Source organism: Anolis sagrei, chromosome 1 (assembly GCF_037176765.1).
Source record: "Anolis sagrei isolate rAnoSag1 chromosome 1, rAnoSag1.mat, whole genome shotgun sequence".
Classification (NCBI taxonomy): Eukaryota; Metazoa; Chordata; class Lepidosauria; order Squamata; family Dactyloidae; genus Anolis; species Anolis sagrei.
Window position 1 is genome coordinate 288,892,971 of NC_090021.1, and position 144,179 is coordinate 289,037,149.

Genomic DNA, 144,179 nt, shown 5'->3' on the forward strand with positions numbered 1-144,179 from the left:
CCTGTTTAAAAAGTTTGAGGACCCCTGCCTTAGGTTGAAGTCCAAAACTCGTCCATGCCTGATGTAGTGTGGACCCAAGTGCCCAAGAGGGTCATGGCATCAAGAGGCGTCTTCAACCCAGGAGAGCGGCCTGAGGCCTAGCTGAGCCTTCACAGCCCTCGCCTAACTAGAGCAGCAGGGTGATGGAAAGACGACGTCACTTCCAGAGAGCTCCCGTTGGAGCCTCCCTCTCGCGAGAGCCGGCGAGCGCTTCACGCGAGAACTGCTAACTCACGCCAGCCTCTTCGGCCGAAAGCGCTCGGCAATTTCCGTCAGCGCCAGACGCGACCAGTCGAGCGACAACCGATCGATGCTAGAGGGGCGCCCTCGGCTCCCTGCGCGGGGGGGCTGGCCCGAGAAGGGGGCGCGGGTGCCGGGCGGGGAAGGGCGCGGGTGCGAGCGGGGAGCCCCGGCGCCTCCATGCGGGGAGCGGCGAGCCGCGGTGCCGCGCTCGATTGTTCTGGCCTGGCCATGGCGCCTCTCCTCCCCCCCGCCATGGCTCCCCGCGTCCCTTCTCCTCTCCTCTCAGTGAGCGAAAGTGGCCGCCGCCGCCGCCGTCCCAGCGCCGGCCGCCGCCGCCTCCTCCTCCTCCGCAGCAGCAGGCGCCACAGCAGCGAGAGAGAGCGCGGCCGCCATCTTGGCCAGGCAGCAGCCCAGAGGCTCCGAGGCAGGAGGAGGAGGAGGAGGCAAGCAGCGCCCGGGGACCGAGGCCCGGAGGCCGGAGCAAGGCGGGCGGGCGGGCGACGCGGAGGCGGCCCGGGCCCAGGTGAGTCGCCGGGCGGGGCGGGATCCGGGCAAGGCCGAGCCCCCGCGGGCCCTGCGACGCGTTCCCTCCGCGGGGGCCCCAGGCGCCGGGCCTGCTCTTAAAGGGACAGGGCCGCTCTTCTGCGCCGTCGGGAGCAAAGGGAGGGGGTTGGGGTGGCAGCACGCAGCGGCGCCCAGGGACGGAGGGAGGGAAGGAGGGGAAACATCCCAGGACCCGAACGGCGGCGTCGGCGGCGGGCGAGGGCGTGTCGGCCCCACCCAGCCCACGGACACACACGTGCGCGCCCCGCGTGGAGGCGGAGGGACGGAGCGAGGGAGGGAGGGAAGGACGCTCCGCCAGTCTGTCAGTGGGGCGGACACAGGCCCGAGAAGCGCCACGCCACTGCCTCTGAAGCCACCTTCCACCCAACTAGAAGAGAGACCCCCCAGGGCCATCCAACCCCAGGGGAGTCATTTAGGGGGAATGCATTGATCTCACTATTAATGATGTTAGGCTAAAGCCAGCACAACTCAGAGTGCTGACTATCCTATAAAGCCCTAAAACACTGGAATGTGTCCAGAGGAGGGCGACTAAAATGATCAAGGGTCTGGAGAACAAGCCCTATGAGGAGCGGCTTAAAGAACCGGACATGTTTAGCCTGAAGAAGAGAAGGCTGAGAGGAGACATAATGGCCATGTATAAATATGTGAGGGGAAGTCACAGGGAGGGGAGAGTAGGCTTGTTTTCTGCTGCCCTGGAGACAAGGATGCGGAACAGTGGCATCAAACTACAGGAATGGAGATTCCACCTGAACATTAGGAAGAACTTCCTAACTGTGAGAGCTGATGTATTGTGAACTCTCTGCCCTGGAGTGTGGTGATGGCTTCTTCTTTGGAGGCTTGTAAGCAGAGGCTGGGTGGCCATCTGTTGCTTTGAATGCGATTTTCCTGCTTCTTGGCAGGGGTTTGTACTGGATGGCCCGCGAGGTCTCTTCCAACTCAATAATTATATGATTCTATGGGGAGTCTAAACTTTCAATTCCTGATAAATTACTCTTTCTACCATCTCTCATTGGATGGTCACTGGAGTCTAACATCACAATTGAAGGGAGATGTTGACAAGCTGGAATGTGTCCAGAGGAGGGTGTCTAAAATGAATAAAGAGCTGGGCATTTTTAGCCTGAAGAAGAGAAGGCTGAGAGGAGACATGATAGCCATGTATAAATACGTGAGAGGAAGTCATAGGGAGGAGGGAGCAGGCATGTTTTCTGCTGCCTTGGAGACTAGGACATGGAACAATGACTTCAACCTACAGGAAAGGAAATTCCATCTGAACATTAGGAAGAACTTCCTGACTGTGAGAGCTGTTCAGCAGTGAAACTCTCTGCCTTGGAGTGTGGTAGAGGCTCCTTCTTTTGAAGCTTTTAAGCAGAGGATTCAGGTTGTCAACTGTAGTATACCCTTCAACATTTCCGCGTAGGAAAGTAGAAACATGGAGTCTTTTAAGTAGAGGCTGGATGGCCATCTGTCGGGGGTGCTTTGAATGCAATTTTCCTGCTTCTTGGCAGGACGTTGGACTGGGTGGCCCATGAGGTCTCTTCCAACTCTTTGATTTTATGATTCTATGAAAACTGGTTCTCAATCTGGGGTCCTCAGATGTTTTTGGCCTGCAACTCCCAGAAATCCCAGCCAATTTACCAGCTGTTAGGATTTCTGGGAGTTGAAGGCCAAAAACATCTGGGGACCCCAGGTTGAGAACCTCTGCCCTAAAAGGTTCCAGCTCAGTTTACCTGTCCGAACCTATCTCCTTCTACGAACCACCAAGAACAATCATCCGGGGAGGCCCTGCTCTCGGTCCTACTTCCTCTGCAGCCGCAACTGGTGGAGATGAGAGACAGGGCCTTTTCAGTGGTGGCCCCTCGGCTATGGAACTCTCTCCCCAATTATATTAGATCCGCCTCCTCCCTCCTGACCTTTCAGAAAAAAAAAACTCCTGGCATTGAGATCAAGCATTTGTGCAATAAATGGATCAACTGGGAAAATAATGTTTTAGTGGACCCCAAGGGACTGATTTGGATTATATTTTGAACCGGCAAACTGTTTTTAGTTGAATGCTTATAATTGTTTTAATTGTGTTAATTGTAACTGTGTGTTTTAATGTATTGTTTCTTGGCATCTAATGACTGCCTGCTGTAAGCCATCCTGAGTCCCTCTTCAGTGGTGAGAAGGACGGGATAGAAATGCACAGAATAAATAGATAAATAAATAATGTTTGCTGTACCCCGTTTTTTCTCTCCACATGTAGACTCTGGGCCCTTCCACCTAGCCCTATATATACCAGAATATCAAGGCAGAAAATCCCACCATATCTGCTTTGAACTGGGTTATCTTGAGTCCACACTGCTGTATATTCCAGTTCAAAGCAGATAATATGGGATTTTTCTGCCTTGATATTCTGGGCTATATAGGGCTGTGTGGAAGGGCCTTCAAAGCGGCCTACATTAAAAGCATGCCTACGCAATTTAAAATCAGCAAATGTACAAACATTAAAAACAGAATTCAGTATAAATGAATATATAATATAAATTCAGTTTTTAAAAGTTCACTGTTAACATCCATAAAAACAGACCTGGGCAAACCTGGGCCCTTCAGTTGTTTTGGACTTAAGAGGCTGAGGGGGGAAAGGAAAGGGCTTGAAGCCATTAGGAATGGTGGAAGTTGAAGTCTAAAACACCTGGAGGGCCCGAGTTTGCCCATGCCTGCATAAAAACATATTCAAAGTTAAAAACTCACACCACCCCTGACTTCATCGTACAAACCTTCTTCTTTAAAAGTCTGACTGAATAAAAAGAACAGTAGAGAGGGGGCCATCATGGCTTTCCTGGGAAGAAGGGAGTGCCAGAGTCGAGGGACAGCTACCGAGAAGGCCCCCTCTCTCATTATCACCAGTTGAGCTTGAGATGGAGGTCGGACTGAGAGAAGGGCCTGTCCTGAAGATCTCATAGTCCGGGCAGGTTCGTACAAAGGGATGCGGTCAGCCAAATAGCCTGAACCTGAACCATCTAGTAGGGCTTTAAAGGTCATAACCAAGATGTTGAATTGTGCCTGAAAACAGACTGGCAGCCAGTGGAGCTGCTTCAACAGGCGGGTTGTATACTTGTAGCCAGCTCCAGTGAGCAACCTGTCTGCAGCTCTTTGGACCAGCTGAAGATTCCAATCACTCTTCAGAGGCAGCCCACAGAGTGTGTTACAGTAATCCAGACAGGATGTAACTAAAGCATGTACCACCGTGGCCAGATCCTGCATCTCAAGGAACAGGCACAGTTGGCACACAGGTTTTAATTGTGCATAGGTCCTCCTGGCCACCTCCGACATCTCACAACAGGGCCTCTAGGTTCAATGCCAAGTCCAGGAAAAACTCCAAACTCTGAACTTGTGTCTTCAGGGGAAGTGTAACTCCATCCAGCGCAGGCTGGATCCCTGAATACCGTTACCTAATATCTCTCAATGCCAAGGAGCTTGGGATTTAAATTTTGGTGGTTTCCAGCAGTCATTCCTTGCCACAGAACACTAAAGAACATAGAATTACAGAGTTGGAACAGACCTCAAAGGCCACTCAGTCCAACTTCTCTATTTTTAATCTAATGCACACAGTACTGTTTAATTGGGTTTGTTTTAAAGACTTATATTTGCTTTTCTTTAAATTGATGAAAGTGCATGACCGTTAGCAGCCTTGGGTTCTCTTAGGGAGGAAGGCGGGGTATAAATAAAGATAATAATAATAATAAATGAACACAATAAACATTGACAAAATCACAAAGTGTCAACTGCAAAAGCTACCTTACTTGGATCTGTGCGCATCGTTCAAAAATACATCACAAAGTCCTAAATGCTTGGGAAGTATTCGACTTGTGATTCTGTGATACGAAATCCATCATATAGATCTCGTCTCCTGTGTCATACTGTGTTTTGTGTCAGTATAATAACAACAACCCCATTCTGCCGGTAGGAAACACACTGGGTTCATCTGCACACTGGAATTAAGGCACTTTGACACCACTTGAACCACCATAGCTAAATGCTGTGGAATCATGGGAGTTCTTTCTGCAAAAGAATATTTATTTATTTCCCTTTTTCTCTCTCCAAAAGGGGACTAAAACACTAAAAAAATCATAACACGGGGGAAATTAAAACCAGAAGCAATATAAACATTAAAATAGAAGTCAATATAGGAGGGCTAATTCTAGAGATGCACCTACAGTCAAAGTACAAGTGAGCCTGCAGTGTCATCTAGGCTCCATATACGCTGTAGAATAAATGCAGTTTGGCAGCAGATTAATTCCATCTGAACATTAGGAAGAACTTCCTGACTGTGAGAGCCGTTCAGCAGTGGAACGCTCTGCCCCGGTGTGTGGTGGAGGCTCCTTCTTTGGAAGCTTTTAAGCAGAGGCTGGATGGCCATTTGTCAGGGGTGATTTGAATGCAATATTCCTGCTTCTTGGCAGGGGGTTGGACTGGATGGCCCATGAGGTCTCTTCCAACTCTTTGATTCTATGATTCTATGAATTGCTAGAGCTCATAGAATCACAGAGTTGGAAGAAACCAGATGGGCTATTTAGTGCAACCCCATTTGCCATCCAGGAATATACAAAATGCTCCCAACAGATGTCCATCCAGACTTTGTTTAAAAACTTCCAAAGAAAGAGATTGTACCACACACTGAGGCTGCAGCGTATTCCATTGCCAAACACCTCAAACCATCAGTAAATTTTTCCTAATGTTTAAATGGAATCTCTTTTGCTGAAATGCTGTGGAATCCTGAGATTTGTAATTTAGGTAGAAAAGGCTATAGAATTTGCAAAACGTTGGCTCCCATGATTCCATAGCATAGAGCTATGGCAGTTTTAACTAGTGTCAAACTGCATCACTTTTAAAATGTAGGTGCACCCTTAGTGTACAAGAAGCCCCTGCTTGTCTAAAAGGTTGGGGACCAGAGCATTGCCAGAAAGTGGTTGAAAAGTAAAAGTCAGGTTGTTTTAGCAACTGGAAAAAAGTTGCTGTATGCCACTTTTGAAAGGATTATAAAGCTAATAAAATATTTTGTATGCACAAAGTGAATCAAGAAGGAGCCCAGTTTTTCATAGGTAAACCTTGGGACAAGGTATGTAGAAGCAAGCTCATGTAGGCATGCACAATTGATGAAAGAGCAGCTCTACCCTCAATTGACAAGCATTCGAAAGTAAGGGTTCAAAAAGTGGGAGAAGCCTGTATCGTTTTTGTCACTGTAACCTGAAAAGCTTATTAATTCATATACTTCAAGCTGTTAATGATTTTTCATCCCACCACAAGTGTGCGCAATTTGGCCTACACTGGCATACCTGGTTGCTGTGCCAAATTTTTAGACTCCTTGTTATTTGCGGTGATCTGTTTTCAAGTCATTTCTGAATTACGACAACCCTATGTCTAATGTATCACTTGGCAACATTTGTTCAGAAGGAGTTGACTTTACCTTTTTCTGAGACTGAGACAGTATGATTGTCCAAGGTCATCTAGTGGGTTTCCATGGCTTAGGGCAGGGGTCTTCAAACCTTTTAAACAGAGGGCCAGGTAACAGTCCCTCAAACTGTTGGAGGGCCAGATTATAATTTGAAAAAAAAAATGAATGAATTCCTATGCACTCTGCACATATCTTATTTGTAGTGCAAAAAAACACATAAAACAATGCAATAATTAAAATGAAGAACAATTTAACAAATATAAACTTATTAGTATTTCGATGGGAAGTGTGGGCCTGTTTTAGGCTGTTGTTGTGTGCTTTCAAGTCGTTTCAGACTTAGGTTGACCATGAGTGAGGACCGGGTAAATGACCGTGGAGGACCGTATCCAGCCCCTGGACCATAGTTTGAGGACCCCTGGCTTAGGGGATTCAAACCCTGGTCTCCAGAGTCATGGAACATTTTCCCACCAGTGTTATAGAATGGAGGCTATTGCCTGCCAATTGTCCAAGTCCAGACTGCTCTAAAAAAACATAGTGGTATTATTTTGAAGTTGTGTACGAGCAGTCCCCAAGTTACAAACATCCGACTTACAAATGACTCACAGTTAAGAATGGGGGTGAGTCAACAGGATGTGAGTGAAATCTGCCCCTCGGAATGGAAATTCACCCCTGAAAGAATTATCATGGAAAAAAGGTGTCTCCATTTAAGCTTTCTTCTGAACAGGGGCACAAACTGCAGAACAAATACACAGGTGTGTTAACCCTTCCCTATACTATCCAAAGTTTATTTATACACATACACTCATACTATGTGTGTGTGTGTGTGGCTGGAGTTACATTTTAAAAATTTACCTGTTCCAACTTCCATACAATTTCAGCTTAAGAATAAACCTACAGAAGTTACCTTGTTCATAACTTGGGGACTGCCTGTAGTGTCATGTTTAAATATTTAGATTTGGGATTACAATGATAGTATTCTCATGACCAAACATGTTTACAGAACAGAAATTTCAAGCTTTTAAAGAAGTGTGACTTTATAATGTAGAGTCTTACAGCATGAAAGCTGATGTTCTCTTGCATAATTTTGTCTATTTACTTTTACCTGGTTTTGTAACTTGATAGATTCTTTTCTTGAATATTTCCGGATTAGAACAATGTAGGGTTAAACTCTTAATTGCCAAAGCCAAGCAGTCAATGGAAACATTACTGCAATAAAACCCAAAATATATGTGAGACCATGTTGGGCAAAATGTCATATGTCCTCTCTAGGCATTTTCTAGGTCCTCCAACATGATTCTGATATTCTTGGGTCAGAAGTCCTTCAATAAGGTTTGCTATTATCCATTGTTTCATGTATTCACACGTACCCTGGGAACATATCCCCTGCAGATATGGATATTGTGCTGTACTTTGAAAAAACCAATAGAGTGAGAATTGTTGCAGACAATCAAAGATTGAAGTTACACATTATTATTACTACTACTAATCATTTACAGTTGTGTCCAGTATTACTCTACTTCAAGTAAGTGCTTATCCAGTTTTACTTGGAAGTCCCACTTCATTGAACCTGTAGAACTGAAATATTGAAGTCCAGTTCTATTTCAATAAACATTATTTTGAAAGGAAGTTAAATAGGTCTCATTGTGAATTGAAAAGGTTGTCCTTGAACTTTGATCTCCTTCGTTTAATACCAAGTCTCTTTGCTATTATTTGCCTTCAAGTGGTGTCTGACTTACAGTGACTCTGTCTTCAGATTATCTTGGCAAGAATTATTCAGAAGAGGCTTGGCATTCCCTTTCTTTACATCTGAAAGGATGTGACTTGCCCAAGGTCACCTAGTGAGTTTCAAGTGCTGAACAAGAGGGAGCCAAATTTGGTCTCCCAGAGTCATAGTCTAACAGTCTGACCACCATGCCACGCTGGCTTTTATTAATATTATTATATTTATTTATACCCTGCTTTATCTCCCGCAGGAGACTCAAAGTGGCTTAACATAAAACTATCAGCATACAATTAAAAATATACAAATATGCAAACATTAAAACAGGATTAAATATAAACAGTATTTTTAAAATTCCCAGTTAAAAACCATTAAAACAGGCTAAAAGGTTTTTAAAAACCACAGCAGCCCCTGAACTGATCTTAAAAACCTTCTTTAAAAGCCTGTCTGAATAAAAAAGTTTCAGTTTGGCACTGCAAGGACAGCAGGAAGGGGACCAGGCTGAAACCTTTTTATTTACTTAGCCTCTGTTTAGTAAGCATGTATACCTAATTTTTACAGCATTGCTAAGAAAAATAAGTTTTGATAAGGAAAAGAGAACATATTGGGATATGCAGAAATGGAAGCTACAGAAAGCTCGCAGAGAATACATTCTGAGCACCCAGTAGGTCAAGAAGGTGGCAGTTCACACCCTGCCCCGGAAAATGTTGAACTGACTGCCAGAGGCACGTGACTTTTCCCTGACTACACAATCATCTCAGAAAGAGGAAGGAGGTTACTAGAACCCAGGCTTCCTAGTTCTTAGAGGAGTTCCCTTATGAAACATTGATTGGGGGAAGGGTTGTCTGACATGGCCTTTATAATCTCCTCACATCTAGATGCATCAACCAGGACTCAGGAAGAGTTGTTGGGAGCTAAAGTCTAACAACATCTGGAGAGCCATATACTCCTCAGCCCTGCTGTAGACCAATCCATTCAACATATCTAACGGGCAAATTTGTCTGGGGGTTTTGTCCATTCTGCTAGTTCACAGTACCAATTTTCCTCTGGCAAACAGTAAAACAGCTGCTTCATTTATCTTCAAGCTTGTATTATTACTTAGTTCTTGACATATAGGAGTCATACTATGATAAAAAGGAGAGGGACATTTGGAATCACTAGTATTTGCTACTGGTCATGCTATACAATTTGTTCATAGTGAAGAATGTCAATTTGTTTGTACCTGATGGAAAGCCAAAAAGAATGTAGAATAGTAATAATAGTTGTCAGTGTTGAAGTGATAATATTTTTGTTTAAGTGCTCATTAGAGGTAGATGAACAAGCAGTTGAAAGAGGCAGTCACCACCTATGTAAGAGATGAAGCACGTGGGGCTATATGAGACCCACCTCCCTCTGATCATTTCAGTGTGGCCCCAGACATATACAACCCCAGTTTTCACAGTGTTCCTCCCATGGTCATGATAATTTTCTTTTATTTCTCTCTCTTGTCATTTCTGCTACTCCATTTTTAATTTTCCACCCCTGTTTCTGCTTTTTGCTGAGTTTTTGTGGCTGCAGAAATTGCAACTGCCACTGTTATGGCATTCTTTTGAGAGAAACATTAATATTAACCTCAGAGGACTTTGTGCTGTTCCTATGTGAAGGGCGTTTTGACAACTGCCCTGAGAATGTAGACACCCAGGCAGGCCTTGTGAGAGCCTGTCTCATTCCTGTGGTATTAGTGCTGCTGAAGAGCACAGCATTTAAAAATAAGTTGGACACAGTAGCTAGTGGGCATCTTGTCATCTGAGGAGGTAGTAAAGGTTGAGGCAAGTTATGGAAAAAACCACATGGACAATGTAAAAATTAAGAGGAAATTAAACACGTTTTATTTGGCCATTTCCTTTTCAAAGGAAAGCTTGCTTTCTGTTTAGTTAGTATTGATCTGAGCTGCTTCAAGAAATTCCTATTCAGTGCCGGATTGGTGGTGGTGTGGAAGAAAATATGAATGCATGCATGTGCATATGTGCAAGTCGCCTGTCAACTTATGGCAACTCCATGAATTTCATAGTGTTTCCTTAGGCAAGGAGTACTCAGAGACAGTTGTACCAGTTCCTTCCTCTGAAACCACCTGGGTCATCTCCTCTTCTAGTACTAACCAGGTCTGATCCTGCTTAGCTTCCAAGATCAGATGGGATCTGATGCCTTATATAATTTTGCACTTTCTGGCACACCAATGAAGGCCATACATCTGGCTGTGTGGCTCTGTCTTGTTTGGTATTAATGGTATTTCAAGTTTGATTTTTATAATGCTTTGAATAAATAATTTATAATATACCGTAGTTTGAAATTGCAGTGCCCAAGTAGGGTGTTTTAGCTGTATTGTTTGAATTGCGTGATCCTTGCCTAGGGTTTATGTCCCAGTGCTCCTGGACTGTTATTGTCTGTAGCCTTGCAATACACCACAGAATCCATTGTCTACAGCCAAGCCCTACGATACAAATGTAACTGCTCAGATTAGTTGGACAGATGGTGAAACCAAACAAGGGGTTTATCATGCTTAGAATGTTGTTCATACGTACATGGGACATCACTATCTCTACTGGTAGGCAAAACAACACATTTCATGTCTCAATTTATAGAACCACATTTCTCGAAGTCAATTTTAATCTTGCCATGATTTTTAAAACCTGGTATTTGTTTTCTCTAGCTTTGACATATCCTTTTGTGGCATTTCCAAAATGTTGTGATGGAGATACATGTGAGTGCCTCTCTCCTTTGCAAGCCTCGCCACTAAATGGTTCACCATTACTATTATCCAATTGACCATGACAGCTTGGATACTCTTACAGTAATCAACTGCTCCAAGTGAACAATAAATATGATCCAAATTCCAGTGTATTAATTTACAAAGAAATAAATTTATCTCCAGCTCAGTTCACTATGTGTCCTAGCAGATAATGCTAACAGTTTTCAGTGTTTTCAGAGTGGGATGGGAAAGGATAAAGTGGGCTATGAAATGGTGATGTGCCATCATAGCACCATGGAAATGTATCATGTATTCTCACTCTGTGGGTGTTTTTCTCTTTTGCCAGACTTTTCTCACCATTACAACTTCTGTAATCAGTATGATTCAGGTTCCAATCTTTTACTATGTGGGTAGGACAGTGTAAGGGAATGGCATCACCACCATGGCAGCCTATGTGTTATATTTGAAATACTGCCATATTATCAATGCTGAAAGAAGGAGCAAAATCACGGAGGATGTTCATTATTTCTTATATAGTCAGTGATGTTTACTTCTTGCTGCTGCTTCAAAATACAAATTTGCAAAGAAGAAGAGAAAATAAGATCTTTTGTTGAGCCAGAATCTTGCCAGTTGAACCAGTGGTGGTGGGAAATGTTAGGGTGACTAGTTTGTCCTGCCAGTGTAAGGACATTGAAATGCAGTTATTGAAAAAAAAAAACACAGAAAGGATTTGAAGTTGTTACCAGTAATATTACAAGGCTTTCATGGCCAGAATTACTGGAGTGTTGTGTGGTTTCCGAGCTGTATGGCCATGCTCTAGTAGCTAGAATATGGTCATACAGCCTGGAAACCACACAACATTCCAAAAAAGTATTGACTTGTTTTCCCTCAAAAACTTAAAACTTGGGAATTTACATCAAACATTTCTCAAATTACAGTGTCTACCAAACAAAGAGACAAGAGATAAAAACCACCAATTGACAGTCAGTAAATGCCAAGGAATAATTTATTATAGGTCCAGCCCTAGTGGGCTATAATTCCTTGCTGAAGACATTCAGATATATCATCACTGAGTTACTGTCCATGGTGAGGCAGGTTCTGTGTCTCATAGACTTTGATTGCTGTGTTTTCTTAAGGATACTATTCCTCAACTCAATAAGCCACACCACAATGATACAAACACAGGGAGCTGATGTTTTTAGAAACCCAGGTATAACCTTATCTCCATATTTTCTCTTGGAACACAATTGGAGAATAACACACATCAGATACTAATGTACAGGTCTGTCTTCCGATGTAATATATGTTGTTGGGTCAGTTAAGTGTGTGATAGATTGGATGGACATACATTTTCTAGAATAAGATTACTTTACTTACTTACTTAGGCGATCCCTCATTGTCCGAGTAAGAGTTTCCCCCAAGGTTGGTGTACTGGCGGTCAAGGTTGGCTTGATGCGCCTTTCTCTTGGCACATTACTCTCTTTCGCCCTCCATTTGTACCTCTTCAAATTCTATAGCACTGCTGGTCACAGCTGACCTCCTGCTGGAGTGCTCAAGGGCCAGGGCTTCCTAGTTCTCGGTGTCTATGCCAGAGTTTTTATGGATGGCTTTGAGCCCATCTTTAAATCTCTTTTCCTGTCTTCCAACATTCTGTTTCCTGTTCGGAGTAGAGCAACTGCTTTGGGAGACGGTGGTTGAGCATTTGGACAACGTGGCCAGTCCAGCAGAGTTGATGGTGGAGGACCATCGCTTCAATGCTGGTGGTCTTTGCTTCTTCCAGCACGCTGACATTTGTCCGCCTGTCTTCCCAAGATATTTGCAGGATTTTTTGGAGGTTGCGCTGTTGGAATCGTTCCAGGAGTTGCATGTGATGTCTGTAGACAGTCCACGTTTTGCAGGCATATAACAGGGTTGGGAGGACAATAGCTTTATAAACAAGCACCTTGGTATCCCTACGGATGTCCCAGTCCTCAAAGACTGGCAGTGTTCAAACACCAGTGAGAGATTACCAACTTCCAGTGACAGTCTGTAAGGTAAACTGTTGTGTTAGAATACATTATGATGGGATAGGCAAAGTTTAGCCATACAATTGTTGTTAAACTGCAGCCACTATCAGCTTTAGTCAACATAGCCAATTGTGAGGTAATCTGGGAGTTACACTCCAAGAACACCTGGAAGCCTGTAATTTGAGAATTCCTTTATATTAGGAAGTTCCAATCAGTTGCAAGATGTTCGAATCAAGATAACATATTATCAACACAGTGTGTGATTTAATTTCCACACCCAGTGCTATGAGGTCCTAAAGTATTAGCAGGAATGTTCTGAATGACCCATTCTGCAACAATTTATTACTTTCCCTGTGAGCTCAGTGTAGACAAACCCATCTCAACCAAAGGTATTATATGTTTACCTGAAAAATATTAGCACTACATGCGGTTCATGAAAGAGACTGTAATCTGTGACCTTTGTTAGTCTTCGAGGTAGTAGGCATTTTCTTAGATGTAGTAAGAATCTTAACCTCTTTCTTGACTGTGGAGGTCCATTTGGTTAGGAAGGGCTGGACTCTGTTTAGTTCAGTAACACTTGAAAACATCACATTGCCTCTTTTTGTATTGCACTTGCCTTGCTTTTATTAGCAGCAGAACATTATATTATCATCAAGAGCAAGGCTAAATTGTAAATGAGCTCTTAAATTAAAGTTCCACTTCTCTTCAGACCTTTTTTGTACTCCTATGCCTCTGTGTGTGTATCTTTGAATTGTGCAGTTTCAAGGGGACTCAGTATCAATGTTACTTGGGGCTCTGTGAAGCATACTGAGGGGCTCAGTGCTTTCCTCCTCTCCCTCCAAGCTTTCCAAACCCCTCTTTCCTGCTCCTCTGCCTCCCTCGCCTTCTCCCCTTCCTTGTCACCAAAAGCCTTTTCCTTTGCTTTCCTCACCGCTGAGATCCCTTTTTTGCCTTCCTTGCATCCAAAACGCTTATTTTCCTCCCACCGCTCAGGGAGTGCTTTGTGTTTTTCCTACATGGCAGAAGGGGGGGTTGGACTGTATGGCCCCTGGGGTCTTCCACTGAAATACTATTATGTTAGTTAAATTATTTCTTTATTTTAAATATTGTATTGTTCATTCCGTCCTTTTTTGAAATATAAATGAGATATGTGCAGTGTGCATAGGAATATATTCATAGTTTTTAAATTAGTTCACACAAACACACACTATCCATCTGCCACTGACTTGACCTGGCTGTCAAATTTTAAAACACAATGCATCAAAAAGTTTGTCCATGCCTGATATATATACAATATATAGAATACAATATATAATATAATGTAAAAACATTTATTGGGACTCCACAAGAAACTTTTGCTTCAAAAAGGGCCCTGCATTTAAAAAAAGTTTGAGAACCTCTGTTCTAGACAGTTGAAGTCTTTGGCCTTTATCTGCTTTCTTGCTCCAGGGCATGAAAGCCTGGTGTGAGGGAGTTCTTCAGTTTCATACTGAGTTTCTAGCTGATGCTAACACTCAGCATGGAGAATGTTGGAGTCTACCTCAAAGGCTTCTTGCAGTGTAGTGAAAACATTTGTATGCTCTGTCCCTGCAAGTATGTCTCAACTTGATGAGAACCTGAAGAGAAGGGAATGTACATGTTAGTTCTGCCATCATCTAGGGATTCAAGTATCACTTTCTGGAAATAGAAGGTTGCCTCATAGGCCCAGTAATCTTCAGTTATTTAGGAATATATATTTTAATTGACTTAATCAAAGTGTCATATTAGTTCACAATCAAGAGTGAAGTGAGATCTGAATCTCCTTTCATCTTAAGCACAAAGATTCTCGTTTGATTATGTTTGCTTTTATTGCTTGGGAGATAGCAATAATCCCTTGGTGAATACCGTATATTGAAGAAAAAATAATCTTAAATTTGATGTATACATACATACATACATACATACATACATATATATATATGAAGCGTTCTATGCTGTGTTGTTTCATGAATCTGCTATATCTAGTGTTGGTAGAATGCTAATTCTGAGCCATGGTCATAATTTCACAGAGAGATTGTAAGATTTGTACTGTGCTATCTGTAGAACAATAAATGTAGTAAAATAATGAGAATTAGGAAATATAATAACTTGTATGCTATACCATCCACATGTTATGTTGGTTTACCCCATGGCATTAATTCTATTTGTGGCCTCCATGGTGCCTTATTTGCCATTGATTTGTTTGAGGTGCTTTGCCGTGTTCTAAAATGCACATTAATTTCATGCAATGCAATAGCTAGATCCTCACAGGAATCAATATTATGCCTGCAATATGTCTAACTCTCATGTGGCTACACATTTCAAGGGAAGATCAATATTGCAGAAACATCTTCACATTTTCAGGCGGAGATCTTCTTCTTTGCTCTTTAGCAGGAGCTTGGATGGAATATATTTGTCCTGTCTAAAGTTTACCAAATTGCATAGAAGATTGGACATGATATGTGAAACCATTTGACCACTTCGGTCAAACAATGTTATAATTATTAGCTCTTGCGTGAATACAAGTGTATGAGGCCTGTGCAATCAATGAAAAAAAGTTTCAATACTCATTACTAAATTGGGGGGGGGGGGGCGGAATGTTTCGTAACTATAATGATATAATGATTTTTTTGTTGCTTTTTCATTAAGTAATTGCTCAAGGGGGAGCTTCTGGGACTCCTTTCTCTCTCATTTTTAGAGCTATCGGGAGGGATGAAACTTGCTACAATGGTAGAACACATTTACCACTATTACCCCCTCCAGGTCAGCAGCGCTTGGGTTTTGCCTCTCCAAGTTGGAGAAGTTGCTTTTAAAATACAAGTTCTGCATTGTCTCCAGGTCAGCAGCGCCAGAGGATTAAAAAGGCCCTGCCCTAAACTACATTTCCCAGAATTCTGTTTGCTTCAGAATACTGGAGCTGCCCGCATTAAAGCCTCAATGCATGTGTGGTCTCTGCCTGTCTCTCTCTGGGCTGACCATGTGCTGGAGGGGCTTCTTTCTTGCCCGGCCATCCAGTCAGGCATCATTCCCTCCCTCTCGCTGCCCATTTTGGGGAAAAAGTGGGGTGTCTCCCTGGACTCCTGGCCCCACCATCCTTTGGGGGAACCAAACCCAGCCCTTTTGGGGAGAAGAGGCACAACAGAGACCTGGAGCCATTTACAACACTTACATAACTCATCCAAAAGTCATAGGTCAGTGTTTTGAATCTTAAGTTTTTTGTGTGGCCACCCCTTATGTATTGCTTCGCATGTACGAATCTTATGAAATAGAAATGACAAACAAGTTACAAACAGAGTTTTGCACAGCCCTAAAGTTTACACAAATGTGGAAAAATCATTTCAGAAGCATATATGGTACGTTATTCTTATGCTTGTTGAAACAGTATAAGGCAAAAGCTGAGCAATCTTATCTTTAAAGCATATGCATTCAGAGAAAGGCCTGTTGGTTGTTTAAAATTTATTTCATGACCTTATTTGTTTTGAGAGCTTTAGACTGCAAATAAGATGGACCTGAAAAAAATTCAAATTGCTGAGACTCTAGGACAGGGGTGTCAACCTTATTTCCTCTGAGGGCCACATCAGCTTCATAGTTACCTTCAAAGGGCTGTTTGTTTTTTTGGTAAAACTGTATAAATGTAACTGTTGCCTAGCATTGAAAGCCTCTCAAGTTACATAAAATGCCATGGTGGACTGGATTTGGCCTACGGGCCTTGTATTTGACACATGTGCTCTGCGATAATAGTTTTAAGATATTGCAGCTCATATTTTTGTACCTAGATACACAACTGACACCAGGTACCACACACAAAGATGAGTTGTAGATCAACACACCCTGATTACGTGCATTCTCTACAATAAGTTCCTCATGTACCAGCTCTTTTATGTCAAGCTGCTTTGATTCCCCTTTGTGGAGATAAATAATAATAATAATAATAATAATAATAATAATAGTCAAACTATTCTGGGACTTCTGGATTCAGACAGACAGAGTTTTGGAGCATAATACTCCTGACCTCACAATCGTGTTAAAAAACAAAGTATGGATCGTCGAAGGCTTTAATGGCCAGAATCACTGGGTTGTTGTAGGTTTTTTCAGGCTATATGGCCATGTTCTAGAGGCATTCTCTCCTGATGTTTCGCCTGCATCTATGGCAATCCTCAGAGGTAGTGAGGTGAAACATAACAAGATGCTTCCACAGCAGACAAGATCACTCTGCTGGCTGTTGTATTTGATCTCATGCCGGACACTACTCAAGTGTCTAGGACTGTGTGATGTATCGGCAATTAATGCATGCAGATCCCAGTAAGGTGGCCTGCAGCTGGCAGATGGCCAATATGGATCGTCAATGTTGCAATCCCAGGCGACAGCAGGATTGAAGAGACACAAATGGAAAAGCTGACACGATACGAGGATTTAAAGATCGAACTGCAAAGACCCTGGCACAAGCAAGTCAAGGTGGTCCCAGTGGTGATTGGCACACTGGTTGCAGTACCTAAAGACTTTGGCCTGCACTTAAACTCAATCGGCGCTGAGAAAATTATCATTTGCCAGCTGCAGAAGGCCACTTTACTGGGATCTGCACGCATTAATCACCAATACATCACACAGTCCTAAACACTTGGGAGGTGTCAGACATGTGATCAAATACAACAGCCAGCAAAGTAATCTTGTCTGCTGTGGACACATCTAGTTATGTTTCAAATAATAATGAGTAATCATGTTGTGTATCAAATTATGATGATGATGATGACGTACATTGCCTTTCTTCCTTTCATCAGTATAAATAATGGAAGCCGTTTTCAAATACTGGCTTTAGAGCCATATTAAGAATGAACTTTGAGGAAAGTTAGGGTAAATTCACAGAAGGAGAATATGGGGGGAGATTGAGTGCACAGTTCTGGAATGACCTATCTAATGATATCCTGCCTAAGCCTACCTCATGTGAGGTATGATCCAACTGTTTCCCCTCCCAAAAACCACAGTTGGAGTGTTGTTGTTCATTCGTTCAGTCGCTTCCGACTCTTCATGACCTCATGAACCAGCCCACGCCAGAGCTCCCTGTCGGCTGTCACCACCCCCAGCTCCTTCAGAGTCAAGCCAGTCACTTCAAGGATGCCATCCATCCATCTTACCCTTGGTCGGTCCCTCATCCTTTGTCCTTCCATTTTTCCCAGCATAATTGTCTTCTGATTCAATACAGGCAGTCCTCAAGTTACAAACATGTTTTCTCCATGATAACACTTTCAAGAGAGAATTGCCCTTCTGGGGGGAGATTGCTCACGTCCTGTTGTTTCATCCCCATTCTTAACTATGAGTTATTTGTAAATCAGGGACTGTCTATACTTTAAAATGAATGCAATGATTGAATTCTTTTCTTTTCTTTTTTGAAACAGCTGTGCATTAGGAGGCGTCTTTGCATGAGGAGAGGTTTGTTCTATGGCCTCAGAGCTGGGCTCAGGAGAGGATGGCAACTGCACAGAGCTGGCAACGCCCCTCTATCTGCGATATCTGGAGAAAGCTCTTCGACTGGATAATTTTTTACGACAGACTTCTGCCATCTTCAACAGAAACGTATCCAGGTATCAATGCCTTTCTTTATTTTGACTTCAGAATCCTTTTTTTGTTGCTTTCGTATTAGCTGTGTGAGATGCCCCCCCAAAAAAACCTGATTTAGATTTAGATGATATGTCATAAAAGAAGTAAAGTTCCTGGAACATGTTTTTCCTTCTCAACCTTTAGTTTGTAGCTCAGCCATCTTGTGAAAACATATTTCTAAGGACTTAGAGACCTATTTTGGTCTGTCCTGACACGTACAACAAAGGAGCAAACTCTTTACTTATTTTCATAGAATTGTAAAGTTGGAAGAGACCTAGTGTGCCATTCAGTCCAATTCCCTGCCAAGAAGCAGGAAAATCACATTTAAAGCATCCCTGACAGATGGCCATCCAGCCTCTGCTTAAAAGCCTCCAAAGAAGGAGCCTCCACCACATTCCGGGGCAGAGAGTTCCACTGCTGAACAGCTCTCACAGTCAGGAAGCTCTTCCTGATGTTCCGATGGAATCCCCTTTCTTGTAGTTTGAAACCACTGATCCGCATCCTCGTCTCCAGGGCAGCAGAAAACAAGCTTGCGCCCTCCTCCCTATGACTTCCCCTCACATATTTGTACATGGACATCATGTCTCCTCTCAGCTTTCTGCATTCTAAACATGCCCAGCTCTTTAAGTTGCTCCTCACAGGGCTTGTTCTCCATACCCTTGATCATTTTAGTCGCCCTCCTCTGGACACATTCCAGCTTTCAAAATCCTTTGGACAACAAGGTTTTTGAATGATACATAAGCCAAGGCCTAATCCAATGGTACATTGACACTGATTTTCCTTTTCTTGTCTTCCTTGCAATCCTTGGAACTATTTGAAATCTAACTCTGGAAGGTTTCCTCCATTTAAAGAAACCTTTAGGGTGCATGGGGAATCTTCGGTTGGAAGTGGAGAATGCTCTTTCCCGATGCTGCTGTTCCATTAGTTGAAGTTTAATATGGGATACTGCCCTGATTTTTGCCACTTTTATGTTTAATAACATTAAAAACATAATACACTTGTCTTGTCACATCATCTGTTCCCAGATGTATACCCTTCCAACCCTCCCATTATTTATATAGCATTATAAAAACACAACACTGTCAATTCTATTACTCCTACATTATTCTAATGTTATCCTGTACATAAAATTATTGTTATGTGTTTATTAATTGCTCAGCCGCAATCTTCTTCAGGCATTGGTTTAAAATTGCTATTTATTTTACACATCAATTAGCAAAAAGAGAATTCAAAAAAGATCTATTTGATAGAACCAGGAAACTAGATCTTTTTTGAATTCTCTTTTTGCTAATCTTAATGTATAGGTTAACTTTTCTAATAGAGCTATCACTCATATCCTATTTAATCAATTTTTTTATTGTAAAATTCTCTTAACTTTTTCCAGATTTTCACTATTTCAGGTCTCCTGGCTTATAACAGGAACAGGATAACATTTTTATTTACCCAGGTGCTTATTCTCACCGTTGAAAACAAAAATCATTAATTGAGCTCCCCTTAAATGTATTGTTTTTTCCCACTATTTGGATTATCCACGATAGAACTTCATCCCAGAATCTCTGTACTTTAGGATTTTGAAAAATTTGGCTTGTTATGGAAACAAGGATTGGTGATAAAGCTTCAGTTGAGACACCTTTTCCCTATGATAACTCTTACTGGAGTGAATTTCCCTTCCTAGGGGTAAATTTCTCTCACTTCTTGTTGTCTCACCACTGTTCTTAACTATGAGTTGTTTGTAACTCGGATGTTCGTAACCCGGGGACTGCCTGTATACATTGATACGTTGGGTTGGTTTTTCGACCAAAACCTCTAAACTTAAACATCAATATATAGGGTAATAATATGTAGTAAGCTTTAAGGTGCTAAAAGTATATTGTTTTTGATGCAACATATTATCCAGCACAATCCCTAGAAATTAAACCATCAGAGTCTATTATATATTTATTGAATTATACATTTGAAAATCAAATATATTTAATTATAGAGGTGGCACTCCTGAGAGTGCCTGGCTGTTGGTTTCTATTTTTTCCTCTTCTGCTGCTGCAATTATATATTTTTAACTATATCGTAGTGATGAAAGTGAAGATGGATTGGATGACAATCCTCTGCTTCCTCAGCCTGGGGGTTCCTTGATGCAAGTTAAAGAAGAGCCTTCAAGCTCCCTGCTTGGGGAAAGTTCTGGAGCAGGAGGAAGTTCTGGAATATTAAACACACATTCTCTAAATGGAGTATTACAGTCTGGTAAGTGTGTTTCAGAGTGAGTGTTAGTTTGCATTTGATGATAGTAAAGTAATCCAGCCTTGCATATAAATGTGTATTTGAACTATCAAACGGTTTCTATTTTGGGTTTTTTAAATTTTAATTTATTTATATGCTACTTTTCTCTCAGAATGCTAATCAAGGTAGCTTCCCAAAACATTTACCATACAATTTATAACCGATTAAAATGGTTTCATAATATATTTTAAAATCAATTAATGACATATAAGAGTTTAGAAGATAAATAAAATAAAACATGCCTAATAAAAAACCCACCTCCTTAAACATTAAAAGATGTTACGAAAAAATGTTTTTGCTTTATTAATAGTATGCTAGATATACAGTTCGGACTCTGTACATGCAGGGACTTGTGAGGTGGTAGTTTTTTTGTTATCAATGGATAGATTTTCTGTATGGAGATCTGTAACTTTCTCTGTCTAAAATATCTGTAAACTAAATTGTGTGCATAATTTAAGTATTTTCTTTCTGTTTGTTCTTTAAACAGAGCCAAAAACAGAAAAGGGGAGTCTTTATAATTTTTCCAAGTTGAAGAAAAGCAGAAAATGGCTAAAAGTAAGGTTTATTATCCAGATACGTTCTTTGTTGTGGTTCTGTTGCATTATTTCAGTTGTGTTTATAGAAATATGGATGCATTTTGAAAACACTGAAGATTCTAGCAAAACACCTCTGAGAATATTTTGCAGCCTCATCACTTTGTAGAATGATGGAGAGCTCACCAATCTTGTCATAGGCTTTAATTATTTCATCAATACTAACCATGTGCCCATGTCACATAAAATCTGGAATGGGGACTGTATTTCTTAGCTATGAAGAGCAACTGACATAAAGTAAAACTCAAATCAGGGCCCAAAGCTAATGGTGGGTTTAGAGTCACCTTTTTCCGTCTGGTTCTTATCTCAGAGATACCACAGATATACAGATATTTTAACTGATCCTTCGTAGGCTTTGACCTATAAGCAAATTCTCTCATCAAAACTTCCCAACCAATGTTTCTTATTTCAACTCTTATGTTAACATCTCAGCATCATAACTTACAGTGTCCCTTTCTGTAATTGATTTATTTATTGTATTTATATACCGCTTTTCTCACCCCTGGGGGAAGTCAAAGCAGTTTCCAACATAAGTATGGCAAAATTCAATGCCTGACATATATGTGAAAAGCCGAAACAAAAACAAAAAAATCAAACGATAACATATAACTATACATTAAAACCATTAAACCATGAAACATAAGGCAGCATTTAGACACTGAGACAAAGAATTAAAACATATTAGTATAAACATTAAAATCACATAATTCAGAATCATTGTCCAAAGCCATTCCAATATTCCCCACATAGAGAGTGTTGCAGTAGTCTATTCGGGATGTAACAAGAGTGTGGACCATTGTTGCCAATTCTTGTTTCCCAATGTACAAGCGCAACTGACACACAAGTTTTAATTGCACAAAACTCCCCTGACCATCATTAAGATCTGGGATTCCAGGCTCAGCGATGAGTTCAGGAGAACTCCCAAGCTGTGAACCTGTGTAATCCTGTCCAACACAGGCTGTAACCCTATTCCCTGTTTGGCCTTACGACCGACCAGGAGTACCTCTGTCTTGTCTGGATTCAATTTCAATTTGTTTGCCTCATCCAGACCGTCACAGCTGCTGAACACCGGTACAGGTTTCCACTTGAGATAAAAAAAAATACATTCCCTTCCTCACATATTCACATGGTGTTGTAACATGAGTTCATGGAACAACTCCTAGGAAGATGAAAACAACATTTTCAAAAAGTAAAAACTTAAAACACTGCTCACTTTTAGAGCTAGTCGGATGAATGGGTTCTTTAACCCTGGGGTTCTCCATTCCAGAATTATGATTTAACATGCCCTTCACACAACTTCTGCTTTGAAAAAAAATAAAAGGATTCGAGAAGTTTTATTTTTTGCTTTTCTTTATATGTAATTTGATGTTATATATATATTACTCTTAAGGGTGCATCTCTACTATAGAATTAATTTAGTTTGGCACCACTTTAACTGCTAGGGCTTAATGTTATGGAATCCTGGGCATTGTAATTTTACAAAGCCTTTAGCCTTCTTGCCAAAGAGTTCTGGTGTCTCGCCAAACTACAACTCCCATTATTCTGTTAGAACTGAGCCATGGCAGTTAAAGTCAATTCTACAGCATGGATGCATCCTAAATCATGGTTTAGTGCACCATTTGATCATACTACTTTCATGTGATTGTGTATTGAAAAGATGTGACATTATTCATGTGTTGAGCTACTCTAAAATATGGCTGGAGAACCAGTGGTCCTCCAGATGAACTGTAGTTTCTAATAATAAATGGTGAAAAAATATGGGAGTTGCAGTCATCAATATCTAGGGAACTACACGTTTACCATCCTTCCTCTACAATGATGAGAGGACTCTAAAGTGTCTCTGAATATGAGAAAAATCCTTGCATGGGAATTTCTAATCTTTGCAGACAAGGAGGGTGTATAGTCTTGATTTTTATTCTTGTGATTTAAAGTTAGGGTACTTTGTTTAGTTACAAGTGTAAGTGAATCAGTGAGAAGAAGTTCTGGGAAAACATTAAAGTAGTTTTGTGCAAGTAAATAGTGTTACTCCTTCCATCAACATTAGTTACATTAAGCCAGTAGGCACATCTGAGGATTTTTTAAAAATATAATAATTTGGTCCCTCTTACTAAAGTTCACTTGATTTTGGCAGAGCATTCTCTTGAGTGATGACTCCAGTGACAGCGAGTCAGCAACTGATGAGGATGTGGAAGACGGAGACGAGTTTACTCTTTCTAGGGAAGAACTTCACAATATGCTGCGATTGCACAAGTACAAGAAATTGCATCAAAGTAAATACAGCAAAGACAAAGAGGTAAACAAAATTAAAACCTAATGTGTCCATGGCAAACTATTCCGAAGGGGAGATTGACTTACTTCACTATTAATGTTTATATGATACAATCCATCTACATCAGTACAGAAAACATATTCTTTCCACACTGCTCTTCCTCTGTTTTAGAGCAAGGGCAATATCATTGTTCCAGATTCCATTGTTTGTATCTTTTGGCCACTTGGGTACACTTCAAGAACAATTATAATCAGCCAATTTCCATTTATTTTAATTGTTTTTATCATTTGATATGTTTTAATGTTGAATACCTTGGAGGTGTCTACGGACAACACTGGCTCTTCGGCTTAGAAATAGAGATGAGCACCACACCCCAGAGTCAGACATGACTGGACTTAATGTCAGGGGACTACCTTTACCTTTACCTTTTAATGTTGAATATGTGTTTAGTATAACCTTTTTCTGTGTGATTATTTGTATTTTTCATTTTTATGTCAGTTTTTTTGTACAAGAAGTTCAAATGTTATTATTTTTATTATATTGCATTATTGTAATTGAGTTTTTTGTTTGTTTATTTGTTTGTTTTGCATTTCTCTGGGAATTGAATGTTTGCCGTTGGGGAGAGAGGGCAGTCTATAAATAAAGTTTTATTGTTATTATTATTATTATTATTATTATTATTATTATTATTATAAAAGGAGCAAGTATACTTCTTTCTTCTTTTCTTCAGTTGGTCTTCTGATTGTTGCTCCTGAAGCACAATAGAGATCAAGAAAGCACGGAACTGTGTTTTCTCATTTATTTTCATTATGTAATTGTACTTGTAATTTTGACATTCATCTTTTTACTAACAATTATTATTAACTGACCAACAAAATAGTTTTTTTATCTGTTCTTTTGTGTATTTAGTCTCATGCTCCTTTCCCAAAAGATCCCACTAAATAGCCGAGAGTGACTGGTTTCTTGGGGCAGAATGTAACCTATTGGGTTTAGTTGGGGAAATCTTATTTAAACCATAAAATATGTCTTAAATTTCCAGTGTTATAAAATATTTTTAATTTTCTGACCAGACCAGTTTCATCCTCACATTAAATCAGTTTTTGTTTTTTTTTTAGTTACAGCAGTACCAGTATTACAGTGCAGGGTTGCTTTCCACGTATGATCCGTACTATGAACAACAGCGGCATCTTGTAGGACCCAAGAAAAAGAAATTCAAAGAAGAAAAAAAATTAAAAAGTAAGTATTTTGATTTTCTCTCTCTCCCTCTCTTGAGATTTGTACTGTTGTGATTTTCTGCTTGCTTGTAATCTTTAGGAACAATGCAGCATTGAATAGTGATTTTACTTACTTGATTTGTTGAAAGAAAGTTGCACTGATATCTTACGCCAAAGAAAGGGTCTAATATAAGATTGTATAGACCTCAATTTTTAGAAATTTTCCTGTATGCCAGATCCAGAGGTGTCTTTCAAGAACTGAAGGCTTCTTCCATGAATGCAAGGGTTTTTCTTGAATTAGTTCTTCACATGAAATCCAGTGGCATGTTTTTGTTAGTACAGGATATTATGTGCTCCATTGTTAGTAAGATTATAATCTTTAGCACTTGATATGGTGGTAGTCAAATGATCCCATTGATCCCATTGGGGATAAGTAGCCTTGGCATACTTTCATTGACCCCGTGGATTGTCATTTACATGGAAAGATAATTTTGTGAATCTCCTGCAAGCCAGAAGAGGCAGACAAGGAGATACACTTATTTGTAATAAACAAATAAATGAATAACATGTTATTATTGAATAACTCTCTACTGTATGTTGATTTAACACAGCTTGACTGCATACTGGATTTTGAAAGAAAGGAAGTAAAGAGTATTTGCCCCTTTGTTGTACTTGTCAGGACAGACTAAAATAGGTCAGATCTGAAGACTTGCAAATTCAGTCGGTAGTGTTTTTATTAGGAAAATCAGACTGAGATTTGAGGGGGGTCTTCTGCCCCATAGTACCCCAAATGACTTAAGCGTTGTCAAGCAATTAAGTCAAGCATTCCTTTCTAGTTTTGCTGTAAGGATAAAAGTGGGACAGTCGTCAGCAGCTGTGCATTATGTTCTGAATTAGCATTCTGTTTGAGGAAAAATGATATCCAAATATTAACCATTGTATACATTGTGTTTCAGCGTTATAAAACATGGTAATTTTTTTATTGAAGTTCATTTGTAAGCACCTAGATTTCTGAACAATAAACATCTAGATTGGGTTTATTAACTTGATGATCTCCAGATGTTTTGAACTACAAATCCCATTTCCACTATTACCAACCATTTTGGTGGTAGCGTATGCGAATTATAGTTAACACTTCTGATGGACAGAAGATAGCCTACCCGTGGGCAATGTTATTGCATGGCACATGTCTTCAATCTTATGAAAAACATTTCTAAACAAGAGGTTACGGGGGGGGGGGGGCATGTAGTTGAGACACAAATATGACAATTACAATAACTTTATTGTTATATCCTGCCACCATCTCTCTGAAGGGACTTGAGCCAGCTTGCAGGCGGCACAAAGTGCCTTAAAAACATAAAAATTGAGCACAATATAAAATACAATAAAATAAAACACATACGCACATGGAAACATCAACTCAAACTCAGTTACTGCACATGGAACATTTTAAGATGGTACAGAAATGCCTCTCACGTGGAGTTTATGGATTCATTATTTTAAAACAAATCACGTCTTCTCTTGATGAGTTATAGGATGTTTTCCAAGAAGCTGGAATGAAAGGTTGCCAGAACCAACATTGCAATTGAGAAGTACATAATGTTTTTGTAATCTATGTACATATTATTTTCTGTGAAAGGAAAGCTGCCATTTATACTTAATCTTTTAATTTTTGTTTTTATTTATTAGACACTTTGTACTGTATTTTTTCATAGATCCTCATACAGTCTAGCTAATTATCTAGGTCTTGCTAAATCTGTGACATTGATCTATTATTAATACATAATTTTAGATCTTTCAGCTATATCCCTGTTCATTATAATCTTTTTATAATGTTTATCCTCATCTTACATGTTTGTGAACATAAACTCATTTGCAGAAGGAAAATAATAATAATAATAATAATAATAATAATAACTACTACTACTACTACTTTATTCTTATACTTCATCACCATCTCCTCGAAGGGACTTGAGGCAGCTTATGGGACAAAATGCCCACAAGACATAAAAGCAAAACAATCAATTAAAACAAAAACACAATTAAAATAAAACATAGCAAAACATAACAATGAGATAAAAACATAAGAATAAAAAACAGCAGCATCAAAAGCTCCATCAAACAATGCTCAACAAAAAAAAACCAGTAACGAGATGGGCATGATCAGGCTATTAAAAGAACTGGGCATGGGATAGTGCAAAACAGCGTACCATAGAGCTGAGGAATTGGATGAAGTGCAGAGAACAGAGTACTATCTGGTGAACTAGGGACTGGGCATTTATAAGTAGGGACTAGTCATTCTCAAATGCTTGTTGAAACGTGCAGGTTTTCAGATCCCAGCAAAAGAAAAGTGTTATACATGCCAGCAAGGTTATTTAGAAATGTCTTAACTAAAATATTCCTCTTGAAATGAAGATGACTCATCCTCAGTAATCAAGTCCTAAAGTGGTTTCTCTGAATATCTGTGGAGCAAGCAGCAAGGAAATATTTTACAGATTTATTACTTGATTTTATCATATTTTCTATATTATAAACTTTTTGATTCAAATAAATAGAAACCAGTATAAAAATATCTTAATAAGCATACTTGCTTTTGTATGGAACATATTTAAAGCTTGCAAATTAATGTGAACAGCCTCAAAGTGGTTAAGGAGGGAAACCAATTCTATGACCTACTGTTCCCATTGTAGCCAAATTGAAAAAAGTGAAAAAAAAGAAGAGACGGGATGAAGAAATATCCTCTGAGGAGTCTCCGCGACGCCATTATCATCAAACCAAAGTTTTTGCCAAGTTCTCTCATGATACACCACCTCCAGGGTCCAAGAAGAAGCATTTATCCATTGAACAATTGAATGCTCGCCGTCGGAAAGTATGGCTGACCATTGCTAAAAAGGAACTTCCAAAGGTGAGCTTTGTCAGAAGAAAAGCATCAGATTGGGAGGGTGGAAAAAGTTATTAACATGTAGTGCATTGCATACATAAGGGAACAGGGGCACCTAGTCTGTTATTGGCCATTATGACATTGTCAGATTTTATTTACACCTGACTTCTTTTTATTTTTAACAGCTATAAATATGCATGTTGGTGTGTGCATTTTATGTATCTCTTTTATGTCACAAAGATAACGTGTTTATATAGAAAAATGTTATAGCTGTATAAATACATGCATGCACATATATGCAAACAGAGGCTGCTGTAGTTTTATATGTTTTATGGATTTAATCTGAATTGTTTTTAATACTTATGATGTTTAATATTATTTTAATATTTGTATATTTTAAGTTGTATTGTAATGCTTTTAATGTTAGCTGCTTTAAGCCTCCTTATGGAGAGAAAAAGCAGGATATAAATAAACACAATAATAATAATAATGGATATACTATAATAAAATATTCATGCATGATCAGTGTTACCAGCTTTTATACCTGATAAATCAGTTACCTTAGATAAATCTTAAGTGAACACTTTGGATTATTAAATTTTTCACTCTAGAATGCTTGTTTAGCAACTTATTTTGTTCTAACTTGTTACTTAGATGTAAGTTAACATCTCATACATTTCTGTCGCAAGTTCAGGGCTGATCAGCACAGGTTGGCTTTCTTGGGGAAATTGCTGTTTTGCTCCATTCTATATGAAAACTAGTATGATTTTAAGGATTGTCAGCGCTGTACTCAAATACCATATTTACTCAAATCTAATGCTCAACTTTTTTGGCTAAATTACCTTCCAAAAATTAGGGTGCACATTAGATTTGTGTAATATGGTAATCTTAGTGCTAAGCCAATGCAAAAAATGGAAGCTATTTCTGGAGCACCTTGAGAGACGTCATCTTATTTGAGAGACATCATTTCTCATTTAATTGCCAATGCTGTGCAATACTAGGATTTGTAGTTTGGTGAGCCACCACAATTCTTTGGCACAGAAAGTTCAAGACCTTATAAAACTAGATGATTTCATATGATTGAGTCAGGGCAGTTATATTAGATTCATTCCACAACATGGATAAAGCCGAAGGTTTGGTGTTTTAACACTTTTGTTTTTAAAGAAGGAATTATAAGCAGCAGCCACTGTAATATGAATGTTTTTTGGCCAAATTATACGTTTTGCACATTTTTGCACATTACATTCTCCAGCAAACACTTTTTTTTATTTCAGGGTTTTGAAAATTGAGGTTTGCATTAGATTCAATGGCACATTAGACCCGAGTCAATAAGGATATTTATTTATTCAAAGCATGAGCACAATCATCAGTATGAACCTGCCTAATGCTGGGCAAATGTCCTCATTTGCTTACTTAGTAGGGACCTGGAAACTGACATAAAGCAAAGATAGAAAGGCAGGAAAGAGCGGAGTGTGTGTCCTCACTGAATGAAGTATGTCTAAAGTAGAAGTTGTCTTTAGTTTGTAATAACTTACCAGTTGATGTGGAGTAGAATTTTTTTTCACACAGTTTAAAGAAAAAAGTATAGGGCAATAATTAGACATTTTATCTTAGCAGTAAAAATAACTTGGAGAAGTTGTAAGCTCATATGGTGCATCTGTTCTGGTAAGCGTAATTGGCATTTTAGGTGACATTTGAATTATTCATGTTTTATTTAGTTGTAGCCTGAATGATTTGGAGCCCCCGGTGGTGCAGTGGGTTAAACCTCTGAACTTGCTGACCGAAAGGTTGGCAGTTTGAATCCAGGGAGTGGAGTGAGCTCCCGCTGTTAGACTCAGCTTCTGCCAACTTAGCAGTTTGAAAAAATGCAAATGTGAGTAGATCAATAGGCACCGCTTCTGCGGGAAAGTAATGGCACTCCAAGCAGGCATGCAGCCACATGACCTTGGAGGTGTCTACAGACAACGCTGGCTCTTCGGCTTAGAAATGGAGATGAGCACCACCCCCCAGAGTCGGCTACAACTAGCCTAATGTCAGCGGGAAACCTTTATCTTTACCATAGCGTGAATGGTGATTTGATTGCTTTTATAAGCACAATATTTAAAAAATTAAGGAGGAACATTTGAAATATTGTTATCAGTATAATCACTACTGCTATAGCAGTCCAGTTCTGCTATTGATACTTTTGTTCACATTATCATTATTGCTCAACAATATGACCAAATAAGTGTCTTCTTTCTTTCTAGGCATACAAACAAAAAGTTTCGGCCAGAAACCTGTTCTTAAGCAATAGCAGAAAGGTAAGATGAACTATGTATTCTGTTATATTTTGATAGGATGGTAACTTATCTGTTAAACAGTTCAGTCTGCGTTATTTACTAATTTATATTTTGTTCAAATAAATTACCATGTATATGACACGTGCAATATAATTATGTATGTGTCTACATGGTTATAAGTTCCTTGATTATTGTGGAATGCATTCTAAGTAAATGTATTTAAGAGTGCATTCTCACTCTAAAAATATGAAAAGCATTTTAGGACATAAAAACATTACAGAAGCAGGCTAACAACTTTACAAAGTTATATATTAGAGTCTTGGGAGGATAGAAAAGGGATTTCTTAGTGTTGAAATTATATCCATGTTACAAGCAGTACCCTCATTTGAGAGTAAGCCTTCTGTATAACTACAAAGCTCAGGGAACCCAAGTTAACCCAGAAAAGATCACCAGATAAGCATTTTGACAATGTGAAAACAAGCAGTTCTTTAGTTATCTTTTTTTTTTTCAAATGTGAAGAGCTGTAAAGGTCAAAATAGCACTTTGAATTAGGTCTCAGGAAAGACCAAAGAAAATAGCAGTTTATTTATTTATTTATTTATTATTTAAACTTATATGCCGCCACTCTCCTGGGGCTCGGAGCGGCTTACAAGAATGGCTAAAATCTAACAAAATTTAAAAGCAATTTAAAACAATTTAAAAACAGCAGTATCAAACATTAAAAGCCTGTCGAAACAGGTATGTCTTACATGCCCTGCGGAAAGCTGGTAAGTCCCGCAAGGCACGGACTTCAGGTGGCAGAGTATTCCAGAGTGATGGTGCCACTGCTGCGAAGGCTCTGCGTCTGGTTGCTGTTAGTCGCAAGGTCTTGACACTGGGGACTTCCAATAGATCTTGGTCCTCAGAACGGAGGGATCTCTGTAGTTGGTAGGGGTGAGGCGGTCCCTCAGATACATCGGCCCCAGACCATGCAAGGCCTTAAAGGTGAGTACCATCACTTTGAAAGTGATCCGGTGCTCAATTGGTAACCAATGCAGCTGTAGTAAGATTGGTGTTATGTGGTATCTCATCGGAATTCCCGCAAGAAGCCGAGCAGCTGCATTTTGTACCAACTTGAGCTTCCGGATCACCGACAGAGGAAGGCCAATGTAGAGGGCGTTACAGTAGTCCAGTCTTGAGATGACCGTGGCCTGGATCACCGTAGCTAGGTCGTCCCTGGACAGGTAGGGGGCCAGCCGTCTAGCCTGTCGCAGATGAAAAGAGGCAGTTCTGCTAACGGCGGAGACCTGGGCCTCCATTGTCAGCAAAGGGTCCCAAAGGACTCCCAGACTCTTTACCAATGGTGACGGGCATAGCGCCTCGCCATCCAGGGTAGGCAGCTGGATGTTCCCACTGCCCGGTCGACCCAGCCATAGGATCTCCGTCTTTGCTGGATTCACCCTCAATCTGCTGGCACGCAGCCATCCAGTAACGGCCTCGAGGCACTGATGGAAACAATCGGGTACAGAGTCCGGTCGGCCTTCCATCTTCAGCACCAGCTGAGTGTCATCGGCGTACTGATGACACTCAAGCCCAAAACCTTGAACCAGCTGAGCAAGTGGTCGCATATAGATGTTAAACAACAGAGGGGAGAGAATGGCCCCCTGAGGAACCCCACAAGATAGAGGGGACCTCTCAGAGACCAGGCCTCCCCTCTCCACTCGCTGTCCACGGTTGTGAAGAAAGGAGGACAGCCAGTTTAAACTGTCCCCCTGACTCCAGCAACAGCAAGGCGGTGGGTCAAGAGATTGTGGTCGACTGTGTCAAATGCTGCTGTGAGATCCAATAATACAAGCAGCGCTGACCCGCCCTGGTCCAGTTGGCATCGAAGGTGATCCGTGATGGAGACCAGCACAGTCTCTGTCCCGTGCCCCGCACGGAAGCCGGACTGGAAGGGATCTAGTCTGGCTGTGTCGTCTAGGAATTGCTGCAACTGCTCCGCTGCTGCCCTCTCAATCACCTTGCCCAGGAACGAGAGATTCGAAACTGGGTGGTAACTGGAGGGAACCGAACAATCTAAGTCTGGTTTCTTCAGCAGGGGAGAGACCACCGCCTCTTTTAAACCCTCTGGAAAAACTCCTTGCTCAAGGGAGCTGTTTATGATGAAACACTATATACATAATATGATTCTAAAACTCAGTACCAGTAAGCAGTCTTATGGCTGAGTTGCTGTGAGTTTTCCGGGCTGTATGACCATGTTCCAGAAGCATTGTCTCCTGATGTGGAAGAAAGGACTCTTGTCTGCTTGAGGCATAGAATCATAGAATCAAAGAGTTGGAAGAGACCTCATGGGCCATCCAGTCCAACCCCCTGCCAAGAAGCAGGATCATTGCATTCAAATCACCCCCGACAAATGGCCATCCAGCCTCTGCTTAAAAGCTTCCAAAGAAGGAACCTCCACCACACTCCGGGGCAGAGAGTTCCACTGCTGAACGGCTCTCACAGTCAGGAAGTTCTTCCTAATGTTCAGATGGAATCTCCTCTCTTGTAGTTTGAAGCCATTGTTCCGCATCCTAGTCTCCAAGGAAGCAGAAAACAAGCTTGCTCCCTCCTCCCTGTGGCTTCCTCTCACATATTTATACATGGCTATCATATCTCCTCTCAGCCTTCTCTTCTTCAGGCTAAACATGCCCAGCTCCCCAAGCCGCTCCTCATAGGGCTTGTTCTCCAGACCCTTGATCATTTTAGTCGCCCTCCTCTGGACACATTCCAGCTTGTCAATATCTCTCTTGAATTGTCGTGCCCAGAATTGGACACAATATTCCAGATGTGGTCTAACCAAAGCAGAATAGAGGGGTAGCATTACTTCCTTAGATCTAGACACTAGGCTCCTATGGATGCAGGCCAAAATCCCATTGGCTTTTTTTGCCGCCACATCACATTGTTGGCTCATGTTTAACTTGTTGTCCACGAGGACTCCAAGATCTTTTTCACACGTACTGCTCTCGAGTCAGGCGTCACCCATTCTGTATCTTTGCATTTCATTTTTTCTGCCAAAGTGAAGTATCTTGCATTTGTCACTGTTGAACTTCATTTTGTTAGGCAGGTGTGAATGTTGCAATGGGCCACCTTGATTAGCATTGAATTGCAACATTCACACTTGCCTCTAGCAGACAAGAGTTCTTTTTCCCACCCTGGACACTCCACAGATATATAACCCTCACTTGCATAGTTCCCAGCAAACTTCACAACCTCTGACGATGCCTACCATACATGCGGGCGAAACGTCAGGAGAGAATGCTTCTAGAACATGGCTATACAGCCCGGAAAGCTCACAGCAACCCAGTGATTCCGGTCATGAAAGCCTTCGACAGCACAGTCTTATAGCTATGCAGTCATCCTCCACTTTATTGTGATTATTATGTCTGAATCTAGTTGCAAAGGATATGTCAAAACAGTAGCTTTACATACCAGCTGAAAACTAAGATTCACAGGAATAGATTGAGTGTGCAAAAGGTTCAGGATGTCACCATTCCATGGTCTTTCTGTACTTACCTTTTACTTAAAAAGATCCTTTTTTTCTTCTTCTTCTCTGCCTGGCTCCCTGCCCTGATAGCTGGCTCACCAGTGTATGAGAGAGGTGCGTCGAGCAGCTATCCAAGCCCAAAAGAATTGTAAGGAGACGCTCCCTAGGGCACGACGGCTTACAAAGGAGATGCTTCTTTACTGGAAGAAATATGAGAAAGTGGAGAAAGAACATCGCAAACGAGCAGAGAAGGAGGCACTAGAGCAACGCAAACTGGATGAGGAGATGAGAGAGGTAAGACCAGCTCATAGAAAGATGAAAATCAGAGGCACCAAGACAGTTAGCTCCAACCATTGCAGACAAATCAAATTCACTTCAGAAAGAGTTTTTAAAACCCCTTTAAGAGTATGATTTAGCTACTTCTATTTCAGTTTTAATTTTAAAACTATTCTTTGCTTCAGATATCACCTAGAAGAAGTGATTTTAAAGTTTCAAGATGTATAAATTCAAATTTTGATACTATGTTAAAAAGCGTAACTCATGTAAATCAGGAGATAGGTATGCATTGGCCAGCATACCATTATTTTCTTTGGTAGCTACTAAGGCTTGTAATACAAGTTTTCCCTTGGCTGAGAAATAAGATTATTTTTATACCTCCTGGAAAATAATCCTTACTGCTGTGTAGTGTACAAACTTCTCGTCATCTGAAAATTGTTGTGATCTGAGCTCTATTTTATCATATTTATGTACAGTCAGATCAGCTACTTTATGTTATACAGGCAGTCCCTGAGTTACAAACTTCCGACTTACAGATGATCCAAAGTTAAGAATGGGGATGAGACAACATGAAATGAGAGAAATCTACCCCTCAGAAGGGAAATTCACTCCTGAAAGAGTTATCATGGGAAAAGGGATCTCCTCTAAAGCTTTATTACCAATCCTTGTTTCCACATAGGAGCCAAACTTTTCCAAATCCAATTATCACAGAGATAGAACATGAGGTGAAATCTTCTGAACAGGGGCACAGATAGCAAAACAGACACCACAGGGGTTTTTTTACCTTTCCCTATTCATAGAGTTGGAAGAGACCTCATGGGCCATCCAGTCCAACCCCCCGCCAAGAAGCAGGAATGTTGCATTCAAATCACCCCTGACAGATGGCCATCCAGCCTCTGTTTAAAAGCTTCCAAAGAAGGAGCCTCCACCACACTCCGGGGCAGAGAGTTCCACTGCTGAACGGCTCTCACAGTCAGGAAGTTCTTCCTCATGTTCAGATGGAATCTCCTCTCTTGTAGTTTGAAGCCATTGTTCCGTGTCCCAAAAGCTAATATATGTTGTTGTTCATTCGTTCAGTCATTTCCGACTCTTTCTGACCTCATTGACCAGCTTATATATTCATATATATAAGCTAATACATATTAATGTATTCAGTAGCAGTTACACTTACAAAATGTACCTCTTTTGACTTACACACAAATTCAACTTAAAAACAAACCTACAGAACCTTTGTAACTTAGGGACTGCCTGTAATATGTTATGTATTTTTTATAAGTTTAGTTTTAAAAAAGCACAATGAGTTGGACTTTACAGCCATTAAAATAAAATGAGCTGCTGAACTTGCTGACTTGAAAAGTCAATGGTTTGAATCCGGGGAGCAGGATGAGCTCCTGCTGTTAGCCCTAGCTTCTGCCAACCTAGCAGTTAAAAAACATCCAAGTGTAAGTAGATTAATAGGTACTGCTCCGGTGGGAAGGTAATGGCACTCCATGCAGTCATGCTGGCCACATGACTTTGGAGGTGTCTACAGACAACGGCGGCTCTTTGGCTTACAATTGGAGATGGGCACCACCCTTAGGGTCAGACATGACTATACTTAATGTCAAGGGAAAACCTTTACCTTTAAATATTTTGAAGAGGTACCTTTAATTGGTGATAGAAATTACTTTGAAAACAAAACACTGTTAACTTATTTTGGATGCCTTTACATATGAAGTTCTTTCCTATGTTCTGGTTTAAATTATTTTAGGCTAAGAGGCAGCAGAGAAAACTAAACTTTCTGATCACGCAAACGGAGTTGTATGCCCATTTCATGAGCCGTAAACGAGATATAGGCCACGATGGTATCCAGGAAGACATCTTAAGAAAACTTGAGGACAGTTCTATCCAGAGGCAGATTGACATCGGCGGGGGTGTTGTTGTCAACATAACCCATGAGGATTATGGTAAGGAGTGAAATTGAATTCCAGAAGGTTTGAACAAACTTTCTGCATTTGTTATATTCTAGGCTAGTGGGTTTTTTGAAAATTTGAATTTGCCTTGATGATCTGACCTATGTGGCCTTTTTCTTAAAAATTGATAATATTTTCAGATAGTAACTACTACAAGGGTCAGGCTCTGAAGAATGCTGAGGATGCCTTCCGGATTCATCAGGCTCAAGTGAGTACTGAGAAAGAATTATGAAATAGAAAGGGAAATGTCTGGAATTAAAACAATATTTCATTTTTTTAAATTCTTCTAATAACTAGAAGGTTCTCAAAAATGTAGCCATGCTAGTTTCTTACATTTTTAAACTAGAAAGGTGTTACCGGTGCACCAAATTTCTATTACATACTTGAGTATAAACCGACCCAAATGTAAGCTGAGGCACTTAATTTTACCACAGAACAACTGGGAAAATATATTGACTGGAGTATAAGCCGAGGGTGGAAAATGCAGCAGCTACTGATAAATTTCAAAATAAAAATAGATACTAAAAATTACATTAATTGAGGCATCAGTAGATGAAATGTTTTTGAACATTTACATAAAACTGTAATTTAAGATAAGACTGTCCAAGTCTGATTAAACTATTCTAACCTTCTTCAATATAAATGTGCTCACGTATCCTTCCAATAATAATAGAATAAAATAATAAATGTAGTAAAATAGTAACAATAGAGTAAAACAATAAATGTAATGAAATAATAATAATAGAGTAAAATAATAAATGTAATAAAATAATGAGTAAAATAATTTAAATATAATAATAATAATAATAATAATAACGAGTAAAATATTAACTGTAACAACAACAACAACAACAGAGTAAAATAATAAATAACCTTGACTTGAGTATAAGCCAAGGGGACTTTTTCAGCCTAAAAATAGGGTTGAAAGACTCGGCTTATACTCGAGTATATATAGTAATATGCAAAATCGGTAAAGGAAGTGTCCAGCTTCTTACAATTATAAAGTGTATTAGACAATGTAGGGGAAATCATTTGTTAAAGCCAGTCCTGTATGTGTTTATTCTGATGCTGCAACCTTCTAATTATATTTGTATAGAATTTCACCTATATATTGAAATTCTGTACATTTTTATTCAAAATCCCACAAAGATGAGTAGGGTATCCTTCCAGTAACTGTGTATAGTGAGAGTGGTCCAGCCCTTGGACTATATTTTGCTCAAAAATCACAGAGGGAACAAAATCATCACATACAGCAGCTTTAGTACCCTTTGATGGCCCTGGAACCCACCCAATAACTTACAGTGATTTCATGTCACTTTTCACTTTTGGGAGGATTATGCAGGTCTGACATCCCAGAGATTTGGGTATTGGAACTGGCTTTCATAACCAGCATGGTTGCCCACCTATGATATCTAGGATCACAGTTTAATCCCTTTCTCTCGTCATTTAGACAAGGTCTTTTGATGAAGATGCTAAGGAGAGTCGGGCTGCAGCGCTTCGTGTAGCCAACAAGTCCAGTAGTGGCTTTGGGGAGAGCTACAGCCTTGCCAACCCTTCTATCCGGGCAGGAGAGGACATTCCACAGCCTACTATTTTCAATGGTAAACTGAAAGGTTACCAGTTGAAAGGCATGAATTGGCTGGCCAATCTTTATGAGCAGGTATGCTAATATTTCTTAAGGCTAGTTCTTAGAAATAAGTTCTTGCTTGGTTTAGGTCAAGAAGGAAAAGTGAATTGCACTTGCATAAATTAGTTCACAGTCATATAATTAGAAGAACAAATCTTTATGATTACATGTCAGGACTTGTTTTTTAAAGCTATTTTTCATGTAGAAAAAAAATGAAGCTTGTGCTGTTTGAGAAAGGATAGTAGACATGAGAGTTGGGTCCAAATCACTGTTAACAAAAAGATTTGTAGTTTTCGGAAGGCCATTTTTGTGTAATTTCCAAAAACAGAAAGAGGAAGAGAGAGACAAAAAGACCAGTGAAATGAATTCAGAGAGACTATATTTTTGGAAAGACTTAAGTCCACAAAATACCTGAGACAGGGGGATCTGTGGTGTCTTTTTCTCTCCCCGGCCAAAGAAGCCTGCTCCATGTTTTCTTGGAAAGTTACCTTCTCCTCCTTGGAACTCGCTTTCCCAGAGTGGCCATTGAAAGTTCCTCTCAGAGCATGATGGGAGTTGAAGTTTTTTCTCTCTGTGTCTCTCTCAGCCAATAAAAAGCTGGTGGTGTCCATGCTCTGTTTGGCTGAGAATGGGCACAACCGGTGACTACAATTCCCAGAACCCTCTCTTGTGGTTTGTCTTATTTTTAAAAATGTTATGTTTAAAACTTAAAATAATTCAGAAAAATCAGTAGATTGGTGAATTGTTTTGAAACTTGGCAGACCTGCAGTTGTCAATGGAGTCTACAACTGAAGTAGGTTTCATGCAGATAGGCCTTAAAATAGCTGAGTACTGAACCTTTAAAGTTTCCCATTGTAGCCAATGGGTTAAATCTCTGCCAAATGAAATGAAAAACACCCCCCCCCCTTTTCGGGTAACTTTCTGGTAAACAAAACGAGGGGTCAGATGAAAACAGACCTGAAAATGTTATGCCTTTTGGCCCGAATGCACATGACTAGTAGATATCCATATCTCAGTGTGCATTGTGGCTGTGTTCCTGGACTCAAAATGTAAATTGAGACAGACATAATTTGTGTGTGTACAGTGGGGGATGGGGATCCAGTTTTGTAGGAGAATGATTGTGGACCAGAAGGGGAAACAGCTCGCACTGATCCCAAGGTAGCTTGGGCTGGGAGGAGCTGGTTTGTTATTAAGCAAAAGTTCTCTTTAAAAAAAAAAGACACAAGCAGAGAACAGCTGGAAAGAATTGTGTTGTTCTTCTGCTTTGCCTTCGCCAGTCTTCCCAAGTGGAGAAAGCACATCAGGAAAGAGAGAGTCAGCACATATCCTTCTGTGTCTTCTGCAGCAAGCGCAGAAGGCACAGCAGGAGGAGAGACAGCCTGTCTTTCCCACAATGCCGAGACTGCTCTTTCTTCCCCTTCGCTGTCCTTCTAGGCAGGTAAAGAAAACCAGTTGGGTTGCCTTTTCTAACTGCTGAAAACTCTACACTGAACTCCAAACTGCCTTGCTCTTTCACCTCACCCTTCTCTTTTGCTTTGCCACCTGCCTAGCTCAACATGCGCAGACATGTCAGGAGTGGTATGCATTGTGGATGAGATGTTCATTTTTCTTCTGGAAAAACTGTTTACATTTGAAATGTTGTGAATGAGGCAATGCAAATTGAGACTCCACAGACTGATCTTATCTTGTGTTTATTTTTATGTCTTACACATTGTAAAGGGGTTGTTTTCCTTGTGGTACAGACTATAAAGTGTTTCCTTTTTTCTTACAGGGCATTAATGGAATCCTAGCAGACGAAATGGGGCTGGGTAAAACAGTGCAGAGCATTGCCTTGTTAGCACATCTAGCTGAAGTAAGTGCCTCACGCACATAAGAGAGGAGTAATATTTAATAAATTGTTCAGATAGGCCTCAGTGCACTGATATTTGCTTTCATTCCCAACATAATCAGAAATAGTGTGCATTCTCTTACTCTTCAGAATCTTTACTGGATCATATTTCAACTTTCTTGATGTTCCTGGTAGTAATTAGCTGTCCCCAATATCCTTTTCTGTAGTTTTTTTAGCCAGTTGTCTTTTCCCTTCATTTTCATCTAAGACTACAGATCTATTTTGATTATGAAAGTCAACCCTCGACTTTTGCAGGAATTAGGGACACTGGGCAGGCAGGCAGAAAAAAAGGGGGGCACCCTGTCCCTCCCTTCCTTTGTCTGGGTAAAACAGACAATGTGGCACGCAGGAAGAGGGGGATTGGCATGGCAGCAGGAGTAGTGATGGTGCACACAGCCCACTTTTCTACCTCTTCCTTGCTGCTTGCCACCTCAACCGGCCCGCTGATCCCCATATTCTCTTCATCTTCCCCCTGGGCAGCAAGAAAGGAAACAAAGATTCAGATAGGTGTAGAAAGGAATGAACTGACCCTCCATTTCTTTCTCTTCCTGCCCAATTCCTCACTCCCCCCCCCCCCCCCCATAAGAATAACAGCATGGATTGCGCAGGGACAGAAAGAAGGGCAGGAACTGAGCAACCATTTCTTTCTTCACCTGCCTGATGGCTTGCTGCCTTTCTTGCTGCCTGGGCACCTGATTTCCCCATGCCATTCTCAACCACCACCCACTACCTCTTTTGCTGCACAATGTCATTATTAACAAGGATTTACAAGCCTCATCATTTATTTCCAGTGCTCTTCAGTGTCATAGGATTTGCAGTCCCTATTAAAATGGCATAGGGCAACAGCAAAAAAGAGCAGCAAATAGCATGTAAATGATCAAATTCTCAAAGGTGAACCTGCCAAAGTGGAGAGCTGACTGTATGTCATTTCATTGTTTTGGTTAGCTTCTGATTTTTTCTCTTCATGGCTTGTCGCCTATAGCATAGTCAAATCTAAAGCAGATTTATTCAATCAGTTGTTGCATGGTGAGTCATGTATAGGTAAATCCCATTGATTGAATTGATGTATTGTAGTCAGGAGAAACAACAGGATCTAGGCCAGTAAATATAAATGTTGTATAGATGGCACTTCACTTTGAGCTGAATAAACATCTGTTCTGTACTTGAAGAGCAGAAGTTTGTGGTGAAGCATAATAAAAACAGTGTCTCCTAGTAGCCATTTTCCAGAAAGTAATGTTTGGCTGTACCTGTTTTCATTTTTCCTGTCCTTTATTCTTTTCTTTTTCTTTTTTGCTTCTTTTATTGTAACAAAACACTTTGGATATAGAATGAGAGTTCAGTAAACAATTCAGGTGACTCTTGTGACATATTTCTTAGTAGGAAGTTTTGTTACAATTACATATTTCTTCTGTAAACAATATTGACTTGAATGTTGAGGAAAAGTGGTTTCGTTTCATTTAAGACATTTTCTTCTTCCAGAGAGAAAACATTTGGGGACCCTTCTTAATTATTTCACCGGCTTCCACGCTAAACAACTGGCATCAGGAGTTTGCCAGATTTGTTCCTAGGTTTAAGGTAACAGTGATGCTTGAGATTATGTTATAAAAATACTCAACTGACCCTGGTGTGTTGTACATTTATGTCTCATAAATGCACTGCTTCACTTGAAAATTGTGGTGACAATTAAAACCTTTGTGTGTGTAATGGTTCCTGTCCTCCCCCAGGCCTTTTTTACTATTAGGTCCTCCAGTGGTTTCTTAATTTATTGATGGACAACATTTCTTAGGATATCTATACACTTATTTATTTTTATTTATTTATTATTTGCTTTATTTCTATACCGCATTTTTCAGCCCGGTTAGGTGACTCAATGCGGTTTACATAATACAGGTTATCACAACAATATCATAAGCAATTAAAACACATTATACATAACAGACAAAATAAAAAACAATCATTATCATATCGTAACGCCTCAATAGCAAATCAGAATCTGTTCTCATAATCCTTACCACCATGCCTGATCAGTAAATCTTGAGCTAATCTAAAACTGCTTTTCACTTTACATGACAACCAATGTGTTTCTAACATTAGGCATTTTTTAGAAGAAGAGATGGTACACCTGCAAACCTCTGGTAGATACCATCCTTTTGTCTCTGTCACACACTGTGCATACATTCTCTAGAAATAGCAACATAATTTGGTTTTCATAAAATAGGAAATAATTTCTGTTGCCACTTAGAAACCGAGATAAATGTGTACTAATTTTGTGTACTTCCTCTCCTTTTCATTAGATTGATGTATGGCATCAACAGTATTACATTTGAGGGTGAAATTGTTGCTGTAGAGCAGTGGTTCCCAACCTTTTTATGACCAGGAACCACTTTGACCACGCTCCAATCAGTTTTTGGTCAACTTTAGGTTTGGTTTGATTACTGGGGTGCTGATTCAGAAAATTGCATTCGTTGCTCTCATTGCAATGGTGTAGTAACAGTGAGGCTGCAGATCATATTTTAGCTCTTGCGGACCACTGGTGGTCCACGGACCACAGGTTGGGAACCACTGCTGTAGAGCTAAGTGTTTTACTTCACTTCTTATTCTGGTGAATAATTCAGTATGTGTTCAGGCTGTAAAAGAGAAAGTGAATTTCTTTTGATTTGTATTCCACATAATGATAGCTCTGCTCCTAAAGTTGAATTCTAAAACCTTTGTAAGAAAGAAGAATTCTAAGATAACAGAGGATGAAATAATAAAGTAAACAATTTATCAAAGAACTGTAAAGAACCGGTCTTTTTAACATTATTATTGTACACTCAAATCTTAAGTACTGTATGTGGTTCTTTTGCTCTGTGGCTTTATCAGGTCCTTGCCCCCTAAATAAGTTCTTCAACATACATGCTTTTTTTCAAAATAGTAATGCTTCTTAGAAATATTTTTTATATTTTCTTTCTATTTTCTAATTTTCTTGATTATGTGATCAGTAATCATTCTTTCTGGGACCTTAGCTGCCAGACATAAGAAAGCTCTACAGTGCTTGTTCACTTATACTGAAACTCTGGAATATATTTCTGTCCATTCTAGGTGCTACCTTACTGGGGAAATCCACATGACCGAAAAGTGATCAGAAAGTTTTGGAGTCAGGTACTATGATGTACACATTTTAGGCTTTCTCCGTTACTTTTCTTTCTTTCCTTCCTTACAAAAGCAGCCCGGTCAGTTGCTGTGTCATTTCTGTAGTCTGTGTAAATACGAGGGTGGGTCAAAAAGTTTTTCCCCCTCTGTCATAAAATGTTATAAATGAACTTATAACAGCAGAAGTTGCTACAGATCATAGCCAGAACTGTCCTCTACACAAAACTACTGTCCAGCATAGTCACCATCAATTTGTACACATTTGCACCATTGTTTAACCCAGACATCAAAACAATTTTGGAAAAGCAACTTTTAGTTTCTCTAGTCACTCCCGACATGAAAAAAAGGCAAGAAACAGATTACTCGTGAATAACTTATTAAAAGCTTTGTCCTATTCTTTTCATCAAGGGAAAGAGCAGTGTCACATTTCTTAGTTGTAGTAAAAGCATTTTCATCATGGTTTTTAGGTTCACACACACACACTCCTCTGAATGCATGAAAAATGCATGAAAAATTATGTGAAGATAAGAGTATTTGATGTTTGTATCACTAATGCGTAACTTGCTTTGTGTAACTCCTGTATTTTTTCCATATTGTAGAAGACTTTGTACACTCAAGATGCTCCTTTTCATGTGGTGATCACCAGTTATCAGCTTGTAGTCCAAGATGTGAAGTATTTCCAAAGGGTGAAGTGGCAATATATGGTGCTAGATGAGGCACAAGCACTCAAGAGTAGCTCAAGGTAAACAACACAAATAAACCTGATGTTTGAGGTTATTAATAGAATGGAAGCTTGAATACAGGATGTAAATGTTACAGATGTTAGATTTTTCTTTTCTCATATATTTTGGGAGGATTTTTATAGCATTTAAACAAATTTCTGTGTGTCTCTTTAGGAGGCTGTGACTTCTAATCTGGGTGTGAAACTCAGCATCAGTATGGTCAGATCCTCAGGGGCTGAGCTTCAGGCTGCACAGCCATTGATACCTGCCTTTTCTTTTAAAATATGTATGTGTATATGTATATATGTTTAAATTGCTAAGCATTGTATAGTAAGTCAGCTACAAGTACTACTGTAGCCATCCATTTTATCTCAGTGTTTCTGGGCCTTGACTCTCCTTCTGCATCAGAAAGAAAAGCTCTGAGGAGAAAGAAGAGCATTGTGATATGGTAGTTGTTCAGGCCAGGGAAGTTTATTAATAGGGAGAAATGCTTCTGCTTGTGATATTTTAAACAGGAGGTGGCAGTAGTAAGAAGGCAGGTAGATCAGTGTGTGATACCTTTTTGGCCATCATCCCTCAGGCTGGTGTAAGCAGTAGTTCAGAGGATCATCCTCCTCTGCTTCTGCATGCCTGGAAATGACAAATGTGGTATTAATGGCCAGAAACAAAGGGGATGAATCACTGCATGTTTTTCTCTGCATGTTTTATTTTTAAGAAGGTTCTTCTGTGCATTGGAAAACTGGGAAAGAAAAATAATATGTTCATAGTCAATGTGATGAGGCCCAGAGTAGTGTAGGCAGTCGCACTCTTTCTTCCACAGCAATGTTTGCAGACTTGTGTAAGAGTTTGGAAGCTGACTGACCAAGTGTTGATGGATGGCTGAATAGATGAATTAGGAAACTGGCTAAAGGGCACTTGCAGATGAGGCTTGCATGTGACCCTTTGAAAGTTGGAATTGTTGAGGTTGAATATAATAATAATAAGAACAACAACCACAACAGCAACTTTATTCTTGTATCCCGCCACCATCTCCCTGAAGGGACTCTGAGTGGCTTACACATGGCACAAGGTGCCTAAAAACAACATAAAATGAAAACAATTTAAAAATACAATTAAATACAACATATGGACATATAAGGGCCCCCTGGTGGCTCAGCAGATTCAACCACTGAGCTGCTGAACTTGCTAACCAAAAGGTCAGCAGTTCAAATCCAGAGAGAGAGATGAGCTCCCACTGTTAGGCCCAGCCTAGCAGTTCAAAAACATGCAAATATGAGTAGATAAATAAGTACCACTTCGGTGGGAAGGTAATGGCGCTCCACACAGTCATGCCAGCCACATGACCTTGGAAATGTTTATGGACAATGCTGGCTCTTCGTCTTAGAAAGGGAGATGAGCATGACTAGAGTTGGACACGACTTAATGTCAGGGGAGAGCTTTAGCTTTATCTCTGGACATATAAAACAACAACTAACACTCAGTTTAAAACAGCGCTCATCAGCCAATGTGGTAAGCTACTATAAACATGGTCAGGCAGTAAACATTCAAACTGGGAATGTGGTAAGTGCAGAGCTGTAGCCATGGGAAGAGGTCATGGAATAAAGGGATATAAGCTGCTTAGGTTCACAGTGATTGTACTTAAATGATCTGGTCTCACTTGAGTGAAAGAAACTACTTTTATAGTCTGTCTTAATTAGTTCTTTAAAAAAAATATCTATACAATCTTCCCTAAAATGCTTGGGAGAAAGTAGACAGAGATAAACCAGCAATAATACTTTTGTAGTATCTTACCCTTCTTAAAAGATTCCTTATTAATTAATGTGCCTACAGTGTAAAGAGCAGTCATATTCTGTATTGCAAGTTCTTGCTTTAGCTCCTTTTTAATAATTTAATATATTTTAGTGTCCGCTGGAAAATCTTACTCCAGTTCCAGTGCCGAAATCGACTATTACTAACTGGAACACCCATCCAAAATACCATGGCTGAGGTATGTAAGCTTCACTCCCTTCAGTTGGTTCTGCTCTTGATTTTTTAAAATAAACAAGTCATGAGAGCTATTTTTTCTATTTTTTAATAATATTTTTATTATTTTATCATGGTTTAATACATTTGTTATACATTGTTTGTTTTACAGCAGATACATATTATTCAATGCAACCTACCATACTTTTAGCATCTAGTGTTATTTTTCTGCTTATACATCTATCCCTCACCGCTGTGCTCCCCTCCCCCGTTACAAGCCACAGCTTTTACATATAATCTGTCCAAAATTTCAATTCTTGTGGAGGTAACTTTCCTTCTTTATTTTTTAATCCTTTTTCAGTATACTTTCTCCATATTTTTTTCTATTTAATATGAAAAAAGCGGAAGAGGTTTGCTTGTGGGGAACCATGCACAATAATTGTTTTCCTTCGTTAGTTCTGTTTTCAGTTTCATATGAAGCTGTCTCAAAATTTCTGCGAACGAAAAACACAGACTCTAGCTATACACATGTTTCTTCTATATTCTGTTATTGTTTCTGGGTTCTTTTGTAGTTTACCATTGTAGGAAGAGCAGAACCTTTTCTTCCATAAGTGTAGGAAGGTTTGTCTCCATCTCAGACTTTTTCTGGTTGCGAATCCATTTGTCCACCTATATGTTCCTTCTTGATGTTGTTGATACTGGCAAGCAAACCTAACTTCAGCTCATTTAGTACAAAAGTTGTGTTTTTATATACCTTCAAGTTGACTATGGTGACCATATTACAGTATTTCCTTGGAAAAATTTATCCAGAGGAGACTTGCCTTTCTCGAAGGGTAAGAGAGGATGACTTGTCTGGGGTCAGTCACTGGGTTTCCGTGGCAGAGCAGAGGTTTGACCTCTTGTCTTCCCATATCTGAGTCCAGCACTGTAACCATTACAACACAGTATAGATAGTTGAATAACATTTTTAAATACTTTCTTTTCTCTTGTATTGCAGCTGTGGGCTTTGCTTCATTTCATTATGCCAACATTGTTTGACTCTCATGAAGAATTCAATGAGTGGTTTTCTAAAGATATTGAAAGCCACGCAGAGAATAAATCTGCAATTGATGAGAGTGAGTACTGTTTAGAATAAATTCTTTATTATCAAACTTCCACATCTTGAGGAGAATTGATTTGTGTTTTATTGCTTTTTTGTTGTGTTGCTTTGTTGGTTTATTTTGTGCTTTTAAGGGTTATATTTGTGGAAGCAAAATGTTTATGGGAGTGAAGGCAGAGATATCAATCCTGCTTTTTAAACAGAATCAAGACCTAAGATGATTCAAACACTGAAAGAAATATAGTATAAAGTTTTTGATTAAGCCACTATATAGCCACTGACACGGAAAGTTGAAGCACTAGATTTCAACATTAATATATTAATCACAGACTATTTTTTTCTCAAATTTCAGATCAACTTTCCCGCTTGCACATGATCCTGAAACCTTTTATGTTGAGGCGAATCAAGAAGGATGTGGAAAACGAGTTGTCGGACAAGGTCTCAGATAAAATTAGAGGATATTTTTATATTTCCATTTTTCATGGTTTTGTTATATACTGGCTGTCCCCTGCCATATGTTGCTTTGACCCACTCTGGTGGTCATGGGGATTCTGTGTGGGAGGTTTGGCCCAATTCTATCATTGGAGGGGTTCAGAATGCTCTGTGATTGTAGGCGAACTATAAATCCCACCATAAGCTTTCATAGGATGTGAATATTAAACCTGGCTGATGGTAACAGTTTAACTTGTTTTTCTTTTCAGATTGAGATTCTCATGTACTGCCCGCAGACTAGTCGACAAAAATTGCTATATCAAGCTTTGAAGAACAAAATTTCCATTGACGACCTTTTGCAGTCCTCCATGGGCACCACTCAGCAAGCACAGAATACTACTAGTAGCCTCATGAATCTAGTCATGCAGTTCAGAAAGGTGAGATATGTATGAAAAAATTATCATGGGCCCTTGAGCAAAATGTGTAAGCATAGTATTTTCTGGCCTCTGAATGCGAGACTGACATGTTTCAGTTATTCCTCAGGTACAACTTTTATATTATAGCTGATAGTTGCAGCTGAAGAATTTGCAATGTGCCAAAAAAATGAGATTTTGGGGGGAGAGGCAGAGCTGGGCCTGGAGTACAAAAAAAGTAGGGAGAGTTGTATTGCTTAGACTTCATGTTTGACCAGCAGTCCTCATACCACTTATTGTGAAAAAGATCCTTTTGGCAGATGTTTCACAATTTCTTAATTTTTTCGACCCAAAGAAGACCTAAAAATGGACAATGTTAATTTTCCTATCTGTTTCTGAATAATTAAATAATCACATTTCATTACAGGTCTGCAATCATCCAGAACTCTTTGAACGACAAGAAACATGGTCTCCATTTCACATTTCACTAAAGCCATACCAGATTTCAAAATTCCTTTACCACCATGGGCAGATCAGGGTATATAACCACTCAAGGGACAGGTAAGCAGTGCTGGTCTTTCATTCAGCTTCTGCAATTCTGTTGATTTGGTCAATGGGATTTGGTTGCCATTGCTATACATAAAAGAAAAACAAATATTCTCTCATAGATTTTATCTATGAGTGAAATGAGGAAGGAAGGGGAAGAAATGAAAAGAAATCTAGCAACATGTTAAGGAGCCCTCGGTGGTGCAGTGGGTTAAACCACTGAGGTGCTGAACTTGCTGAACGAAAGGTTGGCAGTTCAGATCTGGGGAGCAGAGTGAGATCCTGCTGTTAGTCCCAGCTTCTGCCGACCTAGCAGTTCGAAAACATGCAAATGTGAGTAGATTGATAGTTTTTGTCTTTGTTCATACAAACGCTTCCATGGGAAGGTTATGGCACGCCATGCAGTCATGCCAGCCACATAACCTAGGAGGCGTCTACGGACAACGCCAGCTCTTTGACTTAGAAATTGAGATGAGCACCACCCCCCAGAGTCAGACATTAATACACTTAATGTCAAGGGAAAACATTTGCTTTTGGCAACATGTTTAAGGCTATGTAGCTTTTATTTTCACATGGTATATAAATCCATTCATTCAGATAAAATACAGAGTGATAATGCTCAGGTATAAAGCATATTTACATTCTGCACTGGAAAAACAAAGCAGTCTCTATCCAAGAGGATTAATGGGCACAAATATGACATTAGAAATGGCAGTATCCCAAAAACACAGTTGCAGAATATTTCAACTTTCCTATACACAGTAAGTGATCCACAGTTTGTGGCCTTGCAATAACGAAATGTCAAAGGAAGGCCAGAAAGAAAAACTGCTTTGAATGATATTTACAAATTCCAATCCATTAGTGGAAGTATGAACAAAGACTATAACTTTGAAACTTTCAGGTCTCTTTCTGGGGCCTATTATTTTCCATCTCAGTCCCACAACTATGTCAATATGCTTTACCCATGAGCATTTATTATCACTCTGCTGCATCCAAAGAAGTGGGTTTATGTCCACAAAAGCTCATGTGAAAATAGTCCTGGAGGTCCTACATTTCTTGCCTCCCTGCTGCCTTTCTTCTTTTTATACTGCAAGAAACTAATATAGCCATTTGGCTACTACTTTGAAACCAAGGGCCCCCTGGTGGCGCAGCAGATTAAACCACTGAGCTTCTGAACTTGCTGACCGAAACATTGGTGGTTTGAATCCGGGAAGCGGGGTGAGTTCCCGCTGTTAGGCCCAGCTTCTGCCAACCTAGCAGTTCGAAAATATGCAAATGTGAATAGATCAATAGGTACTGCTTCCACGGGAAGGTAATGGTGCTCTATTCAATCATGCCGACCACATGACCTTGGTGTCTACAGACAGTGCCAGCTCTTTGGCTTAGAAATGGAGATGAGTGCAACCCCCAGAGTCCGACACAACTCAACTTAATGTTAGGAGAAACCTTTCACTTTGAAGCCTGCCTTTATGAGTGAAGAATCCTAACTTACCTCACAGGGCTGTTAAAAAAAGTGGTCTTTAGCTGTTTGGAGGAAGGGTGAGATATCAGCAACAATAAAACCAAATAAAATTGGGACTGGATTTAACCAACACTTTAAACATTCACATTTATGATTATTATCACTTAATAGTTAAGTTTATATGCCACCTTTCCTCAGTGAACTAAAGCTTTCTGTTTTATGCTCCCAGTTTTCTAGGTCAGTCTGAGAGAGAGAGAGACTGGTGAAAGTTTACACATCATAAATTCCAGGCAACACTCTAACCATTACACTCTTCTGTTAATTTTTAGGTGGTTGCAATTTTTACTTTCTCCTTTTGCACCGGACCACATCCAGCAATCTCTATTCCATAGGAAGGGTATGTTATAATCCTTCAGAAATGTTAGGGTCAATTTAGCTCATGTGTCATTTTACTGATATTAGTAAATTGTGATCTGGGTCTGTGCGAGAAAATCAAATTGAAAACACAGATGACTGTACCTGGAAAGTACAGAAATTTCTTATCCTCTTCATTCTAGGTATAACTGTCCTCAGATATTCCCTGTCATTTGTCATTAACATTTTTATTTCCATGAACATATTCAAAGATCAGGGAGCCCCCGGTGGCGCAGCGGGTTAAACTGCTGAGCTGCTGAACTTGCTGGCCGAAAGGTTGGCAGTTCGAATTTGGGGAGTGGGGTGAGCTCCCGCTGTTGTTAGCCCCAGCTTCTGTCAGCCTAGCAGGTCAAAAACATGCAAATGTGAGTAGATCAATAGGTACCGCTCTGCGGGAAGGTAATGGCATGACATGTAGTCATGCTGGCAACATGACCTTGGAGGTGTCTATGGATAACGCCGGCTCTTTGGCTTAGAAATGGAGATTAGCCCCCCCCCCTCCCAATTAAGTCTAGTCAGACACAACTAGACTTAATGTCAGGGGAAAACCTTTACCTTTACCTATTAAAAGATCTTGCTGGTCACAAACAACAACTGGCAGTGCATTTCATAAGCCACCGTTTGGGCATTATTCTTAGTTCCACTGGTACAGAGACCTTTTTTTTGTTTTCAGTTGTTGATGTTAATAGTTACTTTTCTTTAAGACAATTACGATATCTGGATAGAAAAAGTTGGTTGTTGTTAACTGTGAGAGTCATGCAGTATGTTCATATAGATTGTGTGAAATACATATACTGGACAATCAAGCATCCAGATTCTCTTAATGGCCTTGCTCAAATATAATTATTTTCTCTGATTGGTGTATCAGCAAATCAGCCTTAAACTTTGTAGAAATACAAAACAGGTTTTAGGAACAAAGCACTCACTGATAATCGAATGTGCTCATTGTCCATGGATTTCAAGATGGTAATTGAAAATTTGATGTGCGAGTATGAAAGGGAATGGTAAAAAACCTAAAAAGGAGAACTCCACACTGCAGCATTATGTTGCAGGTACTGCTTGTTGTATGTGCAGTTTGGCAATGGGATTAGTTTTCAGATGGTTATTTTGTGCCTGTTGTTTAGCTGCACCAGGTGTTTACTTCTAGTATTGTCATTTTTACATTTTAGGTAATGAAAAAGAGAGTTGTTTCTCTTTCCTACGGTTTATTGATGTTTCTCCAGCAGAGATGGCAAGCCTCGTGCATAAGGGACATTTAGCAAGGTGAGGACTTCTAGTTCAGATCTTAGATTTTGATAGGCTTGTATTTCAGTTAAATCTGTGGAAAAAGATGCACATAGTTAACATTGTTTTTGCATGAGAGACGTAATGTATTACATGCCAATGTATTGACCAAGTACACAATCTAAGGGAGCAAAAATAGGGGAACATCCAAGAAAACTCAAAGAAAAAAGTGGAGGCACATGTTAAGATGCTCAGTAGATGAATGATTTATTGACCAAAACCCAAAGGTTTTTGACCTATATGTGTTTTCTAATCCAGGGGCTATAAGAACCAAACAAAGGGATACCATATAATAAACAACACGTGCTTTTACAAGTTTTAAAAACTTTCTTTGTGTTTTTAAATATATTACAAGTTTACCCTTGGTTCACTTTTGATACAATAAATAAATAATTTTACAATATGTAACATCATTATTACATTTGTACATTCCTTATGCTCTGTACGTACCTATCAAAAATTTAACTGGAGCCTAAACTCCCACACTATTTACTCAAAAGGAGGCGGGGAGAGAAAGAAACAAGAATTTTTAAGGCCAGAGTGGTTTTTTTTAATGTTAGCAGATGATCAGAAAAAAAAAACAGTTTGATAGTTAACATTCAAGGGCACTTTGATGTAACTGGGCTGAATGAAAGGCAACTGTTGAAAAACTCAGAGGAAATGTATGAGGGTTTGAGGTCAAGTTTGAGGTCAAGTTCCTCAATTAGGCCTCTGAGAATAAAAGAATTTAATTTTCAAATTTGCTCTTTCTCTTTTGTTGTCAGAATTCTGTCATCATTAACAGCCACCTTTTCTATAGCCCAACATTTGATTGTTGTTGTACGGTGTTGTTTCAAGATATGACTCACAAAGAGAGCACTTGTTTTGTTGTTTCTTTTGTCACAAAGGTATTCTTACATGTTTCATGTGGGATCTGTCTGATTGTTTTCCTCATGTACATCTGTAGGCACATGCATTGAATGACCTAAATAACAACATTTACTATTGCTGAGTGACAAAATGATTAAAGTGTACCTCTGTTGCTTAGCATGGTCTGTACATTCAGGTATCGTAGAAGTGTACATGAAATAGATGCAGTGTCCACAAGCATGATGTCCTGTGGCTCTTGTTCCACCCCTTATAGGAGCCCTCTTCAACTTGTGACCCTCCAGGTGTTTGGGTTTCCAAATCCCAGAAGCCCTAGCCAGCTTGTTCAATGGTAAGGAATTCTGGGATTGGAAGCCCAAACAGCTGGAGAGCCAAAGGTTGAAGAGGCCTGCCTTAGAATGCTGTTTCTGTTCTTTGAAATTGCTGCTTACCAAAACATCCCTAACTTTTCACATTTTTTAAAAAGACAATCTGGGCTCTCTCCCCCCCCCCCCCCCGATAGTCCAATATATGTTGAACTATGTATAAATGTGCTTTGATGAAGCTCAAAAAACCATATTAACTTGATCGAAGGTGAAGCTACAATTGAGATTACTGGATTGTGATCTGTCAGTTCCAGAAAATGGATTTTGAAATGCTTTGGGCATATTAACAAAATAACTCATGGACAGATGATATCCAAAGGAAGAAGTGCTTCAGGGTCTGTGCAAAGCATCTCAAGCACTCTGTGTGTGTGTGTGTGTGTGTGTGTGTGTGTGTGTGTGTTGTCTCTTTGTATGTTGTTGAATGGCTAAAGAGGTCCAGTGCCAAGACTTAACTCCTTTTTTTGTTCCTCCTTGTTTACAAAACAGGTCATGAGTATATATGCAGTAGGGCTTTAGAAAATGTCAGGCTTTCTGCATCTTTAAATTCTTGTTCACAGAGCTGTGAATAAGAATATCTACTGTGGTTTGTTTCAGATGGTTAGCTCTTTTCCTGTCTCTGAAAGCCACCTACAGGCTCCATCATATTCGTTTTTGGAAAGAGCTGGAAGGAGAGGACCAGCATAAATCTCCATGTTTGAAGAACAAAGATTTCTTGCTTGCTGTCAGTTTTCCACTCTCCCCTCCCAACTTGCACAGCTGCACTTTGCTGCAGGTAAACAACACTTTCCGTTATATACAAACACAAAAATAGTTTGGGTTAAAGGAAATGTTAGAAAGTCAATGAATTAATAGTCTCCAATATTCTCGGAATGCGATCATTCTGTATGTCAGCCCACAACATTTTATGAGTTTGACTTTTTTGGATTTGATTATGCATGAATTTGATTAAAGTGTTCTATTTAAGAATCTCTAGGTCCTCTAGTGTGACTTGGTGCTGATTTCCCTCCAGACATTGGCCATAGAGTTGAGTTGGAAGACCTAGAGATTCCTAGATAAGTCTTTTCTCAGGTTAAAAATATAGCATTTTAAAAAATTCAGTTTTTCACTTTCATGGGAGTCCTCAGATCTTAATTCCAGAAGATCTGAAGGGCTGACTGTATTTAAAATATTTCTGTTTTTATCTGAAGATCTCAGGGAACTTTAAAAGATTATTAAAAATAATAAATGTTAATAAGTTAAAAAATTAACGTGTTAAATCATTAATCATTTCAAACTTTCGTGCTAAATAAGGCTTGAAGAAAAAGCCATGTTTTGACAGCACTAGGATCACACCAGTGCTTCTTCTAATAGGATTTCAGATAGCATAGCCTATAACCAGGGAGCCACTGAGAGAAGGCTTGCCCCACAATAAGAGGGCCCTCCTCCATCAGATCTCAATTCTCAGGTAGACCTATAGAGAGAAGGCACTCCCTTTTAGGTACATTATCACAAGCACCTTGAATTCCAATTCATAGTGTAATGGTAGCAGGTCCAATTTCTTTATAAAACCGTTCTTTTCCTTTCTCCAAATTGAGTACAGTAATTCTTTTAGTTACCTTTTAAAAATCCAAATACTGCAAACTGCTGACCTATGATACAGATTTGCCATCTTCCTGTCTACTTCATTGTTGGTGTAGTATACACAATAGAGTTTAAAGCATCAACCAGTATTTGAACGATTCAATATTTTTCCACTCTCTTTTATTGAAGTCACAACTAATAACTGTAGAAAGTAAGGAGTTGGTGAGAAATTTATGCTGAGAAATAAATAGTTAGCCCCAAGCAAGTTAAAATCATAAGTTAACTGAGTTAGGCTAGTTACATATAAGGTCTGGGAATAATTATAAAAATATTTTCAAATCTTTAGAGTACATTTTAAAATTTTATTTCTTTTAGAACCTTGTATTCACAAGCTACTGTAAAGCAGTAATTGGCTACTCTGATTCCATCATTCATCAACGATCAGCTACCTCATGGAAACAGTGTTGTCAAATCACAGAGTTGCCAGCCTTCTTGTCTGTAGTGAGTCCAAGGGTAAGTCCTTTCTGCTCTCTTCTGATTTTTTTTCTCCAGTAAAATATTGTGTCTTCATAGTTCGACATTCATAGTAGAAAGCACTTATTTTGTGTTGTGTTACATTTGTATTTTATTTTCTGATCCAGTCTTAGTTCTTTCAGAATTCAGTCTAGTTCTGTTTAACTGTTAGAAACCCATCCCTTACACCATTGTAGCTGATTCTTCCCAGGCTTGACTTTTGTTTCCTGAACCATTCAGTCTTTGTACTCAGGTATTGCATTGCACTCTTTGTACTCAGGTATTGCATTGCACATAGAGATCTAACATTTTCAGGATTATTGAAGTCATGAACAACATTTTTTTAATCTTAAGGCATGAAGTGGGGAATGGGATTGAAAACATAATGCTTAAGAGGAGTGTACCTCCTGTCTGTTCTGACAAAAGAAGCCCATATTCACAGAATTCAAGATTGTCTTATTAAGGGAAGGATGGATGAAGTATTGTCTGCGTATTACATATGTGGCTTGGAAGAGTCCCTGCAACCTTTGAGGTGGAGGCTATTTTTCTTCCAAATGATAAATAGTCCTCCAGATCATGGATGTTCAGACAGACTTTGACCTTGAGTAGGCTGAATGGCTCCATATGAAGCTGACACTTGGCACCTGTGAATTCATGGCAATTAGTTTTATCTTCTGGTGTTTTAAAATTGTATTGTTGTTGTTATGTTGTATGTGCGCCCTGGAGTGCTCTGTAAGCCACCCCAAGTCCGAGATGGTGGCAGGATATAAATAAAGTTAGACAGAGGTCTTCCTGGTCAGTCGAAAGGCTGAACAGGACATAGGGTTACAGCCTGTGTTGGATGGGGCTACACTCCCCCTGAAGACACAGGTTCGCAGCTTGGGAATGATCCTGGACTCATCGCTGAGCCTGGAACCCCAGATCTCGGAGGTAGCCAGAGGAGCCTTTGCACAACTAAGACTTGTGTGCCAGCTGCACCCATACCTTGGGAAGTCTGACTTGGCCACGGTACGTGGGGCTGCCTTTGAAGACAGTTTGGAGACTTCAGCTAGTGCAACGGTTGGCAGGCAGATTACTAACTGGGGCGACATACAGGGAACATACCACCCCTCTGTTATGTCAGTTCCATTGGCTGCCGGTCCAGCTCCGAGCCCAATCAGCAAAGTGCCCAAACAGCAAAGTGCTGTTTTTGACCTATAAAGCTCTATACTTGTCTGGCCCGGCTTACTTGTCTGAACTTGTCTTGTCCCACCTCGAAACCTAAGATCATCCGGGAAGGCCCTGCTCTCGCTCCCGTCAACAGCACAAATGCGCCTGGCGGCAACAAGGGACAGAACCTTCTCGGTGGTGGCTCCCCACCTATGGAACACACTCCCAATCAGCCACCTCCCTCCTGGCTTTTCAAAAGAAATTAAAGGCATGGTTTTGGGACCAGGCTTTTGAACAATAGACAGAAGCAGCACCTTGGAATGATGACATGACTGATGAGATTGGTTTAATGTTTTAATGATGGCTTATGTATTTTAACTGTGTATTTTAATTATGATGTGTTCAACTTGGGATTTTATTGTTGTAACTGTCTTGTAATAGCCTCATAACAGGGCCCACTGTAAGCCATCCTGGGAAGTGATGGGATAGAAATGCGGGAAATAATAATGGTTATTTTTTTTATTGGGTTTTGATTACGGTCAACCAAGCTCATTTTGTTTGTAAGTGACAATTGAACAGAGCTGCTTAGGTTTAATGTTGCAAGGAGCTTTTCTTATAGTCGGCTTCATTATAGATATTCTTCCCATAATTTAATAATAAACAGTTCCAAATGTGTTTTTCCAATTAATTAATGAAACACGGTTGTAATTTGTCCAGTGCAACACGGATTCTAGATTTCAAAAAATCAATGTGATATTATGTAATTGACCCAAATGTGGTAACTATCAGAGTCTGGAAGATCCTTAATTTTATTTTCATTAGAACTATATTTCTCTCTGTGTAATGTATAAAAAAGTCATAAACTGTATTCCTGTATACATGTACAGGGTTGTAGTTCATTAGCTGCTCCTGCCAATAGTGTTGCTTCCACTGACAAAGAGAAAGGGAGTATGTCTCTAGCTTTCCTATATCTGCTTTGGGGTTATTTATTTATTTATTTATTTTCGAGGTTTTATATACCGACCCTCTCACCTTCAAAGAGGGATTCGGACCGGTTCACAACATGTGTTAACATACAAAGAATATACAATAACAACACAATGCCACTTCATAACACGATTAAAATATCAGCACTATACACATTAAAACATTATCATCACAGTTAAAAGAGCCAAATTGTCCGACACCATCACATATGGGGCTTGAGCAGATTTGAACAGTACAAGGGACTTAATGGAAGAAAAGCGACAGTCCCATTTTTGCAAGATTAGTTCATTGCAGCAGCAGTGACCTAAATCAGCCTTAGATGTAAAATTTAACAAAGGTTCTGTATATTCTGGGGCATGATTAAAGAGATATATTTTACTGCACAGTGTGCTTTTAAATACATTGCATAGCGGAACTATATTTGCTGAATCCTGCAGATCTATCATATTTAAACAACGTTGTGTTTTCTGTTGAGAAGTTTACATGGTCTTGTTTGCACATCATTGTCTCAAACATGGCTTCCTTATTTTTTCTCAAATGTATCCATTGGGTGCTAGAAAGACACTGTGCAACTGAAACATTTCCATTCCAAAAGATAAATTGAGGTCACAGATCCCCAACAAGACAGTATGAAACTGTGTTATTAACTAGCTGTTTCTTGACTGTAGGTGGCAGTACCGTATTACATGTATTTGTAGACAAATCGTTGATTACCCTCCAAAATGATGTTCTACGGCAATGGTTCTCAACCTGTGGGTCCTCAGGTGTTTTGGCCTACGACTCCCAGAAATCCCAGCCAGTTTACCCGCTGTTAGGATTGAAGACCAAAACATCTGGGGACCCACAAGATGAGAGCCACTTTCTGTGTCAATATATTATATACCATAATTCAAAAGGTGAAACCTTTTATAATATAAGCAATAAGCAAATCCACAAAAATACGTTTCTTCGCCACCAAAGTAATTCGGTTACCAGCAAGTTCAGCATAGCTGTAATGTTGCCAATTAGTATATAGGAAACTCACAAGCTAATAAGTCTCCAAAAGCAGCAGAAATTAGATTTATTCCTGCACAAACGGCAGCATGAACACCATGGTTTCAGTCTGACAAACACTGAAACTTTAGTCCATTATTCCTACAGTAAAAACAAATTGCCTTTAAAGAAACATTACACCACAATCCACTGGCAAAACTTGCCATACTTTTGATAATTAATATGATCTCAAAAAGAGTTTTAGTAAATACTGCAAGAATATTGCAAGGTCATGTTTAGTAAAGCATCTGAAGGAAAGGTGCAACAGTAGGGAAAGAATAAATATGTTCTGTAGTAGAATAAATTTCAGTTTGTAGAAAACAAACTTCATCCTGGATAAAAAGCCTAGAGTAGTATAGAATCATAGAGTTGGAAGAGACCTTGTGGGCCATCCAGTCCAACCACCTGCCAAGAAGCAGGAAAATCACATTCAAAGCACCCCCGACAGATGGCCATCCAGCCTCTGGTTAAAAGCCTCCAAAGAAGGAGCCTCCACCACCACTACCACATTATTCTACCTTAATAATTCAGAATTTGAAACCCTCTATCCCCAAGCACCATTGTGAGGAAGGCAGGGCAACTTTTAGGCCGCTCACAAACAGGGTTTCATAAGATGAATTTATTGATGAATTATTTAACCCACCAGTGGATTCTGATTTGGTCAAAATAAAAATAGTATTATGATTCCTATTTATTTAAAATTTCTGCAAGAATGCATATTTTGATAGGTGAAATATGTTTCTTTTGGGTGAGTTTTCTACACTTGGTGCTGTCATAACTAGCTGTTGTGGCAGGATGACAGTCATTTGGACATCCATGTTTTTGTTCTGATTTCTGTTACGTGTTTTTTCTTTGTGCCTTTCTGATATTATATTGGCTGAAGAAAAAAGAAAGAGTTTTGTTCATTCATTCCCTACCACACTCATTGAATCATAAAGTTGGAAGAGACCTCATGGGCCATCTAGTCCAACCCCCTGTCAAGAAGCAAGAAAATCACATTCAAAGCAACCCTGATAGATGGCACCCAGCCTCTGTTTAAAAGCCTCCAAAGAAGGAGCCTCCGCCACACTCTGGGGCAGAGAGTTCAACTGCTGAACAACTCTCACAGTTAGGAAATTCTTCATCTTCAGATGGAATCTCCTTTCTTGTAGTTTGAAGCCATTGTTCTGCATCCTAGTCTCCAGGGCAGCAGAAAACAAGCCTGCTCCCTCCTCCCTATGACTTCCCCTCACATATTTATACATGCCTATCATGTCTCCTCTCATCCTCTTTTGCAGGCCAAACATGCCCAGCTCTTTAAGTCACTCCTCATAGGGCTTGATACCCCAGATCCTTGATCATTTCAGTTGCCCTCCTCTGGACAAGTTCCAGCTTGTCAACATCTCCCTTCAATTACAGTGCCCAGAATTGGTCACGGTATTCCAGGTGTGATCTGATCAAGGCAGAACAGAGGGGTAGCATGACTTCCCTGAATCTAGAAAGTGGACTCGTATTGATGCAGACCAGAATCCTATTGGCTTTTTAAGCTGCTGCATGACATTGTTGGCTCATGTTTAACTTGTTGTCCATGAGGACTCCAAAATCTTTTTCACACGTACTGCTATCAAGCCAGGTGTCTCCCATTCTGTATCTTTGCATTTCATTTTTTCTGCCTTAGAGGAGCATCTTGTATTTGTCTCTGTTGAACTTCATTTTGTTAGTTTTGACCCATCTCTCTAATCTGTTAAGATCATTTTGAATTCTGCTCCTGTCTTCATGAGTATTGGCTATCCCTCCCAATTTGGTGTAGTCTGCAAACTTGATGATCATGCCTTCACTGCCAGTTCATAGCATTGATAGTGCCCCAGCCATCTGTTTTTCTTGTGTTCCACTCCAGTAGAATACTGTATCACTGTATTCTACAAACTTTGTAGCAGCGAGCCTTGGATTTAATAGTAGTGGGCAGGAACATTCCATCAGTCACTGTTTTTAGAAGGAGCTTTGTGTCCCCCTCTAAATAAAGAGTTCTGATCAGCATTGTTGTATGGTGTTTTGAGGCCTTGGCCTATGTTAGCCACATCGAGTCCTTCGGGAGATGCTAGCGGGGTACAAATAAAGTTATAATAATAATAATAATAATAATTTTATAGTTAGATTTTATTCTTTCTTATGTTTATGCTTGGAATGTAGAGAGAATGTTTATGCTCACCTGGCTTGGCTGTATGTTTTAATAGGCTCCAGCATAAACATCGGAATATTCAAGTAAATATTCTGAATCCCTTTTTTTCTCTTCATGTACTGTTTTATAGGCTTATGAAAATGTGATGGTTCTCCTTACATGAAGAACTCCTGTGTGATGACTTATTTCAATTCTGGACATTGTAATCATTTATCTCACAGAAACAAAATAGGGCATGTTTCCAAAATGGGAGGTGTGCCCTACATTTATTTGCTGTGCTGCTGTAGATTCAGAGATTATATTCACTGATGACAGCTTGTATAATTCTCCCTATCACTCACTGCTTTTCCTTTCCCCGGTTTGGCTTTTGGTGTTTTGCTGTGAAAATCTGTGCACTTGGGAGCAGTTACTTGCTGCCCAGGATGACACCATGGGTTTTTCTTTAGTCTGTTGAAGGGAGATAAGAGGGTACTATAGATTTTTGTTTTGTTTTACAAAAGGTGGCCCTGTCTGTTGAAACATACTTCTTATCTTGAGACTGTTCAACCATTTCAAAAGGCAGCTGTTTGACTAGCATTCTCCTCCATCCAGATAGAATAAAAACTTAAAACGATGGAGATGGTCCAAGATGGTCCAGTTTGGTATACAGCTTAGATTCCGGTGTTGGCAGCATTGTTTGTTTGGCTGGGTTATTCATACTGAAGCTGACAGAAGAGAAGGTGGCGTGCAGAGGAAGATAAACTGAAGTCTGTAGTGTTATAAATATAGAAATAGAGCTTTCAAGCTGATTGTCAAGCTGAAAGAAATTGCTAAGTTTTGGGGGGGGGGGGGGGGAGAGACAAAAAAGACAACAGCAACCCAGGTCTATTTTTTGCAATTTAGACTTATACATGTGAGCACTACTCTGGATTTCTGAGGTATATCCAAAAACTAAAGGGATCAGTGATGTTTTCCCATTTGGTTTCAGTCTTTGACCATGGCAGTTGATGCATATGAGCAATGAGGGAGAGCATTCTTTATGTCATTCCTGAAGGCTTTCACAGCCAGAATCACTGGGGTGCTGGTGGTTTCCAGGCTGTATGACTGTGTTTTTGTTGTAGCTTTTTTTATCATATCAGAAGCGACTTGAGAAACTGCAAGTTGCTTCTGGTGTGACAGAATTGGCTGTCTGCAGAGACATTGCCCAGGGGACACTCGGATGTGTTGCCATCCTGTGGGAGACTTCTCTCATGTCCTCACATGGGAAGCTGAAGCTAAAAGACAGGAGCTCACCCCGTGTTGCAGATTCGAACCACGGATCTTCAGATCAGCAGTTCATCCAGCAACAGGGTTTAACCCATTGCGCCACTGTGGCTCCTTTGTTGTAGCTAGCACATCAGTAGATGCACCATGGCCTCCCAAGGATAGCTCACTACAAAATGAAGAATTTCCTAGGAAGAAAGAAAAAACAGTTGTAGTCAATGGGGCATTTAAAATGTTTAAAGATTGAATGTTTGCCATTCCCAAGGTAGCGCCCTTTTAAAGCTTTCTTGCTATTTATATGTTGCTGTTGTTGCTGTTAAAATGCTCTGCCTCCCCTTATGATTCTGTCCTATGATTATAAATAAATAAATTGATTCAGATCCTAAATCTATTACATAATATATAAAGAGTGGTGCAGAAGTATGAGTCGCCCTTGGGCTGAGAATTGCGGTATATAAGAGCAGTAAATAAATAAATAAAATAATAAATAAGTACACATGTTCATTGAAGGCTGGAGTGGGAAATCCAGTGGGATCATTCCAGTAAAGATAGGATAAGAACTGTGATTGGTAGATAGGACCATTTAACCATGGATCATTGTCCTGCTAGTAGGTGAACCTCCAGGTCAATCCTAAGTTCCTTATAGACTGAAATACGAATTCTTCTTCAGCTCCCCATCATTTGGCTCTGTCCATCCTGACCTTCTGCTGAGCTTGTTGACCGAAAGGTCGCAGGTTTGAATCTGGGGAGCTGCGTGAGCTTCCGCTGTCAGCCCCAGCTTCTGCCAACCTAGCAGTTCAAAACCATGCTAATGTAATTAGATCAATAGGTACCACTCCGGTGGGAAGGTAACGGTGCTGCATGCAGTCATGCTGGCCACATGACCTTGGAGGTGTCTACGGACAATGCCGTCTCTTCGGCTTAGAAATGGAAATGAGCACCACACCCCAAAGTAGGACACGACTGGACTTCATGTCAGGGGAAAACCTTTACCTTTATCCTGAACTCCTTCCTGACCAGTTCCCTAGTCTCAATGTAATAAGGTCAAAACAGTTCAATTTTTGCCTGCTGTGTTTTGTCTGCTGTGTTTACTACATGCTTTTTTGCCAACTCCAAACAAGATCTGGTATGGGTTTGTTTCATCTTGCCACTCTTCCATAAAACCCAACTATGTGGACTGACCAGGTGTTATTTCTTTCACAGGCAGTTTCTCCCATTTCAATTGGGGGATCTCTCAAACTTCATCAGAGTTGCCATTGTGCTCTTGGTTGCTTCTCTAAATATTGGTAATGCCCTCCTTACCCTGTCACCAAGTTTGGAAAGATAGCTTTCTCTGATAGAGTTGTTTTATTTTTGGGGTTTTTTTTGTGTATGTCAGGAGTGACTTGAGAAAGTGCAAGTCACTTCTGGTGTGAGAGAATTGGCCGTCTGCAAGGACATTGCCCAGGGGACACCCTGATGTTTTACCATCCTTGTGGGAGGCTTCTCTTCTGTCCCGACATGGGGAGCTGGAGCTGACAGAGGAAGCTCATCTTTATTCTCCCTGGATTTGAACCTCCAAACTGTCGGTCTTCAGTCCTGCTGGCACAAGAGTTTAACCCATTGCGTCACCGAAAGCTCCGATAGAGTTGTGATTGTGCCAGACTCTTTTAGTTTTATAATAATACTTTTAATTATTCTTTGGATAATACAGTTGTTATAATCAAATCCTGGGTACTGCTTCTACACAACTTTCTCCCAAATTTGTTTTCATAGATTCTTGGCTTGCCCAGTATTCTTTTGTTTAGATATATTCTCCAACAAACTAGAGCTTCGAGAAACAGGTATATTCTGCCTGGGATCCTGTGCTACAGGTATTGCATACAGGTATATTGTCTTGCAGAACATGATAGTTGTGTTTAAGCATTTAAAGGGATGTGATATTGAGGAGGAAGCAAGCTCTTTTTGCAGCTGCGCCAAAGACCCAAGACATAGAACAACAAATTCAAACTATAGGAAAAGCAATTCTACCTAATAATTAGAAAAAATATATTGATGATAAGAACTGTTTGACTGTGGAATAGTTTGCCTCAGAATATGGTGTCTTTTTCTGGATATATTTAAACATAGGCTGGGTGACCTTCTGCTGGGAGTGCTTTGATTCTGTATTTTTGCATTGGATTGGACTGGGTGGCCCTTTTTGATTCTAGGTTAACTCTGTTTAGTGGCTAATGTGACTTTTAATGGCAAAAGGTTGCACCCTGGACTTTTTAAGGGGTGACACAGCAAGGGAGTTTATTTTTGTTTATTTGATGTTTGTGCCACAATACAAATATTTAGGACCTTCACAATGTTGAGTATTTGATATACAGCAAGTGGTAATAGCAAATAAACCGCTTTCAGTTCCAGGATGCAACACAAAAAGTCACGGAAAAGTGGAAGGGGCTGAATGTTTCTGCTAGGCCAAGGCATTGCAGCTCTGTGACACTGCGTGCTTGTTTGTTCTTCTGTTTCAAAGCACCTGCAAAATCCAGAGGGTATTTCTTAGTTTCATAAATGTTCTGTTTCACTATATTCGTAAAGGGAGCTAATTTGTTACTCACTGTATTTGATTCTCATTTCATTTTCACCCAAAACTCTAGCATAAATGTAGTTTTTTTTATTTACAGGTAATTGCTGTGCCACTAGATTTTTACTGCAATGATCGGAGTGCGGAGTATGAGAGAAAAGCACTTAAAGAAGGAGGAAATCTTGAGGCTAAGCAGTGTATATTGCATGGAGCACCTGAACTTGCAGTTAGCTGGCTGAAGCGGAGCTCTCAGTTGTGTCCTGAACATCAAGGAGGCCTGCTGGGAGTCAGACCCCCAAATGGCTGGTCTTTCATCAGGATACCAGGTAGATTGCATTCCTCAGGTTGCATGATTGAATGCTGAAAAAATAATGCAAGACACGACACATTTTGTGTTATATTTTTTGTTTATTTTATTCCTGTAGTAGTAAAATGATTTGTGCATGCCATCAGATAAAAAGAAAATACAAGTGGACAGAGAGTTAAACTCTGCAACCTCTCCAATAGTCCGAACCTCTCATTTTTGCAGCTACGTAGGTTCCCATACGTAGCTGCAATGCAAAATTGATTCAGATTACACCAGCGAAGTGCTACAGAAATACTTGTGAGATTTAAATTCGGCTTATAGAATGGCCTTAGACCTTGAACTCTGAATGGTGTGTTTTTAACTTTTAATGTATTTTAATCATGTCTAATATGTTGTAATTTTAGACTATTTTTAGGTGAATTTGTTGTTTTGAGGCACTGTGTATGTGCCATTGAGTCCCCCTACTGGGGTAGAGAAAGATAAATATGCTAAATAAATAAATAAATCACAGGAACGAACAAGGAAAAGTGCATATAAAAATAGATAGGATCGAGCTTGTTTCAGAGCAGAGATGGATAACTACCATGCGCCTGGGGGTGCGTGTAGCTTGATTTGCTGCTAAAATTCAATAGTACAGTAGCAAAAAATTGTTTCACTTTAAATGTATTCCCCCCCCCCCCCCCCCGCTCCTCAAACAAGAAGCACCTCATAGACAAATTTGAGCTTCCAATTACATCAGTGGTTCTCAACCTGTGGGTCCACACATGTTTTGGCCTTCAACTCCCAGAAATCCTAACAGCTGGTAAACTGGCTTGGATTTCTGGGATTTGTAGGCCAAAACACCTGGGGACCTACAGGTTGAGAACCACTGGATTACATGAATCTCCTTGCTTGGTGCTTTTATTTTGAAAAATGTTGGATTTCCTTACCCCAATTGAATTTAAGCTGTGCATTGATAGCAATAGCCAGCTAGTACCTTTGAAAGCACTATAGAAATGCAACAGCAGTGGGGAACATGTTATCCACCTCTGTTTTAGAAAGTGAAAAATAACTCAATGAATAAACCAGTTGAGAGCTGTATGTTAGGCTGCAGGGTTGCAATGAGGTAGCTATTTGAACAACAAAACAGCTGCTGTTGTAGTTAACTCTCCCTTTCCCGATCAAACTGTGTTCCCTGTTGTGATCACTGTGGGAATCTCTTGAGCTTTTCCTGTTCTTTGAGAGAGAAATGGTCTTAGATTAAATGGCAGGAAGTGTCTGAGTTCTTTTTGAATTGATAAAAAGTCCCACATTCACTGACTGTTTACTGTGAGAGCCAGCTAGTTTCTCACTGACCCCATTATGCCCTGCACACTTCTAGAAGAGAGAGAGAGAAGGAATTGCTGAAAACACTTGTATTTCCTTTATTTTATTTGTATTATACCTGAATGAGACCCAGGGTGACTGTTTTAGTTGTTCCATCACATTAACTACACAATATTTTCTAACTCCTTAGTGTAAATCAAACCTAGTTTTTCAAAACCTCTTCTTTATTTGGGATTCTTTCAAACAGTTATTTTGACTCTGCAAAGCATTTAATTCTATTCCCTCTGTGTCCCCCCCCCCCCCAAAAAAAAAAAAGGAAACTGTCTACCCTGCCTAAAAGCAATTCATCGTTGGGTGAAAGGAAACTGTTTTTGTCCAGAACATGGAGGCACACATTTATGAATTGACACATTTTTTCTTCTTTTTTAAAAAAAAAATATTCCATGTCTTGTCTGTAAAACAATCTATCAGATAAATTTAAATCTTAAATGCTTTCCTTTTAGGAAATATGATTGTGTTAGTTTCACAAGTGCCAGTAGGCCCATTTCCTGACTGGAATTCCATTCAAGAAGACTTGCAAAGAGATTTTCTTATTCATTCCAAAAATCAGTCCTAGGGGCCCCTCCAAGTCAAGCTGGGGTTGTAGAGGAGAACATCTGTGAAAAATTGCTTGTTGCCCTCTTCAGCCAGTGGAATCTTCCATTGCATCACAAGCCTTCTGTTTTAAATTGGGATCCACTGCATTCTGTCAAAAATCAATGGATTGATTTTAAAAAAATTCTTTTTAACTATTAAGTGCAATAATTATCAGCAGCAGAACTTTGAATATTTTTTCATTATTTTTCTTTCTAGACAAAGAAAGCCTCATTACAGATAGTGGAAAGCTTTACGCCTTGGATGTTCTGTTGACAAGATTGAAATCTCAAGGTCACAGAGTCCTTATCTACTCTCAGATGACACGGATGATTGACCTGTTGGAGGTAAGAAATGCATCACCTGTGTAAAAGGCAATCTGAAACTAATAGCTGAATACACCCAGTATTTGACATGAAATTGCGTAAGAAAATCTAGATCACATTTCCTCAACACAGGGTTAATGGTAGCTAAAAAGAATTAATGACCTTCCTGATTTGATTTTCTTTTCCCCGTGTGTAACCTTGACCTATGAAACTGCAATATTGTTATGCAGTAATGCTCTTAATACTTCTTTTCTGATGAGAAGGCAGATCCATGCAGTCCTTTCTTAATCCCCTGCCAAAGAAAAATGTATTATGCATCCTATATTATTAAAGGTGTAGGTATTATAATATCTGCTGCTGTAGTGAGGCAAAGAAACACCAGGACATTGAGTAAAGTTGGGGAACACCATTATTCTAGTCAACCAGATGCTTGTGGCTCAGTTTTGAATTGGCATTTATTGACACTGTTTCCTGACTATTTGGTTTTATCTCCTGTATTATTTGCACTGTAAGCCAGTTCAACAACACTGGGCTGTATTAAACCTGGACAACGTATGAGCTACATGCAGTCTTCCAGTGATGACACTCACATTGCCCGCCATCACTGCTGAATTTTCCACAATAGCAGTGACAATTCCTTTTTTAAAGGATAATTGGTCTCATTTTTCTTCTAAGTGGCATACCCCGAAAACTCAAGAAGCATGTTTCAGCATAAAAACAAGACACATGCTCCTTACGTGCCTGGCTTTAAAAGAAAAAGGTTGCCACCACTGTGGTATATTTGGCAGATGCATAGGGTACAGCTCCCAGTGAGTTCAAAGGAACCTGATGTTCTATCTGTGCTCCTATAAGAGCTTTGAATGTATTTATTTTTTCCTGTTTGAAGAACAGGGTATGGGGGTGAGTGAGTGGTTGGCTTGACAAACTCCCTGTCATTCCCAGTGGACCAAAAGAAGGGGCAAATAAAATGACTAAATATCTTTGTTGCCTCAGTAACCAACTCTTTTTGGCCAGGATTGATTTCAGTATTTCTGAGGATTAGTACTTCTGGTGTCATGATGACCGTGTCAGCTAAACAGGCTTAATGGGAGGATATTGAAGCTTAACCATCAGTTTCCATTTCTATTTAAAAACGGAATACTACGTTCATGGGTAAAAATCAGAAAGGCTTTCTGGCAAGACCCTCTTAATCTTCCAGCATATTTAGTATATATTGCTATTAACATCACGAAAACCTCATTTGGTATTGAAATGCACCTGTATTATTTTAAGCTATTGAGACTTTATTTTAATTGCAGTATGTTGTAATATGGCTACATTGTGTAAACCTTTGTGGTGTCCCTGAGAACCTCTTTGAGTATCATTGAGTATTAAGCCCTATGAAGAGCGGCTTAAAGAGCTGGGCATGTTTAGCCTGAAGAAGAGAAGGCTGAGAGGAGACATGGTAGCCATGTATAAATATGTGAGAGGAAGTCACAGGGATGAGGGAGCAAGCTTGTTTTCTGCTTCCCTGGAGACTAGGACACGGAACAATGGCTTCAAACTACAAGAAAGGAGATTCCATCTGAACATTAGGAAGAACTTCCTGACTGTGAGAGCTGTTCAGCAGTGGAACTCTCTGCCCCGGAGTGTGGTGGAGGCTCCTTCTTTGGAGGCTTTTAAAAAGAGGCTGGGTGGCCATCTGTCAGGGGTGCTTTGAATGCAATATTCCTGCTTCTTGGCAGGGGGTTGGACTGGATGGCCCATGAGGTCTCTTCCTACTCTATGATTCTATGATTTGCCATGAAAAAGCAGCATACAAATAATATGGTGATTATGATATTATCAAAAGATCTAAAATAAGTCACAAAGCTCCTAACTCCCACAAATGGAAGGACAAAATACTTTCTTGGGCAGAACATTCTCTTCTGAAGTCTGGAGCAAACATAATTCATGCTTCTTGTGGTCAAGGTAACTAGGCTAGATAGATAACTTTCTCATCTGGGATGTTTCAACTTCATTCTGAGAGTGAGCTACAGTCCTAACATATCTTTGTCATTTGTCACTGGAGTCCAACAGAGAGAATTCCAAAGCAGCTACATAAACAACAAAGACCAACTTCCAAATCTAGCCTGGCTGGATGATTTGTAGAAATCTAGTCTCCCTTTGCTTCTTCTTTGTCCTTGTACAGAAATGACTGTTTTCCCACGTTACAGGAAATCAATAAAATAGGACCTTGTGATCCTCCTCCAAGGCAAATAATGTTAAGGCTAACCTCTCTCTCAGACTAAAAACATCATATAGTATGCTTGTTTGATGGAGCATAAGGAGTCTGGCCTTTTCTCAAGCTCAAATTAAAAACCACATGTGGGTCTCAAGTGTAATTTTCAGTGAAGGCAGCATTTAAACAGCTCAATTCAGGAAAAGTTATTCTCTGAAAGGGGCATGACATCCATCAGGATTTACCTTATGTACTGATCTATATTCTGTGGGCAAAATATAATTTTGCAAAATGAATATTTTACTTACGGTCAAAATCTTATCTTTCCAAGCCTTCAAGATGAACTAGGAAATGTGTTTACAATGCAGTTAATGTAAAGGGATGAAATAATATTGTTTGACCTTCATGATCACATTCCACTTGGATTCTTGATAACTATGCTGGATGAACCCTTGTGATAAATAGTTACGTCGTTTAATATTGCCGTTTTTCAACATTAATACAGCATATTTCTGTCAGAAGTCATTTAAACAGTTAAAAAATGCCAAATCTTTTAGTTTGATCTCTGCAGCATAGCTTTGTTTCCAAATAGGGTTTTAGGGATGCAGAAAAATTAACAACGCTTCATAGTGTGAGCAGGATGGGGGGATTAGGAAAGAAAATAGACTTCTACTATTGGCAGGTCAAGGACGTTTTGGGTTTCACACATTGAATCATGATTTAGCTCTATTCTTTGTTGTCATAATTGTTCTTTGCTAGAGCTTGCACCCAACATGACTTTTAACAAATTCAGATAAGGATATAGATAAAAGTGCACGAACTATTATTGTTCAAATGTAATTGCACTATCTAAAATAAAGCATTAAATAATGTAAAACGTATAGATGAAAAATAATAAACTGTAGAACAGCACATTATTAAAAGACCGTTTGATTAGTTCTCCACAGAATGTTGAAATAGAAAACATTTCACCTGCTGGCAGAAGATTTCATTTATTGTGTCAGCAGGGAATTGAGAATATAATTATAATGTATAAAAAAAACCGCAAACAAAGTTGAAAACTTGGCATTGTGTTAGATTTCCTTTGACCAGAAGCTGGCCACTTGAAATGCCTCTGGTATTGCTGTAAGAAGGTCCTCCATTGTGCATGTGGCAGGGTGCAGACTGCATTGTTGAAAGTGGTTTGTAGTTTGCTCTTCTCCACAGTCGCATGTTGTGGACTCCACTTTATAGCCTCATTTCTTAAGATTGGCTCTGCATCTCATTGTACCAGAGTGCAGTTTGTTCAGCACCTTCCAAGTTACCCAGTCTTCTGTGTGCCCAGGGGGGAGTTTCTCATCCAGTATCAGCCACTGATTGAGGTGCCAGGTATTAGCCCACCACTTTTGTACCCTCGCTTGCTGAGGTGTTCCTATGAGTATCTCTGTAGGTCTTAGGAAGCTATTTCTTGATTTAAGGCGTTGGGATGCTGGCTGATAGCCAAACAGAAGAGGGGCCAGAGATGTCAATGTCTTGGTCCTTTCATTACTGGCTGCTACTTCCCAGCAAAAATCAGGTAGCGCAATACTGGCTAAACAGTGTAATTTCTCCAGCGGTACAGGGGATAGATATCCTGTGATAATGTGGCATGTCTCATTAAGAGCCACATCCACTGTGTTAACGTGGTGAGATGTATTCCATGACTGGGCATGCATGTTCAGCAGCAGAGTAGCAAGGCTCAAGGGCAGATGTCTGCACAGGTTATGCCAGTCGGCTTTCTAGAACTTTGGGCTATTGAGCTCATTTTAACTTTGCAAATGCAATCCTGGCCATTGCTGAAATCTGAGCTCCTAGACTTAGCCCTGAATCCAAAAGTAAACTCAAACTATCCTTCTTCAGGGCAAGTATACAAGCAGTCTCAAGTTACCAACAAGCTAAGTTCTGTAGGTTTGTTCTTAAGTTGAATTTATATGTAAGTCGGAAGAGGTAAATTTTGAGTGTAGCTTCAGATATAAAGATAGATAGATAGATAGATAGATAGATAGATGCGCATGCATGCATGCTTTGGATAGCTGTAGTGTTTCTCTTGCTGACTGTGCCCCTAGTCAGAAGATTTCACCTTTCTTTTTATCCCCGTGAGAATTGGATTTTGAAAACATGGGCTTGTTATGGAAACAAGGATTGATGATAAAGCTTCAGTGGAGACACCTTTTGCCCATGCTAAGTCGTTCAGGAGTAAATTTCCCTTCCTAGAGGTAGATTTCTCTTATTTCCTGTTGTCTTACCCCCGTTCTTAACTATAACTATGAGTCGTTTGTAAGTTGAATGCTTGTAACTCCACACTGCCTGTAATCCCATCCTGTACAATATTTGCATGCAACGGTAACAACATAATTATATATGACCTGATAGAAAACTGACCTACACAAAGTTTTCAACTGTATCAGTGTTTGTCTATAAATTGTACCTTTTTCTCACAATTCAGTTGGTTGTTGGAGTTTTTTTATACATGCGTGTGAAATTCTGCACTTTAAAAATGGGTTTTATCATCTACATTTTATATATTTATTTATTTGAAATATTTATACTTGGTGATTTACAAACTATGTATAATAATCCAGTTTTGACCTCTAAGTATCCCTTTGCTATAATATCAGCAGGTTTAGAGGAAGTAGGCTTCAGCAGTATTGTATTGTATTAACCATTTTTTGCTTTTTTTAAAACTTATAACCCTTATGTAGCATTAAGAGCCTCCCATAATGATGTTTGAAATCCTGATGTTTGGTAATAACATTGTTTAGAGATGCAATTGAAATATTAATAATTTTGTTCTGGTTTCTTATGTTCTTAGGAATACATGGTTTACAGGAAACATACATTTATGAGGCTAGATGGCTCATCAAAAATTTCTGAAAGAAGGGATATGGTAGCTGACTTTCAGAACAGGTATATGGTTTATTTTATTTTTGCTATAATACTAGTGTATTGAGAAAAGAACCCTCACTTCTAGATAAGCGGACTTTCCTTTCTGCAAAAAAATCTAACCTTTATTATAACCTATAAAATATAAGTATTGTCTTTCTTCCAATGTGCAACTCATAATGAAATAATAATAATAATAACTTTATTTATATTCTGCTCTATCTCCCCAAAAGGACTCAGGGTGGAATATAAATACTCAAGATGATTGACAGCACAGGTTAAAACAAAATAGAGCTAAACAACCCTCTTTGTAATGTGTGTGTGTGTGTGTGTGTGTGTTTTTTTTTTGCTTTATAAGTCTCTTCCACTGTGTTTTTCAGTGTTTTTATGAGTCATGGTCACTCGTTGACCAGATAGGTGTATTGTGTCCAAATTTGGTGTCAATTCATCCAGTGGTTTTTGAGTTATGTTAATCCCACAAACAAACATTACATTTTTATTTATATAGATTACCAAATAAACTCTGCTACCCCGATTAGGTTGTGATCCTAACAGTTCATGATCTATATACCCTGATGGTCAATGATCCTAACAGGTCATGATCCATTATCCCCAATAATTAGACCTGCTTTGACATGAATCTTATCTGGATTTTAAGTTGCATATCTGAAGGATATGGCTATACAGACCGGGCCGGCAAGTCTTTCTCATACAAACTTATCTGATGCAAAACATTCCCTATGGATAATCATGCAAATAAAGTACAGTATAGACCAGAAATATATAGATATGCTTGCAGTGCTTTCTAAATTATGCAGTTCTCAGATAGCTACAAAGGTGCACATACTATTGGTTCACATGGTGCTCTGACTACTTGTACAAATAACACTAATTAGGTCTACCATTTCTCCAGACATTTGCAGCCAAGGATTGAGTGAGCAAAGAGTGAAGAATAAAATTTCTAGAAATATCTCTCTAGTAAAAAAATATGGGGGAAATGTTACCAAAAAATAAGAAAAATGAGATCACCCACTCCTGACTCAATTCCTGGTGGAAAAAAATATTGTTGGAAGACTATACAGTGCTTTCTGAGCACATCTCTGTACATTATGTGTTCCTGCGCTTTTGCCAGGGAATACTGTCATTTCCTGGGACCCTCCAGGATCTTTGAACAGGTGCCTCAGAGTCCCTGCCAAATCAGGAGACTTAAACCTCAAACCAGACCCGTGTGGCCAAAGTTGTCATGTCAAGTGTTGCAGGCAGTTTCTGTAGTTGTTTTGTACTATGGCTCTTTAGAGCAACTGCTCTCACTGTCCATCTAGCAGCAGCAGCAGATGGGGGGCAGGAAAAAGATTGTCCTTCATTTGGAAGTGAAATCGCGTCTTACTCCAAGTGTTTTTATGTCCCTGGGCATGTTTATTTGGAAGTAAGACTCCACTGCACTGAATGAGGTGTATTACCTAGTTAGTGTATTAAGGAACGCAGTCTGAGGGTGCATCTACACTTTAGTTTAGTTGCATTGATTCAGTGGTATGGAATCCTGTGAGTTGTAGTTTTGTGGCACCAGCACTACCTGGCAAATTCCCATGATTCCATGTCATTGAACCATGGCAGTTACAGTGGTGTCAAACTGTATTAATTCTGCAGAGTAGATGCACCCTTGGTCTGTATCCAGCCTTATATAACTAGCATTTTGAGAACATTTAGCAATGAATAAATAAAATTTATTCACCTCAGTTAAAAGCCAATCAAAAATATTACATCGATATTATAATACTGCTTGTGTTTAACAACCTGATGGTTACATGTAATATTTTATATCAACACAATTGAAATGGTGGTGCTTTTCTCTCACTCTGTAGGAATGATATCTTTGTCTTCTTGTTAAGCACAAGAGCTGGTGGTTTAGGCATTAATCTTACAGCTGCTGATACAGTAAGTAAACATCTTGGTTTGAAAATGTAATCTTGATCCTGTAAGATAGAAATGAACAGGCACTAAAACAGGATGTATGCTCTTTGAAAAAATCCGTAAAGGTCTAATACATGTGCTAATTCTGATTACAGTGAACCTATTGAATTAATGCTTACATAAGTATTAGTTGTTAATTCCCATTGATTCAATGGATCTTTTCTATTGGGACTAGCATTTGTGTGCAGGCCAAAACTGCTGAAATGAACCCTGCAGGTATTTATCTCTGAGATTTACCTGCAGTGCAGAATTTCTAAAATGCAAATATTACTTTCTATGCTTTCTTGTGACTGCATCTTATATTGTGTTTCTCAGCTGTTCCTCTTAGAAAGGCAGAAGCAGTATTATATGGTTTTCATTAAAGAAAAATTCTGCTGGACTTTTTAGGCTAAGTCACTGATGGAATCATACAGTCCTCCAACTGTTGAATTGCAACACCCAGCAGTCCTCATCATTGCTTATGTTGTCTAGGGTTGATGGATGATGCAGTCCAACAACATCTCAAAAATGTGCATTCCCAACTCCAAGATAAATCCATTGTTAATCTCTCTGAAAGTAGAACCATTGGAATACAATTAATCTAACTCCAGTTGATTTTTGATAGGTCTGTTCTAGATGGGATTAATGTTGGAGTTGATTTTTTCAAGTATCTCTTCCAACCCAAGGAATAGGCTGAGCAGGTGCAATAATATTTGCCACCCTGAGTCCCCCCCCCCCCCCCCCCCGGGGATGAGAAGGGCGGGGTAAAAGTGACGGAAATAAATAAATAATAAATAGTCTTTCTGTTCCAAGAACTGAGATTACTGCAGTGTCATGACTGCTCTTTCTTTCTTTCTGTCTTTCTTTCTTTCTTTCTTTCTTTCTTTCTTTCTCCCTACTTACTCCAAGGCAATTAGAGTAAATTAACTGTTCTAATTTCCTTTGGGTAAGTAGTGTCCCTCCCTCATGGTAAACAGTGAATTGTATCTTTTTTGTCACTTTTTAAAAGAACTATTACATATTTGTGACAGCTTTTGCTGAACTAGGTGTATTATAAGATCAAATAATGAAATATATGTCTTATGCTGCTTGGATCCAGCAACAACAGAACTAGTTGTTTCTGGCTTTCTGCCTCTCTTTCACCACAAAAATCAATTAAGTGAACTAATAAAATTACCCAAGTCACAAAATTATCCAGAGAGTAAACACAGATACTTTACACTACATATTCCTGGTCATGAATAACTTTTGGAGAATCATAAGATATTTGTTCTTTGTGTTTGTAACTTTGTTCAAAAATGCCCTGACAGGTAATTTTCTACGATAGTGACTGGAATCCAACAGTGGATCAACAGGCCATGGATAGAGCACACAGGCTGGGTCAGACAAAACAAGTGACTGTGTACCGGTTGATCTGTAAAGGCACCATTGAGGAACGCATTTTACAAAGAGCTAAGGAGAAAAGCGAGGTAAGATTAATGAATAATGAAATACAGAGAGGACAGAAGAAATAGTGGACAGTGACAAATGAAAAAACATGCATTTCCTTCCAGGAGAAGAAACATAATTTCACAGACACTGATCTTGTGAAGAAAATACTATCAATAACATAGTGAGCAAGTTGTTTCATTCTTTGTTCATATATTCAGTGTATACTCAGTCTTCTTCCTAGCATGGGATCCAGAGCGGCTTACAACTCATTTAAATGACATGATAAGCTCCAAAAGAAAGGGAGAATGGATTGGATTTAACCCTGGGATGGGAAATAATCTTTTATGCCTATCATTATTTTTTTTACTATGTTTGTAGCCTACCTTTGTCGAACATGTAGTAAATGGTGACATACACAGAGTTCCCAAGTAGTTTCCTGTCTGGACACTAACTGTGTCTAAGTATTTAGCATCAGCAGCAAGGCTACATCATGCACCTTCACATTATGCCTTATTCCATTTTAGCTAGATTGTGCGGGGCACTTAAATTCTGGTATACATGCTTACCTTCATGCAGTTCTTAGAATCAGAATAACTATATATTTCAGTTTAGTAGCCTAAATGTGTTCTGCCCCATCTCACAATGTGTTACCAGCATGTTGTTCCCCTTTCTTTTTATTTGGGACCCAATCTATCTATGAGTATGTGCATATGTACATATTAGAATTTGTACATATCTGAATCACATGTTTACAGTAAGGTTGCAACATAGTAAAATGTCTATTCAGCATTCAGTCTAAAGGAATTTGCTAAGCACAAGACTAAACCAGTGGTAATCGGCACACTGGGTGCCGTGCCAAAAGATCTCAGCTGGCATTGGGAAACAATAAACATTGACAAAATCACAATCTGTCAGCTGCAAAAGGCCACCTTACTTGGATCTGTGCACATCATTCAAAAATACATCACACAGTCGTAGATGCTTGGGAAGTGTTCGACTTGTGATTTTGTGATACAAAATCCAGCATATCTATCTCTTTTGCTGTGACATACTGTGTTTTTGTGTCAGTAAAATAATAATAATAGTATATTTATATTCCACCTTGTCTCCCCGAGGGGACTTAGGGCTCATTACAGTACACATGTATGGCAAACATTCAATGCCGTTATACAATTAACAAAGACAGACAGTACATAAACAGAGGCAAAGGCTTCCCATCTTTTTTCATCTCTGGCATCTGGAGGCTGTACTCTAGCCATGGGGGGTACTGTCACTCCATCTTCCATGCTGAGAAGCTTTGTTGTCCTTAGACACTCTCCAGATCAAATCGCCAGCTGTCTACATGGGTACCTTTTATTACCGCCCCACCAAAGCAGTACCTATTTATCTACTCACGCTGTTTTCAAACTGCTAGGTGAGCAGAAACTGGGCTGACAGTTGGGAACAAACCCCAACCCGGGCTTGAACTGCTGACCTTTCAATTGGCAAGATTTTCTGCAGCTGACAATTTAACCCACTGTGCTAAAACCTGGCCTTATGTCTATTTCAATGGTCCCAACTATTAACCATTTTGAAAAATATATCTTGGTCTGTCCTGACTGCTACAACAAAATAGTTTATCCCCACATTTCTTTGTCTTTGCAGGAACTAGGCATGAAAAGACTGATTGTTTTTTTCTTCCCTTTCTTTCTTTTTCTCTAGATACAAAGGATGGTGATTTCTGGTGGAAATTTCAAACCGGACACCTTAAAACCCAAGGAGGTGGTTAGTCTGCTTCTGGATGATGAAGAACTTGAGAAAAAATGTATGTTTGAGTCTCTGTTCCTACCATTGCCCAAAATATCACCAGCTCTTTCCATTTGCTGTTTTATTAAAAATTACCTCTGCAAAACAAGGCAGAAGATGGGACAGAGGAATTTGCATTTAAGCTCTGTTTTTACTGCTAGTTATTGCAGAGTGTGATCTTACATTTGGTTTGTTTATATGTGTCATGCAATAAAATATTAATTGATATTGAATATTGAATTCCTAGGTTTGAAGTATTGAGGTGGAAAACATTCTTCCTCCAGTCTTCAAATTGAATGTATTTTGAGGCATTTTTTTTGCATGACATCCTTCCCACTTCTCAATGAGACCAGTACTGCCAGTACTTATTAATAGCAATTGTGGAGCTATAATGTGCAGCAAAAAATGAGCATTTCTTGATTTAAAAAAAAAATTAAACTGAAGGTTGGAAATAAGTTGGGAGAATGTGGCTGTTAATTGTAATTTTCTTCTTTTTTCTGTTGGTCATAGTTGAACTTCTGCAAAAGAGGAGTTTCACATTTCAGACCTCAAATTAAAATGTCATTTTTCCTTTGAATTGGGTGTACATTATTTTAATTATTGTATAATAACAGTCTCTTTGAGGAATGGATGAGCCACAAAGGGGAGGGATGGAGATGGAAAGAGAGGATAATAAACTTAAAGGAGCTGCATCATGTTCCTACAATAATTGATTAGACTAATTACATTTTACACCAAATTTTGTATATCTGCTGATAAAGATTTCTAATTGTATAATTGGTAGTGCGTCAACGTCAGGAGGAGAAACGGCAACAGGAAGAAACAAATCGTGTGAAAGAGCGCAAACGAAAACGGGAGAAATATGCTGAGAAGGTATTTTGAACATCCTTCTGCTCCTTTATGCCATTATAATTCTCAATGGGCATTGACCATGCTTTGTGGAGAATTTAAGAGTTGTGATTCAAAAAGTAGTATTTCCAAAATATGGATTCTGTTTCTTTTTTGGTTTTCATCAAACTAAGGTGAAAAGTCAGAAATCAGGCAACTATTGCTTTCTTTCTGTTAGATTGGTTGCTTTCAACTAATAGCCTTATACTCTATGATTGCCACGTTTTTGGACCTTGTGATAATGGTTTCTTTTATCTGATTCCAGAAGAAAAAGGAAGATGAATTAGATGGCAGGAAAAGGAAAGAGGGCACAAACCTGGTAATCCCTTTTGTTCCATCGGCAGATAACTCCAACCTCTCAGCAGATGGGGATGAGTCATTTCTCAGTGTAGACTCTGCCATGCCTAGCCCTTTCAGTGAGGTAAGGCTCTCTTTATACTACCATAGGGCTGTTTCATATGTGATGTGTGAGACGAAAGCATGTGTGGAGTTGGGAAACAGCACCTCATACTTGATGATGATCCTGTAGGAAACTAGCACAGATTCCATTTTTAATGAACACCTTTTCTGTGTCATATTATATTTTGAACAAAATAGAGAATAATGTACTAGTGATAAGCTGAAATGTATTCATTTGCCCCCAAATATTTCCATTTATTCTTTTACCTGCTGTTTTCACTGTGCACCACCCTGTTCCAGAAGTGAGAGTTCATTTCTTTGGGCTCCTTTTTCTCTTTGATACCTCATCAAAATATATTCTGTGTAGCCATCTATTATAAGCCAGAGTCCCTAATTTTCCAGATTGTTTTTTCCCATTATCGCTTTCTTTAAGATGAGCACAACCTTCAGTAAAGTAATGATTGTCAGAGTTTCTCATCTATACTGCTTTTAATAATTTGTAAACCACCTTTAAGACCCATTATTGGAGGGAAGGCAGGATATAAATATATAAAGTAGTGATAAAAATAATAATTATTATTATTATCCCTATGACATCTCATTTTTTTCCTCACTCAAAACCTCTAGGGGATAGATATAAAAATTAATATTGTATTGTTGATGCTTCCTTACATTTTTGTGATTATATTTTTGCAACATTCAATTGTTAAATGAGTTTTGCCCATTATGGAGCCTTGTTACCTCGATAAGCTACCGAATCAATTAGAATAAAATGCATTAATAGTTGATGCACAAAGAATTGTGTAAGAGTGGGAAATTGCCTATGTTTTTGAGAGTGATAGTATTTCTCGCTGAGCTCCCAGTAGCGCCACAGATTCAAATCCAGAAAGTGGGGTGAGCTCCTACTGTTAACCCCATTCTGCCAATGTGAGTAGATCAATAGGTGCCGCTTCGGCAGGAAGGTGATGGCACTCTATGTAGTCATGCCAGCCACATGATGTTGGAGACATCTACGAACAACGCCAGCTCTTCAGCTTAGTCATGGAGATGAGTCCCACCCCATGGAGTCGGACATGACTAGACTTAATGTCAAGGGGAAACCTTTACCTTTACCTTTAGTATTTCTCCCTGAGGAGGGATATACACAGTTAAAGGAAAGCAGAAATTTACCACTGACCAATCTCAGTTCTATTGTGGTCTTGATTTGAGCTAAGCAAGACAAAGCATCTGTCTCCTGGGGAACTTTGAATTCCTAACTCTGAAATAAGGCAGCTTTGGGGTAGCTAAAAGTGGCCCAGCTGCATATGTGCACTTCTGTAACGAAAAAAACCCCTTATTTGAACACAGGGGTTCTTAACCTTTGAGAAAACAGCCATAGTACTGAGTTTCCAGACCTTCTGTTGACTCTAAAACAACCCGTGATTATCAAATGATTTTTTTTTCACAGTTGGTTCAGTGAGGAAGAGAAACCAGGGGCTTATTCCACTCATGGGAAGGATCTGCTCTGACATTTGAGAAGGCTTAAAGAGTCCATCTGCCTTCCCTAATTTAGATTAACTAATGATAAAAGCAGTGATCAAAGAATGCAATCTTATCCTGTCTCTGAGAGGTAGCAGTAAAGGTTGTGGTAGATTACTTGCTAAAGTCTTCTCCATCTCATACATTTGCTGTTTTCTACTCTTATAAGTTATTTTTTCCACATGTGTAATATCTTGTTCAGCATCAATTCAACAAAAGCGAGAGGTCTCTGAAGTAGCAGTTACTGGGACTGGCAATGCATTAGATCAAGACCAATAAATTTATATTGAATGCAAAGAGAGAGAAAGGGAATAATAATAATAATAATAATAATAATAATAATAATAATAATAATAATCTTTATTTGTAGACTTCCCTATCTCCCCGAAGGGACTCAGGGTGGTTTCCAACGTATATGGCAAACATTCCATGTCAACGCGAAGACAAATAAACAAATTACATCCAAACAGATCACATAGAATAATATAAAAGCCTAACTTTAAACTTAGTAACAGCCAAAAATTAACCAAAAAATAAAAACTTAAATAACCTAAGCAGACATCATCACATAGTATAAATTTATCAGACGATAAAACATCTAAACCTAACAAACCTTATAGAGAGATGGGATGGTTTTCAACAACCAACAGGCTGAAATCTGTTCCAGTATCTAGCCAAGATTTAACATATCTAGATAAAGATGTATGTTGAGACATGTTAGTATTCTTCCTCTCCATATGCCAAAGTGCATAGGTGGGTCTTTAGTGACTTTTTAAAGGTGAGGAGAGAGGAGGCAGGAATTCATTTTGGGAATTCTGCCTGGCCTCCCTCATGAATGAGAACATTGGACTGTGTCATTTCTGTTGCCCTATTAGAGTTAGTTGCATCACAGTGTACTTATTTCCAATATAGTGCACTTATTCATGTAATTTTATATGGTCTAGATTTCCATCAACAGTGAATTGCACATGGGATCCATCCCTCCTGATGAGAGCAGTAATGACATGCTGGTCATTGTAGATGATCCAGCATCTTCAGCACCTCAGTCGAGAGCTACAAATTCTCCTGCTTCCATCACTGGTTCCGTCTCTGACAACATGAATGGTGAGTATTTGTCCTAAGGCAACATAGCATTATATTTATTTCTATGGGACACAAATGATAGGAAATATATCTTGCATTAGCCTCTGCAGCTCTATTTCCTTTTCAGTTCTTGGTGTCTTCATTGAGTCTCTAGCAGGAGGGATTGTTAAAATGATATCCAGGAGAGATATTTCTTGTTCTTTGCTTATCTGCCCAAAGTGTGTGGCTTGTGCCATGTTGAGAATCCAGGCAAATTATAATTATCTTATTCCATTTTATCTCATGTTTAGAGTTGAAAATGTTTCTCAAAACAGCTAGCATTAAAAAGAGCAGTAGTATGGGTTCAGATGTGAAACCAAACAAAAACTGCTGAATAACATTGGTTTGAGGGTCAGTTTATCAGCTCTGTAATACAAGTAGTCCCCAAGTTACAAACCTCCGACATACAAATGACTCATAGTTAAGAATGACGGTGTGGTAACCGGAAGTAAGAGAAATCTACCCAAGGAAGGAAAATTCAGTCCTGAAGGAGTTACTATGGGAAAAAGGTGTCTCCACTGAAGCTGTAGCACCAACCTCTCTGTTATCCAAAGCGTGTAGGCAGGCAGTTACACTTAAAAATGTATCTGTTCTGACTTACATACAAATTCAACTTAAGAACCTATCTTCGTCACTTGGAAACTACCTGTATATAGAATTATATAACTTTTTGTAGGTCAAAACACCTGGAGATCCACAGGTTGAGAACCACTGACCTATGAGATTATAATGAAGAAACAAATATTGCTTCTTTGACTTTTTGCTAGTCAAATGTAGTGTGTACAAAAAATTGTGCTAATTACTGAAATGTTTTTAAATCTAGAGATCCCATTTGTGACATATCACTAAATATTTCCACATCTGCTTTATTCATTCATTTCATTAAGGAATTTCAATACAAGATATGCCTGTCACAGGGAGAGGTCAATCAGGTAGAAGCCGAGGTCGCCCCAAAAGTGCCTCAAAAAGCACAGGGAAGGGTCGGAGCCGAAAATCTACAGCAGGAAGCGCAGCTGCCATGGCAGGTGCTAAAGCAGGAGCAGCCGCCGCCTCTGCCGCAGCATATGCAGCATATGGGTATAACGTTTCCAAAGGTATGTGTGTGACATGAAGTGCACTGTATGTTTGGATTACAGATCCTAAGCTAAACATCCTCAACATATCTCGAGTGTTGTTTAAACTCAAATGAAAAGAAATACCAGTATACATTATGTTTTTTAAAAAAACATCTAACTCCACAGACAGATAAGGCACTAGATCAGCAGTTCTCAAACTGATGTCTGCAGAGCCCTTAGGTTAAGGGCTCTGCAGACACCCCTATGCTAACCCCTATTCCCTCTGCCTAAGAAGCATTCAGCCTGTGGAGCCTCTGGCCTGGCCTGCGGGGCCTTCCCTTCACTGCCATGGCCTGCGGGGCCTCCTTGCTGACACTTTGACTGTGCTTTTCCTGCATGGCAGAAACAGGTTGGACTGGGTAGCCATTGAGTTGTTTTTGTTTTGTTATTGCAAAGGCTGGATAGCCCCTGGGGCCTTCCACTGAAATAGTGTTGTTTATATTGGTTAAAATTATTCTTCATTTTAAACATTGTATTGTTCTTTCTTTCTTTCTTTCTTTCTTTCTTTCTTTTGTGCTACAAACAAGATATGTGCTGTGTTCATAGGATTTTGTTCATTTTTTTCAATTAATTCACACAAATCTTCTCCATCCATCTGCCACTGACCCGGCCAATCAGTCTGATTTTAAAATGCAATGTGGTCCCTGTGCCAAAAGTTTCTTGGGGCTCCACAAGAAACTTTTCCTTCAAAATGGGCTCAGTGGCTTTAAAAGTTTGAGAACCCCTGAGTTAAAAAGAACTCGATTGATCGCCACTGTTCATTTCTGCACTTTTCTGTACAACTGTCATTAGAAATAAGTTGGCAATGCATTGATTTTGTGGGAAATACATTTTAAGTTTTTGTCCCTTACTGAATTAATTTGACCAGATTAAATCTTGTTACAACATGCAAAAATGCAGCCTTTGTTGGTGAAAAAAGGGTCCATCCCCCCACAAAATGAATGGTCTCCAACATTGATGCACATGTCTTAACTTTCTTTTCTTACATGGCAGAATAGATGTTTTTCCTCAATAAAAACCTAAAGTTGTCACTCAAGTTAATACTTGTCCCATAATTTTAATTTTGTATATTGTTTTTAAAGATCTATCAGATATGTCCTACTGAGGAAATATTTGCTTTGATTGTCACTAGGTATGTCTTCAGGCAGCCCTCTCCAGACTCCAGTTATCCGACCTGCAGGACTTTCAGACTTTGGACCCTCAAGCACCTCTTCTCCCTTAAGCAAAGGCAACAGTGTTTGTGGATCCTCCAGAACCTTAAACCTGACAGGTTCCTTGGCACCAGAAGCCTCAATCCGAAAACAATATAAAGGAGCCCACATCTCAGGTGGGCGATAGTAATTCTGAATCCCTGGAACCTGTGTGAGTTCATATTGGCTTCCTGAGCAGCCTACACTTACCAGCAAAAGGATATACAGATGATGCCTTGTTTCCATCCCTTCCGTGGGTGTGAAGAGAAGCTTTCCTGCACTACTGGGGCAAGAGGTGTTTTGTGTGCACTTTCATGTGTAGCCCAGGTTTACTACCTTTGCAGATTTGTGAGGAGAAGCAGCAGAGACTTGGGATGCTTGAGCTGAACTTTTCCATTAAGTTTATTTCTGGCGTTCCTACAGATCATGCGGGAAGAAGATCCGGCTTCCATGTGAGATTGGCTACAAGATCTCTCCCTTGTTCATATTCGCACCAGCACCCTCTCCCCTTGTCTTTTCAGGTTTCTTGTGGAATTCAATTCCATTCTTAGAGTGAGATCAGCATCTTAACTTTGGAGGTCTCCTGCTGATTTGGAGAAGCCTTTTGGTCAGTGCGCCTTTTTTGAGGGAGCTGTGGAAAAAATAACTTCTTGGTTCAAATATGTGTGAATGGTGGAATACCATGAAGAATATATTTGACGGGAAGGGAGAGAGTTTGCACTGTGTCCTAGGAAAAACCTTTTTGTCTGTATCATGCTTCTGAATGTCTTCAAGTACTGTTTGCAAAAGTAGGACAGATTTGGGCTTTCAGAATGGCATTACTGTTTCTGCATTGAGAGTGGAGGAAGGTTTTAACATCATAGTACCAGGTTCTGCTGCATTTACTATCATAGCACTGGGTTTTAAGTACACTTTCCATCTTAAGGCCTTTAAGATAAAGCCATTTGGTGTGATTTTTCAATAAGAGAGTTCTGAAAAGGGGGAAGTGTCACCACTTTTCATCTCATTGTGCCATAGAAAACCTTTTTGGTAATGTTTCAGGTACCACAATTTGCCATGTTTGAAAAGATGGAGCAATGGGAAATGTACTAACCCTATTTCCACAGTGTCTTTCATTCCAAGCCATCCATTCACTATATTCTTATGTTGAGTAAGTCTCATTTGTCAGCTGGATCTATAACTAGTAGGCTAGGCTTGTTGCGCTGTGATGGTCTGGCACTCTATCACTGTTCTGTGAATCTAGAAAAAGTTGTTTGAAAGCAGCAATGCCCTTAGTGTAACTCTTTGTTCTGATTCTCCACTGAATGCACAGGAACCTCTGCTTTGGCATGATATATATCAATTCTGTCTGCATTGCACTGAGATGAAGGAGGAAGGCAGTTCTCCTGCTTTCGCATTGACATTAAGTGGATATTCTTTCTGGGCATTCTCATCTTTCAAGGGAGAACCAGGTGTCGAGATGAAGGTCTTAGCTAAGGCAGCAAAGGGCTTTTCAGTCTCATGCACCTTTCCTGGCATCCCACAGTGTAGAGAAGTGCTTCCTGTTGACTCTGCCTCTAATTTGCACACCTAAAAATAGCAGAAATAAGTTCAGTTAGATTGATTTTTAAAAAATAAGAAAAATACAGATTTGGAGGGAATAATTGGGTGGAGAGGGGATATTTAATTTAAATCATGAAGATTTTACCCCATCTCCCTCAGATTCACATGTGTATATACAGTGTTTAGAGGGAATCAGAAAAAAAAATGCCAAGCCTTTTTTTCCTCTTTGAATGTGCTGTCTATTTTTATAACTGAACTTGTATATATGTATAAAAAGAGACACATCTTTCTTTTACTAACTGGAGAAATGAATCTTAAATAAAATGGAGTGAGATAATTTTATGTAAATTCAGACTCTGGTTTATTGTTTCCAAAGGGACCATGAAATGCTTCACTTGCAAACATGTATATATGTGGAGAAAGTATCAAGAAGTTTACAGATTTGCCAAGTCATCAGTAATGCATCTCATGAGTATTTTCCTGTTTTTCTGATTGTTTGATATTTGCTTTCCATATATTAAAAGTAGGGGGTTATTTTCCGTATCAGAAGCAACTTGAAGGGTGTGAGAGAATTGGCTGTCTGCAAGGACGTTGCCCAGGGTACGTCCAGATGTTTGATGTTTTACCATCCTTCTGGGAGGCTTCTCTCATATCCCCACATGGGGAGCTGAAGCTGACAGAGGGAGTTTAACCTGCTCTCCCTGGATTCGAACCGCTAACTTGTTGGTCAGCAGACCTGTCGACATAAGGGTTTAACCTATTGCCCAGCAGGAGCGCCAATGTTGAAGTGGTGATTACATGCAATAAGATGATCATGTGCTGGAGAAAAGAAAATATTTCTTACACCTCATTCATGGAGCCAACTGGCTGTCAAAATAGTTTTCAAAAGTACAAGTGACTGCAATCAACCCTCCACATTTGCTGAGGTTCGGGGCACAGGGCCCCCATGAAAGTAAAAACCATGAATAAATAAATTGCTATTTTTTAATCAAAGAGAATGCATCTCTAGGAATCTCTAGATCTTTCAGCATGACTCTGTAGTCAGCTTCTACTGAAAGCTGACCATAGAATCGCATTGGAGGATGTAGCGTTTCTTAGAGAGAACATTTTTCATCAAACCCATGAATAACTATATCCATAGAAGTCAGAACTGCAAATGTGGAAGGGCAACTACACTTTCTTTTCCCCTTATACTTGTGGTAATGTTCCAGGATGAGATTTCTCCCATTTTAACAGCAATGAAATGTATAACAAGTGAGGATGAGGAGAAAGAGATGGGAATCAGCTCATCTAGCATTATCTTCCCCAAAGTGGCTATTCAGTTGCCTCTAGGAAGCATTACCTGAATTTTAAAGCATGCTCACACATTTTCTTCTCAGCTAACCTAATATATAAAGATGTACTGCCTCTGATTCTGGGGTGGGGGTATGTTTCTGTATCACCTCATTTGTTGTAGTTAACTACCATCAAGTCAACTTGGACTTGGGGTAATCTTGTGAATGGGAGATCTCTAAGTGTCCTTACTATCAACAGCTCTACTCAGATGCTGCAATCCCAGGGCCATGGCTTCATTGATTGAGTTGATCTTTCTGTAATGTCTTCCTCTTTTCCTACTGCCTTCTACCATTGCCAAACAACATGTTTTTTTCTGGTATAGTGTAGAGTTTATTACATGAGACTGGGCTTTAATATAAGGCAGTGGTTCTCAATTTGTGGGTCCCCAGATGTTTTGGCCTTCAACTCCCAGAAATCCTAAAAGCTGGTAAACTGGCTGGGAGTTGTAGGCCAAAACACCTGGGGACCCAGAGGTTGAGAACCACTGACCTATGAGATGATCAAGTTGGTGAGCTAGGAAAAATTATATTTGCTCCTGAGGAGCAATTTTAGAGCTCCATGCAAATAATCGTAGGGTATGTTTCCAGATATGCCTGCTTTTGGGCAAGTGGCAGGCTTCACTGCTGTGTAAAGTGCCCATATGAAATATGATGAAGCCAAGCTGAGTATGGATACCTTTAAATACCATAGGAAAGCATGCTGAAAGACAGATTTAGTGATTTATTTATTTATTTCCAACATTTCTACCCCATCCTTTTCAACCCCCAAAAAGGGGACTCAGGCCGGCTTACAACGGCAGCAATTCGATACCGACAACATACAACACACTACATACAACATTATACAAAAGATAAAACTTTAGATTAAAATACATTTAAAACCTTATTGTTATCATGTAGCCGAATCAAAATCTGATTTAGCAACCAATGACCCAGTCCAAAGCCTGTTGTAGCCAAAATTCCAACATTATGATTACTGCCAAACCAGAGGCCTGGTCCCAAAACCATGTATTGAGTTTTTTCCAAAAGAGAGGAGGGATGGAGCTGACCTAATTAGCTAGGAAGAGCATTCCACAGGTGGGGGGCCACCACCGAGAAGGCCCTGTCCCTCCCTGCCAAATGCACTTGCAAAGGGGGTGGGACTGAGAGCAGGGCCTCCCCGGACTATCTTAAATTCCGAGGCGGGACATAGAGGGAGATACGTTCAGACAGGGCTTTATAGGCCAAGACCAGCACTTTGAATTGTGCTCGGAAACGGACCGGCAGCCCGTGGAGCTGACATAACAGAGGGTGGTATGTTCCCTGTATGGTCCTCCAGTTAGTAATCTGGCTGCCGCCTATTGGACTAGTTGGAGTTTCCGAACAGTCTTCAAAGGTCACCCCATGTAGAGTGCGTTGCAGTAATCTATTCCTTTTCAATTTGTGAGATTAGGTGTTGCAGAAGAGTGCATGTATACCAGAACAATTATACATTCATTTATAATTTTTGAATTAAAAAAAACAGTATTTGAAGTTTCTTTAATATCTGATTAAGAAATCCTTTGATAAACAAAGAGCCAAAGATGCACCTGTATCTCTTTAGCATTAGAGCATGAAAAGATGCTCACATGCTAAGGTGAACTTCAATTACTTTTGAACTGCACATGGATATTTTCATGCTGTGCCAGACAGGGATTACAGTATGATCTCTTAAGTTTGTTTTGTCAGGATCAGAAATGGAAAAAAAACCCTATAAATTTCTCTTTTGTAAGAGGAGATTTTTGTTTTGTTTTGTTTTACTGAATTTTAAGTAAATGCTGTGGTGTGATAGTTCACATGCACCAGAGGGTTGACTGGTTTAAGTTGTTAAATCCAAATGTCTGGATGCCATCTTCAGTCATGTATGTCTTTTTCCAGCTCAGAAGGATCCAGTTTGCTCAGGAATGGCCTATAAGACAGCTGTGTTGAAGTTACTGAGAAACCTAAGGATCAGTTTGCCTAAATATATGATTTAGAGATTCACAGTTCAGGTTAATAAACTTCAACTTTCCCTTCAACTATTTTCAAATCCTGGATTCTTTTCAAGATGTCCTTTCTTATAAGCCATTCAGTGATTTGAAGCTCTTTATCTCACATTCACCTAAACAATAAATAAGATTTTTAAATAGATTTACCTTGCAAATCTGTTAATCTCTTAACTTTAATTTAATTAGCACTTCCTGTGCCTCCTAGATTATGTTGAACACTCTCTGATCTCTGCTTACTTTCTGATACAACATGCTTTCAGTGAACTTTCCCTTCTTTGATAGTAATTAGGGTTGGCAGCTGAAAAGCAGGACAGGGTTCCTATATGTTTAGTCAGTCCCTTTATATCTTGCCTCTAGCCCAAGGCTGTAGAAGAGGGAATTTGAGGATATGGAGCTTGTGTGATAAGAAACACCCCCTGAAATACCCACTCTAAACTAACACTGCCCGGTTAACACTGTGGAACCTTATCCCATCTGTTGTTCTCAGTATTAATACTATTCTTGTGAGTCCTAGGTACCCATTTGTATTTCTGTTTAATGGAGGTAATGCTTCTGGAACATGGCCATACATAGAGGAAGCTGATGAGGAAACACAACCTACAAACTATCTACGTACTCACTAAGAAAATGCAACAAATGCCACATTCAGCAAAGAACAAGACAGATCCTCTCACCTCTGCAGGAGTCTACCACAGTGGTTCTCGACCTGGGGTCCCTAGATGTTTCTGGCCTACAACTCCCAGGAATCCCAGCCAGTTTACCAGCTGTTAGGATTTCTGGGAGTTGAAGGCCAAAAACATCTGGGGATCCCAGGTTGACAACCACTGGTCTACCATATACCATGAGGCTGTGGACAAGTCTACATGGGGACCACCAAATGCAGCAGCAATGCCCGAACACAAATCAAGGAACATGAAAGGCACTGCAGACTACTTCAACCAGAGAAGTTGGTTGTAGCAGAGCACCTGATGAACCAGCCTGGACATGGCATATTATTTGAGAACACAGAAATGCTGGAGCACTCTAACAACTACCATGTCAAGCAACACAGAGAAGCCATTGAAATCCACAAGCATGTGGACAATTTCAACAGAAAGGAAGAAACCATGAAAATGAACAAAATCTGGCTACCAGTATTAAAAAACTCTAAAATTATAACAGCAAATAAAGAGCAACACTTAAACACTGGGGAACTCCAGACAAGAAACAATGAAGGACAGCTAATCACCCATCAACAAAGGATTTCCTCAGGCAGTAACAAGCAACACCTAAAAACTGTCAGGCCATTAAATGCTAATCACGGTGGCCAACTGAAACATTCTCATCTACCTCGGACAAGAGTTCTTTCTCCCGCCCTGGACATTCCATAGATATATTAACCCAATTTTCCTAGTTTCCAACAGACCTCACAACCACTGAGGATGCCTGCCATAGATGCAGGTGAAATGTCAGGAGAGAATGATTCTAGACCATGGCCATATAGCCCGAAAAACCTACAACAACCCAGTGATTCTGGCCATGAAAGCCTTTGACAATACATAAAATAGGTACCGCTTTTAGCGGAGAGATAATAAAGGCACCCTTAACATAGATTGGAGGAAAGCTTGGCATGAAAGTTGGAGCGACAGCCCCACCACCACCCTTCCCCCCCATGCCTGGAGTCAAGCACAGCCTCCAAGATGCAAGAATTAAGATGGAAAAACTGCCTTTACCTCTGTTTGTGTTGTCTGTCCTGTTATTGTATAATCAACATTGAATGTTTGCTGCATATGTGTTCTGTAAAGCCACTCTGATTCCCCTTCGGGGTGAGAAAGAAGGGATCTAAATACTGTAAATAAATAAATAAATAAATAAATAAATAAATAAATATTTCAATGGGAAGTGTGCACCTGCTTTTGGCTAATGAGATAGTCAAGTTAATTAGGATTGTTGTTGTGTTCCTTCAAGTAATTTCAGACTTAGGATGACTCAAATCTAATGTTTAGTTGAGGGCCAGTTAAAGGAGCTCGGAGAACTGCAGCTGGCCCATGGGCCTTGGTTTCAGGACCCCTTCATTAGAGGCTCTGGTTCAACAAGTTGTCTTTCAGAGAGTCTGAATCACAATACCTACAGGTATCCTTCATTTTTTGACGTGCTTTATGCCTGTTTCGAATTACATCCAGAATCCATATACTGGACTTGAGCAAAAGCCAAGCTATGGAACTTCTTGCTACAAGTTAATTGTCATGGCAAATAATTTAGCACTTTCAATAGAAGGATTAGGTATCGATCTAGAATCAATACTTGTTGGATTATTATTATTATTATTATTATTATGACTAATTTTACTCTCATCTGCTACTAATCTATAACTGGTTCACTTTTGCACTGTTTTATATATAGAATTTCTTATCCCGTGGTTAACAGCACAATCTTATGGGGGGGGGGGGGGGACTGGTTTCCTTTTCCTTGGTGATCAGATCTTTTATTTTTTAGCAAAACCATGCCTTCTACTTATTTATTTGATGTAATTTATATCCCAGCTTTCTGCCAAAAATGACACCTGGCTCACCTAACAATTGTAAAATGCATAAAAACAGAAATGCAAACTTAAATATGCGAATTAAAACATATAAATAAGCAGAAATCACAACAACCAATTATTCACTCCTCACTAGCCACTCATGAGTAAAACGTTCAAGCAAAACAAGAGGAGGATCTAGTGAAGCTTCCCTCAGCGGAGTGGTATCAGCTTTTTCTCACTAAAACGAGTGGGAACCAGATGAACTTACCCTTTTGAAAACTACATGCTACACCATTTGTACTTAAAATGGGCACGCTCTCTGTATCACTTAAAATTAGCAGTTATCACTTTTAGCATGTCTCACAACATCTTTAAAATATGCCTTTGGAAGGAACTATTGAGTTTTAAAGCTCTGACGTTCCTATGTCTCAAGACATAATTGCTTTCAAATGATGCCAAAACTCACACGTGATTGCAATTATCCTCTTGTTTGTTGATGACTCGTGCGGACTAATACATTAAATGGAATGCCGGTAGACACACACCCTCCATTCCTCGTGCTGTTACCTGTGACAGAACCCCAGTTAGGGAAGATCAACAGTCTAATGCCTTGTGTATAAAATAATAATAGTAATAGTAATAATAATACATTATTTATAAACGGTTCTATCTCCCTGAAGGGACTCAGGGCGGATCCCAAACATAAAAGGCAAACATTCAATGCCTGAACACAACAATACATCCATATTAACAAAATTTAAACAATCCAACATATAAACAAGTTATGACTTAACTAAAACTAAATAAGAAACACAGCCTGTTATAACAGATATAGGACAAAACATCAAACATTGAATAGAAACAGCGATAGTTGTTTATAATGTACTGTGCTTCCCAATTCTAGCAAAAAGAGGAAGTGTCAGACTCCACGGTCCTTGGCCAAGCAACTCCTCCCATTTTGCCATATGACATCAGTAGAAGCTTATGTGCCAAATAGTAACAGGACCCCTCCTTCCTGGGTCCCTTCTTACTTGTCAACCCATTATTCCTTCCTGTTTGTCCTTGACCATTTGTTGAAGTCTCTTCGTTTCAGACAATCCTAACAATCATAAAAGAAGTTGTTGTCTCTTCTGTTGTCATGCTCCTTTCCTTAGATGCACTATTACCTGTTGTCTTCTCAACAAGGTACAGTTCCCAGTATCCCTGGGCATTGGGCCTTATCATGGGGGTTATTGGGAACCAAAGTCCACCATGACCTTTGATAGGCCCCAAGTTCTCTACTTTGAACTTGAAGAAAAGCAGGCAGCAATATTAAGCTGTTGGTGTGCGTTGCTCTGGGTTATCAATGAAACAGGAACATTTGCATCCATCTCCAATGGACTCACTAAAGAATGATCGTGATGTCAAAGGCTTTCGTGGCCGGAATCACTGGGTTGCTGTGAGACTACACAGAGAAGCCTTTGAAACCTACAAGCATGTGGACAGCCAGGCTTTGAAGGTACAGGGCCATTAAATGTTAATCAAGGTGGCCAATTGCAACATTCACACTTGCCTCAAGCAGACAAGAGTTCTTTCTCCTACCCTGGACATTCCACAGATATATAAACCTTACTTGCCTAGTTCCCAACATACTCCTCAACCTCTGAGGATGCCTGCCATAGATGTGGGTGAAACATCAGGAGAGAATGCTTCTGGAGCATGGGCATACAGCCCGAAAAACTCACAGCAACCCAATGATAGTTTACTGTTCAATCAGCAACAAATCTGGATTTTCCTCTGAGCAATAATTCAACAGTGGGCTTTAGCTAGTGCAGGCTAACATGATTCCTGTGTCCGTCCTTCCGTCCTTCCGTCCTTCCTTCCTGTAAAAATTATAGATAGTTTATAAATAAATGTGTTGAATTCTTTAACTGCTCGTAAATCAATTTTGTTTCTGATGTTTGCAGTTTTCAGGCAAGTACTGCAGCTATATTTAGTCATCATTACCTGCTATAAACATTTTAATTCTTCTAATCCCTTTAGCAGTGTCATTATTGCTTTACTCTTCTACTTTTGGAATCTCTAGTTTGCACGACATCATCTTGGCAGTGCAGGGCCCAGGACAGTCAGATTACTTTTGTCTGGCATTTAATAGGATCACTTGTTATATGCGCATTTTAAAGCAAAGATGGTTTTACGGGGCACATAGAAGTGTTTATGGTAACCTGATCTGGTGCATTTGTTGGTTCCCATTTAAAATCATTTTAAATGTGCAGAAAAGACATCAGTGATCGTTAACTGCCTTGAATCCCCTTGTGGAGAAAGGTGTGGTATTAAATCAATCAATCAATCAATCAATCAATCAAAGAGGATCCCAATATTCATCCCAATATATACATGAAATATTTGAGGAACCAGGAACAAAAGCGGCTTTTTGAATCAATCAGGAAAAGGATGTGATTAACAAGACAGAATTTTCATGTCAACATCTAATGTCTGGGGAACAAAGTTTTTGCCTTGGTAACCTGAAAAAAAAAATCTATCCTTGGTTTCTAGTAAATATACTCCCTGCACAGGCCTTCACCACCTTTTGACATCATTTCATTTATAGTTCCCCAGATACATGCAGTGCCTGTTGCCTAGTATTTAGAAATCTCAAGGCATAAATATGAACACATACACATACACCCAAGGACTGACAAGAAATGACTTAAGACTGAGCAGGTGTAATATAAATACATCTAAAGGCAATTCAAAACTCAAGTTTTAAAACAAAAACCCAGGTGAGGTGGGGAATTCAATTTTCTTGTAAATGGACAGTGTTCATTTCCAAGATATCTTTGCCAAGCTGCACTGATAGACATAGAGAATCAGACTGAGCAATCATTTCGGTGGCAATTATTGTTTTTTTTTTCCTGCTCTAGAGTAGAGCTGGGCAAATTGTGGCTCTCTAGATATTTTTAGGCTCCCAATTCCCACCAGCCCTAGTGAGCATGGCTAATAGTGAGGACAGTTGGGTATTGCAGTCCAACAATATCTGATGGCCGGACATTTCTTGATTTAGATGGGACCTTTACATGAATGTAGGGGGGCATCAACCTTTATTTCATTGTGAGATGCTTCCGGTCTAAGCCAGTGTGCAAAATCAGCTTCTGGATCAATTCCTTTTAGAAAAGGGCCTCTCCAACCTTGACTATGGAAACCCTGCCCAAGGAAATTAGGTTAGTCCCGACTCTTTTAAACTTCCAGTAGGTAGCCAAAAAATTCTATTCCTCATGACATTCAATGTTTGAAACTGTTAGGTTCTTGTGGGTTTTTTCGGGCTATAGAGCCATGTTCTAGAGGCATTTCTCCTGACGTTTCGCCTGCATCTATGGCAAGCATCCTCAGAGGTAGTGAGGTCTGTTGGACTAATTCCAACATGGCTCTATAGCCCGAAAAAACCCACAAGAACCTAGTGATTCCAGCCATGAAAGCCTTCAACAATATATTGTCGAAGGCTTTCATGGCCGGAATCACTCAGTTCTTGTGGGTTTTTTCGGGCTATATGGCCATGTTCTAGAGGCATTTCTCCTGACGTTTCGCCTGCATCTATGGCAAGCATCCTCATATAATTCAGTTTAAAGCAGAAAGTCTGGGATATAATCCTGGGATATATATAGGGCCTGTCTGGAAGGACCCTCAGAAGTGTTAGACCACAATTATTCTTAGGGTGCATTTACATTGTAGAATTAATGCAGATTGACACCACTTGTAACTGCTACAGAACCCTGGGATTTGTAGTTTGGTGATGTAGAAGCACTCTTTTAAAGAGAAAGCTAAAGACCCTTATAAAACTACAACTCCCTGGGTTCCAGTTAAAATGGCAGTCAAACTGCATGAATTCTCCAATGTGGAATAGATGCACCCCAAAGAGTATTCCCTCACTTCCACGTGTCATCCACAATATATATATATCCCAGGATTATATCCCAGACTTTCTGCTTTAAACTGAATTATATGAGGATGCTTGCCATAGATGCAGGCGAAACGTCAGGAGAAATGCCTCTAGAACATGGCCATATAGCCCGAAAAAACCCACAAGAACTGACCTTCAACAATACTTTGAAACTGTTGTTTTAACTGTTTTAAACTTGGGTTGTAGGATTCTTTTAGACTGCTGTTAGGGATTTTTAAAAGAGTATTTTCATTTGTTATCTCTGTATTGTTTTTAGGATTTTTTTCTCATTTCCTTGGGAACCCTTGTGGTCTGGGAGATGGTACGGAAATACTTTGCAATAAATAAACAAGTACATTGCAAATACTCTTGGGGTATTTGGGAATATTTTAAGTCACTTTTTTAAAGATAAATTCTGAACCCTGGGACAGACATAAAAACCATACTTTCCCCGTCCCTACAAAGCCTGGAATTTGCAATATTTAGCATGCTCAGCCAAAGAGTTCTAGTGCTTTACCAAACTGCAAGTCCCAAGTTTCCATAGGGGGCAATCATGGCAGTTAGTTTGTAATAATATTCCTGTAATGGTGTAGTGTGGAAGGGTACCTGGCAGATTTTATCTGTCTTGCCTTACTACCACTACAGTGTCTTAAAATACTTGAAGGCTAGAAGCACTTTAAGAAATGAATACTATTTTAACTGTCTCTAATGGGACTTTAATGTTAGAATGTACTCTTAAGCACACTTTTGAGGGAGTAAGTCTCACTGGTCTCAGTAGAAACATAGAAACATAGAAACACTTATTGCTGGTGTTACGTTCCAGGACCACCCACGATAAGTGAAAAATCGCAATGTAGGGGTGCTATGTACAGTATAGCTCTGCCCCCTCCTCTCTCCCCCTCCTCTCTCTCTCTCTCTTCCTCTCCTTTTCCCCCATCCCTTCCTCCCTCCCCCCCTCTTCTAGATGGAGCCACCCTTCTCCCTCCCTCCCTGCTTCCCCACTGGCATGGGGCTCTCACCTGGTTGCCCAAGGAAGAAGCTCCAGTGGAAGCTGCCTTGGCGGCCCTCTCTGGGCTCTTCGCCAGCCACACGCTTGCCTCCCTCGCAGCCCACCTCCTCCACCAGTCAGGGCAGCACTTCCAGCTTCCAAGAAAGAAGCCCCAGCAGAAGCTACCTTGGCAGCCCTCTCTGGTCCTCTCTGGGCTCTTTACCAGCCATACACATGCCTGTCTGTGATTAATTCTGCAACTTAAGTCTGTGGCAGCATCTATGCTGGAGAAACAATACACTTTGATAATGGGTATACAGTGTTCCCTCGCTACTTGTATTTAACATTTTTTTTGAAAACCCGTGAAACAGCGATTCTGCGTGAAGCGAACCCCAAAACAGCGAGGGAAGGCTGTATTTTAAGATAACATTGTTCCTTAGAAAACCTGTTGAAATATTCTTCTTAAAATTGTTTTAAAATTCACATAAAATGAATTTTATATTTTTCAGCCAAGTACTGATATATTTCCACTAAGAACTCCGTATGGCATAAATCTGTCCATGTGAAGCAGATGAATATAGCACTGAATGAGACATGCAGAATAATTACAGGCTTTCCTAAACGTATACCTGTTGATAGACTCTATAAGCTAGCTGGCTTTGCCCTCCTAATATGTGACTGGAAGTTACTCCCAATTATGAGAGAAATAAGGCTGAACACTGTGAAAGCTACCTACCTCCTCCCAGTAGACTTAAATCAAGGAAAAGTTTTATGAGAACCACCACTCCTTTTAATGTTCTTCCAGCAACAGCAACAATATCCTTGTGGGCAGCTAAACCAGGCAATTTCAACTAGACCCCCCCCCCCATGAGGGTCTTCCTCTGGGGGCAAACCAAGAATGGGCAACTTAGAAGTCTCTGAACAAACTCAGAAGTGGAGTGGTCAGATCAAAAGACAACCTGACAAAATGGCACTACCAAAAAGAATCCTCCACCTTGTGCGACTGTGAAGCAGAACAAACAACTCAGCATATGTTTGCTTGCCCACAATGCCCTGCCTCATGCACAGAGGAAGAACTGTTTAAAGCTACAGACAATGCAGTTGCTGTTGCCCATTTTTGGTCTAAAACCATTTAGCTGCTTGTGATTTCTTAATTTTATCATTTTAAAACTTATTTATTTATAATAAATTATAGTAATAGCTTTCTTTTTGTCCCTGTCTCCATTTCCCTGAAAGGACTTGGGGTGGCTTACACATGGCACAAAGTGGCTAAAACAACACATAAAATAAACATATAATACGATACAAGATAAACCAGTGGTATATAAAACTACCAGTGGCACAGTGAGTTAAACCTCTGAACTGCTGAACTTATTGACCAAAAGGTTGCAGGTTTGAATCCAGGGAGCAGCATGAGCTCCCACTGTTAGCCCCAGCTTCTGCCAACCTAGCAATTCGAAAACATGCAAATGTGAGTAGATCAATAGGTACCGCTCCGGCAGGACAGTAATGGCACTCCATGCAGTCATGCTGGCTATATGATCTTGGAGGTGTCTACGGACAACGCTGGCTCTTCAGCTTTGAAATGGAGATGAGTACCAACTGCTAGAGCCGGACATGACTGAATTTAAATGTCAGGGGAAAACCTTTACCTATATAAAAAAAACAATTTGAACTCAATGCTTTTGACACTAAATAAATAAATAAATAAATAAACTAGGCACCTCCCTTCCCCCATCACATACAGAGCTTGGAGAATTTTTTTTTTCAGTTTACAAAAACCAGGAGCCAATATTCAACTGAGAGATGAAGGAACAGTATCTGCTTACAACTCACTTTATTGAGTGATGATATAAAATGTGTCAGCTTTTTCCCAAGGAACGCTTTCAACTGCCTCTGTGTTTTGTAACATAATAATTACATTACGAAGCAACAAATGGGTGAATTCCTCTGTCTTCCTGGGACTGCACTGAACCCTTCCAGACACTGAAAGCTGAATAAACAGAAGCACATGGGAGAGAGATCTTGTTTTGGTATCCCCAGGACAAGGCTAAAAAAAAGTCTCAGACTAGCAGTAAACAACATCTTCTTCTTCTGAAGTTCCTGACCTTTATTTCAGTTCTCCCGAGTTCAAGGTACTGGCAGTACTTTTTAGGAACTACAGAGCATAAACAAATGCAGTGGAAGAGAAAAGGGGGCTAGAGAAAGCACCCCAGAAACTAGTGAAGGGAGGGTTGCAAAACTTCCTGAGTGTCCCACAGAGCCCAGCTTTATCTCAGGGCTCTCTTGCTGTGAAAAAAACAGCTATTACACTGTCCAGCAGTTACAAAATATTTGACTGACCATCTATTTGAACTGGGATGCACAGTGCAGTGGGCCTTGACTTGCTTCAAACATTGAACTTGTAATTAGGGTGGCCAAACTAGAAACTGGAGAAAGCTCCTGCAGCTTTAGCAGATGTGTAAAAGAGGGAGTTCTAGCAGGTGCTCTTCATGCAACCAGGTAACAAATAGCTGAAATTCCCTCTTCCACATAGTTCTTAAATGTGCAGAAGCTCTTTTAGTTTTCACTCTGGCAACCCTACTCATAACATCTTTGGAAGCATCAAGTGCACAGACCTATGCTGGTTTGACTTGGCTGTACAATTAGGGTAAATCTCCTTCTTGATAATGATCTTTTTGAGAAATGTAGAATGTCCTTTGTAAGTATAGTTACTTCTCCATATTTGGTAAGGTTAGGGGCACGGGATCCCCATGTCAAGTGATTTCAGGTCCTCAAGAACCACATTTGGGTGCACTGCATGCCCAAGCTCCAAAAACCAAAATAAGACATGGATGGGTTGAAGGAAAAGAGGTATTTATTCACCTTGGCAAAAAGAGATGCCAGCAGAGTCTGCATTCCAAAGACGAACATAAAAATTGGAAAAGTACAGGTTTCTTTATAGCACTTCAACAGCAGTTTAAAATAAAAGGACTCTGCCGCCCTGACTGCTGATTGACCCAGACAGGCTTGAATGTGCTCATTGGCTGGTGGAAATGTGCTGTCTGTTATTGCTGTCGATTGCTTTCACATTTGATGGGAATTTTAATTAACGGTCATTAATCAATTTGAAGTCTTGTGGCTATTTTCTTGGTCCACCCATGAAGGGTGCAGGAGGAAAGGAATGTGGGCAGGGTCTGCATTAATTGGGGTGATAGCTCTGTTCCTGTCCACCTGGGATAAGACAATGGGTTTCGGCAAGCCACACAATAGGTGCCAGGGGTGTTGGCACAGCTTCAATGAATTCCCAGGCAGGGGGTCTGATCAGGTGATTGGGATTGGGAAGTGTTTCCAAGAATAAGACTTGATAATACGTATCTTTGGGCAACCCCATGGCTCTTCTGTAGCACATCCTGAGACTCTTGGGTGTTGTGAGGTGATTATGTCTTTTCCCAGACCAAATGATAAGATATTCCTTGGAATGTGTGTATGTACTTGGGCAACTTTGGCAAGTTCACTTGGAAGTTCACTTGCATACTATGTTTCTGGAGCCATGGGTTTTTGGGGTCTGTTTTGAGTTTCTGGTGTTTTGATAACACCTGTGAAAATGGAAAAATGCAAATAAAAAAAAAACTGCTTTTTAAAATCTGGGATTTTCTGGGTCTTCCAGTATGACTCTATACCAGGTATGGGCAAACTTTGGCCCTCCAGGTCCTTTGGACTTCAATGCCCACTATTCCTAACAGCCTACCATCCTGTGAGAGGCTTCTCTCATGTCCCCACATGAGAAGCTGGAGCTGACAGGTGGGAGCTCACCCCACTCCCCAGATTCGAACCACCAACCTTTTGGTCAGCAGTCCTGCTAGTACAAGGGTTTAATCCATTGCACCACTGATGGCTCCTCATTAGCTGTGCTAACTGAAGGGTTGTGAGAGTGATATGGTGGCCTAAGAGTGTATTGAGGTGACACCTGAACAAAGCTATAGTACAAATCACATGTAGCATGGTGGTTTCCAAGAAACAAGACTTGCACTGTAACTGTGTGGTGTGAAAGGCTCCCAGTCTCAGTGACTTCTTATCTTCCATAAATTTTAGAGTTCTTTGGACTCTTAGAATCCCTAACAACTGGATTTTCTTTGTGGGACAAAGAATCCCCATTACCTCGGTGGTAGGAGATGTGAAAAGAGCCTTTTAATGTAATATGTAATAGGGAAGCTATGGCTAAATTGTGCTATTTGCTCTTCATTGTTCAATATGGAAGAAACAAATTCTGTATAGAGCCAAGGGCTTTGTCAGCATGACTCTACAGGTTGAGTTGGAATGGCATGGCAGCAGACTGAAGTGTTTTCTCTTCCCTCCCACATCCCTTAGACATGTGTGGGCAGCTAAGCCAAAATCAGTATCTGCCTTCCAGCTGGCAGGCTTAGAAGTGCAAATGAAGTTACTGGAGTGCATTGCCAGACATAAACCCAGCTGCAAAACAACACCTTGCCAGAACCATGTAGCTTGCTTAATTGAAAAGCCGGGAGAAGCCTTATGAAGGACTAAATACCCTAAAAGCAACTGGTCTCATCTGATCATGGAAACTAGACAGAGTCAGTTCTGATTAGAACTTGGATGAGAGACTGCCAATGAATCCTAGGTGCTGTAGCCAGTATTTCAGAAGACGAAACTGGCAAAACCACCTCCGAGTATTCCTTGCCTAAGAAAATAATATGCAATTCATGGGGTGACCATAATCACCAGGTGACTTGAAGGCACACACAGGAGTAGATGCAGTCTGTTAGCAGGATAAGGCAGCTCCTGAGTATTAAGACAGTGTGGGACATGGCACCTGCAATTTAATACTACTCATTTATTACTGATTGAGTAGCCCATCTTTACCCTTTTGTAGGGGGTCCTACAAAAAATTAAAAGAGATACAGATAAAAACGGACACCATTAAAAATGTTTGAAAGTTAAAAAAAAACAAAGTATCATTAGAACTGAAACATATCCATTTTTAAAAACAGCATCCTGTTAGAAATACAACAAAAGGAACAGACTCAGACCGTGAACTTGGATGGCATGTTTTCTAAGTTTTAAACTTCTTAAATCTGTTTTAACTCTGTTTAATATGTTGCAAGTTTTGAAATGTTTAGGTGATTGTCTTGACCAGGGACCACTTTGACCAGGAACCACTCTCCAACAGTATTTATTTATTTATTTATTTGCGGCCTTTGTAGTCAACCTTTCTCAGCCTGACAGCGACTCAAGGCAGCTCACAGATTTAGCAAACTTGATACCATACAGTAGTGATCTTTCGTGGGTAATCAGCCTCTCCCCTCCCAACATCCCAGTTACCTCAGCACTATAAGAGAGTTTTGCGAGACCACTTGCTTTTGTTGCTGCGTGATTTTGAGACAAATGTGTAGTAATGGTGAGGCTGGGGGCCTCTGGTGATCCACGGACTACAGGTCAGGAACCACAGTGTAGAAGGACAATACGAAGGAGCCAGCCTGGCCTTTCTAGGAAGGGAGCCTTGGAGCCCGCAGCAAGAAGGACCTCTTCTGTGTTCCACCAGAGGGGCTTGCAAGAGCAATGAGGCAGAATTGGTTTGTAGCCAGTGTTTTACCAGCAATACAATTCAATCAGTAGATTTCAACAGTGACTGATTTTTTTAAAGGGAAGACTTGAAGTGGAGACTGGCGACTATTTTACAGGCACTGGTGAACTAATTTAATCTATTTTCACATTGAGAGACTTTCTACTATCCTAGTATGTGAGGGATTTTTTAAAAATGTGAAATGTGTCAGATGGATGCACATATACCTTCTGTCATGGCATGTTAGTGGCTGAAAACATCACATGTAATGAAACTGGAGTAATTCAAGTAGGAAAGAATCCTGTTATAGAAAGACCTGTGGGTGTTAAATGTTCCAAATAAACAGGCCACATCTCTCCATCACTTCCCTGAGCAATTTATTCTGTTACCCAAACTAATTATGTCTCCAAAGCATTTCCTGTTGGTCCCTGTTACATCTGAAATATGGGATTAGTGGTTTCCGGGTCATTGTGGTAAATTGTTTTTTGTTTTGTTTGAGGCTACCCAGGTTATGCTCAAAAACTGACTGGACCGGCAGTTGAATGGTATGTGAAAATCGGCAAAGGGATAATTCCTTTACCACAATACTTGAGGAAGGTGGCTAATTTGGGGGCAGACTATTTAGATGGCATTGCTCTGCCCTTCCAAAGAGGAAGATAGTTCAGGAGGTGCAGTTGGGAGCTTCCCCCCAAATCCGACACTTGGGGTAGAATCAGATAGCCAGTTAAACTAATGGATGATTATTAACATGAAAGAAGGAAGAGTATGAGGACATGTTAAAATCATTTAATCTGAGTAAATCCTATTTGGCAAACCAATGAGAACTAGATGCACCCCTTTGTTTATCCTCAAACACATAATTTGGCTTTGCCCTGGTACAAATAATTGCAAATATGTGCTCAGTAGCTATATGTATTGGTGAACATGTTGCTCACCCTTGGGTTTTTTTCTTTTCTCTTTTTGGTAGCACTTTCTTGCCTCCCCTCTTCCCCTCCTGCACCACTAATGGTTCTGCTGCTGATCAAATAGAAAGGCATTTTGTCCTCAGGTTGTTAGTTCCTCTCTACCTAATGCATGGAGACGATATATTTATTATTTACATGATACATTGCATTCCCAGTGCCTTATGGAGACATTTTGCCACGGTGTTGCCTCACAAGGTCTATGGGGAGGGCACATCCACCATTTCACAGATGAAGACTGGGGCACATATGTTAAAGTAACATCAGAGAATGGTCGAGGTGGCAAAGATTAGGAATGAGAAAGTACAATCAAATGAGGAGAGGCTGCAGGAGTTTGCTTTTACACGAGCTGCTAGAAATGGTAGCCTCTTCCTGTCTTCTCTTCCTGCTGAGAAAGCATGCACATTGAATGCCATTTGAACCTTTTGAGCCTTGGAAACTCCAAATCTAAATCTTTTGTGACCTACCTAGAACAAAGAAAGCTCCTAGTAGTACAGCAGGTTAAACTGCTGAGCTGCTGAACTTGCTGACCAAAAGGTTGGTGGTTAGAATCCAGGGAGCGGGGGTGAGCTCCTACTGCTAGCTCTGGCTTCTGCCAACCTAGCAGATTGAAAACATGCAAATGTGAGGAAATAGGAACTACTCAGGCGGGAAAGTAATGGCGCTCCATGCAGTCATGCTGTCCATATGACTGCATGGCTCTTCAGCTTAGAAATTGAGATGAGCACCACCCTCCAGAGTCGGACTCGACTAGATTTAATGTCAAGGGGCAACCTTTACAGTTACCTACCTAGAATAAAAACCCACATCCAGTCAACATTACTCCTGTTTCCTATTTTGAGCACTATGTAAAGTAAAATTGATAAAATATCCATACATTTAGCTACCCAGCAGTAAATCCTATTCCACTGTTGTTGTTTGCCTACAAGTCAAATCTGATTAATGGTGATTCTCTCATAGAACTGCCTTGGCAACATTTATTCGCAAGACATTTGTCACTGCTGCCCTCTTAGGTTATGTGTGACTTGTCTACGTTACACCACTAAATACCTATACTATAGAGTCAGTGTGTTGTAGTGGTTTGCATGTTGGGCTGTGATCCTGGGAGATTATAATTCAGGTCCCTGCTCAGTCATGAAAACCCACTGCGTGGCATATCAATATGTACAAAAGCAATGGCCAAATCTCCTCTTAATAAATACTGCTAGGAAAATGTAAGGATAGGGTTGCCATAGGTTGGAGTTATGACAGCAAGACGTGTTGTGCCAGGGAAAGAATCCATCACACCAGGCAATCCCAAAACGTAAACATACAGACATGCATACATAAAAGGATTTTCTATTTTGGCAGGCATTTGCTCCTTTTAGAGTGATGTTACTAAGTATTCTTTTTTGAACTGTTGTAAAAGAACTCTAAGGACCGGTGCTTGTGGAAAGTGGGTCTTTGAGGATTGCGTAGCCCTACATTTCAGCAGAGTGAGGCAGGTGCCCCAGACAAAAAATACAGAGAGGTAGAGTGGCAGGAAAAGGTTGGAAGGCAGAGTAACTTGTCCCCTCTGCCCCCATTGCTAGCTTGCTCTCCATGGGTATTATGCAAGACTTCCAGTGTTGAAGAAAGATTCAACAGTCAGTCTTGACTACTTCTGTACAAAAAAAATGGCAAAAAGTGCTGCTGTTTTTTTTTTTTTGTTTTTTTGGTTTTGTTTTTTTGTTTTTGCTGTAAACACAATGTCTTAAGCTGGCTGGAGTTTGAGGAACAATTTTGGGGTGGGGGGAGACAGGAAGCTATCCCCTTTAAAATAAATGAGCATTTTGGGGGACATTTGTCCAAGCTTTCAATTGCTCAGTTTGTGACTCTGTGGCTCTTGGCAAGACGTATCCCTCTCCATTCCCTTGGCCCAAAAAGGAGCCACTGCAAGGTGTTTCCTTCTTTCATAACTCTTCTTGGAAGGAGAAAGGCCTCCTCCTCCTCCTCCTCTTTCTCTGTGTGTGTCTCTCTTTACAGCGTTCTTGGCAGCCTAGCAGGGAGAGAGAGTTGTTTCTGTACTTGACCTTTTATCCTCAGAAGACCTGACTCAGAGGCAGCCTTTGCCCTTGCAGGGAGAGCACAGCTGCGGACAATTGGCATTTTAGGTGACAGCCTTGAGAGGGTGTGTTAAAAAGAGAAGATGTGCACATGTACACTGGAGATCAGGTAAGGACAGCTTCCAGTGGGCATTCTTTCTCTTTGCCTAGATCAGGAATCCTGTCTGATCACAGCATGCAAAATTGTCAACTTTTGCACATTTTTTGAACTGCAGCTCCCAGAATCCTCCCAGAGACCATGTTAACTGGGAGGTGTTGGAAGCTGTAGTCCAAAAAAGTAATATTTCCAAATTGGCAATGCACACTGTGATCAGACAGACCTTTCCTGCTGCCAAATTCAGTTTTGCAAGCCCTGAGAGTCCTACCCTTCAACATTTCCTGGGTACAAATTAGGACACGTTTGGCCAAGCAATATCAATATGGCAAAAGTTAGAAATAAGAAATTAGAAATATTGCAGCAGGCTACTTTTGCTTGAGTCTCCGGGGAAGGAAAAGAGTTCACCCCTCCTCTCCTTTTTGCTCTGCTGACTTCATTGAGTTCAAGTTGCTTTTACTCTTTGAACTAAGCTTGCAACACTTTAGGTAGGGTGAGAATGAGAGGGAAAGAAGGAAGAGGGAAACTGGGACATTTGGAAGGCAGCCAAAACAGAGAGATAGGACAGAGGATTAATGAGGACTCTTCCTTCCCAGTCACAATAGTTAGAGCAGTGGTTCCCAACCTTTTTTTTTTTAACCAGGGACCACTTTGACCAAAGACGACTTTGACTAGGGACCACTCTCCATCATTAGTACCAAAAGGGTTATGAATCAGATTTTGGTCAACTTTGGATTTGGTTTGGTTATTTGAGGTGCTGATTCAGAAATTGCATTGGATAGACCACATCAGCCCTAGTTTATGATACAGAACATACGGCATCCAATAGTCACCACCTGCTCACCATATCTAATAATCTAGAGCTGATGTGGTAGTAGTAATCTTTCGTGGGTAGTCAGCCTCTCCCCTCCTGACATCCCTGTTGCCTCAGCACTATAAGAGAGAATATTCAATCTCATCGCCATGTGGTTTCGAGACAAATGTGTAGTAAGGTGAGGATGTGGACCATATTTTCGTTCTTGGAGACCACTGATGATCCATGGACTACAGGTTGGGAACCACAGTGTAGAAGGACAACACGAAGGAGCCAGCCTGGCCTCTCTAGGAAGGGAGCCTTGGAGTCCCCAGCAAGAAGGACCTCTTCTGTGTTCCACCAGAGGGACTTGCAAGAGCAATGAGGCAACGATGTAGTAATGGTGAGGCTGCAGACCACCATTCAGTGGTTCTTGCGGACCACTAGTGGTCCTCAGACCACAGGCTGGAAACTACTGAGTTAAAGAGATCACCTCTGACTGCCACTGCAAACGGGTTTGGTGAAGAGGGAGCCCTATCACCTTCCTGCTGGATATTGGTAAATTGAGGTGAGCACAGGGTAGCAGGAAGACACATGTATCCTTCTAGCTATTGTGGTATCCCCTTCTACTAGAACAGAAACAGTTTTCTTCCCAGTGCAAAACAAAGTGGTAGATCTCAGTGGTTAAGAATTGAACTTTACTGAGCTCTATGATGGCTGTTGTCAGTACTTTCTTTTGAACATTATTTATTTGTTTGACTGTTGACATATACTGTAATTTCCCCCTTTAAATGGCCACACTGCTTTAATCCTCAATTCTGGCCTAGAAAGTAGGTGTTTATGCCCCATATTTTACTGTATTGGAAATGGTTGCCACAGGCTTTTTAAGCAGGAAAAGAAGGAGAATTAAAATTAGACTCTGATTGCGAGGACAATTAGATTTCTCCACAGCAATCACTGGGGAGAACTGAACCCTTCAGGGAGGTTTTTCAGGTTTCCTTCAGCAGTCTTCTCCAGCCTTGTGCTCTTTACTTGCATTTTAGACTAGTACTTGAAAACTATCACATGGGAGACTCACTTTTTTTACCAACCTGCCTGTGTCCATTGTCTGTAGTAGTCCTTTTCCTGGAAGCTCTCCAGGAACTGGCAGTAGATGGCTCAGGGATTGACACCAACCCACAAAGCTCCACTTTGAGTAACATTGTTTACAGCTGGCATGAATCAGTTATCAGGGAGTAAAGCTCAGCTACACTGGAGAGAGGCACTTGGCTTACAGGCTTGGCCTGCTGGGAAGTATCTCCCAATAAACCCTCATCTGCTCACTCCAGTGCCAGAAGAGTCTTACCTATAGTCTACTGTGTACATGGCTTCTTTCTAGCAAATGGAAGGCCAACATCTGTGCCCAGCATTGTTTTCCTTTGTCTTAAGACAAATTTAAAGATTTGGAGCATGCTCAAGTCTGAACTAGATGAGAACAGGAGACTGCTGAAACAGCATTTTATTGCAGTGGCTCCACTACCCTGGGGCACAAAGACAGGTGTCTGAATGGTAAGCCTTGCATGCCTTATAGATAAGTGTGTTGTGAAGCTTTGAAGGAGGAATATAGGAGCTCTTGCAGATATTATGATTTTTTTTATTACGGTATGTATCTCCAGGTATGAAATCTGGTAGCAACATATACATCCTGCTCACAGCAAGGTTCTCAATGAGTATCGGGAGGCCACTGTCATTCTGGGCCATCGGCCCTGTTTACACAATCTAGTTCAGGGTGTGGGAAGAGCTGCGCTGCAGAAAGTTTACTTCCAAAACAAATAGCTTCTGACGACCTGCACGACCCAGCCAAAAACAGTTTCTCAGCTAGTGTCCTTCGACAGCAAAGCTTTGGGCGTAATCACATCAACACTGACACATGTACATGATGACTATATTGCAATCTCTGTGATGTACTGGTTGGAATGACTTTACTCCTGAAATCTCTTGACAAAACCACTAATGTTTTCAGTGTAAGACTAAACTTTTTTTTATACACCAAAATATGTGTGAGATGAAAAGGAAGAAGTGCCCTTTCCACATGGTATTGATTTTTGTTAATAAAATAGCAAGATTCTAACTTCTAAGGAGCAAACTTGGGTGTTATTCAGTGAGGGTCACAGAGTGACAATATGCAACACAGGCCCGTACCTTTGTGCGTGGTGGTTTTTAAGCAAAGCAACATATTGTTTGACAATATAAAAGGTAACGGTTTTCCCTTGACATTAAGTCTAGTCGTGCCCGACTCTGGGGGTGGTGCTCATCTCAATTTCTAAGCCGAAGAGCCAGCGTTGTGGTCAGCATGACTGCATGGAGTTCTGTTACCTTCCCACCAAAGCGATACCTATTGATCTACTCACATTTGCATGTTTTTGAACTGTTAGGTTGGCAGAAGCTGGGACTAACAGTGGGAGGTCACTCCACTCTCTAGATTCGAACCGCCAACCTTTCAGTCTGCAAGTTCAGCAGGTTAGCAGTTTAACCCATTCTCAAAGGGGCCTCCTTTGAGAATATAGCTGAAATGTACTGCAGGGTGTAGGTAGCAGGCCTTGGTGTTGATACTTTGCAGTCACAAAACAGAAACGAGACATATATTGGTAGTGTAATTGAAACAACTGTATTGTACAGCACACAGGACACAAGAGATACTATTTGCAGGAAATCTGCCTTGAGAGACCAGAGCAGTAGCATCTGCTTCTTTTTCTAAGGCAGAAAAGCCATTCTAAAACCAGAAGGCCACAACTTCATCACAGTCTTGAAACACTCTCTGCGCTGCAGGGAGCCCACTAGGACACAAACAACTTGGGCACTTTCTCTTTACAAAATACATGTGTTCAGTAGAATAAATACATTATCAAGTTTCATACATATTTATAAAAAAGTAGTGCATTAAATGTTCACTTAAGACAAGCCTAAGGGAATTTGGCCCTGTCAGAGAGCCTACAGAAGGCAAGGCAAATTCATATTGCACTGGAAACCCCGGCGTACACATGAGTTACTTCCGTGGAGGTTGGAGAAAAAGGCTGACCCCTTTGACCTGCAAATACTCTCACCCCCACAGTTGCAGTTTGTGAGGTAGAGCAAAGCTTTCACTATTGCAGACATAGCTTTGCTACAAGATGGGGGTATGTTTAAAATACTGTATATTTGTAGTTTCAGCCCCTTTACAAAGAACACTGTTTAACTTGGACTTCTAAAATCTACAATTGGACTCTCCATGCTGGTTGGGAGACTCTGGGACTTATAGCTTCACCCAACTCTGGGATGACTCCTCAGAAGCAAACCTTTGTGTATTCAGTGAGATTTACATCTAGGAGAGTGGGTGTAAGAGTAAAATAGTATTTTAGTCAGTTTTGCAGCCCAAACATGGCTAAGTGACAGTGGTTCGCTCCATTCTCCCCTCAAGACAACAAACCTATTACCACTCTGAGATCATTAAAACAGTAAGTATAAAACCGTGTCACCCTCCTTCTCCACCCCAGCTATTTCACCCACTGGCTTTATTGACTTGAGTTGCGTTAGGTGTGTGTGTCGCAGTCAGCGTCCTTGGTTAAAAAGTCATTTATCAGTTCCTTTGGGCTAGCATAAGTCACATTCATTCTTGTACTATAGTCTCTTCACCTTGGTACAGGCAGGGCAGGATTGAGATCAGTGCCTCCTCGATGGAGAACAAGTGTTCATCCTCCACCTGAGGGCAGCAGTAGCGCATGAAGTCTGCCAGCTGCAGCAGGTACTCGATATTGTGACCAGCGCGGCCACTGGAGACAATGATTTGAGCAGCAATGTCCTCTTCGGAGGCTGGCCCCAGGTAGGAGGGATTCTGGGGGGTAGCAATGTAAACCAGGGCCAGGATTGGCTCCTCCGACTCTTCCTCCTGCGGGTAGAACTTCACCAGCTTGGTAATGTAGCCTCCCAGTACCGCTTCCCGCACGTTCAGATACTTGAGCGAAGCAGCAACTTGGTCTCCGCGAAGCTCATAGGCAACACCCCATGTGCACCCCTGGAATGAGAAAATGAATTGCAAAGATGACTCACACTGCAAGATACAGACTTATTTACAAGTTTAGATCCTTGACATACATAAGTCACTGAAGGAAAGCCAGAAAGGGCCCTAAAAACTTTCACTGGGGGAGGGAGACATTTTTGCCTGTTGAAAACAGCTCTATATTTACAGCAGGGATGGGCAAAACGGGGTCCTCCAGATGTAATTGGAGAGCTTGGTCATATAGCTCTAGCCACTGCATTCAAATGCTGGGAATTGCAATCCAACATCTAGAGCATCATAAAGCTTGCATACTTGTTGTGAGTTTTGGGTTGCTGTGGGTTTTCTGGCCATGTTCCAGAAGCATTCTCTCCTGACATTTCACCCACATCTACAGCAGGCATCCTCAGACGTTGTGGGTGAAACGTTGAGAGAGAATGCTTCTGAACACAGCATTTTATATATTCATCTGTTGCAGATTTTTTGGGGGGAAATACCGTTTTGATATTATAACTTACCAACTCCCAGCTGCTATGACCATTGGCCATAATAAAAGGGGAGATTCTGGGAGTTGCAACCCAAAAAAGTAACTTTTACAAATTCTGATCTGCTTACTGCCCCCCCCCCCTCATCTAAATGGTTTTTATGGTGGTCTGGGAAGCTAAAAGCCAGGCTTTTTTTAAAAAAAAACTTCAGCCATTCCCCTTCCAATCCAGTTTCACCTCTATGAGTAATTAATACAGTGAGCTTCTGCAGATGTTTAGCTGAGAAGCCATTATCCTGACTCAACTACCTTCCAGTTTTCTGCTGAGCAATTACATGCCAGTTGGAAGACGCTTTCAGTTTTATAAAAACTCTCAAGCTTTGTTTTGTCACAAGAACCCATGATGTCAGTGGACGGCCATGTCAATAGCATTACTAGTATTCTATCACGACCTGATTATTCAGATGTCTTCAACTTCCTCATACGCCACATGAACCTAGAGCAGGCATGGGAAAACTTGGGCCCATGCATGAGCTATCTCGATCTATTAATTTGCATATGTTTTCTGATTGGCCAACCTCAACATTCTAACACTCTTAAGTGGCTGAGAGGGAAAAGGAAGGGGCCCGAGGCTGTTAGGAATGGTGGGAGTTGAAGTTCAAAACACCTGGAGGGTCCAAGTTTGCCCATGCCTGACCTAGAGGTTAACTGAGCATGGCCTGAGAAAAAAACCTCTTGCAACAATGACCCCGCAAAGCCCCAAATAGAGACTGGGAGGGTTCTGGCTGATCACCATCACCTCTTCCAAAAGAGCCTGGCTATAACAGGAGAAGGATGCAGGAAATAAATACTTACATTGTAATCTTCTTGGAGGGTGACCACTCGCCCAGGCTATAGAAGAAAAAGGGAGGAAAAAAGAGACATAAATATTAACATAAAATTCGAAGAATCAACCAAAGCCAAAGTAAATCTCTACTGTAGTGGGGCTGATCCATGAAGCCAAGGCTTCCTTAGCACAGCAGATATAATAATAAATAATAATAAAACTTTATTTGTATTCCTCCCTATCTCCCCGGGGGGACTTAGGGTGGTAAAGACCTTGTGAAACTACAACTTCCAAGACTCCATAGCTGCCTCCATAAAGCAAACAAGTACCAACATTATAACCCCAGAAAAGCTCCCCCCCCCAGGACAAAGGAAACTGGGTGAGCAGTGGGTGAATTGAGCTAGGGCCCCCCACCGCAATTTGGAAACCCCCAACATCCCCAGTTTCGCCTCTACCCCTCCTAGAATTATGAAGTTGGAAAAGACTACAATGGTCATTCACTCAGACCCTGTTCTACCATGCAGGAACACACAATCAAAGCACTCCTGAGAGATGGCCATCCACCCTCTGCTGAAAAAACTCCAAAGAAGGAGAATGCCACCACATTCCAAGGCAGCGTATTTCATAGAATCAAAGAGTTGGAAGAGACCTCATGGGCCATCCAGTCCAACCCCCTTCCAAGAAGCAAGAATATTGCATTCAAATCAATAGGCTTTGTTTAGATGGAATCCCCTTTCCTTCACTTTGAATCCATTGGCTGTGTCCTGGTTTCTAGAGCAGCAGAAAAAAGCCTGCCCCATCCTTCTCCTCTTCTTCAATGTGACATCCTTCCCTGATGTTCCCAGAAGGCTCAGCCCCTTCCAAAGCCTCCTCAAGCACCAACATTAAAGAGAAAACACGGCAGAATTAATGCACCACTTTAACAGCCTTAATGCTATGGAATCTTGGGAGCTGTAGTCTCACAAGTGTTGGAGGAAGCAACCTTCCAAGTCTCTTCTATGCGATGTTTATATGATTAAAGCAGAAAAATTTACCTTCTTGACACAGGAATGCTGAGGCCTTGCCAGACTACAATTCCCGGGATTCCCTACCTTTGGCTCGATACTATGAAATCTTGGGAGTTGTAGTTTCACAAAGGATGGAGGAAGCAACCTTCCAAGCCTCCTCTAGGGGATGTTTATATACCTAAAGCAGGAGAAGACTGTACCTTCTCGACCCAGGAGGGATGAGGCCTTGCCAAACTGCAACTCCCAGGATTCCATAGCTTTGGCTCAATGCAATGGAATCTTGCATCACAATCACAAGTGTTGGGGGAAGCAACCTTCCAAGCCTTCTCTATGGGATGCTTATATACCTAAAGCAGAAGTCTTTACCTTCTCGACACAGGAGTGCTGAGGCCTTGCCAGACTACAATTCCCGAGATTCCGTAGCTTTATTTATTTGCTATATTTGTATACCGCCCTTCTCAGCCCTTAGGCGACTCAGGGCGGTTTACAATGGCAACGAGGGCTTGTGTTGTCAAACCGCATTAATTCTACAGTGCAGATGCCCCCCCCCCCCCCCCCAAATCCCTTCCCCAAAATTCCTCCAAGCCAGGCTTACCATCTTCTCGCTGCCCCGGTGGAAGGTGTCTCCTTGCCAGAAGCGGCGGCTGTAGCCCCGGATGTAGCCCACTTTGCGGGAGGCGAACTCGAACCCGGGTCTCCAGACCAGCGAGCCGTAGCCGAAGACCCAGAGCGGGGAGGTGGGCATCTCCCCCTGGCCCTCCTCCTCCGCCTGCCGCCCGGAGAGATGCTCCGCTGCCTGGGGGGGATGCTGCTGCTGCTTGGGGAGGGGGTCCCGCTTCATGGCTCCGCGCCGCAGGAGGAGCCGCAGGAGCAGCCAAGGCAGCTGCGGGGACAGCGCGGGGGCAGAGGGCCCAGCTGTGGCCCCGGAGGAGGAGGAGGAAGGAGGCGAGGCGAGGGTAGGGCTGGCCGTGGTGCTGGAGGTGGCTGGCTTGCCAATTACTCGCATCGACCGCAGAGAGAACCAAATCAACTGTCCCGGTCCAGCCGTTCCAGGGGCTTAAATACCCTCCTGCCGGCACATTCCCCGCCTACTTGTCACTGGGCTCCTCGTCTCGCGCCAGCTCTTCTCCAATCAGCGCCTCCACCCCGCCTCTTTCATCAGCTCCCGGCCTGGGATTGGTGGAAGCCGTCTAGAAACGGGCCCGCGGATTGGCTCGCGCGCTGCTTGATGTCAGAGAAGCCTTGCTGATGCAATGTGCTTGGAGCCTTTCGAGCAAAAGAGAGCTGAGATTGCATCAGGCACTGCTGCTGCTGCTCTCCTCCTGCAAGGAGGCAGAAGGATGCTCGGCTCCTGCTATAGGTGGACATTTGGTTTGCAATACAACAATACACTAATATTGCTATATTATAATAAAGGCCATCAAAAGGAACCTTTAGACCAGTGTTTCTCAACCTTCCTATTGCCACAACCCCTTAATACAGTTCCCCCATGTTGTGGTGACCCCCAAACCTAAAATTATTTTTGTTGCTACTTGTGCCTCAAAAAAAAAAAATCCACTTAAAATCTGCTTCCTGCAGAATTCTGGAGTTTGTAGTTTAGGGAAGAGCTTTTAATAGCCTCACTATTATTTTTTTTGTCGTGTCAGGAGCGACCTGAGAAACTGCAAGTCGCTTCTGGTGTGAGAGAATTGGCTGTCTGCAAGGACGTTGCCCAGGGGACGCCCGGATGATCTAATGTTTTTATCATCCTTGCAGGAGGCTTCTCTCATGTCCCCGCATGAGGAGCTGGAGCCGATAGAGGGAGCTCATCCGCCTCTCCCCGGATACAAACCTGCGACCTGTCAGTCTTCAGTCCTGCCAGCACAGGGGTTTAACCCACTGCGCCACCGGGGGCTCTCTCACTAAAATACAAACCCTAGAATTCTGCAGGAGGCAGAAACCGGATTTTAAGTGGATTTTTTCTCTCTCCAGTGAGATAACTGTCATTTTGTTTATGAATCATAGAATCATCAAGTTGGAAGAGACCATCCAGTCCAACCCCCTTCCAAGAAGCAGGAAAATCGCATTCAAAGCACCACCGACAGATGACCATCCAGCCTCTGTTTAAAATCCTCCAAAGAAGGAGGTTCCACCACATTCCAGGGCAGAGAGTTCCACTTCTGAACAGCTCTCATATCGTAATGTAAATATCTGATAGTGTATACTTGCATTCACTAGACCAAATTTGGCACAAATACCCAATACGCCCAAATTTGAAAACTGGTGGGTTGGGGAGGGATTGATTTTGTCATTTGGGTGTTGTAAATGCTGGGCTTTATAGTTCGCCTACAATCAAAGAGCATTCTGAACGTCATGAATGATGGAATTGAACCAGACTTGGCACACAGAACTCCCACGACCAACAGAAAATACTGGAAGGGTTTGGTGGGCATTGACCTTGAGTTTTGGAGTTGTAGTTCACCTATATCCAGAGAGCACTGTGGACTCAAACAAAGATGGATCTGGACCAAACTTGGCACAAATACCCAATATGCACAAATTTCAACACTAGTGGAGTTTGGGGAAAAATAGACCTTGACATTTGGGAGTTGTAGTTGCTGGGATTTATAGTTCACCTAGAATCATAGACTCATAGAGTTGGAAGAGACCTTGAGGGCCATTCAGTTCTAAAATATGCAAATGTGAGTAGATCAATAGGTAGTGCTTCTGCAGGAAGGTAACAGAGCTACCAGACACATGACCTTGGAGTTTTCTACTGACAATGCTGGCTCTTCAGCTTAGAAATGGAGATGAGCACCACCACCCCAGAGTTGGACACAACTAGGCTTAATGTCAGGGGGAAACCTTTACCTGCTTTCCTATTGGTATGCAGTTTTCCTTAACCTCATGTTGTGGGAGGGGCTGCAGACCATGTGACCTTATCTAGGACTTTTCAGATCTCAGATTCCATTCCAGTTAGTAGAAACAGAATGTTTTAGAGAAGCCATTAGACTTTCAGACTTAAAGACTCTATTAGACTCTCAGACCAGAGAGATACTGAGACTTTGGACTGTTAAGATTATAAGGAAGATGCTCTGTGTTACCTGCACAGAGAAACTACTTAAAATCTGTAACTGGATTGATAAGTGATGTACCTGTATGATGAAGTTTATGAGTAAATCAACTATGTTATTTTAATGAAGGCTACTTTTTCTCTTAAGAGCATGATTTAAACCAATATGTTTTAAGGGAGAATAGGTTTTTTAGGCCACTGAAAAGAACACTTCTGAAACTCTGCTGTTTTATGTGCATTAGCATATCTTTGTTCCTATCAGTTCAAAGAGATATCTAGGTATATCAGTCTAATAGCTGCGAAACCTAAGTGCTGTGCATGAGTGGATATTTACCACTAAGGAGAAGGTGGACTCAAATGAGTTTTAAATCTTCTCAGGAAGATCATACTTTACAAAAGGTTAAAATCCCTGAGAAGGTCATGCCTTTCCAAATAGTGTGAAAGGAATGCCAGTTAATCTCCAAACAGAGTCACATTTCCAAAAGCCCATGGAGATTCCTGGTTTTCCCAAAAGTTTATGAATATTCATTTTCTAAAAACACATTTTTGTTTCTGAGTTATAAATGACATTATCTAATTGGTTCCATCATAAAAAAAAACCCATAGAAAATGTTTATTAAACTGCAAAAAAATGCTTTTGCAGTCTGCACAAGAGGTTAAGAACGGCACATTGAAAATGGGAGATTGAAAGGTTAAAATGTCAGCCACAAAAACAAAGTTTCTGAGGCATAAGAACTACTTTCAAAGTAAGTAACACAAAATTATACAGGAAATAACACTTTCAAACCAGGAACAGATTCTTTTTTCTAATTTTGTTACACAGTGTTATGTTTGTCCCTATTGGCCACATCAAAGAAAGATTCATTTTGAATAACAAAAACATAAAGTTTGAAAAAGTGGCCTTTTTTGGACTGCAAACAATTCCCAAAATAACCTACTTGTGTATAGCTGGAAATTGTAGGCCAGAAAAGCAATATTACCAAACTCTGGGGAAAAAATAAGTTAGAGAAAAAAGAACAAGGAACAATGTAAAGGTTAGAGTTTTGCAACCAGAAACCATTTTAATGATTTTTCCCCTCCAGGTTACACAGGTTGAGGAAAGGAAATAACTCACTTCCACATAGCAAATTGCTACAATATTCTAGGTAAATATACAGAGTTAGTTTCAGATGAGAAATGAATATGGTCAGGGAAGATTTAGGTTTCTTTCAAGTAGTAATCAACCACAGTCCATTAGAAAAGTTTTCAAAACTGAGCTGATGCAAAACTTTACCCTCTGCAGTGATCTTCATTACGGATACCTTGCACATGTAAGAAGAGATTGTTTCTGTCCTGGAGGATGTGTGATAGCGATGAGCTAGGGCAATGCACTGTAAAAATAAACCAGAATGACTGGGAGACTGTACTGTACTAAGTACACTGGCAAACAAGATAACAGCTGGGAGTTCTGCAACGCACAACAAGCAATGCTAGCCGAGCTCCGTTCGATCTGTCATACGTCAGCTTTCTAGAGTGAATGAAATGTCAGATAGAAAGCTGACGTATGACAAATCAAACGGAGCTCCGTTAGCATTGCTTGTTGTGTGTTGCAGAACACCCAGCTGTTATCTGTTGAGATAAATATAGGGTTGGAAACCTCTACCCTACTTAAAGTCCCAGGTTACTCAATGTACAGTTCATTGAGTAGTTGGCATTTGAAACACCATAACGTTAGACTGATCCACATAAAAACTGAATCTTTGCATAACGTCCACCAAGCTTTGAAAGACAAATTACAACCGTGTTCTTTACATTAGGATATCTGCATTTTAAAGGACCATGAGAAGTCCTATAAGGAGTGGCTTAAAGAGCTGGGCATGTTTAGCCTGCAGAAGAGAAGACTGAGAGGAGACATGATAGCTATGTATAAATCTGAGGGGAAGTCGTAGGGAGGAGGGAGCAAGCTTGTTTTCTGCTGCCCTGGAGACTAAGATGAGGAGAAAGGACTTCAAACTACAGGAAAGGAGATTCCACCTGAACATTAGGAAGAACTTCCTGACTGTGAGAGCCTTTCAGCAGTGGAACGCTCTGCCCCGATGTGTGGTGGAAGCTCCTTCTGTGGAGATTTTTAAACAGAAGCTGGATGGCCATCTGTTGGGGGTGCTTTGAACATTATTGTCCTGCTTCTTGGCTGGGGATTAGTCTGGATGGCCCACAAGGTCTCTTCCAACTATATGATTCTATGCTCTTTGGCCCCTTCTAGCTACTTTTAATTTGTTTATGCTGCAGAGTGATTGTGCAGACGTTTAGATGGAAACTTACAGCATAACTACACAAGACTTTTGTATGTATATTTCATGGCTCATAAGGGAAGGTTCTTAAAGATGTAATTAACCATTGAAAAGCAAGAGAAACACCTGGTTTAATACTACAGTCAGCCCTCCACATTTGTGAATTTAGCTTTTGTTGATTTGGTTATTCATAGATTTAAGTATGTCATGTCTAGGAATGGTTAGGTCTTTCAGTGCAACTTCGTGGTCAACTTCCACCAGGCGGTTTCGTGATCATTTCTTCATTTCTATGCTTACAGACTTATCTTTGCAAAATTTTAACAACCAATGGAAAATATTCCTGCTTGGTTGACATTTCCTGCTCCTTGCTGTTTGTTTAACTGAATGAGCCATTATGTTTGGACCTGTTATTTTCTTGCAAGCATGCTGGTCACCTTACATAGCAGTTGCCAGTAGGAGGATTAGACTCTGGCAATATAGTGCCATTTTAACACCTAGGCTCCTTCCACACAGCTGAATAAAATCCCACATTATCTGCTTTGAACTGGAATATATGGCAGTGTGGACTCAGATAATCCAGTTCAAAGCGGATATTGTGGGATTTTCTGCCTTGATATTTTGGGTTATATAGCTGTGTGGAAGGGCCCTTAGAAGCCTGAGCATTGGATTTGCTAGTGCTTTTAGTGATAAATGTCCTGTCCCTCTTAGGATGTTGCTAAACAAGGAGCATTTAACAGATTTTGAACGAACAATTTGAAATCCAAGTGTGACTTCAAGGGTGGCTTAGATTAATAATATTTTAGCCAAGCTGGCTTTATGTAGAAAGCTTGAGGCAAAAAATAAATGCAACATTGACTCTGCAGAGTAAAGTGAAATTCACTGAGTGAAATATCAGACATGTTATTGATAAAAGGGATGTACAACTGCATCAGGGTGAAAGTCAATGCCTTCCAGGGGATGTTGTAAGAGGTTGGGGGAACTATGAGAGAAGGAAGCATGCATTTGAAGGCCGTTTGGATGCATTTGGGGTGGTTTTCAAGTGATAACCCCCACCCCCACCCCTATTGGGACTGGGGAAAATTTTGGGCCACAAAATGCAAGTCAGAACCACATAAGCTCTACCAGCCATACTTTCCCCAGACCCTATGGTGAGTATCTTTAGACTGGCAAAGTCTTGGGCATTGTGATACTTTCATTAGTTTTCATCCTGTCCATAAAGCTTCAGTTACTTTTCCTTCAAGAATTAATTATGAGTTATTCTTGCGTGGCCTTGAGAACATTGCCAAGTGTATAATGGGAATGGTAATTTCTGGATTATTCTGATGTGTCATATTGTTATGATTCCTTTTTAAAAAATGAGCCCATGATACTAATGGCTTTAGTATTGCATCAGTTTGTAAAACCTTGGCCCAACCGGTTAGAGAGTCTACAAAATGGACCATGAGAATATGACATGTAGATTAGAGAGCAAGAGAGAGGCTGGCCTGAGTTAGAGACACTTATATAAACCTGAATGATTTCATTCGACTTTCCCTCCAGAAAACAAAGAGCAAACCTGGTGTAGTAGTTGGACTAGGATTTTGGGAAGCCAAGGTTTGAATCTCTGGTCATTGGATGACTGCGGACATCTCTTGCTTTAGAGAAGGCAATAGCAAACCATCTCTGAATAAATCTTGTCCCCCAAATCCCTGAATGTTACCCTCTAAGACAGACTTGATTTGAAGATCTATTACAACAAGCACCATCAAAACAGAAGAAAAAAATACCAACAACACATAAAATTAAATATTATACATCTGGTTGGCAGGGAGTTTTCAACAGGGGCTGTATTTTTAGCTGAAGAGGGTTGAAGGCCAGCAAATTTGATTTTGCTCATTGATTCATTTATGAATCAAGACTGGGGCTATTTCATACTAAGCAATTATAGGCCTATGATTCCACTTTAACTGCCATGCCTACATCCTACAGAATCCTGGGATTTGCAGTTTAGACTGGATTACTTAGACTTCTCACCCAGAGAGCTCTAGTGAACAAGCCTCAGGATTTCATACAATCCGACATGGCAGTTAAAGTGGATTTATAATACTATAGTTGTGCTCTATAAAGGCTCCTGAATAAAGAAATCTTCCATGGGAATAAGATGTAGTGGTGGACACCAACCTGAATAGCTTCAGAAGAGAATTACATGAATTAATAAAGGGCAAAACCACCAAGAGAAAATCAGAAGCAGTGGTTTAAAATAAACTCTTATCTTAAACCATTGATTCAATGTATCTTCTCTAACTACTTCTAGCAACCGGATATCATCCTACAATAAAAACACAAGGTCCTATTTCCCGTCTTCCCTCTCCCCTCTGAAGGTGAGGGCAGATAAATGTGGACACTGACATCTATAGATAACCTCCAGGCTCAGACAAGTTCATCCATGAGAAATAATTCTTTGGCACTTTGCTTAATTTGCCCTATTTGTCATGGTGGTTACAGCTGAGTTTGTTTCCTTTCCTTTCAGAAGATTGAACTGAGAAAATGGAGCAAGAAGAACAGACAGGACATTTCATTCATGGCTCTGTGTTCCTGCATCATGCTTCAGGGACTGGCAATTTGGCAACACTATTTCTGCTACCTGATGAAGTTGGGCAGCAGCCCATGGAAGCCTGAAGGGCCACCAAGCCGATCTGACATTTCAGCACCATGACCTGTCCTCTTCTCTCACTACTGTCCTGGTAGCTTTTATCCACAAATATTAGAAATCGTGCTCCCTCACTGCATACAGACAGAGGGTCACTTTTCACATTTGAAAGTACTACTTACTCATTTATTTGTTACCTGTATACTCACCTTGCATCCATTGAGTTCCACATGGCACATGATGTTCCTTCACTTTATTTTCAGAACAACAAAGTCAGATGAGTGATGCTAAGAGACAATGAAGGGAAACAGCCATAAGGTCTCCTTGTGAGTTTTATGACTGGGAAGTTGACTTTATCATTTATGAAAATATTTATATTCTTCCTTTTTCTAAAACCCCAGTCTGTCATACAAAAAAAAATCATCTGTGTATTTTCGAATTTGAATTCCAATCCAAGAAATGAACATGGAAGAAAGACTGGAAAAGAGAGAAAGAGAGGGAGAGGGATCAATAGATCCCCACAACAGAACTTTTCCAAGCTGTGCTTCTTACTCCATCCCTGACATCCACAATGAGCAAGAATTACACAGTGTTCCCTTAACTTATGCTGACATGTGCTGACTGCATAAAGACTGGTGCCCTCATACCATGCTTTGGCTAAACAGTTGGCAAGTATTTTCCCAAGCTGCTCTATGCCACAAGAAGATCACAAGTACGTTTGTCGGAGATGAGAGACAGGGCCTTCTTGGTGGTGGCCCCATGGCTGTGGAACACTCTTCCTATTCATCAGCCACCTCCCTTTTAACATTCCGGAAAAAGTCAAGATGAGGCTTTTTGAACAAGCATTTGCAAATGCAAAGTAACTGACACAGGAAAATGGAACGACTAGACAATTAGTCCAGACAATGTTTTTAACAAGGTGACACTATGAATTTATATTTTATTGATTTGTTTTGTTTTTATTATATGTTATGTTTTAAATTGTATTTATGACATTGTAAGCATTGCATTTTGCTCTGTTAATTGCCTTGAGTCGCCTACGGGCTGAGAAAGACGGTATACAAATACAATAAGTAAATAAATAAAGAAATAAAATTTAAAAGATAGGAACAGGATAAACACATTTGTTGTCTTTTCTTTATGGATAGTTATTCCCTACTATAATTTTGGACTCCCGAGTTGAAAGTAGATAGTTTAAACCAGGCATGGGAAAACTTCGGCCCTCCAGATGTTTTGGATTTTAACTACCAGAATTCCAAATTTATGGGAGTTGAAGTCCAAAACACCTTGAGGGCCAAAGTTTGCATATGCCTGGTCTAAACTGACTGCACAATGCCTCATGGAACATGAGAGTCACAACATAAACAAACAACATTCATGGCATTACATAACATCCATGCCAAACTGTGTCCTCTGAGCACAGAGTTGTTTTTGCTGCTCTCTGGGCACAGGTGACATAGGGATGCCAAGATTAGATCACGGTATAAGAGTCCTGACATTTCTAGGACTAACCCAAGTGAACTCTGGCCTGGAGCCAAACATGCGAAATCTCTGCCTGCCGTCTGCTTAGGACTTGCTTTGCTCCACGATACGCGCATTCCCTCCCAGGATTCAAGTTCTGAGCGTCATCACAACGGGCATATTTCCACCTCTTTGCTGCTGTTTTGGAATCACTTCCAGCCTAGAGTTGCTCAAAGTTCATTGTTAAATAAACATGGAAAACCCAATCTTTTGAATTACAACTCCCTGGATTCCCTTCCCTTCAGTAGCTGTGCAGTTGGAGGAGTCTAGGACTTAACGTTGTTCTTTGGCTTTGAAGAAAGAACCTTCCTCACTTTCCAGTTCTTGGGGCAAAAGCTATTATTTCACTTATAAACATATGTTGTACTAAATCAGCCACACACACCCCCCCCCCCCCGCCTTTTTAACAATAATCATTCTTGGAGAATTTTAAAATACATTAAAATGACAAAGATTAAAAACAAAGAAGAGTCACTAAAATGTATTGTCAAAGGCTTTCATGACCTGAATCACTGGGTTGCTGTGAGTTTTCCGGGCGGTATGGCCATGTTTGAGGCTGGTGTGAATGTTGCAATTGGCCACCTTGATTAGTATTTAATGGCCTTGCAGTTTCAAGCTCTGGCTGCTTCCTGCCTGGGGGAATCCTTTGTTTTGATTTTGGAGTTTTTTAAATACTAGTAGCCAGATTTTGTTTGTTTTCATGGTTTCTCTGTGTAGTCCAACATGGTAGACGTTAGAAATCCACAATCCATTGAAATCCAGAAGCATGTGGACAATTTCAACAGAAAGGAGGAAACCAATAAAATGGACAACATCTGGCTACCAGTATTAAAAAAAACCTCCAAAATCAAAACATTAAAAAAAGAACAACTCTTAAAAATGGGAATTTCAGACAAAAATCAGTCAGGGCCAGCTAATTACCTCTTAACAAATGATTACTCCAGACAGGAAGCAGTCAGACCTTGAAACTGCAAGGGCATTAAATGTTAAGGTGGCCAACTGCAACATTCACACCTGCCTCAAACAGACAAGAGTTCTTTCTCCCACCCTTGACATTCCACAGATATATAAACCTCACTTTCCTAATTTCCAATAGACCTCACAACTTCTGAGGATGCCTGCCATAGATGCAGGCAAAACGTCAGAAGAGAATGCTTCTGAAACATGGCCATACAGCCTCTGGGATTTCCAGCCAGCAAGGTCATTGATGGTACTGGTTGGTACTGGTACTGGCTGGTACTGGTTGGGAGAATTCTGGGAATTGGGGTTCACAAGATATTGTTTCTACATTTTGCCATGGCTGTACTGTGTATTGATGTACTGTACTGTGTATTGATGCTTGATAATGTTGATAGAAGGAGCCCCCGGTGGCACAGTGAGTTAAAGCCCTGTGCCGACAGGACTGAAGACTGACAGGTCACAGGTTCGAATCCGGGGAGAGGCGGATGAGCTCCCTCTATCAGCTCCAGCTCCTCATGCGGGGACATGAGAGAAGCCTGTGCACACAGGCTCAGTTAACTTCAAGTTCATGACTGTACTGAAATGTTAACCAGGGACTTTGTGGCCCACAATCCATCCCCTTACTATTAAACCATATCTGACTTGTACCTACAAGTCCCATGTGGTCAGAGGCACTTTACATTCTTTCTTCCAGCTCTTGTGTACTTAAAATGAGTATCTTATTGCAAGAAATGTATTATTTTCTTCTCAGTTTCTAGACAGACTTCCGCAGAAGATTTGTTGTTGTACTTCTGTGTCTTCAAGTAGTAGTAGTAGTAGTAGTAGTAGTAGTTATTGTTGTTGTTAGTATTATTAGTAGTAGTGATTTATGGCAACTCTAAGGCAAACCTATCACAAAAGTTTCTGGGGCCAAGTATGTGTGACTTACTCAAGGTTTCCTTGTGAATTTTCATGACCAAATAAAGAATCAAACCCTGGTCTCCAAAATCTAAAAGCACTATACCATGCTGGCTTCACCCACCAAACATACTAATCTTTTATGAGTTTATTGAAAATATAAGGGATATTTCTGTGGCTAAATGCGGGAAAATGAGTTGATTTTAGTATTAAAATGGATTGGGAATGATTCAACCCTCCAGGTGTTGTTGGATTGCAAGACACAACAGCCCCAGGCAGAATGAGCAATAGGAAAGAATGCTGGGAGTGGCAGTCCAATAGCATCTGAAAGGTCACATGATTCTGACCCACAGCTAAGGGAACCAAAAAGTCACTGCTGTGGGAAAATATGTCATTTAATTAGTATAAAATAGTAAATAGCCCTTTCTATGTGTCTTAATTAACCATATTATGTTCTCTATTGCAAAATAAACAGCTGGTGAAGCAGACTTTATACTTGCTTTAAACATTTTGTTTCTGAACAATGATATTTTATACAAGAGCCCTGGGCAGAAAGAAAACTGAGTATTGAATGTTTTAAATGAAATAAACACATTCCCAAACAGGAAGTAATGCAGTCTTTGCTAACAAGCTCTGGAAATAATACTTTCCCTCTATAAAGGTAAAGGTTTTCCACTGACATTAACTCCAGTTGTGTCCGACTCTGGGGTGTGGGGCTCATCTCCATTTCTAAGCTGAAGAGCCGGCGTTGTCCATAGACACCTCCAAGGTCATGTGGCTGGCATGACTGCATGGAGTGCCGTTACCTTCCTGCCAGAGCGGTGCCTATTTATCTACTCACATTTGCATGTTTTTGAACTCCTAGGTTGGCAGTATCTGGGGCTAACAGCGGGAGCTCACCCCACTCCCCGGATTTGAACTGGTAAGTTCAGCAGCTCAGCGGTTTAACCCACTGCACCACCAGGGGCTCCCACTATAGTTCAGTACTTTTTAAAGTGCAGCTCCCATAACTCCCTCGCTATTGCTGTGCTGGTTTGTGGATTCTGGGAGCCTTAGTTCCAAAAGCGACACACTTCAGACCTGACACTCAACATGAAAAGCTGTGCTCTGAATTATAAACAACAGTGTCCTTCCCTAAATTCAAGGAGGCATAATTACAAAATGTACATATGTGTTTTCCAAATGTTATTATGTTTCTAAATCTGTTGTAAACTGCCTTGACTCCCGAAGTGGGAAAAAGGCACAACAACAACAAGAGCAGCAGCTGAAAATACCTTGGGTTGTACAGTACATTTTTCTGGACTGTCATCACTAGCAAATAATGGCAGATGTCCAACGAAATCCTGTTTCTAGGCTGATGCCCTGGTAAAAGAACATTGCATAGCAAGGCATACATTTTATTCTCTGGTGATGATATGAAGCCACGAGGAATAAAGATGTTCTGGTGGAGTATCTCATTCCCTATCAGCATTTTTGTTCTGCTACTGCTTCTGTTGCCAGGTTGCAAAACTCTTTTTTTGTCTTACTTAGAAAATTATGAATATTCCTCCTAAAATGTTTGTACACATTTTCTCAGGACCATTTGTCGTATGCATTATTTTGACAAAATGTTTATGTGCATTTTCCATATATAGTAGAGTCTTGCTTATTGAACCTTCACCCATCCAACATTTTGTATTATCCAACGCAGTCTCCCTCCTGCTCGGATCCACAGCTGTTTCAATACATTGTAATGTTTTAGTGCTAAATTCGTAAACACAGTAATTACTACATAACCTGCCGTGTATTGAACTGAATAAAACTTTATTTATAGTGGGGGGAAAGTATTTAGTCTGATACCAGTTATACACATTCTCCCACTTAAAAAGATGAGAGAGGCCTGTAATTGACTTCATAGGTAGCCTTCAACTATGAGAGACAACACGAGAAAACACATCCAGAAAATCACATTGCCTGATTTTAACTAATTTATTTGCAAGTTATGGTGAAAAATAAGTATTTGGCCACCTACAAACAAGCAATATTTCTGGGTCTCATACACCTGTAACTTCTTTAAGAGGCTCCTCCGTCCTCCACTCATTACTCATTATATATACATATGAAACTCCAGACATTTTAAAAAGATACATTATGGAGATATATCCACTTTATTCCCTCCAAAATGCATAACAGAACTTCATAAATGTATGGGCCTGGAAGGCAAGAAGCATTCTGTTAGTTAGCAGTCTCAGAAGGTATGAAATAGGTTTTCCTCCCAGAAATGAAATCCAACTAATTTCTTTTTGACCTCTAATTTAAAGAGCAGCTACCCTTCCCTTTGAAGTGGCATTGACAACGGTGTCAAAGAAGAGTGTGTGCTAGCACAGCAGTATCAGCGCAGGAATTCAATTCACGCACCATTAAGGTAAGATGATAGCAGTAAGGCTTTCTCTGATCAGACATTAGTCAGCTGAACCCTGTGGAAACCAGCCCTGCCATGCCTGGCTGTTGTTGTTGTTGTGTGTCCTCAAGTAATTTCTGACTTATGGTCAACCTTAGACAACCCTATCACAGGGTTTTCTTGGCAAGATTCCCTCTGATGGGGTTTCCCTTTGCCTTTCTTTGAGGGCCCTTCCACACAGCCCTATATATATCTCAGAATATCAAGGCACAAAATCCCACAATATCTGCTTTGAACTGGGTTATCTGAGTCCACACTGTCATATATTCCAGCTCAAAGCAGATAATGTGGGATTTTATTCACCTGTGGGGAAGGGGACCTAGGCTGCAAGTGTGTGAGTTGACTAAGGTCACTCAGTGGGTTTTCATGGCTAGTCAGGGATTTAAAATCTGGCCTCCCTGAATCCCAGGCATTCATATTCACCCATGAAAGTATTAATGCAACTCTATCCTCTTTTGTGGGTACCACAGTTTGTTTTGCTAATTATAAGCAGCAAATGACATTTTAATGGGAAAACATACAGATATTGTAGCAAAAAAAAAAAAAAAAAAAAGGGGGGGGAATAAATTGAGAGCCAATCTTGGTTGCAGTCAGCAAAATACCCAGAGTTTGGATGTAATGAGTTACAAGTAACATAGGAATCATTGTGGGGGAGTAATAGCAATATAATGAAACTGCATTTCAAAGGTAATTAACTGAATAAGAGCAAAGCTTCTTTACTGACATAATGGGTAATTATGTCAGTAATTTCAAACATTTATTTTAAAGTGGATTTTAACAGGAATTTCATAAGCCTTTTAAATGTTTTATGCCATCCCCATATCAGTTCTCAGGTTTTGTTTGCCAGGCAAACATCCTCACTCAGCCATGAAATCCCCACTGAGCCCCATTAAGCTCACTAGCAAGTCACATTCTTTCAGGCCCCATCTACACTGCCATATAATGTAGTTTGAAACTATATTATATGGTCAGTTTTTTTTTCCGTGTCAGGAGCAACTTGAGAAACTGCAAGTCGCTTCTGGTGTGAGAGAATTGGCCATCTGCAAGGACATTGCCTAGGGGACGCTTGGATGTTCTGATGTTTTACCATCCTTGTGGGAGGTTTCTCTCATGTCCCCTCATGGGGAGCTGGAGCTGACAGAGGTAGCTCATCTGTGCTCTCTCCAGATTCGAACCTGCGACTTGTTGGTCTTCAGTCCTGCCAGCAGAAAGGTTTAACCCACTGCGCCACTGGGGGCTGTGTAGGCTCATATTATGCAGTTCAATGCAGTTTGAAATTGCATTGGACTGCATAATATGACAATGTAGATTGGGCCTCAGCCTCAAAGGAGGGCAATGGCAAACCTCTGCTGAACCATTCTTGCCTAGAAGACCATCCTGTGATAGGGTCGCTTTAGCATCGCCATAGGCTGGAAACAACTCAGAGACACTCAACAACAGTAAAATGAGCAACAACTATTTTTGAAACACTGGAATGAGTAAGATAATGAGAATTACTTTTAAAATGTGATTTTCAGACCCTGAAAATGTCATGGGTCAACTTTGGGTGTGTGAATACCACATGTCATCTATGTGTCAAGACATTGCCTTAATTATATAGCACCACGAGTGAGTCAATAAGGCTCACGCAGCTGGTCTCAAAGGGTACATTCGCCAGCTCAGTATTCCTGATTTATTTTTTTATCATGTCAGAAGCAAAATTGGGAATATATTGCAAGTCGCTTCTGGTGTGAGAGAATTGGCCATCTGCAAGGACATTGCCCAGGGGATGCTCAGATGTGTTACCATTCTGTGGGAGACTTATCTCATCTCCCTGCATGGAAAGCTGGAGCTAACAGACAGGAGCTCAACCCATTTCACGGATTCAAACCGCCGACTTTCAGGTCTTCAGCTCAGCAGTTCAGCCAGCACAAGGGTTTAACCTATTGTGCCACCATGTTCCTGATGGCATTGTCTGAGCATGAGAAGCTGGAACATGGGTAACACCAAGCAGAAGTGACATTACTCCATTGGCACAACAAAGACAGAGAGCCAGGCTCCTAAAAGTGAAACCACCAGGTCTCATCATCTGGGGCAGATACAGCTGCACAGCCTTCCTCACTTTAAGATAGAATGGGATAATCCAGTGGGTATGAGGGACCCTCTGGCATTTATATGGACTGCTGAAACCACTTCAAAACACAGGTATTTTGGGATGTTAAACAGTGCAGAATGGAACAGTGAACTATTTAAAAGGTGAATTCTTGCTCCTAAAGCAGTGTTTCTCAACCTTTCTAATGCTGTGACCCTTTAATACAGCTCCTCATGTTGTGGTGACCCCATCCATAACATTATTTTTGTTGCTACTCCACAACTGTAATTTTGCTACTGTTATGAATCGTAATGTAAATATCTGATATGCAGGATGCATTTTCATTCACTGGACCAAATTTGGCACAAATACCCGATATGCCAAATTTGAATACTGGTGGGGTTGGGAGGGGGGATTGATTTTGTCAATCCACCAATGATGGGATTGAACCAAACATGGAATACAAAATTCCCATGACCAGCAGAAAATAGTGGAAGGGTTTGGTGGGCATTGACCTTGAATCATAGAATCAAAGAGTTGGAAGAGACCTCATGGGCCATCCAGTCCAACCCCCTGCCAAGAAGCAGGAATGTTGCATTTAAATCACCCCTGACAGATGGCCATCCAGACTCTGTTTAAAAGCTTCCAAAGAAGGAGCCTCCACCACACTCCGGGGCAGAGAGTTCCACTGCTGAATGGCTCTCACAGTCAGGAAGTTTTTCCTCGTGTTCAGATGGAATCTCCTCTCTTGTAGTTTGAAGCCATTGTTCCGCGTCCTAGTCTCCAAGGAAGCAGAAAACAAGCTTGCTCCCTCCTCCCTGTGGCTTCCTTTCACATATTTATACATGGCTATCATATCTCCTCTCAGCCTTCTCTTCTTCAGGCTAAACATGCCCAGCTCCTTAAGCCGCTCCTCATAGGGCTTGTTCTCCAGACCCTTGATCATTTTAGTCGCCCTCCTCTGGACACATTCCAGCTTGTCAATATCTCTCTTGAATTGTGGTGCCCAGAATTTGACACAGTATTCCAGATGTGGTCTAACCAAAGCGGAATAGAGGGGTAACATTGCTTCTCTAGATCTAGACACTATGCTCCTATTGATGCAGGCCAAAATCCCATTGGCTTTTTTTGCCGCCACATCACATTGTTGGCTCATGTTTAACTTGTTGTCCAGGAGGACTCCAAGATCTTTTTCACACGTACTGCTCTCGAGCCAGGTGTCCCCCATTTTGTATCTTTGCATTTCGTTTTTTCTGCCAAAGTGGAGTATCTTGCATTTGTCACTGTTGAACTTCATTTTGTTAGTTTTGGCCCATCTCTCTAATCTGTCAAGATCATTTTGAATCCTGCTCCTGTCCTCTGGAGTATTGGCTATCCCTCCCAATTTGGTGTCGTCTGCAAACTTGATGATCCTGCCTTCTAACCCTTCATCTAAGTCATTAATAAAGATGTTGAACAGGACCGGGCCCAGGACGGAACCCTGCGGCACTCCGCTCGTCACTTCTTTCCAAGATGAAGAGGAAGCATTGGTGAGCACCCTCTGGGTTCGTCCATTTAACCAATTACAGATCCACCTCACCGTAGTTTTGACTAGCCCACATTGGACTAGTTTGTTTGCCAGAAGGTCATGGGGGACCTTGTCGAAGGCCTTACTGAAATCCAGGTATGCCACATCCACGGCATTCCCTGCATCTATCCAGCTTGTAACTCTATCGAAAAAAGAGATCAGATTAGTCTGGCATGACTTGTTTTTGTTGACTATTAGTGATGACCGCATTTGTTTCTAAGTTCCGGAGTTGTAGTTCACCTACGTCCAGAGAGCACAGTGGACTCAAACAATGGTGGATGTGGACCAAACTTGGCACGGATAGTCAATATGCCCAAATGGAAACACATTTGAGTTTGGGGAAAATAGATTTGACATTTGGGAATTGTATTTGCTGGGATTTATAGTTCACCTACAATCAAAGAGCATTGTGAACCCCATCAACAATAGAACTGAGCCAAACTTCCCACACAAAACCCCTATGACCAACAGAAAATACTGTGTTTTCTGATGGTTTTTGGTGACTCCTCTGACACCCCCTTGTGAACCCCCCCCCCAGGGGTTTTGACCCTCAGGCTGAGAAACACTGTCATAAAGTCTTCTAAGAAAAGCAATACACATACACCTCTTTTGTCAAGAAAGGGCCGTCCAGGGATTCTGGAAGACTTGAGAGTCACAAAATGTTTCAGTGGGCCTTTTTGTGGCCGCAGCAACACATTTGCATGCTTTCGCACATGAAGACCTACTGAGCAGCTCTACATATATAATAATGAGCATGTTTTTAGTCCAAAACCTTGAGGTTCCTGTTAGGCCGGTACCATTTTGATTAAGAAGTTGTGCATATGTGAATGTATGTGCATGGAAATGAGTGCACAAAATCTACTGAGACATCCCATTGAGGTGGTGAATATTACCACGGGACGCCTGAGAAACAAATGAAATTGTCCAATTATTTCAAAACTGGAAAACTGAAGTCACCAATAGAGAGACTAATTCCCAGAGTACGTGGTGATGTAAACGTCACATCCCTGGAATGTGCCCAGGGGAAAATGAAAGTACCTCAGTGGCGTTGTGCCAGTAAGTCATCATGGTAATTAGAAAAGTAGCTGCAGTGACACGGGTGGCTGTAAGTGACCAAAGAAGGGGTGGGGATGCTTTGTATGGGAGGTCATGTCCTACAGTCGGGATTGAGTCAGCTTTCTGTTTTGCATTTTGTCCTTACCTCTTTTTCCAGACAGTACCTCAGTTGAACTGTAAACTCAGATTCTTACCTTTATGACATAGCAGGATGTAGCTCTTTTTATTTTTTTGCTGTGTGCTTCCAATGCTTTCTGACCTATGGTGACCCTATTAGAAAAGGCTTGTCATTTACTTCCTCTGAGGTAGAGCGAGTGTAACTTGTTCAAGGTCATCTACTGGATTCCACGACTGAACATGGATTACAATTCTGGTCTCTAGAGCCATAGTTTAATACTGAAATGACTATGCCATACTAGCTCTTTATAGCTCTTTAGGAATTGAAATATAAGATACTCTGCAATCCAAGTTTACTTAAAAAGTAAGTTACATAATACTTCAGTGAATTTTAGAGCCCTTCCACACAGCCCTATATCCCAGAATATCAAGGCAGAAAAATCCCACAATATCTGCTTTGAACTGGGTTTCTGAGTCCACACTCAGATAATGTGGGATTTTCTGCCCTGATATTCTGAGATATAGTGTTATGTGGAAGAGCCCTTTGTCTCATTTAGGTTTGTATACGATTGTAGCCCAAAGCTCCCAGACATGTTTGCATTTTTATTTTTTTTGGAAAGCATATGCCTTTGACATGGATGGGACTTTTCTAAAAAGGATTCTAATTCGAAGATTCAATTCATATTCTGATGAATTCTTACTGGGTACATGAAGGCCAACTGTAGGTACATAGGCAAAATGAAGCCTGCATAGAACAGCCCAAGAAATGCAGCTGTGAGGGCTCGATTTTTGTGGGGTTTTTTTTTGAAGTAGATTAGAAGTCCTGGTGGCGCAGCAGTTGAAACCACTGAGCTGCTGAACTTGCTGACTGAAAGGTTAGCAGTTCAAATCCGGATAACGGGATGAGCTCCCGCTGTTAGGGCCAGCTTCTCCCAACCTAGCAGTTCGAAAACATGCAAACGTGACTACATCAACATGTACCGCTTCTGCAGGAAGGTAACAGCACTCAGTGCAGTCATACTGGCCACATGACCTAGGAGGTGTCTTCGGACAATGCCAGCTCTTCGGCTTAGAAATGGAGATGAGTCAGACACAATTAGATTTAATGTCAGGGGAAGCCTTTACTTTTGAGATGTGTTTAATTTGTGCAGAGATCTCATTCCCTTATCTCCTTCTCTCACAGCACAAGTTTATTTATCTTCTGAAATTTATTATAAAAACATTTATATTTCACCCTGTATCACAGAAGCTCAGAACAGGGTACAAATAAAATTCATTTAAGCTGTTCAAAACGATTTAAATTTTCAATTTTTTAAAAAAAATTAAACTGGTATTTTGAATGTTAATTTCAAAGATTGTATGTTTCTATGTATATACAATTTTTAAAAACTTTTTAAAAAGTGCATGCCAAGGTCTTTAGGCACTGCACCCAGTGTGCCGATCACCACTGGGACCAGCTTGACTAGCTTGTGCCAGAGTCTTTGCAATTTGATCTTTAAATCCTCATATTGTGTCAGCTTTTCCAGTTGTTTCTCTTCAATCCTGCTGTCACCTGGGATTGCGACATCGACGATCCATACTTTGTTTTTTAACACAATCGTGAGGTCAGGAGTATTATACTCCAAAACTCTGTCTGAATTCGGAAGTCCCAGAGGAGTTTGACGTGTTCATTTTCTGTAACTTTTTCCGGCTTTTGATCCCACCAGTTCTTTGTCACAGGCAGATGGTATTTGTGGCACAAGTTCCAATGAATCATCTGAGCAACTGTGTTATGCCTCTGCTTGTAGTCTGTCTGCGCGATCTTCTTGCAGCAGCTGAGGATGTGATCTATTGTTTCATCTGCTTCCTTGCAGAGTCTACATTTGGGATCTGTCGTTGACTTTTCAATTTTGGCTTTGATGGCATTTGTTTCAATGGCTTGTTCTTGGGCTACCAGAATCAGACCCTCCATCTCCTTTTTCAAAGTTCCATTTGTGAGCCACAACCATGTTTTTTCTTTGTCAATTTGGCTCTCAATTTTTCCCAGGAACTGTCCATGGAGAGCCTTCTTTTGCCAGTTTTCTTTTCTGCTCTGGATTGTGTTTTTACAGTATTCACGCTTTGTCTTTTGCACTTGAAGCAGTTTACTACTATTGACTTCCCTCAATGTTGGTTTTTGACTGCCTTTCACATAATCTGCCTGTGCTTGTTTCTCTTCTTCTACCGTTTCTTTCACTTGCAGAAGCCCTCTGCCTCCTGATTTTTTGGGCAGTTAAAGTCTGTCAACATCACTACACGGGTGTAATGAGTAGTAGATTGTCATCAGTTTTTTTGTTTTTCTGCCCAGATCATCCAGCTCTGCTTATGTCCAGTTCACAATTCCAGCAGTGTATCTAATGACGAGGATGGCCCAGGTGTTGATAACCTTGATCGTATTTCCACCATTTAATTTGTTCTTTAAAACCTTTCTGACTCTTTGGATATATTCTTTGCTGACCACATTTTTCACATGCCCATGCTTGATATTGTCCAACCGTAGTATGCCCAGATATTTATAGGCTTCAGACTGATTGCACTTTATAGTTTGTCTGTTTGGCATCTCTGTGTCCTCGCTGTGTGTAATTTTCCCTTTCTTTAATGCCACTGTGGCACATTTGTCTAGGCCGAACTCCATACTGATGTCAGTGCTGAAGATTCTGGCAGTGTTGGTCAGTGACTGGATTTCAGTTTCTGATGATGATGATGATTATTATTATTATTACAGTGCTCTCCACACCTGCCTTAAAAATATCCCTGCCAATTCTTTTATGCTACAATCAGAGAAAAGTACAAGTCAGGACCTCACCTCAGCATCCAGATTAGATGCTGCTGCTTCTCTCTGCAGTGTTTTGCAAGATTCCAGCTAGCAACCTGAAATTGGAGAGAATAAAATGCTTGTCTCTGTGCTAAACAAAGGATAAAACTTGGAGAGCAAGGGCAAAGTGAAGGTGACAAGAGAGGACAGAGGCACAGAGCCTTCTGATCACTCAAAGGCAAGATGCTTTTGAGTGGCAACTCCCTGAATCCAATAATCTGAGTAGTGGTGGGGATTCTGGAAACTATAGTTCAAAAACTAAAATGTCCAGTTTCAGGCAAAAGTCATAAATTATTCTGACCCACAACACACTGTCAGTTTTCTTATAGTGGGTCAGCACAGCTATAGCAGGTCCTTTGTTGACAGCTGCCTGGATTGTTGTATTTTAGGACAGAAAGGGCATCTTTCCTCCTGATAAAATTGGAAATTGCAGGTAATCAACATTATTGTTACTTTCATGCTGTTAAATAAACCATGATTAGGGGAATATAAGTCAGAACTCATTTCCCCTAACAGGAGCCTCAGTGGCGCAATGGGTTAAACCCTTGTGGCAGCTGAACTGCTGATCTGAAGTTCGGCAGTTCAAATCTGCAAGACGGGGTGAGCTTCCATCTGACAGCTTCAGCTTCTCATGCTGGGACATGAGAAGCTGAAGTTGGTAAAACAGCTGTGCATCCCCTGAGCAACGTCCTTGCAGACAGCCAATTCTCTCACACCAGAAGTGACTTGCAGTTTCTCAAATTGCTTCTGACACGATTAAAAAAAAACTTTCCCTAATAGTTGTGGGATGAGGAGAGAAGAAGATTTCTTTAGACCTTGTTCAATCATAGATTGGTGAACTTTTGGCGATCCAGATGTTAGGGACTTCAGCCTCCAGGAGTCACAGCCAACTTTGCTAACAGTGAAAGATTGTGGGCACTGAAGTCCAAACATCCCCCATCTCTGTTCTATGGAAAGAGCCGTAGCAAAAATAATAATAAAATAAAATAAACCAATCAACTCAGAAGGAGGTTGCCTTTGGTCAAGACTCAGCAAGCCGGGGAAATGCATTGCCACAGGATATTTCTGGGTCAAGTGGTTTAGCAAGATTAAGCAGCAGTATATGTGCATATGTGTCAGAAACAACTAGGTCAAAAAGTTTCAGAGGATACCAGCTGTCTTCCTTCAGGGCATATACTGATTTCCTGAGAGATAAATTCCCGTCATTATGTTTTTGGCATCAAGCGGCAGGTGTACTGTAATTCTAACAGAGTTCCTTTAAGGTATCAGGCATGTTATATGTAAATAGGCATTATCCTCCTTAGACCTCATCTTGCACAATCGGAAAAAAATCTGTTGCAAACGCAGGTGGTCTTATGAATGCTCTTCCAATATTTCGCCACTAGACAAAAAAAAATATGAAAGTTTTTAAAAGTTGTACACACCAATGATGCATAATCACCACCATTTCCTAAGGCGAATCAGTTCCTGAGAGCAGCTTTTATCACACACTTCTTCCTTCCAGTTAATTGACACATGAAAATCTTTTCCAAATACAACTGAATCAGCAATAGCCAAGAAGAATTGTAGTGGGTTGCTGTGAATTTTCCGGGCTGTATGGGCATGTTCCAGAAGCATTTTCTCCTGACATTTCACCCTCTTCTATGGCAGGCATCCTCAGAGGTTGTGATATCTGTTGGAAACTAGGCAAGTGAGTTGTTGTAGGTTTTTTCGGGCTATATGGCCATGTTCTAGAGGCATTCTCTCCTGACGTTTTGCCTGCATCTATGGCAAGCATCCTCAGAGGTAGTGAGGTCTGTTGGAACTAGGCAAAAGGGTTTATATATCTGTGGAATGACCAGGGTGGGACAAAGGACTCTTCTCTGCTGGAGCTAGGTGTGAATGTTTCAACTGACCACCTTGGTTAGCATATAATGGCCTGACTGTGCCTGGGGCAAACTTTGTTGAGAGGTAATTAGATGTCCCTGCCTGCTTCCTCTCTGTTGTTGTGCTGTTGCAATTTTAGAGTTTTTTAATACTGGTAGCCAGATTTTGTTCATTTTCATGGTTTCCCCCTTTCTGTTGAAATTGTCCACATGCTTGTGTATTTCAAGTGGCAAGTGAGGTTTATAAATGTCCAGGGTGGGAGAAAGAACTCTGTTCTGCTTGAGGCAAGTATGAATGTTGCAACTGGCTACATTGATTAGCATTTAATAGCCTTGCAGCTGCAAAGCCTGACTGGTTGCTGCCCTGTGGGATCCTTTGTTGGGAAGTGTTAGCTGGCCCTGATTGTTTCCTGTCTGGAATTCCCCTGTGTTTTGAGTGTTGCTCTTTGTTTACTGTCCTGATTTTAGAGTTTATAAATACTGGTAGTCAAATTTTGTTCATTTTCATGGTTTCTTCCTTTCTATTAAAAATGTCCACATGCTTGTGGATTTCAGTGGTTTTTCTCTGTAGTCTGTAGTGTTGATCATTCAGTCACAGTAAGCAAGCAAAAGTTCTGTAAAACAAAGAGCATAATCCTATCATTTTTTATTTTGAAAGGAAGTAAGTCCTATATTGAATTCAGTGAATCTGGCAATGGTTCAGAGTTGAACACCAGTCTACAGCCTCTACTATTGTAGTTCCAGATGGTGTAGACACTGAATGGTAGCAAACACTCATGAATCCTGATCTAAGATGAATGATAAGGTGAAAGAGCTCTTGGGAGAAAAGGAAAGTAGGTCAGTTCTGGATATAATAGCCCTATTATCATCTGTGCATGTGACGGTTTGGCTACAGAGAAAAAACACCCACATCAGTTGGTTTCATATTACTTGCTGTGTACCTTCAAGTGAACTATGGGTTGCAGGAATCAGTAATGCTAAGTACTTATTTATTAACAGCTCATTGTGTGAATGAGAATCAGGGCCCACATGCCTATATCCCAGAATATCAAGGCAAAAAAATCCCACGTTATCTGAGTGTGGACTCAGATAACCCAGTTCAAAGCAGATATTGTGGGATTTTCTGCCTAGGTATTCTGGAATATAGGGCTGTGTGGTCAGAGCTGGGTGGTAAAATGCTAAAGGAACCTTTGGAGGTGAGTCTTACTCTATAATAAGGAGGTTGATCCTTACTCTATAATAAGTGTTCCCCTTTGGATAGGTCAAAATTGGATTAAAACCTAGAACCCATCCACTGAGGGCCCTTCTACACAGTCATATAACCCAGAATATCAAGGCAGAATAACCCACAATATCTGCTTTGAACCGGGTTATCTGAGTCCACACTGCCATTTATTTATTTGTTTCAGATATTAGTACCCTGCCCTTCTGAACCACTCCCTCCCCCCCCCCCGGGGGAAGGGGGGGACTCAGGGCAGCGTCCAGCCAGCAACATTTCTATGCCTCTATGTAAACATAATAAAATAAATAATAAAAACCAATAATTACATATAGTTAAAACATTAAGTCAATTCAATTAAAATATGCTTAAATATAACAGCCTTGTGACCTTATCTAACCAAATTCTGTGGTTGGAGATTCCATCAAGCTTGTCCATAGTCCCTTACCATAGCATTGCCGCATATCCCAGTTCAAAGCAGAAAATATGGGATTTTGTTCAGCTGTGTGGAAGGGGCCTGAAATTCCTATATACTTCTTAGGCCTTTTTTTGTTCATTTTTGTTCATTTGCATCTCAAGAGTTAAGTTCTCACACCACTGACACTGTTTATGAAGATTAGAATTGGACTGGCTTTTGGGGCGGTGTGTGCATGTGCACCACCTATTGACTCATGCTTAGCTCGTGTTCAATGAAAACCTCTAGATGATTTTCACATATGATGCTGCAGCCAGCTGTCACCCATCATTCATGCAAATGTTTTTTCATTCAGGCCCTGTACTCTGATATGTGTTGACGTTCATTTTGTTAACTTTGACCCAGTTCTCTAATTTACCCCATTCCCAGTTCTTCCTTCGCAGGTATTGGCTACCTCCTCTAGTTTGAACAATCTGCAGATTGGATGGACATTCCTTCATCCAAGTCACTTATAAAGATATTGAACAGTTTAAAAAGAAGATGGGAAGGGAAAAAAACTTGGCAACATTTCTGAGTATTGAACACTCAGGACTGCATCCAAAAACAAAGCCCTGTAAAATTACCAAAAAGTTTATAAAGGTGCTGCCACATCCTCCTTTTTATACTGCAACATATTAACATGGCTTCATCTTTGAAAACACTCAGTTTTGGATTCTAAATATGATTATAAGCTGCATCAATAAGAATACAGTATCTGTATGAAGGAGAGTTCCACTTTGTTCTGCTTTAGTCAGAGCTCACCTGGCATAGTGTATCCTGAAGGATATTGATAAGATGGAAAGTAACCAGACCAGGGCCATTGGGGTTCCTCAGCATTCCATGTGCCCCCCATGCAGTTTAACATATACATGAAACCAAAGGTCAACTCCAGAGGTCATCTGGAGTTTTGGAGTTCAGTGCCACCTATATGCAGATGACATACAACTCTCCTACTCCTTTTCACCTAATGCCAGGGAAGCAGTCCTGATCCTGAACCAAGTTGTCCTGATCCTGAACCAACCATGGACAGGAGGGCCTTTGCACAATTAAAACTTATGCACCAACTGCACCTGTTCCTTGGGAAGCCGGATCTTTTCATGGTGGTACACAACTTAGTTACTTCCCATCTGGATTACTGTAATGTGCTCTATGTGGGGCTGCCTCTAAAGAGTGCTCAGAAACTTTAGCTAGTCCAGAAGTTGCAGCCAGGTTGCTCTTTGGGCTGGCTACAGGGAGTGGACAACCCCCCTGTTGAAGCGGCTCCACTGGCTGCCAGTCTGTTTCGGGCACAGTTCAAAGTGCTGGTTATGACCTTTAAAGCCTTAAATGGTTCAGGTACAGGATATTTGGCTGACCACATCCCCTTATACGAATGTGCCCGGGCCATGATATCTTAAGGAGAGGCCCTTCTGTTGGTCTCACCTCCATTGCAAGCTCAGTTGGTGGGAACAGTAGAGCGGGCCTTCTCAGTGGCTTCTCTCAACTCTGGAACTCCCTGTCCAGGGAATCCAGAATGGCCCCCTCCCTGCTGTCCTTCCAAAGGCAAGGTAAAACCTTTTTATTTAGAGAAGCATTTAAAGATGAAAGAGTTTAAGGTTTTTACTTGAATTGTTTTTTTTAATTAATGATGTTTGATACTGTTTTTAATATTTGTATATGTGTATATTTTAAATTGCATTGTAATGTTTTTAATTGTAAGCAGCTTTGAGTCTCCATATGGAGAGAAAAAGCAGGATATAAGTAAACATAATAAACATAATAAACATAATAAACAAAATAATAATAATAATAATAATAATAATAGTAATAATAATAATAATAATGAAGCAGATGAAACAATAAATCACATCCTCAGCTGCTGCAAGAAGATCGTGCAGACAGACTACAAGCAGAGGCATAACACCATTGCTCAGATGATTCATTGGAACTTGTGCCACAAATACCATCTGCCTGCAACAAAGAACTGGTGGGATCACAAGCTGGAAAAAGTTACAGAGAATGAACACATCAAGCTACTCTGGGACTTCCAAATTCAGACAGATAGAGTTTTGGAGCACAATACTCCTGACCTCACGATCGTGTTAAAAAACAAAGTATGGATTGTATTGTCGAAGGCTTTCATGGCCGGAATCCATGGGTTGTTGTAGGTTTTTCCGGGCTATATGGCATTGTTCTGGAGGCAATTTTTCTCCTGACGTTTCACCTGCATCTATGGCAAGCATCCTTAGAGGTAATGAGGTGCTCATTACCTCTAAGGATGCTTGCCATAGATGCAGGTGAAACGTCAGGAGAAAAATTGCCTCCAGAACATGGCCATATAGCCCGGAAAAACCTACAACAACCCAAAGTATGGATTGTCGATGTTGCAATCCCAGGAGACAGCAGGATTGAAGAGAAACAACTGGAAAAGCTGATACGATATGAGGATTTAAAGACTGAACTGCAAAGACTCTGGCACAAGCCAGTCAAGGTGGTTCCAGTGGAGATTGGCACACTGGATGCAGTGCCTAAAGACCTTGGCCTGCACTTAAACACAATTGGCACTGACAAGATTATCATCTGCCAGCTGCAGAAGGCCACCTTACTGGGATCTGCATGCATTATTTGCCGATACATCACACAGTCCTAGACATTGGGAAGTGTCCGAAGTGTGATCCACTACAACAGCCAGCAGAGTGTCTGCTGCGGACTCATCTTGTTGTGCTAATAATAATAATAATAATAATAATAATAATAATAATAATAATAATAGGGCCACCAAAAGGTTTGGAAGCAGGACCTACAAGGAACAGCTGGGGGAGCTGGGTATATTTAGCCCAGAGAAGAGAAGATTGAGAAGGGGTATGATAGCCATTTGAAGGGATGTCACACTGAGGAGGGGGCAAGCTTGTTTTCAGTTGCTCTGGAGACTAGGACCTGGAGCAATGGGTTCAACTTGCATAAAAAGAGATTCCACTTAAACAGTGTGGAAAACTTCCAGTGGAATATGCAGCGTGGTTGAGTCTTCTTCTCTGGAAGTTTATAAGCAGAGGCTGAATGACCATCTGGCCGAGCTGCTTTAATTGTGTGTTCTTGCATGGCAGAATGGGGTTAGACTCGATGACCCGGGGGGGGGGGGAGGATCTCATCTTACGTCACATTACTTGTCACTTCCCTCCTGGATGAAAAGGAACTGCACACAAACACATTTTCCTTTTGATCCAACAACCAAACATTGCCAGATGGTTTTCTTGAACCCCTTTGGGTTTCTTTGACTGAGCAGGAATTCAAAGTCTGGTAGGCTGTTAGGAATTGTGGGAGATGAAGTCCAAAACATGCGGAGGGAAAGTTTGTTCATGCCTGATCTAACCCATATACCACACTGAATCTTTAGGGTTCTGGAAAATACTTTAAAATAATAATGGGAAGTTGTTTTTACAATTTCTAGAATCCCTCCGTTAGAGTTATTCTGACAGTGGTACAAAAAGCAACATTACCAAGCTCTATATTAAATGTATTGCTTATATCTGATGCATCTTAACGCAGTTTGCTGTAATCCCAGAATTGAGCCTGGAGCGCCCTCTAGTGCTTCAGTTTGCAAAGTATTGAGAGGGCTTTCTTGTTTTGGTAGTGGTGGTGGTTGGCGTTGCTTGGCTTTGTAGTACTGTAACTGTAAATTTGAGTCAACAGGAAGTCTGAAATGACCCTGCATCCTTAAAAAACGCCATAACCTCTGCCCTCCTGTACTCTCATGAAGTTGGGATTGGCACAAGTGGATTTATTTTGCTTGCATAAACAATGTAATAAATGTCACAATTATAGCTGTGGCCACTGGAGTAGTTCTCATGGCTGAACCGGTTTGATGTGGGGGATCTGCCAGTGATTACAATCTTCTGTGGACCTGGTATTAAAAAATAATAATAATCTGGGTCAATGAGACAGGCATAGCTTGGGGCAGGAGGAGAACTTGCTGTTATACCCATACTCTCATGAGGGGGTAGGTATTGAGGTAGGTATTAAGTGCCAAGGCAGGTTTACAGTTGAACACGAAGAAATAAAAAAATAATGATCACAGATATTTACATAGCTTTAAAGACATTTAAATGGTTTAAATCTTTCTATTAAAAAGCAACTCTTTAATTTCCCATTTCCCAAAAGTTAAAATAGTGACATTTCCATTTATCTTAACCTCTGCCCTGCAAAGGAATGATACAAGCTGCTGATCTATGGGGGCAAGCAAACTCTTTTCACATCTGCCTTCTTATCATCTCAAAAGCCACAACAAAGCATGAGACAGTGACACAAAGTTCAACACAAGCCTACACTGGAACCACACACACACACTATTCTTCCTCCACCCTTGTCATGAGTAACTTTTCAATAACTTTAAAGCATAGGTTCTTTTATTGCAATTTCCAGTGTGAGAGGGTATATCAGATTACAGAAAAACATTTAGACAAAGAATGACATTGGACATACAGACATACAGATTCTATGCAACTACACTGCATTTACAATTACATGTCTAACAAACAAACAAAGGGGAATTACATTTTCACTCAACATTCACACCACATGTACACACATTCATCCTCAGGCATTCAAATATTACTATATCCTTTTCTCCCACCTTGGAGAAGCACCTGTTAGGCCAGACACTGCTTTCCTGCAGCCCTTCCAATGCATAGTTCCATAATGCCAAAACTTCAAAACGTCGAAATACCAAAACTTATTTCCCTAAGAACAATGCCAAGGACAAAATCTCTGATTTCCATACAGCAGACCCTGACTCCCTACACAAAATCCAAGACTCCAAAAGTGCACTTTTTCTTCTTCCCTTGAGAAAGAAGCCCCAAAGTGTCCAGACTCATGCTTTCCCATAGCATATCTGACACTCTCCAAATACACCATCTCTCTCCTTCCCATGGAGCAGAGCATGACGAGTGGAACAGATTCCTCAGGTCTGCCACAATTTGAGTATTATTAGATTGAGTCTTTTATAGGAATACTAGCCATCCCCTGCCACATGTTCCTTTGGCCAGTCTGGTGATCTGGAAAATAAAGTAATGAGAAAGTGTTGGTTTCTGATATATGTAATTTCTTTATGCTTGTGGGTAAACAGTATTTTTTGTTGTTTCTTTGTCAGTGTTGATGTAGAACTTGTCTGGTTTACCTACTCTGGAACATACAACATATAATTGTCCTTCATTAGGGGTCCCTTTCAAATCTATGTTACTATATCTGTCATATACATGTGTGTGTGTGTGTGTGTGTGTTAGAGAGAGAGAGAGAGAGAGAATCATATATATCTATCTATATCTATGGCTGGATGGCTCTTTGTCGGGAGGGCTTTGATTATGTTTTCTTGTCCTGGTGAAGGGAGTGGGTCTGGATGGCCTTAAGGTAGCATTTCTCAACCTGGGGGTTGGGACTCCTGGTGGGTCATGTGGGGGTATCAGAAGGCTCACCAAAGACCACAGCATTTTCTGTTGGTTTATGTGGGTTCTGTGTGGGAAGTTCAATTCAATTCTACTGTTGGTGGGGTTCAGAATGCTCTTTGATTGTATGTGACCTATAAATCCCAGCAACTACAACTCCCAAATGTCAAGGTCTATTTCCCCCAAACTCCATCTGTGTGCATATTTGGACATATGGACCAAGTTTGGTCCAGATTCATACATGTTTGAGTTCAAAGTGATCCCTGGATGTAAGAAAGCTGCAACTCCAAAACTCAAGGTCAATGCCCATCAAACCCTTCTAGTGTTTTCTGTTGGTCATGGGAGTCCTGTGTGCTAAGTTTGGTTCAATTCAATCACTGGTGGAATTCAGAATGCTCTTTGATTGTTAGCTATAAATCCCAGAAACTACAACTTCCAAATGACAAAAACAATTTTTTTAGTGATTGTCACTCCTTGGGTTAATAGTTGTCTTGTGGTCAAATTTGGTGGCAATTCGTCCAGCGGATTTTGAGTTATGATGTCACTCAAAATGAACAGAGCATATATATATATATATATATATATATATATATATATATATATATATATTCTGCTGATGTAGTCCCAAAGTTGTAAATTAATGATAGACATCTTCCGTCCTGGATTCATCTCAGTTTCCTGGCCAGATGTTGATCTTGATTGGTGTTGATCTTAAGTTGACCTCCTTCTTAACATTATAAACATTTCTGTTATCACTATCCCAATTCTTATCAGAGTTCACTTTTCAGTTCTTATTAGCAACTTTTAATTACAGCCCAGCAAGTGGATAGTTAGTCATTGCAAGCCTTAATATTATACTAGTGTCTCCAAAATTATTAGCTCCATCCATACATTCATCTTCCATTCATTCCCATATTAAATTCACATTTATCAAATCTGCACATTGAATTTCTTATTACACCATTTAGTGAAGTCATATCGTAGAATTATAAAAGTAACCTCAAAAATATGAATATGTTGGGAAAAGGAGCAAGTTATCCCTTGCCAAGTTACACTTGTGATGTAAGATAGCGATAATCTTGTTGTTTGAAAAGGAAACCACTACTTAGAAAAATATTTATTTGTAGCTAGTTACTTCTAAGCTCTGATGCCATCCTGAGTACTTTGCATGCAAAGGCCAGCATCCTGTTGGTGACATTCACATGCACAATATTGAATTATCCCTGCTCATATCAGTGTGGGAGGAGGTATCCATTGTGTCCTTTTTGCACAGCTTCTTCCTGTAGCCCCTCCCCCCAAATACAACCATGTACTGGCCCAGGGAGAGTTTGGACATCCGAAGAGCAGCTGTTTTCCTGAAGCTGAACACATGACAATGAAGGGAATGTATTGTCGAAGGCTTTCATGGCCGGAATCACTCAGTTCTTGTGGGTTTTTTCGGGCTATATGGCCATGTTCTAGAGGCATTTCTCCTGACGTTTCGCCTGCATCTATGGCAAGCATCCTCAGAGGGTCTGTTGCAATTAGTACAATGGGTTTATATATCTGTGGAATGGTTGGGGTGGGGCAAGGAGCTCTTCCCTGCTGCAGTTAGGTGTGAATGTTAGCTAATCACCTTCATTAGCATTTGAAGGCCTGCCTGAGTCTGGGAAAATCTGTTGCTGGGAGTTGTTAATCTGTGCCTGGTTTCTTCCTCTCTGATGTTTAGCTGTTAAAATTTTAGAGTTTTTTAAAACTGGTAGCCAGATTTTGTTCATTTTCATGGTCTCTTCCTTTCTGTTGAAATTGTCCACATGCTTGTGGATTTCAATGGCTTCTCTGTGTAGTCTGACATGGTGGCTGTTGGTGTAGTCCAGCATTTCTGTGTTCTCAAATAATATGCTGTGTCCAGGCTGGTTCATCAGGTGCTCTGCTATGGCTGACTTCTCTGGTTGAAGTAGTCTGCAGTGCCTTTCATGTTCCTTGATGCGTGTCTGGGCGCTGCGTTTGGTGGTCCCTATGTAGACTTGTCCACAGCTGCATGGTATACGGTAGACTCCTGCAGAGGTGAGAGGATCCCTCTTGTCCTTTGCTGAACGTAGCATTTGTTGGATTTTCTTGGTGGGTTTGTAGATTGTTTGTATGTTGTGTTTCCTCATCAGCTTCCCTATGCGGTCAGTGGTTCCCTTGATGTATGGCAGGAACACTTTTCCTCTGGGTGGATCTTCATCTTTACTCTCGTGGTTTGTTCTTGGTCTTGCAGCTCTTCTGATGTCTGAGGTGGAGTATCCATTGGCCTGGAGAGCCCAGTTGAGGTGGTTCAGTTCATCTTGGAGGAGGTGGGGTTCACAGATTCTTTTTGCACGGTCTGCCAAGGCTTTGATGGTGCTTCTTTTTTGACTTGGGTGATGGTTGGAGTTTTTATGTAGATATCTATCTGTGTGTGTGGGTTTTCTGTAGACGGTGTGACCCAATTGTTGATCTGGTTTGCGGATGACTAGGACATCTAGAAAAGGCAGTCTTCCTTCATTTTCTTTTTCCATGGTGAACTGGATGTTTGGGTGGATGCTGTTAAGATGGTCCAGGAACCTGTTGAGTTCTTCATCTCCATGGCTCCAAATGGTGAAGGTGTCATCCACATATCTGAACCATATCGTGGGCTTTTTGGTTGCTGTCCCCAGGGCTTGTTCTTCAAAGTGTTCCATGTAGAAGTTAGCTATGACTGGGCTGAGAGGGCTCCCCATAGCTACTCCATCTTTCTGTTCGTAGAATTCATTGTCCCATTGAAAGTAACTGGTGGTGAGGCAATGGTGAAACAGAGCCGTGATGTCTTCTGGGAACCTCTGGTTGATGAGTGCCATGGTGTCTGCTACCGGGACCATGGTAAATAGAGATACCACATCGAAGCTGATCAGCTTGTCGTTTGTATTTAGCTTGAGATTGCTGATTTTTTCTATGAAGTGGGCTGAGTCCTTGATGTAGTGTGTAGTGAGCCCAATATGGCTTTGTAACTGTGCAGCAAGAAATTTTGCTAGGTCGTATGTGGGGGATCCGATGGCACTCACGATGGGTCTGAGTGGGGTGGAGTCCTTATGGATTTTTGGGAGTCCATAAAGCCTGGGTGGATGGGCTTCCGATTTACATAGCTGCTGTCGACATCAGAAGAGCTGCAAGACCAAGAACAAACCACGAGAGTAAAGATGAAGATCCACCCAGAGGAAAAGTGTTCCTGCCATACATCAAGGGAACCACTGACCGCATAGGGAAGCTGATGAGGAAACACAACATACAAACAATCTACAAACCCACCAAGAAAATCCAACAAATGCTACGTTCAGCAAAGGACAAGAGGGATCCTCTCACCTCTGCAGGAGTCTACCGTATACCATGCAGCTGTGGACAAGTCTACATAGGGACCACCAAACGCAGCGCCCAGACACGCATCAAGGAACATGAAAGGCACTGCAGACTACTTCAACCAGAGAAGTCAGCCATAGCAGAGCACCTGATGAACCAGCCTGGACACAGCATATTATTTGAGAACACAGAAATGCTGGACTACACCAACAGCCACCATGTCAGACTACACAGAGAAGCCATTGAAATCCACAAGCATGTGGACAATTTCAACAGAAAGGAAGAGACCATGAAAATGA

The 144,179-nt window shown here is 40.6% G+C and overlaps 2 protein-coding genes across 3 annotated transcripts; one reads left to right on the top strand and one right to left on the bottom strand.

The window, feature by feature from the left end:
- Nucleotides 1-716: 716 nt before the first annotated feature.
- On the top strand, nt 717-83,952 carry INO80 (INO80 complex ATPase subunit). Of its 2 annotated transcripts, none has more exons than XM_060760626.2 (36): nt 717-805; nt 18,146-18,331; nt 20,416-20,585; nt 21,109-21,176; nt 23,346-23,507; nt 24,599-24,719; nt 27,388-27,602; nt 29,825-29,878; nt 33,453-33,656; nt 35,389-35,584; nt 35,731-35,798; nt 37,041-37,250; nt 38,989-39,069; nt 40,585-40,680; nt 42,187-42,246; nt 42,837-42,979; nt 44,862-44,946; nt 45,919-46,036; nt 46,373-46,458; nt 46,722-46,889; nt 47,293-47,426; nt 49,203-49,270; nt 50,457-50,550; nt 52,398-52,575; nt 53,739-53,876; nt 63,093-63,318; nt 65,457-65,584; nt 70,594-70,688; nt 72,527-72,599; nt 73,925-74,083; nt 75,747-75,849; nt 76,615-76,703; nt 76,984-77,139; nt 79,580-79,739; nt 80,645-80,851; nt 82,005-83,952. In XM_060760626.2, the coding sequence occupies exons 2-36, from the start codon at nt 18,189-18,191 to the stop codon at nt 82,208-82,210; spliced, it is 4,662 nt and encodes a 1,553-aa protein (XP_060616609.2). In that variant the 5' UTR covers nt 717-805; nt 18,146-18,188; the 3' UTR covers nt 82,211-83,952. The 2 variants fall into 2 exon arrangements, with proteins under 2 accessions (XP_060616609.2, XP_060616617.2); XM_060760634.2 differs by having other exon boundaries at nt 76,987-77,139.
- A 22,519-nt stretch (nt 83,953-106,471) lies between these two features.
- On the bottom strand, nt 106,472-111,259 carry CHAC1 (ChaC glutathione specific gamma-glutamylcyclotransferase 1). The gene is made up of 3 exons (XM_060760602.2): nt 110,772-111,259; nt 109,199-109,234; nt 106,472-107,877 (listed from the first exon to the last, which is right to left on the bottom strand). Exons 1-3 carry the CDS (start codon nt 111,180-111,182, stop codon nt 107,473-107,475), a joined length of 852 nt encoding a protein of 283 aa, XP_060616585.2. The 5' UTR covers nt 111,183-111,259; the 3' UTR covers nt 106,472-107,472.
- Between the last annotated feature and the right edge of the window lie 32,920 nt (nt 111,260-144,179).

Excerpts from the sequence above, each read along its gene's own strand:
- INO80 (XM_060760626.2), top strand. The coding sequence starts at position 18,189 with ATGGCCTCAGAGCTGGGCTCAGGAGAGGATGGCAACTGCACAGAGCTG. Across the intron at positions 24,720-27,387 it reads AGAAGAAAAAAAATTAAAAA|CCAAATTGAAAAAAGTGAAA; the intron begins GTAAGTATTTTG and ends TTCCCATTGTAG. Across the intron at positions 80,852-82,004 it reads TGGGTATAACGTTTCCAAAG|GTATGTCTTCAGGCAGCCCT; the intron begins GTATGTGTGTGA and ends GATTGTCACTAG.
- CHAC1 (XM_060760602.2), bottom strand. The coding sequence starts at position 111,182 with ATGCGAGTAATTGGCAAGCCAGCCACCTCCAGCACCACGGCCAGCCCT. Across the intron at positions 109,235-110,771 it reads ACCGGGGCAGCGAGAAGATG|CCTGGGCGAGTGGTCACCCT; the intron begins GTAAGCCTGGCT and ends TTTCTTCTATAG. Across the intron at positions 107,878-109,198 it reads CCCTCCAAGAAGATTACAAT|GGGTGCACATGGGGTGTTGC; the intron begins GTAAGTATTTAT and ends TTCTCATTCCAG.